A 144179-nucleotide genomic window follows, 5' to 3' on the forward strand; every position below is an offset into this window, starting at 1 on the left:
AAAAGTTGCAAATGCTGGTTTTGTGCTAACTTAACCCGGGCACTGCTCTGAGCAATCTGTGTATGTTACCTGATTTACCTCTATAATGATGGTATTATCAACAATGACACTCCCATTTCACAGTGAAGAGACTGAGACACGACACGATGTTTCCTCTCAAGCCCAATGTCTTAGATCCGGTTCATAGGAGAACTGAGTTCCAGAATGTTCTTAACTACCACTCCAAACATATCACACCAAGGCACATAACACAATTATATGATACAGGTGGGATTTCCTACAGCACCGCAGTGATTTTTGGCCTTTGGAGTGGATGCCTCCAGCTCTACTGGAGTGTTCTCTGCTTTTCTTGTTTACTACTCCCCCAGACCCAGACTCACAGCTGACACTCCATCAGTCGATGAAGAAACCAATCCCACTTTGATAAAAGTGGCCAGGAATTGGGTGGTCCATTTCATTTTTTCATAGTGTCTTTCAACTTCATGAGACTTTCATAGAGTTTTTCTGTGTGCCCACCCTTCCAAATTGAGATAGATGATACCAACCCAGTTCACAAGACAAGCAAAAACTTAAACTGAGAAGATGGTGACAAAAACAGGAAATTATTTCACCCTGGGAGTATTCCAGAAACCAAGTTTGAATAATTGCTTTATGTTCAGTTGGACACAGGTTCACTCCCAGGTTGACTCACATATGTAAACACTCCTGACTACCTTATGACTGCCACACACACACACACACACAAACACAAACACACACCCCTATCTTTCCAAAATGCTAACTATGCAGCATGAATCAGTCACTCTTGACTTCAGAGCACAGAATTCTTCATCGGCAACCTTGACTCCTCTCTTTCTTTCATACTCACATACCATCCAACAGCAAATCCCGCCCACCCCATCTTTTAAATTTGAGACCTACTTTATAGGCCGGCACATGTCAGTTTGGGTAAATGTTCCATGTACACTTGAAAAAGAATATATATTCTGCAGTTATTGGCTGCTTTGCTCTATAAATGTCAATTAGGTCAAATCTGTAAAATAGCATTGGTCAAAATTTTTCTGTCCTTATTATTTTTGTTGGTTTGTTTATTAGTTATTAATAGAAGAATGTTAAAGCCTACCACAGTGATTGTGGATTTCTTTACTTCTCCTTTTAGATATGGTGATTTCTGCTTTATATATATATATATATAGAGAGAGAGAGGCTATATTAACAAGTGTTTGTAGATTTAGAATTAGAATTCTGCTATCTTTCTCACGGGACTGACCATTTTTGTTATAATAAAATATCTTTCTTTATCTATTATATTGCTTCTGACCTTAAAGATTTTCTTAAAATCTATTTTATCTGATATTAGAATAATCATCATCTTTCTTTTGGTTACTATATGCATGCAGTATGTTTTTCCATTCTTTCATTTTCATCCTTTTTGTATACTTATGTTTAAGTTTTGTCTCTTGTAAGCAGAATATAGTTAGGTTTTTGTTTTTCATTTAGCATGACAATCTGTCTTTTAATTGGAGGATTTAGGCCATTTACATTTAATGTGATTACTAATACATTACTAACACAATACCAATATAGCTGTTTTCACTTAGTTCCATTTGTTATGTGTTCCCTTTTCTCTCCTTTGTGACTTTTTAATGAAGTCTTTTCTTTATACCATTATTTTCTCCTCTTTATTAGCTTATTATTTCCATATATTCTCTTTTTAAATTACCTACAGATTACAAGTGTGATCCTTGACTTATTAAAGTCTAATAAAATCAGTGCTTTTACGACTCCCCAGGCAATGCAAGGAACTTAAGACATGTTTGATTCCCTTTTCTTCTTACCTACCTTTTGTGCTATTGCTGCCATAAATTTTAATTCTACATATATTTTAAACCCCACAAAACATTATTATCTTTTAATGCAGTCAGTATTCATTTAAATTTACCAACACATTTCTTCTTATGCTGCTCTTCATTCTTTCCTAAATTTTTATTCTTCCACCTGAGATTATTCTCTTTTTCCTAAAGGACTTTCTTTAGTCTTTCTTTTCTTTTTTTAAAGATTTTATTTTTCCTTTTTCTCCCCAAAGCCCCCAGGTACATAGTTGTGTATTTTTAGTTGTGTGTCCCTCCACTTTTGGCATGTGGGACACTGCCTCAGCATGGCTCGATGAACAGTGCCCTGTCTGCACCCAGGATTTGAACTGGCGAAACCCCGGGCCACCGAAGCAGAGTGTGCAAACCCAACCACTTGGCCACAGGCCCGGCCCCATAGTCTTTCTTTTTGTTAGAGTCTGCTGGTAATGTATTTGCTCAGTTTTTGTTTTTCTGAAAATATATTTATTTCATCTTAAATTTTGATGGATATTTTTCACTAGGTGTAGAATTACAGGTTGGCAGTTATTTTCTTCTAGCTTTTAATTTTTTTTAAAAGGGTTTTATCTTTTGGCTTCCATCAGTTCTGCTGAAAAGTCACCTGCCAGTCTCATTCTTGCTTTCCACAGAAGTGGAGCATTGTGTCTGTTCTAGGATGACTTCTGACCAATTTTGTGGTCTAACTTTTATAGTTGTTCTCAGTCGCTGAGTTGGTCTGCAACTAGCTATTTGGGCATTTTTCCAGAAAGAAGATTATCCCCAGATGATGTTGGAGGTAGCAACTGGAGGCTGAGAGAGTGGAGGACGATCAGAGAGAGAGAGGTTAAGATGGAAGGAGTAGTTTTACTTAAGAGGAGTAGATGCCAGAAGATTAGCAGCAGGCTGGGGTCAAAGGAAAGATATAGGGGACAGAATGATACTTTCTTAAAAATAAGTGGCCCCAGAACCTCAGAGACTGCGATATCCAATATTGCATTTTATATTTCTCTTTACTGTGTCGTACTTCCCTGAAGTAATGGAGATCCAGAGAAGTTAATCAACTTGCCCAATCTCACACAGCTACTACACTTACTGAGATTCTAACCTATGCCAGTAGACTCCAGAGCACGCACTTTCAATAAACTATACTAAAGACCAGACACTTTTAAACTTTTCTGATTATAAACCATAGTAAGAAATACATCGTGAATCTATACATTCATACTCATAATCAAAGCTAACCTTTCGCTAATCAATATTACCTATATTACCCAGAATACATCATGAGATATTCCATTCTATCCTGTTTTATTCTTCCTATTGCATCCCATCCCATCCCATGCCACTCTATATGTTGGATCAACATTAATGGGTTGGTCACTAGTTTCAGATAAGAATCACTGCTAAAGATAATGACTTACTTTAAGGATTAATAAAGTGCATAGCCCTGATCTGCCAGGGAAAGCCCACAAATTGAGAAGGAAGGGCAAAGGAAGACATTATTGTCGTTCGGAGATTTAACAGAGCAGCTCTGGATCACCTACTTCAGGTTCCCGTGAGTAGGCAGCCTCCAGTAGGTACTTGAACTTGGAGCTGGCATTGAGTGAGTGGGGATGTTACGTTGGCTCTTTGGGAGCGCATCTTAGCCCTGTCTATACAGCACAGGGGCAGAGCAGGCACTCGATAAATGTTTGTGCCTGAGTCAAATAAAGGGTCAGAGGGGGCGTCTCAGAGAGTCTTCTCTGCTCTAATATCCTCTATTTAGTCCTTGAATGAAGAAGACTGCAACATTTCCCTCTGGGTCGGAGTTACCAGCAAAAGAATCTCCTAGAACGGTCATTTTTTCCACAGTTGCTATCTTAGGCTGCTGGGGCACTGAGGGATTAAAGAAAAATCACCACCACCCCCCAATCCAGAATTTCCTGTCCTGTCTTGTGGTTGACTTAAAACATTTCAACTCCCGCCTCCCTCTTTCTCACCATCTCTTCTTCATGGTTAAAGACGTTATAAATTTGCAAAGGAAATGATTAAGCAAATCCAGAGATTTTGGCTAGGGAACCTGATTTTTCAAGGCCCTAGTTTTTGAGAACTGAAGAAATCTGTATGATGAAAGGTTTGCACATGAGTTTTTAGCCTTAGTCAGGACTGGTGCATAATTTCCTGTTTTTGTATCCTCGACACTGCTAAGCTACTTGCGAACAACTGGCCGGCAAAGATAGGGAGGGGGTGGGGGCTGCGGGGAGAGGGTTGTGAGCCAAGAGGGGAGGAGAAGGCTGTTCCTTCCTCAGTTCTGGCAGAACTTCTGTGAAAGTGGAAAGATTTTTTTTTATAGGCAATGAAATAAAGACCAGAGGCAGATTCTAAACATTGAAACGGGGAGGTTGAGTGGTAGAGAGGAGAAGCAACAAGTTTGAGCAGGAATTTTAATGGACTGCCAGATACTCGAAGAGCAGTTGAATCTCAAAATGTCCTGATAAGCAGGAACGTTATTAGACACTTATTATGTGCCAGGCACAGTGCTGACTGCTTGGCGCGGAATATATCCTGAGGTAGATTCTACCTAGATGAGGTAGATTCTGCTGCTGTCTCCATTTTATAGACGTGAAAGTGAAGCCTGAAGAAGTTAAGTGACTTGGAATTCCAACCAAGGCCTTTGGCCCCAGAGCCTGTGTTCTTAACCACGACTCGGTTCTGAAGATAAAGAAGGTGACAGGGTTGTCGCTGGGACCATAATATACGTGTTCTTTTATTTAGATCCAGGGTGGGGGATGGGGCCCTAACCAAAGCTGCTCTCTGATTTCTTTTCCTCTCACAGCAGGGCCTCAGATTGTGCTTGGCATTTGCCTCTTTGCTTTTAGTTCCTCTTTCCATGTTTCTCTTCAAACTGCATTTCCCAGGTGCCATTGCCAACTGGCTTCTGGTTGGGTTTACCCAGGGGGAGGTGCTGGTGCTGAGGTATTTGTCCAAGGTCCTTCGTCAGCAGAAAGCCAGCTTCGGGATAGCCCCACTCTGGTCCCAGCTACCCTCAGGCGGCCTCCCACTCCCCCATGGCGCTCCATTTCCCACAGGATTCCGGGTTCCTTGCTCTGAATCTTCCTTTTGTCTGTCTGGCCTCTGTGTCTAATCTCTGGCTTCCTTCCATGCCTGTCTTTTAGCTGTTCCAGCACCTTTAAAACTAGTGCCCATATAATTTCTCTTTTTTGAACTACTTGGCACAAGCGAGGTTTTCCTGACAGGACCCTGAGTGAGACCCAGACGTTTGTGCCTTAGACACAGACCCTGAGAGAAGAACTCAGATGCAAGTAGTTTATTTGGGAAGCGATCCCAGAAAGTATAAGCGAGGCAGAGTGTGTTCATAGGTGTGTTACTACTGTGGGCAACTCGGGTTCAGTCTTGCTGGGGACTGTTGTGGGAAGATTTAGAAGGCACCTCAAAATTCTCCGTCTGAGAGATGGGGAAGCTGAGACATGTATCTGCCATTGTCCATCCCTCAATGGATGAGGGTTGCCCTGGGGGCCATAAAATTTCAGGCATATCCAGAATGCCCTGCACGCAGGCTGAACAAGTCTTCACAGCCTCTGGAGGAAGCCACCAAGAAGAAAAGCAAGTCACGGAGGGATCTTTGAGGTGGGAAGCCACCAGTACTGCAGGTGACCTCAGAGCTAGGCTGAAGAGAAATCAGGCGGGGCATCCACAGTGTCTGCTACCATGGCAACCTGGCTAATTTTATAAGTAGATACAACCAAGGAAACCCAAAGGCAGACCAGCATCGCCTTCCCAGAAATTCTGCTTTACTTTAGAATGGGATGGACACCAGGGAAAATCTTTTCTTTCTTTTTCCTCTCTCGTCCCTCCTTTCTATTTTCTTGGATCAGCCAGCCAGCTACCTGGTTACCAGGGTGGAGAGAGTCTGGGACACAGTTTAAGGGTGTCCCAAAGGTTGGATGGTAGAAGACATATTTCTAGCTTGAGCAGATGTCATCTGCATCCTCATCATGATGCTGACCGAGCACTTACTACTTGCTGGGCACTGTACTTGCAAGCTATAAATGCCTTGTCTCACTTACTCTTCTCAGCAACTCCCTGAGAGAAGTACCATTATTAGTCCCATTCTACAGAGGAACAAATGAAGGCTCTGCGACGTGAAGCAATTTGCTCAAGGTCTCACAGCCTTGGGTCATAGGTATGGCTCATCTGAGTGGATCGTGAAGCCAAATTCCAAATCCACATACATGACACTTGGCAATAAGCATTTAAGCATCTTGTTAAGGACCTAAGCCATGTAACGGTTTTATCTATGTGGATATTTCTTATAGTCTTTAAAGATACTTAAAAGAAAATGATTACACTTCAAAAAAAAAATGTTTCTTTTTGCTTTTTCTCCCCAAATCCCCCCAGTACATAGTTGTATATTTTAGTTGTGGGTCCTTCTAGTTGTGGCATGTGGGATGCCGCCTCAGCGTGGCCTCGTGAGCGGTCCCATGTCCACACCCAGGATCTGAACCAGCGAAACCCTGGGCTGTCGAAGCAGAGCGAGCGAACTTAACCACTCGGCCACGGGGCCGGCCCCTGATTATACTTTTTAACACAGATGGTCCCCCACTTGCGATGGTTTGACTTACAATTTTTTGACTTTATGATTTTGCAAAACTGATACGGATTCAGTAGAAACTGTACTTTGAACTTTGAATTTTGATCTTTCTCCCCGCTGGCGATATATGTCGCTCCCAGCCAGCTATGCGATCACGAAGGGAAACAACCGATACGCTTACGACCATTCTGCACCCAGACAACCATTCTGTTTTTCGCTTCAGTACAGGATTTAATAAATTACATGAGATTTCAACACTTTGTTATAAAATCGGCGTTGTGTTAGATGATTTTGCCCAATGGAGGCTAATGTTGGTGTCCTGAGCACATGGAAGGTAGACTGGCCTAAGCTAGGATGTTCAGCAGCTTAGGTGTATTAAGTGCATTTTTGGCTTATGATATTTTGAACTTACAGCGGGTTTATCAGGATGCAACCCGATCCTAAGTCGAGGAAGATCTGTATCTACTAGATAGCTCAGGTCACTCAATGAATCCAATGAGTTGAATTGAGTTTGTATTAAATCCTACCTGCAATCAAAATACAAATCTGATTATGTCACCCTTCAGCTCACATCTCTTCCATGGCTCCCTATTGCCCTTGGGAAAAGTTTAAACTTCTTACTATGGGCTCCTTACTACATGTCCTTGAAGATCCGCTCTGTGCCTCCTCTCCAGCCTCCACTGTCTTACCTATCTTCCTGCAGCCTCACTCCAGCTACACTGAACTACTTGCCATTCTCTCTGTAGACTCTGGGCTTTTGCATTTCCTGTTCTGCCGGGAGCCCCTTTGGCCAACTCTTATTCATTCTTTGTGAGTTACTCAACTGTCACCTCCTCAAATGGCCGACTTCTGTCCCCTGTAGTCTTGTGGCAGTGCCTTCCTCTGAGTTCCACACACTGCATTTACTTATCTTATCTTATATCATTATTGTCTTTTTGCCTGTCTGTCTCTTCCACAGACACGAAAACACGCCTTTAAGAGCTTGGGTTGGGTTTCAACCTTGGCTCAGACATGTGTTTCATGGGCAAAGTTGCTTCTCCTATCTGAGCCTTAGTTTCCTCATCTGTAAAATGGGCAGTAACCAAGGTGATTCATGTGACACACAATACTCGGCATATAGTAAGGGCCAATATTAGCTCTTATTATCTTTGCATCTTCAGGGCTGGTCTTTTTACAGGTGGTGCTCAGTGAAGTGAATTTTCTCTGCACAGAACTACCTGGAGGGCTCTCTAAAACAGATTACTGGGCCCCACCCCCAGGGTTTTTGATCCAGTGGGACTGGAGTGGGGCTTGAGAATTTGCATTTCTCATTAGTTCTCAGGTGATGCTGATCGTTATGGGACCAACTTTGAGAACCGCTGGGGTAGGCATCTGGGGAGGGTGGATGTCTGGCTAGAGTGATCGAACACTTGGAGCTAAATAAACTCCGACTAGAGCAGAAGGCAACTCACTTGCCGACGGATATGGCCATAGAACCTTTATCTATCCATGTAGCCATTCAGCCCATATTTATTGAGTATCTACTGTGTCCAGGCATAGTGCTCGATACTGATGTCAGAGCGGCGAACGAGACAGACAAGAAGGCCCCTGAGGTTGATGAGCTCACAGTCTAGCGGCCCAGCTTTCCAATTACACAGGTCTCATCAGTCTGAATTGAAGGGGCATGGCTGTTTGGAGAATGGCTAACCTTAAAAATATTAATAATTGCTTTACTGTTTATTGCATCGCTATAATTTCCTTTTCAATATTGATTTCGCCAAAATGATAAGTCAAAACTGCTTATGGTAAACACATAATCCCCTTGTCTGGAACTGCTGCCATCATTTGGCACCCGTCTTAGGATGAAATCAACTCATGGAACATGGCAGAGCAGAGTCCCAGCGGTTCAGAGCCAGGCTGTGACGTAACACCTGTTATATGAAACGATAAATATCCTTATTGTTATTATTATTATTATTAGCCAATTTGAGTAGGAATTTTCCGTTACTTGGTGCTGAAAGTCTGCTGTGATATGATAGCTCTCCTTTGCTAAGTGCTCGTTATACGCCAGCCTCTGCACCAAGAGTTTGGCGTGCTGCATCTCGCTCCATGCTCATGGCAACTCCACGATGTAGGCGCCATTATTATCCCATTGTTTAGGGAGGAACCTGAGAGGTGAAGCCACTTGTCCTCTAGTTGGGTGTGGGGACTTGAGAGGTGAGGCTGCTCCGTGGAGCCTGATGGGCTGGTGAGCTTGACTGAAATGCTTTGCAATGACGCTGACTTAAATGGTTTGCAAGCACACTGTCCTTCCTTAAGCTTGTCCAAGACAGAGCTGATAAGAATGGAAAAACAAACCAACCCACTTTCTCTTTGACTTGGGGGAGGGGAGGCAGGGAACCACAGAAGGCACTTGACGAGCCCAGTTTGGCCCTCTTGTTCTAGTCCTCTTCATTAAACTTGACTGCCTTCTAGAAGTTAATCAACACATTCCTCAGAGCGTCTTTGGCCCAATCTCCTCGTTAGACAGTCAGGGAAAAGGGCCTGGCTAGAGATTGCAGGACCCTAGGTCCTGGAACGCCCCCATGTGGCCGGATTTAAAAGAAAACATCCTCCAGCGAGAGCAAACACGAAAGCGGCGACTGCCAGAAATGCAGCTGGGGGCCATTTTGTCAAGAAGCGCTTCTTTGGGGAAAAAAAAAAAATCCATACAGGTGCCTGCTAGTCCCCTCAGGATAAGATGTAACAAAGGGGGCAATTACGTCCAGTTAGGGGCGTAGAGCTTTAGATTAGATAACGTATTCAGACAGCATTCCATAAACTGTAAAGTGTGATAATGTAAGGCATTATTATTATTATATTTACTTGTGAGAAACTGCATGGGTTGCTAGTCTGCTGTGCAAGTTAAAGGGCCAGGGGATGCAGAGGCTGGATGGGCAGCTTTCTGGGAAAGGGAAACAGAGCCGAAAGGGTTAAACCCCCCAGAAAACCAATTTATGCAAAGGGCTGGATCCTGACGGCATTCAGGCCAGCGCTAAAGATCTGAATTACAAATTTACACCATTTGCTGCTCAGTAAGTAATTTCTTTTCTTCCTAATGGAGCCTGTAATTTCCAGTGGGCCTGTGCCACTTTATTTTCCCTGATAGAGTGAGCGAGAGCTAGACCACAGAGGAGACTGATTCTACTCACCGTGCGAGTTGCCTTTTTAAAAGGCTTAAAAAGGGACCTTGGGAGGATGGTTAAAACCAACCCTTATCATCTGACATTTCTGCAAAGCGCATTTCCTGCGTTTGCAACTTGGGTGAGTTAATCATTGAAATCATTTTCCTTTCCTTCTCTTTCAGGTAGAAAGGCCAGCTGATTTTATTTTTCAAACTGTAAGATCAACACGGGAGTATTTGACATGAGAAATGGCATTTGTCAGGTCCAGTGTGTCGAAATCTGCTCCCTTCCAGGCACTCTGAGAAGGAGCCAGCAGGACACAGATTCTAGTCTCTTAGAATCTAATTTAAATCTGGACTGTTTGCAAACAAACAAGGACAATCCTGTGTGTGTGTGTGTGTGTGTGTGTGTTTAAATGCCTGATAATTTGTTTAGAGAGCAGGGGGTACAACAAAAACACAAGAACTTCTCTTCCTTTCTCTTTTTCTTCCCTTTTTGGCATTTCTTTGGGTATATATCCCCTGCCTCAAGAATGATGAATTCATGAGGGACCTCACAGGCTCCTAAGAACAACTGTGCTTTTGAAGGAATACTTTGATGAATATCAATCAAAAAGTCACTGTCAGCTGGAACTGGAAAGCAGAGGGTTTTTTTTTCCCCCAATGGCGGCCATTTCAGCGCAGTAGCTCAATTCTTGGAAAAGACCACTTCTTCTTGACATTGGAGAAGACATACTTCCCTGTGCACCTAAAAATAAATAAGTAAATGAGTACGTAAATTTTTAAAAAGTCACCTTTGCCCTCCCCCAGGTCTTGATTTCTCTTTCGGTTTCAGGGCGTTTTAATGTTTTCTCTGTGCAAGTTTTGCTGAGTGGCATTTCTGGGCTCCGGATTTTGAGGAACTTCGGTCCCTCTGTGTCCCAGGAGCTTTCTTGAGTTCACTGGAGAGTTTCTGCTTGGTGTTCACACTAGTTTAGCATGAGGCATGGGAATTAGTATTTACTATAGATGCATCAGAAATGAGCTTTCAACTCAAAAAAACCCCCAGAAAACTCAAAAATGTAGTTTTAAAACTTGCTTCTTAGGCTACAATTGGATTCAGAATCCCCGAAAGAACTCATTTTTTGAGTCCGCTCTGGCTTAATTTTTCTTGCCTTTAAAAAAACAAACAAGCAATTTCATTAAAAGATCACTCTCTTTTTTGGCCGGGCAGATGGGAAACCAGTTACAGAAACTGTTGGCATTCTTTGCAGTGAGATTCTCAGCAAAGAACCTCTTTTTAAAAATTTTTCGTTTTTTTCCTGGGGAGGTGGGGGATGGGAGGGCTGCGTCTGAATTAGTGACTCAGTCCCGCCTGGGGGTGTTTCTCATCAGGGCAAAAAGCCCCGAGCCCAGTGAGGTGAAACTTGGAAGTGATACTGTCGCCCTTTCTCAATGGACTAGTGTGGCCTGAGCTCACCAAAGGTCGCACCAGGCAAGCCCCTTGGTGTTTGGAGACAAAGGAAGAACCAGCTGCCTGGTTTCCTCAGTCGTCCCACCTTCTCTGATGGCGTGCGAGGAGGGAAGGTCACCCCCCACCAAGGGCTTCCCCAAAGGGTTTTTTCCTGATCTATGCCAAGTTAAGCATTCGGACATGAAGTGACATGAGGTTGTTCTCAGCTGGGTGAGTCACAGACACTGAGTAATCTCCAGGTTTGGGCAGGAGGTCTGAAGAAGCTGAGCCAGCTGCGAGGAAAAGACCTCCCGTCTTTTTTTGAAACATAGCATTCAGCCAGTCCAAGCTGGGGGCGAGCAAGCCCCAGCGGCAAAGGGCCCCCCAAATCTTCATTTTTAGAGATGCTGGGTTTTTTTCCAAACACATTTTTCAAACACCTTGTTGCCAAAGCCATGGTTTTATTTACCTAAAGTGCAGACGTCAGGAGGGTATATTCAATGTTTATTTCCAATCAGTGTGTGATGGTTTGCATGTGGGATGGATTTGTAGGAGCCAGTGTGTCTGTGTGGCTCTGTGTTAGTTCCATGTATCTTTTGTATGTGTGTGAATATGAATGCGTATATGCATCTATCTATTTCTGGTACGTAACATATAAGTATGAATGTGTCCATGCATTTATCTATTCCTGTATGCAGTGTACATTTCTATGTAGGAATGTGTGTCTATGTGGTATAAATGCATAGTTGAATATACGTGTGTGTATCTGTAGCGGACACTGCTGATGCATTCATGCTCCAGCTGCTGAGGGATCCCACCTTCTCAGCTCAGTGGGAGCAGCTTGCCCGTCCTGCCACCTCCCAGGGTGGCCTACCACTCACCAACAAGGATCCAAAGCCTGGCCCCTTTGCCAGAAGGCAGATCACCTGTGTGGTGCACTTCATGCTCTGGAGTCTCCCAGGGGATCAGGACGAGACTCTAGTCCAGCTGAAACCTATCCTTGCTCAGCTCCTTCCCTGTCCTGTTCTTCTCTTCCTCCCTTTCCCCTGGGAGCCCTCCCTCAGTGCATCACGTGCGTGCATCCAGATCCCTGTCTTGGCTCTGCTCTAGGGAGCCTGGCCTAAGCAGCGCTTCTCTATATGTGCGTGTGTGTATAGGCAAATATACCTGCACACACTTTGCAGGTGTGTGCGCCTAGGAAATCTAGGAGGATCTAGGGGAGAAGAGAAGCTGGAGGAAGAGCAGTGATTTTATACTGTGGGAGATCAAGTCATCTCAGACAGAGTATGAGAGACCTGCTTTAAAAGTTGAAAATTAAAAGATGCTTTAGATGTAAATGTATTTTTTTTTATTAAATCAGAAAAAGAAAGATACAGTATAGATGATATCAGTCAATCATATGCTACTTTGAATTACATTTTAACAGACTCATGGACCTATTTACTTCTCTGTACAAGTATTAAAAAAACTCAGGTATTTGAATAATCTTCTGTAAATTTTTATTAACTGGGGTTACGGGGAGGGTTTTATCAGAGCACATCCTGAGAACATTAGGAAATTACAGACAGACTTGAGATAAGTGTCAGACAGAACAGATGAAGCAAGCCCCTCAGCCATCTGAGAAACATTAATAATGTAAGATTGCAGAGACCAAATCTTTGTTAGGGATACAGGATGCGGGATTAACATGGAGCCCTCGGCGCCCCCTCGTGTTGCAAAGTAAACCTGCAACTTCATTTGTTTCGTTTTGTTTTGTTTTTTGGAAGTTGTAATCCTCACCCTTGTCACTGAGCCTCAGAAAGCAATTGTTTTCCCAAATCATCTCAAGCCCTCTCCAGTCAATCTTTTCCCTCTCATCAGTAACCTTCAAGGACCCTATTTGAAAGACGACTCTTATTCATTCCCTTTCTCATTCCCCACACATTCCATTCCAGGAAATTGGCAAGCTCCCAACACAGAGCCCGTGTTCTCCCGCCTCGAAATGTGAACTTAAACAAACAGATTTTCGTCTCTCCTCTAAAAGCTTAGAGGATGAGCACGTATTTACTACAAAGCTTAATTCCTTCCAACAGGCATTTTTCTTCTGCAACTTACTTGTCACTGCCATTTTTCATAACTTAACCAGAAAGACTTCCTCCGGCTTCTCCCTCCCCTGCTTGACAACTGACTCTTCTGACCTTACTAGTTAACTTGCTAAACCATCTTTACAGCTATTTCCCAGGAAAGACTGGACCAGAGACGTAAATAATACACCTCAATATACAACAGCTCAGGCTTCATTTGTAGGCAGAATTTCATTTGATGGCCATCAGAAGAAAAACTATATACATGGAGTGGGTTTGGGGAGGAGATGGGGTAGGGAGAAGACATCCTGGTGGCAGGAGGACTTGGTGGGAACTGGAGTGATTTGTTTACTTGGATTTGCCAACGGGTCCGATGGCTACGGGGTCTGTCTGCACTTGAGCGTCCAACATCCGCTTTGGTCCCTGGAGAAAAATATAAAGAAATTGCATCCTAATGAAGATCTGTTATAGCAGCAGCAACAACTGCCATTTATTTAGCGCTTACTCTGTGCCAGGTGCTGTGCTGAATAAATAAACCTTATTCGTGGGTGGTGGATAAGAGAATGGTCTCCAATCAGATGCCCGAGTTCAATGCCCAGTTATATTACTTTCCAGCTTTGTGAAATCGTGGACAAATTATTTAACTCTTTATGTTGCAGTTTCTTCATCTTTAAAATTTATCTCAGGGGGATGTTTCAAGATCAAGTGAGTTCACACCTGTAATGCCCTCAGAACAGTGCTGGGGTGTCGAAGGCCTTTCACAATTATAGCTCACTTTAGTGACCCTCTCCAATCACTTTCTAACCACATTGCCCTGTCTAATTTTCTTATAAAACATATCACCATCTGAAATGATCTTATGATCTATGGTACTTGTCTAACCAGAATGCAATTTCTGTGGATTCTCTCCGCTATATCCTTGGTGCCGAACAAGTGCCTGGCACAGAGTAGGTACTCCTTCCTGTGGACTGAACATGGTCGAACAAACCCTGACTCAAGTACTATTATGACTATTGTTATTATTTTTTACTTTTTCTGTCAAGTATAATTTATATACAGTAATATTAACCCTTTTAATGTACGGTTCTATGAGCCACACAAATAGTTATGTAATCACCACTGCAGTCAAGATATTCAACCATCTTGAAAATACTGCTTGTGCCTCTTTGTAGCCAACCCCGTCCCCCACCCCCAGACCCTGGCAACCACTGACTGGCTCTCTATCCCGGGAGTTTGACCTTTTCCAGGACGTCACATCAATGGAACCATAGAGTACCTAGCCTTTGAGTCCGGCTTCTTTTATGTAGCATGATTGGTCTGACATTCATCCATGTGGCTGCATGTGTCAGGGTACGATTATTGGTGGCCCTGTTTTACAGTATAGTATATAGTGTAGGGCAGCACAGTAGAATATAGGATAGTATATATGGTACAGTATACAGAGAGTATAGATGGTTTATATAGTACAGTACAATACTATATATATGGTATAGAGTAGTATAACATATAGTATAGTAAATTATAGATAGTATAGTATGCATAGTGTAGTGCAGTATAAGTATAATATAGAATAGTGTATATTGTATGGTATATATAGTATATATAGAGTGAAGTCTAGTGTAGTAAATATAGCACAGTATATTACAGAATGGCATAATACATACAGCATAGTATATATTACATAGTATATATATTACATTAGTATATATAGCACACATATACAGGGTGTATAGTACAGTAAATATAGTACAGTATATAGAGTACAATAGTATAGTATAGGGTAGGGTAGTATAATATACTATTGAAAAGTATTTATAGTATAGTACATATACGCATGGTGTCGTGTAATATACTGTAGTACAGTGGAGCATACACAGGATAGGATAGGTTAGTATAGTGTACACAGTGTACTCTGGATAGTAAGCAGAGTAGTGTAGTGTAGGATATACATTGTATATAAGGTATATACAGTGTATATACAGCACACATGTAGGGTAATGTACTACTGCATATAGAGCATGGTAGGATATAGGGTAATATAGTATGTAGGATATACTATATAGTGTAGTGTAACGTAGTGTAGTTTATCACTGGAATCAGATTGCTGGGGTCTGAATCCCGGATCTGCCACCTCCTGGCTGTGTGACTTTGGTCAAGGGGCTTAGCCCTCTGCACCTTAATGTTACCATTGGTACAATGGAGATTCACAGGCTGGGTCTGAAGATTAAATGTTAGTATCTGTAAAGTGCTTAGAACAGTATTTGTCACCTACTAAGTGCTAGAAAAGAGTGATTGTTATCATTCTGAGTGGTGGTGGTTGGATTCATTCATTCAGCCAACAACATATATCGAGCACTACTGTATGTAAGTCATTGCAGTAGTCTTTGGGAACACAGCAATGACCAGGACACCATGGCACATTGAAAGCTTGGGCTCAGGAGTCAGCCATACCTGGGGCCGAGGACTGCTCTGTGCCTCTGATCAGCTCCCTGCCCTGTGAGCCTGTCTCATCCCGTGACCTCACCTGGTCCTCACAGCATCCTGTGGAGTTGACCCCACTATCCTCACCCTACAAAGGAGGAGGCCCGGTGACCGCGAGTCACTGACATCAAGTTCTTCACTAGTAGCTGGTGGATCCGAGTTCTGTCTCCGATTCGCCTGAATCCCGAGCTCGTCTCCTAAGCCCTAGGCGATCCCCAATGGCCCCTTTGCACCGCGTTGTAAACACTTGGTGCTGTGATGACACCACAAGCTCCTTAAGGCTGGCAGTGTCTTTCTCATCTCTGCACCTCTACAACGGGGGTAGGGGCTGACCAAAAATCACTCACAAGATGCTTGTTCCTTCCTGACAAATTAAAACGGGCCAGGCGTTGTTCTGACGTCATGTGATCTCATTTCATCTTCCTGCAAACCCTGTCACGTCAGTACTATTAGCCCCATTGACAGGGTACCTGAAACTCAGAAAGGTGACATCCAAGGTCACATAGCCACTCAGTGGTAAAGCCGGGTTCAAATCCAGGAACGAGCTTCTTAGGTTTCTAGGCCTGGACTCGGGCTGGCCCTGGGGAAGTGAGCCTTTCTGAGCCCCCTTCACCCAGGGTGCCTTCGTGCTGTCCGTCCTGGTTTACACAGCCCCTCCCTTGCATTTATCACCTCCGTCAAAGCCGACCCTCCAAGGTCTCATTCCTCTAGGTCCCATGACGGGGGTCCTCGTAGGCTAAGCACATCAAACTTGAGTTGCCAAGCGGCTGCCTTGAGCTGAATTTGGCTTGTAGATGGGCTTTATTTTTTTAATTTATAAATTAAATGCTGACACTTAAAAGTTAGATACTTTCACATAAACATCTGTACTTTTGTTCTTTTCTCTTGAAAAATGGGGAGATCCTGCCATACTGTGTTCATAATTCTGCAAGGCAACAATGGCTGGTGCTGAGTGGGAAAACCTGAGGCTCTGAGGGGTTAAGTGATTAAGCCAAAGTCCCGTAACTAGGAGTGGTAGTTTCCAGACTCTGGAGAAGCTGCCCGACTTCACAGCACAGGCTCTTAGGCACCGCTCTGTTCTCCTTTCACTGTCCTACGTGCTGCCTGGTTGTATCAGGGTTCGCAGCCTCGGTACCACAGACACTTTGGTCTGGATATCTCTTCATTGAAGGGGACCGTCCTGTGCACTATAAAGCATTGAGCAATATCCCTGGTCTCTACCCACAATGTTCCAATAGCACCTACTCCCAGTGGTGACAATCAAAATGGTCTCTGGACATTGCCAATGTCCCCTGCGTACAAAATCACCACTGGATTAGATCCGTCCCATTAGATCCAGGGATTTCATGGGTAAGGAGATATGCAGAGAATACCCCATGGGCCTCTGACAAAAAATCCCAAGAACTACCAAGAAAGAGGGGAACTGGGTGTATAAGCTCAGAACTTTCCAGAACACCACCTTCCCCACGCTATATGCCACTCAGTGCACTGCAACTTGGCAGGTAATGGCTCGACCAGAACTTTGGGCAGAAAAAAATGCACAGTCGCTTTGGAAATGCCTGAGAAAAGTGTGGTTCGAGTTCACACTCCTCACCGAGGAGCTGGAGCTGAGCATGGAGACAACTCCTCCAGCAAAACTACTCAAAATGTGATCAGTCTTTACACACTCTCTTTCTGTGGTCAGTCTCCTTTCTTCATCACCTCTTTACAACTGGAGAAAAGCCTTCACCTGAGGCGCTGGGGAAAGTGGCAGGGGCGGGGCTCTGCATCAGGGCTTCACGTTGCCAAACAGCCTCAAGTCGTGACTTTAACACTATCTCAAATGGAAGTTCTACACTCATACTCAAAGACACGGAGACTGGATAGAAATATGACGACGTTTACCATAAAACATTAACCTCGGGGGCTGAGATTCTGCATTAGGCTCCCCAGAGATGCTGGAAACCAAAATTGGGCCAGGGAACCATCTCACTCACCTACTTCTCTCTCTTAGAGGTCACCAATATCCACAGATATTCACGGACTGGAACAATCATGAATGATCAGCCAGGTGTAGAGCAGTGGGCTTCCCATAACTAGCCCATCTTTACTGCAACACGCAGGGGAGCTCCCGGTCACTGCCCCCCGCTGGTGTCAGCATTCCTTGCTTGCCTTGGCCTCCTGGCTCAACCCACATTCCCATGGGTCCCAGACATGACTCCACTCGTTCTTCCTCCTGGTTTATGCTTGATCGCCTTGCTTATCATGTGAGTAATGACCCTTCAGACTCTCCTTGTTTGCCAGGATTTATAGCATCCCAAATGTAATGAAACATCTACTAGTGTCCTATTTCACTCCATCCATCCATTCATTCAACAAAGACTTATTGGGTGTCTACTATGTTCTAGCCACCATGTTGGCAGGACAGCACGTCTGCCCACGACAGGTATGCTCACGGCCCTCGCACAGCTAACAGTCTAAGGGAGGAGGCAGAGAAGAACCACAGAGCCACAGAGAAAGACTGCAAGAGGTTAATGAATTATTTAATGTTTGGCCTCCACTCACCCCCGCCTGGGCTTCCCTGGAAGGAAGGGGCTAAGTTGTAGTCGCCTCTGTCTATCCAGCCCCCAGGGGCAGGCTTAGAGCAATTTCCCGGGTTGAAACTCTTCCAGGCTCCCTTTGGCCACAGTTGAGCAGCGATGCACCTGTTCCTGCCCGCCCTTCCTCCATCCTTGAATTCTTTCTTCCAGCCAGACTACACTTCAGCTGGGTGCTGTCTCTCCAGCACACCTCTGCACCTGGGGTCCCACTGCCGGGAACCACTCTGCCTGCAGACCTCCACAGGCTGACTCCAGATCCCACATTTCCTCTGACATGCCGTCTCTGACACTCCTCTCAAACCCAAGGCCAGGCCACGTCCTCACTCTCAGGCTCCCTTCACATGCCCCGCTTCTGCCTCCTGGCTCTTCCCACACTCTACACCCGCCCCCATCAAGCCTGCACTTGCCTGTGGGCTCCAGGAGAGAACAGCCTCCGCTCTCTGTGCCCAGCACAACGCCTGGCACACACCAGGTGCTCAACAAATATCTCTTCGACGAATGTCCAGCCAATCGGCGCCCATTGGAGGTGGGAACCACACCCCCGGCCTAAGAGCCCGGAGAGAAGAGGGGCAAATCCACCTACCAGGCCCTTAAAGAAGCCCCCGAGGGACTGCCGCCGCTTCTCAGGTCTCTTTTGGGACTTGTCGCCGTTCTGCAGGTTCCCCTCGCCGGCGGCCGGCTCCACACATGGACCCGGCTCTTTGGCTTCCTGCTTGTTGCTCTTCTGCTTGTTCATTTCGGCGGCCGCCTTCTTGTCCTTGGAGGCGCCTTCTTTGCCCTTCTGGCCTGCTCCTGCCGGTTCCGGCTCTGGTGGCGGGATGGCCTTCTCCGCGGAGTCTGACGTCTACAGCAAGTTCAAACAAAATGCATTTTTAGTGGTTGCAACTCTCAATAGCAAGTGAAAAAATGTTACAGAGTTGTTCAAATGTTGGATGGTGTCTACATTTTCATGAGTCCTGGGTGAAATGAAAAAGAAAGAAAGAAAGAAAGAAAAAAACAGGTGCAAATACTTATTATGGTGTAAGGTTGCAGCAGGGGACATTTATTTATTTATCCAATAATTCGTTAATTAATTTCATGCTTTCCCAGCAAGCATTCTTTCCTCCTTCGTCTGGTACTACAACCTGGGTTTCCCTTGGGGAACCGCCTCTCTCTCGTCTATGTTTTGTGATTTGGGCAAACTAATTCCACCCCTGGACAAGGGCATGTGACTCAGACCTGGCCAATCAGAGCATTGCATGTGATTCAGCTGCTGTGATTGGTTGGAGATGCCCAAACGCAGATAAAAGCTGAGCTAATCTCAGAGCTTTGCAAAAACAACCAAGACAGAATCCAGCTCCTTTTCTGTTGGATTTGAAGATAAAAGCCTGGAGCTTCCAGAGCCATCACCATTTCCAGGAAAAAATCAAATTGAAAAGGAAGGCAACACAGAGGAAAGCAGAGCTGAGAGATGAGGAGAGAGAGGGAGAAAGAGCCCACTTGCTGATGGCATTATGAGTGCCCCTAGATCCAGCTGTTCCTGAAGCTCGTTTGTCCTTATGCAAGCTTTGAGAAGGTTTCTCCCACTTGCAACCACATGTGACTCTTTTCTTGGGGATGCCTATTCTCCATGATTATGTCTATCTTAATTTCTGGTGTGAAACTGTCCTTTCACTTCATAAAATAGTGGCAAAAGAAGATGATTGTTTTATTTTTAATTGTGAACATACATCTTTCATGATAAAATGAAATGTTTGTAATCCTACTTGATTCCTACAATTTGGAAGGATGAAGCTGTAAAATCCAAAATTCCAGAAAATGGTAGGCAAATTACAGATAACAAAAAATCTGTTAGGAAGTTAAAGCTTTTTTTCCCATAATTTACTCAAACTGAAATGCCTATGGGAGGTGGATAGATAAAATAAAATGAAAGAGGCTAGAGCTAAGAATAATCCCAGGGTGACCTTATTTCTCCAGTTGTAAAAGCAACACAGGGCCAAAGAAATATTTCCCTTGTGTAAGAGAAGCACCAGTTCAAGCAATCCTGGCTTTGATGTTGGGGAGACAATTTGGAGTAGGGGGGACTGTGGTGAATTGAATGTCACATCACCTGTCTAAAGGGGCAACAGCTGCTCAGACCCAGTTTCGAGATCCTGTGCAGGATTATAGCCCCAGTGCTGTCGGATCTTTTAGTTTTTTCAATAGAAACTTGAAATTGAATTTTTTAAATGCAAAATATGTCCATTTTTGAATGTCGACTTCAAAAGTTTTAAAGCTCTGTTCACAGCAAACAACTACAACACACGGACCCCTGTGGGTGGTCTTTGACCTACTGAATGTATGTTTACAATCTCTGATTCATAAAGTTATGTGTTGTCCCTGAGCCCAGAAATTCTGTGACTAAGTGGCAGTTTTGATCAAGGAAGCGGCAATCAGAACTGTCATTTTACAGCAGTGGATCAAGCACACCCCTGAGAAATAAGCGAGCAGACGGAGAGGATTCCCCAGGCCGAAGGCCCCCACAAGTTGCAGCCCTCAGAGGGCAGAAGCCCTTGGAGAAAGAAACATCAGCCATCCAGTGCTGTCCTGCAACCGCACGTCCTGAATGTTTCAGATCCCAGCTACCCAAGTTGTAGAAAACGCTAAGCCACAGATATCCAAGAACAGCAGACAGCCCAGAGCAGAAACTTCCCTTAGAATGAGACAGAAACTGCCACCACGATGCTCTTCAGGAAGGCCAGAACCCAGGGACCCGGGTTCCAACACCTCGTTAACTGGTTTCGTTGTGTAGAAGATTTTAAGATGCAGTGAGTGGCGAAGAGCTCAGTGTCTGGAGTCAGAGGAACGTGGTGTGGTTCCAGTTTCATCACATCCTCGTTGTGTGACCGGAATAAATTGTTTGATCTCTCAACTTCGTCTCTGTATGGGAGTAACAAAAAAACCCCACACCTCATGGCGTTTGAGGATTAAATTAGCTCGTAATGGAAAGCCTGTTTGACATGGTGCCTGGCCCATGTGAAATGCCAAATGTCAAGGGACCAATCATCTTGGTTTGTCTGTGACTGAGGGGGTTCCAGGACATGGAACTCAGTTTCCAACCAGGAAAGTCCAGGGCAAACTGGGACAAGTGGTTCATGCTGGCTTAACGTGGCCGGCGCTGAGTCTTTCTGAGAGACTGCGTGGATCTGAGTGCTGGGAACAGACGAGGCACTCAGGAAATTCTTGTTGAATGGAGTCCCCTGTGCCTCTCCAGCCACATCTCCTATGCCTTTCCCTTCTGCTCGTTCTGCTCCAGCCACACGACCTCCTTTCACTCCAGAAACAAGCTTGTTCTCAAAGCAGAGCTTCACATTTGCTGGGACTCTGCTCGGTACGTCTCCAGGGCTTCAAATGACTGCTGCTTCCTTCCTATCAGTCTCAGCTCGGATGGCACCTCCTTGGAGACGCTGTCCCAGGTTGGATGGGCGACAAAGCCTGACCCCTCTCCTGTGGAACACTGCTGCATTTTCTTTATATTTGCGGTCATCTTGGGGATTTCTCTGCTCACTTGAAATGTTCTGTCTGTCTCCTTCTGATGGAAGGGGAGCTCCAAAGAAAAAACTCTTCTCTCTTTCTTCCACTGCTTTATCCTCAGCACCTAGTCTGACACACACTAGGTCTCCATCAAAATGGATTGAGTGAATGACCAGCAACTCACCTTCCAAATGTTTCCAAGATATTTCCCTTGGCAAATCTTTGTGGAGTGGGAATTGGGAGGGACACATAGGCCAATAGGTCTCATTGGACGTTGATCTTTTCAAGAGGGGAGATTTCAGTGGATCATGCTCATTTACCACATGGTTATTCCATCTCCATTAGGCTTCAATTTTCTTTTAAATGTCTTAGAAACTAACTTCTGAAGGCAACAGTTGGCTCGTTCCTTATTTTCAGAGTAAGCTAAGAATCTAAACTTTGCGATGATTGCTTTGTCATTAAACGCAGACAATTCAAAACCTTTCTTGGGGTTTGACTCTGTTTCAAAATTTATAATAAAAATTATTCACAGCTGAATCATCTGAGTGCATCCCTTCCTAGAGGCCAGAGATGCTGGCAGGAAATTGGAGGACAAGATCATGGGAACATCCTATTTGGTTCAGACACTAGAAGCCTAGGCCGGGGGTGGCTTGGACTTTTCCTAGAAACGTCAACTAAGACTTTAATAACTTGGAGAGGGCCAATCTAAAAGGAGCAGAGAACGTCTACTCCCAGCTCCTAGTTTAAACTAAGCATTTGTCATCTCTCAATGAGTACACACCAATCTTCTCAAGTCTGGATCCAAGGCCCTGGAAAATAGAATTCTCAAAACACTCCTACATGACTGTAAATAGAATGAGGCTTCCAGCTCATTCAGATTTTCGCTGACTTCATTTAGATTCTAGAGTCACCAAAATTATTGGCATAATTGTTTCACTGTCAGATTCTAAAACGTACAATCATATTTAAGTTTTTCATGCTGAATAAAGTAAGTTTATTATGTTTCCAAGGTAGTAACCTTTGGGATTTTGGGTCCCAAATTGGTCTAGAATATGGGTTTCAGAGGCAGGCATAGTAGTAAGTTAAAAAAAAAAAAAGAAAAGAAAAGCATTTGAATGCAGTAAAAAGCAATGTATTTCCAGTTGAAATATATAGGATAATCCAATTATTGTGGAAACAGAAATATCATAAATGATTTACAGTCATTGCTGCTGATTTTTGTGCATGTGAGATGAACAGCATTATAGGATAATAATTTCCAATCAGCAGCACAATAGGAGTAGAAAGAGACAATAGCAACAGCTATGGCTTCATTGGTTGAAACCCTAAGCCCCAGTGTGAAAGTCTGTGGGTAAGGAGGTAATTGAGGTTAATTGGGGTCATAAGGATGGGGCCCTGATCCAATAGGATCAGTGTCCTTATGAAGAGACACCAGAGAGCTCGCTTCCTCTCCTCTTTGCCATGTGAGGACACAGCAAAAAGGCAGCCATCTGAAAGCCAGGAAGGGAACCCTCCTCGTCAGGAACCATATCCTGCTGCCATCTCGATCTTGGATTTTCCAGCCTCTATAACAGTGAGAACAAATTTCTGTTGTTTAAGCCAGTTGGTCTGTGATATTTTGTTACGGCAGCTGTGCTAACACAGCAACTAACATTTATTGAGCTCTCTGTACCAAGAGTGTTCTGAGGGCCTTACATGTATTGACTCATCTAAGTATGACAATCCTGTGAGGCAGTGTTTTCCACGTTCCATTACATAGATGAGGAAACTGAGGCACAGAGAGATTGGTATTTTGCCTTTAGTCACACAGCTAAAAAAATGGCTGAGCTAGGATTTGAACCCAGGCATTTTGAGTCTGCAACTCACCCTCTGAACCACATCTCTATATTGCCAAAATTAGTAGAAGAATATTTGATGACATTTTTGTGGAGGTAAACTTTTAGTTAAAAAAGTACATGTTCTAAAATGGGGGACTGAGCATGAGATAATCCCATTGGGAAAAAAAGAAGACATATGGTTATAAAAAAGTGTCACAGCTAGGGGCCGGCCTTGTGGCCGAGTTGTTAAGTTCGTGCACTCTGCTGCAGCGGCCCAGGGTTTTGCTGGTTCAGATCCTGGGCACAGACATGGCACCGCTCATCAGGCTATGCAGAGGCAGCATCCCACATGGCACAACTAGAAGGACCCACAACTAAAAAAAAGAAAAATATATGTATATATACAACTATGTGCTGGGAGGCTTTGGGGAGAAAAAGGAAAAAAAAATAAAATAGAAATCTTAAAAAAAAAATGTCACAGCTATGTTTCTTTAGAATAGAGAAAATAATGGAAATGAACCTTGTGATTCCAGGTCTTTCACTCATCTGTTCAAGAAATAGCTCCTACTATGTGCCAGGCACCATGCAAGGTGATAGAAAATAGAAGAGGCTCCTTCCTTGCTCACAGATGCTCCAGACAGGGGCTGGAAGGAGTAGGGGAGTCAGATAACTAATAGACAAATGGCTTAGTACAATGTGTGGATAAGTGTCGTGAAGAAAAAGGACACGATGCAGAGATGATGGGTGAAATGGAAGATTTCTCTGAGGAGGTGACATTTAGGCCAAGACTTGAAGGACAGGAAGGAATTTTCCATGTGGAGAAGAGGGAAGAGCGTGCGTGAAAGCCTTGCAATAAGAAATAGTAGAGGAATTCTAGCTTGTTCGTGCTTGTATCTGCAGAGCTCAGGATAGTGCCTGGTATACAGTAGGAGCTTAACTTAGAGATGTTAAATGAATTGGCTGTGTTGAGAATTGCATTGGAGATGAGGCTGGAAAGAACTGAGAACATGCCAGCTAACCCACCACCGAACCGAGTTCACCGGTCACTTACTTCGTAGCTGGAGTCTTTCCCATTTACTTCTTCTGAGTGGGTGATCCCTCCATCCCCTTTCACTGACTAAAATAACAAACAGACAATGACCTTTCAGCCACCACGAGCACAACAAAATAGGGAACGCGAGGGAAGTTCTGAAATGGATGACCTTAGTCATTCATTATTGAGATTCGGAGTCAAGACAAATGGACGATCCGCTGGAAACATAATTCTCATGAGATATATGATTTCCATGTGGTCTGTACCCAGAGCCTGATTAAATTCAAAATAACAACAACGACAGAAGTCCTAAACCCTAGGATTATGTAATTCTGAGATTAAATAAATGATGATGAAAATACTCATGTTGGAACCTAGAGGTGGTTGAACATATTGAATAAGTAAACGAAGGGACAAGGAAAGCATTGGGAGCCTTCCGTTGCTAACATTTAGGCGGTGGGTGTTTTGTTGTATTCTTTCTCTTAGTGGAGGGGTGATGGTGAGCATTCCATTTTCCATCCTTTAGCGCCCCCTGTGGCCACTGGCATCAGTGACAAGGCTAGATGGGGTTGAATTCGCAGCTTGGCCCCTTAAACCCATACTCGAAGCTACTGGTTCAAAGTGTGGTCCTGGGATCAGCCGCTTCGGCATCACTGGGGAACTTGTTAGAGAGGTGAATTCTCGAGAGCTACTCCACATCTACTGAATCAGAAACTCAGGGGGTGGGGCCCAGCAATCTGTGTTTTAACAAACCCTCCAAGTGGTTCTGAGGCACACAAGAGTTTGAGCATCACTGCTTTAAGCTAACTGGCCAGAGACAAATGCAGACCAATACCAGGGTCTATAGTTTCAACTGTGCATTAGTAACGCTCTGTGCCTGATGCTTGATAAAATACCTAAGAAATCCCGTAATGAATTTTTCAGTTCTTATTGACAATTTTGACTCAGGTCTAATCCTCAAATCTTTGGTCATTGCTTATCGTCTCCTGTCCCCTGCTATGGAGGAAGGGAGCAGGAAGTGGAGGTCAAGCAATGTGGGGCAAAGAGGAAGACTTCCAATTTGACTGTTACTATCATGGCTGTTCTGTTAGCAGACAGCAAAATCTACAACACCTGCATGAAGAATAGTTAAAATCATTAAAGGCACTCAAATACTTTTTTGACTGATCAATATTATGTGCCTCTGTAATCTGACATATGGTATTCACATTAGCAGAGAGAAAATTACTATTTATGAAGGCTAACTCTTAGTGAATTGGTTACTAAGTGCCAAGCACTGTGCTAAATGAGATAATAACACATTAGTTCATTTATTTATCATATCAGAACCTCAAGATGGAGGAATAATTTTATTTTCCTCATTTTACAGGCAAGAAAATGGAAGGCCAGGGAAACTAGCACGAGTCATGGAACTAGCAGGTTATGGAGCCAGGATTTGACACAAGGTGATGACTCCGTGTTCCGCCTTTCAACCACCTCCCCATGCTGCCCTTAGAAGGTAGGAGTACCATTCAATGAATAAATATTTATTAAGCATCTATATGAAGCTATCAAATTAGGGAAAATGATAAGGACTTGGATAAGATAGAGGTTGATAAATCTCAAAGAGGGCTGTTTGTGGGACATGCCCATCTTCAGGGGTCAACCATGCTCACCTGTAAATATTGCTTGGTGCTGCTCTCTGATTCAGAAGACCCAACTAAGACTGTCAATGATTTAACACAGCATGGGAATTCCTATGTCCTTTCCTACTCCAAAAGCAATGTTTATAGAGCTTGGTCCAAGGGAGAACCTTGATACACACTTCTCGATTGGTTGGGAATGGAAGAAGTCTTCCTTCAGCCTGAACTCCTGGTGTCTGGAAGTGCCATGTATGTTTCTCAGGGATATCATTGTCGTGGGTTTCACCAAGGAGTTCAACCCAAAGACCAATAAAGATCTGTCTGTCCTCTGCATAAACTTTAGATCCATTTAGATGCAAAGTGATTTTTTCTTCCTCTGGGTCTTCTGGATTGTTCTACAAGGGCCAATCTTGCTTGAGAACATTTAGAAAAAGAAATGGACTCTCTTGGTTATTATTTCTTTCCCTACACCCAGCTCTGTCAGCCTCTCCATCTTACCCAAAGCTTTTGCCACTTTGGGATTCATTTGGCCTCCAAAATTCAGGCTGTGTCATAAGAGCCCTTCCTACTCAAACACGTTCTCCAGTGTGCTTTAGAATATCGCATCATATCGTTGGCCTTTGGGGAATGTTAAAAGCAAAACCAAGCAACTAAAGAAACAAAATGGCTTTTTAAGCAAAATGTGCATGGACATTGGGAGTCATGCCGGCCCTTTTGCCCCCTTCGCCCCCTAAGACAGAGACCTTCAACTTCCCTTTAGTCCTTTCCATTTAGTATCCGATGGGCACTCTGCCAATTTAAGGTTCACATTTGCTTTCTTTCTCCTCCCTTTCTTTGCTAGGCCTTGGAGGAGAAGTGGATTACATCAGAAGGCTCTCTTGGCAGCAGTGGATGTCAGTTAGCATCCTGAAAACAGACCCTCAGGCTGTCGGGGAGCTCATTGCAAAGTTCAACCTCTTAAAAAAAAGGAGAAAAACAATCTCAAGCTTTTCTATAATTTTTCCCTGTTGTTCATTTTGAGGCATATACAGCTGTATTTACGCAGAGCTGACTGTATGCTGAGTTTAGATTAAGGGTCTTATTAAGTCCATCTGAAGTCTCTTCAGTAACGCAGTTATTAACATTAATAATTAATGCATTTATTATTAGTAATGCAGTTATTTCCTTCCTTCCTTTTTTCCTTCCTTCCTTTCTCCCTCCCTCCCGCCTTCCTTTGTTTTCTTTCTATCCCTCTTCATTCCTCTTTGCAGAGCCCTCTTTCAGAAAAAAATTAGAATAGTTCACGTTGGGCTTTGCATTCAAAGATCCATAACCACAGCAGCTTATTTTTTCCAGCTGTCAAAAATAGCAGTTACTGTTTAAAGAGGCGAAAATTCTTTCAGAGACTTTTTAATATTTTAAAGAACAATTTGAAGACCATTAAGTCACTTCAGAGATTTCCCAGTGTGATACTGAGCAACTTTCTTCAAGGAGTTTCTTTTTATTCGTGAGAACCAAAGGCGAGGCATCTCAGGGCAGCCAGACTGCAGTGTTGAGACGGGACCTGGTTGTGGCATCCAAGCCTTGCGTATTAATAAAGCCATTTTTTATTTCTTTCATTGTGTCATGCATTCCTATAGCTTGAGACTCTGGAGAACGTTTGAACCATCTCCACTATATATTACTTAGATATTCAAAATTCTAGTGGGAATGTTTGCTGGTCAGTTCACATTTCTTGGAAAGGAATGGAATTGTATTTTGATGATGATCTAATCCAACTGAAGTTGAGATTTAAAAGAATTGGGACGTCATTTTAATTTAGTTAGAGCGTATCAGCAAGGTTGTTGACTACATCAGCCTAATTACAACAAATCCAAAGAACCGGACCTGCTAGAAATTTCCAGGATCAACAAAGGCAATGAGTCCAAGCTTCGTGTTTTACCCGACTTGAAATGGAATTGGACAATTGAGACAAAATTACACAGCTGAGGTAAATCTCATTTTAATGACAAGTGTATTCAGAAAATTTATGCCCAAGTTTTGTGTAAGTCATGTCCTAATTCTCCTCTCTTTTGCTTTGTCGTAACTTCAGGTCAATGTAATTTCAGGTAAGCCCAATGCTTGAAAATGATGCTTCTTGGGGCCAGCCCAGTGGTGGAGCGGTTAAGTTTGTGCGCCCTGCTGCGGCGGCCCAGGGTTTTGCGGTTCGAATCCTGGGCGCGGACATGACACTGCTCATCAAGCTATGCTCAGGCAGCGTCCCACATGCCACAACTAGAAGGACCCAGAACTAAACATACACAACTATGTTCCGGGGGCCTTTGGGGAGAAAAGAGGAAAAATAAAATCTTAAAAAAAAAAGATATTTCTTTACACAGAAAACATTACCAAGAGAATCACAAAATGGGAGCCTGTGGTTGTTCTACCTCCATTTACTCTCAAAGAAAACCAGCTGCCAGAAGCACAGGAAGCAGCAATAACATGGGTACAAGGGGGAGCTTTAGAATAAACAAAAATCTGAATTTGAATTCTGGCTTTGCCATTCACCAGCTCTGTGACCCTGGGCTTAAACGCTCTGAGTCTTCATGCCTCATCTGCTCAGTGGGGCCATAGCAGCGCTCGTTTATGGGGCTTTTATATTAATAAATGAGTTAAGACATACATGGGTTTATTATTATTAGCACAGTGCGGGCCGTACCATTTACACACAATTAATAAATGGTGGTTCTTCTTCTTCTTATTACTACTAATAACTGGGACGAACCAAATGACTACAGATTCCCTTTTAGGGCAGGAAGGCGTGCGAGTCGCTGGTGGAGACAAGAATGGCCCAAACAAATGCTACTTTCAGAAAGCTTTCCTGAAAGAGCAACTCAGTATTTATATTTTAATACTCAGGAAAGAATCTGGGATCAAAAACTCTGGCTGGAAGACTCCTGTTTTTTTTGTTTTGTAATTACCATTACAAACCACCCTCTTTTTTCCCCCCAGATAGTAAATTTCAGCAGGTTCTTTTAGACTTATTAGATTGAATGTAGTCAACAAAAATCTCTGAATTCTTGGCTGTCTCTTTATTTGGGTCTTTAATTTGCCAAATACTAAAGCTCCCAGTATTTCTTATCTAAGACTAGGAACGTTACTCCAACAAAGATTTCTTACAAAACTAACGGTCTAAAGAAAGAGGCGGGAGGAGGATTAAATGAAACAATGTACGTGACAATAGTTTGGAGGAGGAAGGTACTTTTCAAGTACAAGGTGTTATTAATATTGACAGATTATACATTTACACATCTCTATTTCTGTCTACCACATTTGGGGTTTCAGCTGCCTACCTGGTTTGTGGGTACGTGAATCCGGTTCTCTACCCACTCTATAAAAATGTATTAGCACTTCAAATATCCTGTTTCTTGACATACAGTTGAATTAATACATATAAGAATCTTTTTCTATTTAGGGCATGACAGATGTCTTCTCGATCCCTTGCAATTATTTTGAAAATCGGTAGGAGCCCATAGGATTTTTGTGAAGTGGGATAACTACAAGTGTCAAATACAGTGTAAGGACTTGTGTGACTCTGTTTTCTTTTGCCTGAAGAACAATTATTTGAAAAATGATATTCGTTCTATTTTTATTTTTATGAGATATTAATTTCTGGAAAGAAAAAGATCTTTTTAGAAATGAACTGAACAATGCATTTATGTTTTAAAAAAACTCACCCAAGAGCTCCTTTGCCATGGGATAGTGAAATACGTTATCTGAAAGAAATTTAAGGGAAGCAAAGGCTAAAATGCAGAAAATCAATGACCTGATGAATGGCGACACTGATTGCGCAACAAGGGTGATGCATTTGCAATTGAGTTTTCTCCTCTATTTACTCAATTCTTTTAAAAAAACTGTATTTGGCTAACAATACCTAAAATCAGTTTGAAACATTCATTTATTCAGCTCAAAAAATAAAACTCCCATAGTGATGGGCCAGATCTCTAGTTTCAAGCCCTTAGAGCAGTTTGTTTTTTTCCTGTATAAATCCAAAGACTTTAAATCAGTTTGGAAGTCATGAAACGTTACCCAAAAGTGTTTCCTGAAAATAAGCGCTGAAGCTGACTTCCGGGAATCTACGCTATGGGGCTACGAACATGTGCATCCAGGTAGGTGGACAAGGTTATGTAGGTTAGTGAAGCAGCTGAGCTCATGTGTGTAAGACACATGGTGTGTGCTCACTGAATATGAGATAGAGTTAAAAATAAACATCTGTTTTCCCCTTTAGGTTTTATTCTCCATGAGAACAGGGACCATGTCTACTTATGCTCACTGTTGTATTCCTAGGGCCTAGGATCTAGTACTCAAAAATTCTCTGTTGAATAAGTGAATGAATGAAATGCAAAAAGTTGGAAACAAACCAATGTCCATCACTAGAGCAATGGTGAATCAAATTATGATAAACCCAGACAATATGATGCAATGAAGTTACGGTAAAGAACGAAGAGGCTCTCTATCAGGGGTTGCAAACTCAAATACCCACAGGGAAAGGGCCAGGAATATAAATGAGAGGGAGCTGGGCTGGATGTGACAATGGGGAGTGGTGGGGATTGTGGTGAACTGGAAAACCCATGTCTTGTGTATTTGAATTAACGGCAATGGTAATATAATGTTTTAATGAAAGCAAAACAGAATGCAAGACAAGAATAATTAGTTTGGAATTTTAGAGGAAATCCCAACAATCATGGAAACTTTGGAGTGTAAACATTAAAAGGAAGGAATAATGTTCAAGCTCCCAGGCATAGCACTTTTAATGGGCAACAGGAAATAAGAACAATGGACATTATAAGACCTGACACTGTGAACCGACTGAGGATTGCTTGGGTAAAAGGCATCCTCTTCTGCCTCTATCCTTCTCCTATGAAGAATTAATTCCAAAGAACTCCTATGTTTCCAATTTATTCCCCTAACAGTTGAGACTTACCCACTTTGTATTGTTAGAAAATATTCCCGAACATTATCTAATGGCTAGCTCCAGAGGATGGGCTTAAGTAATACAGCACCTCGTGAGAATGTAAGAAGGTGTTTTGAATGGATGTAGTGGTGGTTTAGAGGTCTTTCATGCTGTATTTGGGGTCTCTTGTATTTCCTCTCTTTTAAATGAAGTCTCATTTTGATTATTTGGAAGAGAAAATCATTCTGTTTGCTATCTTTTTGTGTCTCTCAACTCCATCCAGAAACGAGAAAGCTGGATCACCCTCAACGTTATGATGAGTTATTTGGGGATCCTATTTGTAATTTAGACGGGTTGCCAGAAACAGGCCAAATGTTCTTTTCTTTCCTCACATCGTGTAAAAATTGGTTTAAACATCTCAAATCTTGATCCCCATTTTCAGCACCAAATTGCTGAGTAAATGGCCAGGAATACAGATGGGGTTCCAGCCATACGGGCGGTCCACTCTACACTCTAGGCTCACTCTACGCTTCTTACTCCGTGAGAATCCAACAGTAAAAGAAAATGATTCCTGCCGACAATTTCTAACAGGGTCACGTCTAAAATGCCTCGACTCCCCCTGGCGAGGGTGTTGTTTTGTTTCGTGGACTAGAAAGAATTCCTTAACACGTTGAGCCTGTGAAATTAGAGAGTTGCTTTCTCAAAGGATTAAATTCCCAATTACTCCCGAAAATAAAGGCACACGATATTGAAATTCTTGTTTTCCATTAAAAGAGAATTAGACCGGTGACCTTTTACATGGGCTTTTGTTTTTTGTCTTCCAACTGATTTGGGTTTTGTTGCATATTATTGAAATTCCTGCATGTTTAGGTATTTAATGTCCATGACTCTTCACAGACACCAAAAGATGTCTGCTCACATTCTCCCAATCTGTACTAACTAAAAGCATGGCAAATTCACCAGCTAAGTTATACATATTCATTATTAGAAAATTATGTTGTCATTTCCTTATTGGAATTATCTAGAAGTCAGCTCTGTCCACGTTTGTGACACTCACATCTCACCTTCAGGATTTTTCCAACATCAATATACAACTTGACTATTTATTACTTAATCCTTTAAAAAATGGCTTATGTTCTTTATGAAAATATAAAAAATAAATATATTTTCAAAGGAAACTGCATATCATTGCCATAATGAGAAAAGCAGTATCGTTTGCCATAAGCAGAAGGAAAATTTAAAAACAAATAAAATTAAAAGTAAATAATAATATTAACTTCTAGGTAGATACCGTTGTTTGCCAAAACTCAGGACCCAAGGCCAGCTCTTTCTTTGTTAAAAGGGAGTTAGCAGGAGTTAAAGAAGGTTAAGGAATATTAGCAATAAACTGAGACTTTCTCTGTGATTGAATCAGAAGGACGAAAGGGAATTTTCTCAATGCACAATTCATATTCCATGCATATTCCATCTACACCCCTTACAATGATGTCTCATGCCGCCTGTGACATGGGTCCTGTATTCTCAGAAGCTGGCCTGGGAAGGTCAGTTTTCCTGCACTGGAAGCAAGTGGCTTACCATTTGTCTGAGAAATGCCATCAGGGAGGTTCTCGGTGGCTTGTGTTCTTCTCTTTTGAGTTTTGCTTCTGCGGGTTCGGCGGCGGCCTCTCCCTCTTCGCTGAGATCCACTGTTTGTAAGGCTGAACCTACTTCCTCGGCCTTTATCACCTCTACTGGTGATGCACACACCGCCTGGATTATTTTGCCAGGTAATAAGACAGTGAAAAACAAACATTCTCCCCAAACATGTTGTATAAAGCAGGGTCCTGATTGCCCCCTGTCCACAGAGGGGCTACAGCTTTGAATCTATGACCATTTCTACACAGGCACATCTTGAAGAAGTAACACTCATGTCACATAACGCGCTCTCAAACAGCCAATTTCTGAACAACTGCAAATAGACTGACTTGGAAGTGGCAAGATTCCTGCCCCACGAAGATACGAGGCTCAGATCAGAAGTTCATTTTGGGGACTGCCCTTCAGCGCATGCTCAGTACCCCTTCCATGCTGGTAGGCCCACCTCTTTGGTCTGCCATCAAGGAGAATTACACCTGGCCTGTGTAGAAATCAGGAGTAATCATTCCCTTAAGCGTGCAACCTTAGAGACAGTGACTGTGACATCTTCCGTTCCATATCCTAGTCCCCCTGCAACTGTGGAGGAGCTGTCTGCTTTGCAGAAAGGATAGTGCGAAAGCCACCAGATTTAATAGACCCAACGTCCTCGGTAACTCATTTCCCACCCCACCCCAGACCAGTCGTTTGCCATTGTTATTTAACCAAAGTTCAGGCTTTTAGAAGAAAAATGAACCTGGCAAGAAAACTATGGCTAAGTTCCTTACAGCCCCCAGCAAGGTACCTGGTGAGCTCAGTGCCCCTTGAAAGTCTGAGGGGAGAAGAGGCGGCCAGCAACGAGAGGCCGAGGCAGAAGATCTGATTCACCCGCACTCTGATTCCACTTTGTGTTTTAGGTATGCCTCCCTCCATTTGTGCTGTGCCCTAGTCACACTGGGGACAGTTTTTGCATTTGCCTTGGTCCCTGCAACATGACAGAGTTCAGCGGCCTGGAGAGGGTTTATAATTTCCTTTTTCTTTCCTCAGCCAGGAGTTGGCAAACTACACCAAATGCATCCCAGAGCCTGTTTAGCCACGGCCCTTGAGCTAAGGGTGGATTTTACACTTTTAAAGGGCTTGAAAATTTTTTAAAAGATGAGAAATACGCATCAGAGACTGTATGTGGCCACCAAAGTCTAAAATATTTACTCTCTGGCTCTTTAGACAAGTTTGCTGTCCTTTGCCTCAGAAGAAAGGAGTCTGGAGCCAGAAGCATCTCTGCCTCTGTCTTTGCTGGTGCCAGACCCCTAGCTTCCTTGGAACCTTGCTCTTGCTGTAAGGGAGTAGGGGAGGCAAGTTAGTTATTTCCAAAAGCACAAGATGCTGGTGGAGAAACCACTTTCCTTTCCCTTGTACAGAACATACCATTGGCTTGCAAATGACCCAAATGATCTGAATTGAGAAGAAGGCTTCATCTCTGTGTTGTCAGCTGGAGCAGGAAGGTGTCCAGCGACAAATCAGCATTCAGAAACGCCCCAAATTAAGGCAATTAAATCACAGCCGTCTCTCCCCACAGTCTGTTTCTTAAAATATTGACACAACTTCTAGCATTTTCCCTTTGTAAACAAAGATCTAGTTTGGGGAATGACAGACTCAAAAGTTCCCAGGAGGCAAGGCAGGTGACATCAGCATGGACTGACCAGATGTCAGACAAAAAGGAGAGGTGGGGACTATGGTGAGCAAGAGTCAAGTCGCCCCATCTAAAGACACTGAAAGAAGAAAAGCACTGGGCCAGCCAAGCGAAACATGTCTGCTGCTCAGCTGCCGGTCTGTGACCCAGGCCTGTCTTTAGGAAACCAGGCTGAGCCTGGAGCCAATAAGAGACTGAGATTGGCAGGCAAATGTGGACATGGATTTCCATATCTAGCCCTGAGTTAATTCAGTTGCATTTCTGAAAAGTAAGCTTCAGCACCAGAGCCCTGGGGCAAGCTGGAAACGTAGGCCGTCTGACATGGGCATTCTGAGCAGCCCCTAGTGCCAGCCTGCCTGGGTCTAAACCTTGCCCTTCCCCCTTACAGAGCCTCTAACCTGAGGCCGGCACTCAACACTTCTGTGCCTTCCTTTTCTCATTTCTCAATGGGGACAGTATACACGTCAGAAAGCTGTTTTAAGAATTAAATCAGGCAATGTTTGTAAGGTTCTTAGAGCAGTGCCTAACACATCATAAGCATCAATTAATACTAGTGGTTGTTACTTGTCCTATGTTGAGGGCTATTTCCTCCATGGGCATGAATTATCTGGAGTCACTCAGCATGCACATGTCCACTATTTAGAGATGATATCAATAACTCTCTCTTACTATGTCAGACACTGTGCAAAGTGTTTTTAACATATTACCTTAGTAAATAGTTACTGAGTTACTAAAGAGTCGTCAGAGTAGATAACATTATTCCTACTCTACAGATGAAGAATCTGAATGACTGAATGACTTGGCCAAAGCCACAGTACAGGTAAGTAGCCATTTCAATGAAGACGGAGTCATTTACGAGTAACTGAATATCTACTAGTGACTTCACCACTAACAATATGGAACAAGAAGTTTCAAAGCAGGAAGTTCTAGGGTTGATTCAGTGGCTTGCCAATGTTTCTAAGAACCTGGGCTCTTTCTATCCTTTGGCTTTGCCATCCTTGTCATGCTGGATTTTCAGCCTTCTACTTGCTACCTTATGGATATAAAGCAGCTGCCATAGTTCCAGGCATCACATCTTCAACCCAATGTCCTAAAAAGGAAGGAAGGAAGTTCACAGAGAAATATTTTCTCCAAATGAACGTATGTATTTTTCTCCCCTACCTCAGGGTACATTTAATTGTCCCAAAGCAGGCCATATCTGTACCCCTAGACTACTTATTGGTGAAGAAAACGGGATTATTGATTTAGGCTAACCACAACCAAATACTTTGGGGGTGTGGTAGTTGCCAACCTTGCCTAAGATCAAGGGAAGAAGGGTGGAGGAACGGAAAGTGGCCCTTAAGTAGGTGATGAACAGAGTCTGACTCACTGACTCTGGGTTCCAAATTATTCTGTCTTTGAAGCAGCAAATTCTTTTTTTGTGTGCAGGGGCCTGGGGGGAGAATTGCTTGTATAATAAGAGGATCAGAGTGTATGGCAATAACTTGCTAAAGCAACTTTATTTGAGTGCCAGTGGTTTTCTTGCTGGGCCTTTCCGAATGTCAAGAGGTGTCGGCACACAGACCCTAGGCCAGAGCCCATTCTTCAACACACAAGTATTTCAGCGGGCGAAGCAAAAGAAGGGACTTCTAGAGACTCCCATTAGCTTTGAAGTCAGGCCAAGAAGTTGGCTTTCAGCAGCCCAGGAAAATCCACTGACACCCGGTGTGGAAATCTAGCAGCATTTGAGCAAAATAAGGATCTGATTTGCATGTATAGACATAAGAATTGGATTTTTATTTGGATAGTTTTCAGATGTCCTTCCAGGCCAGGGCTTTGGAAAAAGTCGTTCCTTATTTAGAATATGTGACTGCATCTGCACATTTCAATTTTGGATATGATGGGCATAATGAAAGTCAGATTCATGCTATATATATATATATTTTTTTTTAGGAAGATTAGCCCTGAGCTAACATCTGCTGCCAATTCTCCTCTTTTTGCTCAGGAAGACTGGCCCTGAGCTAACATCCGTGCCCATCTTCCTCTACTTTATATGTGGGACGCCTACCACAGCGTGGCTTGCCAAGCGGTGCCATGTCCACACCCGGGATCCAAACCGGTGAACCCAGGGCCACCGAAGCAGAACGTGTGAACTTAACCACTGTGCCACCAGGCCAGGCCCACATGCTATATTACTGAATCAGATCCCCTTGATTTCAGCAGGGGATATTATATGCTGCATGAAGGTGGCTAGCGTGTTTAACACAGATAATGTACAATTCAGTAAAAGGTTTCACATTTTGCCTCCAATATTATACCATATTTACTCTTGAAATTTGGTTTATACAGTTTTTACCAGAGCTGTGAGTTTGGGAAACCGGTTTATAGCAAAATAGATGTCCTCCACTTAAACTTCACCCACGACACAATGCTATCGATATTAAAAAGGTTTTATTTTAGAATCTTTTCTAGATTCTTTCTGCTTTGATTTGTAACATGATTATTTGATGACAAAGACCTTGTAGCGATTTTACGTTTCCACCCAGTAACTGTGCTCCCTCATTCTCTTCACAGTACCCAGTCTGGCTCTAGGGGCACAGTCCTCCCCAACTTTAAGACTAGGTGTTTGCATGAAGCTGGTTGAGCAGGTCTAAGCCAATCAACACGGTTTAGCTCCTTGACCATACGGGTTCAGGGACGGCAGTACCTATTATTTTCCCAATTACTCATGCCACCTTCTCGTAAAAGAATTGTACATCCATGCCCATCACTGTGTGACTTGCTTTTGCAAATGGAGCGTGTGTAGACATGATGTAAGCATGACTGAGTAGAAGCTTTCGGCGTCATTGCGTGGTTTACCCATGGCACTATTTTCTCTCTGCCACTATAACTGCATGTCCCGGTCAAAGGGGCTGCTTCTTCAGTCTGGATTTCAGCAGGAAGAGGCCATGAAGATCACCCACAGCCAGCTTACAAGAGACATGCAGCATGAGTGAGAGAAAAAAAATCTTTGCTGTTGAAAGCCACTGGAATTTGGGGCTTGCTTGTCACTGCCACACAACCTGGTGAAAGCTGACAAATGGGGCATTTGAATGCATTTGAGTCAACGAAGAGGACAAATTCCATGACGTGGAGGGTTGGTCCTGGAGCCACCTCTCCTTTACTCTGGACCAGGTGATGTGGGGTTGAGAAGGTAGCAGGCCAGGAAGGCTGAGCCAAAAAGAGCCCTGACTCGAGAGCTACTTAAAACAAATTCTACCTTCTTGGCAATGAGCACCAATAAATTCCACTCTCTTTTTAATCCAGATTGAGTTGGGTTTTCTTTCACTTGCAACTGAGAGTTTATTTACTAAGAGAGAGAAACAACAGAAGTACCTGTTTTCTCGATCTTATAGGTCATTGGGAAGGAAAGCTTTTTTTCCCATTAGTTAGAACTAATAATTAACTCCATTAACCAATGGTCAAAATATTTTCAGTTTACAACTGAAGGATTCAAGAACTTCTGTATCAAGATAGATAGATGTTATTTCTGATAGGACCAGGAGCTCATTCTGGGAAAGCACCAAATTTCCATGGGCTTCAAAAGCCTTCTTTTTCTTTTCATGAAAACTTTGAGAAATGTTGAAATCCTTCTTTCCTTTGCTTGCATTGGTTGATAGATTGGTTTTAGAAACTTATGGTAGAGACACTCAAAAAACTAAACTCAACCACATTTTAGCCAGAAGTTGCTAAAGGACTCTTGTATTGTGATCAGTCAAACCTAATTTTCCTGTTCTGAAGGTTTAGAATACTATACGTTGTTTTGATTAATGCCATCTGTCTTATTTAGGAGGAGGAAGTTAAACTAATTGTTTTGCATGTGCCTTCACTCCACGTGGGCACTGAGTCAGCTGTGGGATGTGTAATTTCACAAGGAAATATAGTCACTGAGTCCTGGGAGGCACTCACTCTTAACCCTGCAACTCCTATGCACTAACAGTTACTGCAGGGGGTGGCAAACTTTGCCTGCAGAGGGCCCTGTCACAACTACACGTGGCTGCCACTGAAGCAGGAAAGCAGCCATAGAAGATACGTGAAGGAATGAGCATGGCTGTGTTCTAATAAAACTTTATTCATAAACACTGAAATCTGAATTTTGTATAATCTTCACACATCATGAAATATTCTTCTTCTTTCAAGTTTTTTCAATCATTCAAAACTATAAAAACCATTCTTAGCTCCTGGGCCATACAAACACACGTGATGGGCTGGATTTGGCCCGTGGGCCACAGTTTGCTGACCCCTGATTGCTGAGTTCTTCCTACGCTTCAGGAACTGAAGTAGGCACGTTACACGCATTATTCATTTAATTCTCACAAGAATCCCAAGGGGTAGGTATGTTATCATGGCCATTTAAGAGATGAATAAACTAAAGTCCAAGGGGTGGCACACCCTGGGGATGATGGGGCCAAGATCACAACATTTTAGCCTCATTCTCTCCAATTAATAGGCTGTTAAAAGATGAAACATTGAAGCTTAAAAATAGAAATGTTATTTGTAGGGCTAAGCAATTTAAAGGACTTTTTATAATGCTTCTTTATTTTCTTGAGAAAATATTTTGCTTTCTTATGTTTCTCCATCAGCTTTTGTGTTATCTTTTGGCACCAATAATTTAACTTTAGTTCATGTTTAGATTTGTTTTAAATTTCACCTAGAAAATGAAACACTTCCTGTTTGCCTGTTAGAGATCAACTCTGCGTTTTAGTATGCAAGCTGCAAGAGACATGGGTTCCTCAGCTAGGCAACTGTGCATGAACCTCTGAAAAGAAGTTTCTCTTCAAAACACTCGGAACCTCAAAGCCACCTGATGCCCCAGATTTAACCTGCAGCTTTTCAATGTAACGGTCATGGGAAGAAGACGCGTGGAGGTCCTCCTCACAAGTTGCCGAAATAGAGACTTTGACTTTCTAGGAAATAGCCAGTAAATTCATGAGAATTTTCTGGAATTACGAGAGCCCTAAGCTTTGCTGAGCTTCTAAGTCTGGTTCAAAAATGAAAGAGAGAGGAAGAGAGAGGGAGGGAGGTAAAAAAAGACAACAAAAAAGCGGATTTCAGAGATCTTTCTCCCAGCAAGAATTATAACATAGCCATTCCAGTTTTCATTCTACACCACAGACAACATTTCTGGAGCATATTTGGATTTCCAACATCTGTTCAGTTCCAGAAACGAAATAAAAATGAAAACCCAAACTCTATCCATGGCAAACAAACAAGAGACATCTAGAAAGAGCAAACATATTTTGCTTTGGCAAAACGATAATGTGTGTTTTTCTCTCAAGGAACTGTGAACTCACTTATCCCCATTATAAAATTTTCCAAAGACTGCACTTCTTTCAGAGCAGAAAGCTGCTGTTTGGGGTCTGAAATTCATGAGGCCAATCTATTTCACTGGAAGATGTTTTGGGAAGATATGTTCTTGTGGCGTCTCATAAGAGCCATCTCCTTCAGACGTGAATGCACTGTCTCGAAAGTTTTGACCATTGCTCTAGAAGATTAAAGGCCAAAACAACACTGAGGCTCAACCTATCTGTCTCAGGTGTAGACCCACGGAGGTGGCTCTCTGGCCCAAGACCAAGAATCCCGGCATCTATTGCAGCAAGATGTTCTCATGCCTAATGCCACTTCCTGTCCTGGGTACCACCCACAGTTAGTTGAGAATCTGGGTTGCCATGGAGATAAAGGTGAAAGCGCAATCAAAGTAGAATGAAGCAGAGGGTGCAGCATCATTATCCCTTAAGGAAGTGTAAAGATGTTCTTATGTTTGGTAGACTCTTTCAGCCCCTAAATGAGAACAAATTATAAAAATGTAGACTCTGATTTTGCATTTAGTTCTCACTGATTCAATGGGCATTAAAATATTCATCCAAAGTTCCTCCCCAGCAGTCCCTAATCAGGTAAAAGGGCGAAAGAGTCTACAGCAGGTGATAACACTTGGAGCATGCAAGAACACAGGACCACAGAGCTGAAATGCCCCGTGGTCCCACATGCGGAAGTTGAGAATGGAATGATTCTGTCATTTCATGCGTAACTTACATTCTCCTCTGCACCTGTGGGGACTGAATCCTCTTTAACTGACTAAAGGGAAGATAAAAACAAAAGTAAGAGTCAGGATGTTACCCAAAAATGATGGGTTAGTGGAGCTAACAACCCTCTGGTGCAATTCATGGACATCAAATTGCTTATGTATACCTGGTTCCAAGAAGAACTTGAAGGAGGCTTACGCAAATGTAAACAGTGCAGCAAGATAATATAAATTACCTTATGTGTTTTCAAATGTAACAAAGAGAAAATAAACACAGATGCAGTCAGGACGCCAATGGAACGAGGAGAGGGGTTGCTACAGAATATACAACATGAACACATTTGTCTTGACATTTTCTGGTAGCTGATGAAGAGGGAACTATGATCAATCACAAAATACACAGTCACTGTTAGGTAAAAACAAGTAGCTGCTCAGGAAAATTTTGGTAGTAAGTCTGGAGAAATTCATCCCGTGGTCCTTACAGAGCAAGCAGGCACTGTGTAATAAGCAGGTCCTCAGCGTTATCCTGACAGAGCACAGTGTCCAGCATGAGAAGCTGCTTCTTACATGAGCCCTCAGTATGGGCCAATTTCATCGTGCCAAAGTTTAGTTCGGTTAAAACACTTCTATGGAGGGCCAAAGGGCTGGAGTCCAACACATCCAACTTCAGATAGTATTTCTCCTTGCAGTAATTCTGGCATGCACAGTCTTGTCCCAAATAGGGGACCAGTTACTGGATTGTAGCACGGGTCAATGCCACAACCATTATATCAATTTGCCAAGCTCCCCTGTGGAGGTCTTCTTTCCATCTTTCTCGCAGTCTTTATTAAACATTTTTGGGATGGTGGTGATGTTTACAGACCACTTTGAGATTCACTTGCCAGATCTAGACTCTCTTGCCAGAAAAATAAACATGAACAACATATTTTGCAAATGATTTCAGGGTGTTCATAGACCCCTGCATCTCTTCTCTTGGATTCCAGGTTAAGAACTCGTCCCTCTATCTATTTCGTTCCAAGTCTTGCCTTTATTTTTACCTTGAAAACATCCAGTGGGGGGGGGAGGAAGGGAACTGACACTTACAAATACATCTTCTGCACTTGGTGCTTTGTATACATTATCTCAGTTAAAGCAGCCCCAAGTGGTAAGTATGGTGACCTGATTTGCTCAGCCAGAAATGGAGTACACAGAAGGGAAGCCACTTGTTCAAGGTGGTGCTGCTAGAAGGTGGTGGAAATGGTTCTAAGAGCCAAGTTTTCCCCTAACCATGATAACTTCAAGGATCAGAAACACATTTTTTGGTCACTCTGTGAGCTTCTTTCTCCAATACCAGATTAGTTTTCTCTCTGGTTGAGTTCTTCAGCTTGGATCATTTCTGTCTATCTATCTGCTTCTCACACTGAAGCTTATCTGGGAGCAAACATGTCCCTAAAAAGGATTGTGGCTTTTCTGGAAGCTTCAGGAGACTATAGAGCATTTAGAAGGAATTGCAAGTAGTGTAGCTTTCTTGGAATTACACACCTTCCCCCGGAGACCAGTGGATGCTATTTAATATTATGAACAGGTAAAGAATTAAACAATAGTTTCAAAGCCAGACCTCTTCAAACCTGATGCACAAAAGTTTCAGGAGTCAATATACTGTCTACATTAGGCTGAGAAAACCCTCCCGCTATTTAAGAATAGCAGTTTTAATTTTTCAAACCCTCTTTCCTGTCCCAGTTGGTTGTAATGAGATGAGTTTGTCTCTTTGGTTTCCTGTGTCTGGAAAGTTCTCAGCCATTGATTGCTCACTGCTTTCAGGGGAAACTGGGAACTTGACGCAGGTAATGGTGAGGAGCAGAAAGAGCTTCTTCTGGAAACCGATGTTTCCATCATCTTGATTACAGTTTCAGACTTCCAGATCTTTCTGAGGTTTCAACACTTGGCATTACAAATATTGTCTGTTCCAAGAGAAACTGCTATTTCCTATTTTAAAGTTACACTACCCAGGACAAGATTTCTTATTTTGGGAATTCATCCAGTTGAGCATTTCTCAAACTTTAACAATTTGCCTACCATTTTCATGACTCTTGACCTGTCCATGTATCATCTGAATTTACTTGATATTTTTCTTTAAATTGACTTACCATTTTACTTATATATTTTAAAAGAAAAGATCTTATCATTATAATGTGAATGTATTATCAACATCCTTGATGTAAATAGAAGTATGTATTAAAACGACTGCAAGGAATAAAACAAAACCACTCATTAAATTCTAATTATTTTTGTCTTTGTTAAAAAGGGAGATCAGCAAGTGTTAGCACAGTGAGAAATGCCTTTTAATATCAAGAAGAGACTTTCTTCGTAATGTCACCAGAGGAATTGGAGTAGAATGGAAAAGGAGATGACGTCATACTATGTGACCAATTACATTTTTAGGGCTGTGTCCAAAACCATTCAAAATCGTTTTGCACATTTTTGTACATTTGCACACTGGTTTATGGGTGCAGCCCTGATGTCAGCAGTGGCTGAAATATCCTGTTAGTATAAGGACCCCAAACTGGGTAATGAGAGGCCAGGTTCCTGTTTGCCTTTAGTATTTGCCACATGGAAGAGAAAACCTGCTCAGAACCCAGGTCTACAGCATCTTGAACTGGGGAGCCAGGTTCAGATTCACTGTTTTAGCTGTGCAACCTTCGGCAAGTCAATCACACCTCTCTGAGCCTCAGTTCACTTATTCAAATGTTGGCTGTTAGACTATCAATCATAGAGTTGTTTTAAGGAATAAATAAAATAAAGCATGTGAAGGGAAGGTCATGGCTGAAGCAGGCCGAGACTCACCTGTGTCTGGTGGCTGGAGTCAAGCCGCACAGCTCCTCCGGGTACATATATGAAGACCTTCATTTACATAGGAGCTGGAGACACTGGAGGATGTATTTATGGTGGGGAGGAACAACTTGAATCATGTCTATAATTAGGGTTCAGTCGTCTATAGTCTTTTCTAGAAGTCAGGATGTATAGGATGGAGCAGAAATAAAGATTTTGAGAAATGGACACCAGGAAGAGAATTCACCAGTAGAAATAAGGACTCCAGGCGCACCAGCTACCTGCAGGGTCAGGTTCTGGGTGGGAGGCGGGTGGCTGGTAGAGCCTTTCAGCTCAGCTCCCCTTGAGTTGAGTTGTGCACTGGGGAGAACAGGGCCGTGTGGACGCCAAGGATGGGTCTTGTTAAACAGTGTCGCTCTGTGGCCCAAGTAGCTGCAGTGAGATTCTCTTCCCCGGGCTGAGCACAACACAGGAAGAGAGAGCTTTCTCCCCACGGCTTTGCAAGTGGCACACGAACCACGGCAGCCTGGTGAGGACCAACAGCCATGATGGGTCAGGCGAACTGGCATGGATCTTCTTGGCGGCTCTGCTGGCAGTGATGTGGCTGGGGAGCGATCACCCAGTAGGGACACCTGGCAGCCCAGACTGATTCATGATGACCTTTCTTGGATTCCTAGAACTTTTTGGATGGGATGATCAGGGGTGTAGATTTATTTATACCCATCAGTCTATGAGAATTGCTGATATTTATTTTGTATATGTAAATCACTTAGCATAGACACTGAACATAGTGTAACAGTAGCAATTTCTATGAATGCTGGGGAGAACTGGCATAAGCAAGCCTACTCCACTTAAGTCTTTTCTTGCTTTCTTCCATGTTGCTTTTGAAATTTCCTTAAGTCTGCTCAAGCCAGATACATGTTTGCTCCGGAATCCCTGTGCACAGACAGCTTGAACACTGCTCTCAGGTGATATTAGTTCCAGAGTTGGAATGAGGTGGCGGGGGAACGCAGGTCTCAACTAAAATCTTGAGGATCTGCTCCCTATAGCATAGTGGCACACTGACCTTTGTCAAACAAAAATGCTACCTCATACTAACTTCGGCCCACTGGGCCAGTATTTTGAGCTCTTTATTGTTTATATTCTGGACTGCATTAATGAGCTCTCCCAGCTTCTGAACTTGGTAAGTGTGCTTCACAGGTCATTGACCAAGTTACAGATAGAAACTTTGAATAAACAGGGCTGAGGGCAGATTCCAGAGGCCTTCCCAAAGAGGACTTCTGGCATGTGGTTTTGATCCTTTAATAAATATTCTTTGTTGGCTTGCGTCTATCCATCTTGTGATGCATTAGACACAACTCTAAAGAACTGAAAAAAAATGGTAATCCTAACAAAGATAATTATAATGACAGCAACCCACAGTATTGGCCTTTGTGTGAGGCAGTGGGTTAAATGTTTTACTTTGGCATTCCATATTGGTCTTCAAAATGGGAGCACATCTCCCTTAATTTCTAGGCCTCTGCTCCAGAATCTATTAAACTTTGCTGCCACCCCAAAACCATAGCTTCCTTTGAAAAGGTTTGAGGTGTGTCTCTGTTCTCCTCCAGAGCTGACTGATGTGTGACAGCATCCCCAGTGAACCAGTTCTCTGAGCCAAGCCTGCGTCTCACCTTTAATATGTATTTGTACCCAGCATGGTTTCCATGCCCGCTACACAATGACAAATGAAGGCCTTGGGCAGCTTCTCCCTTTTCTCCTGATGTTTTCCCATAGGAGAAAGGCTGTGAGCTGAGGAACCAGCAGTACCAGATTCCAATTCATTATTTTCCACCGTCAACGAGTACGTCATGATGGATAACCTCCGAAGAGCAGGAAAGAGGACTCTTCCACACTGGGACTGTGTTCGAGAAGGGAATTTGAGAGACAAGAAGGAAGAGTGGATGGCGCTGCTGATGGAGTGACTCAGTTCAAAGTGAATGAGAGAGAACGATTTGCAAGTGCAAGCTCGGTTTCTGCAGACCAAAAGGCATTTATTAGGGTCTCAAGCTCTCTAGTCAGAGGAACACAATTAGCTCAGGGGCGAATCAGGAAACACACAGAGCGTGGGATTTTCGTTCGAATCTCAAAACCAGAAACAGTTCCAATCTTCTGCAAAGAACTGGACATCTGGCTATCATCTGGTGAGTCTAAAAATTATCCAGCCTCATTAACAACAACAACAACAAAAATCCAGCTTGAAATCCAAAGAATCCTGTTTGGAGATTAATGTTGCCAAGAATAAGGAACGAAATAGCACATAAACTTATCAGCATCAATGTGAATAACAAGGATGCCTCTCCTTTGAAGAACACAGTCAATTCTTAAAAGAATGCTTCTTTAAAAAACTGTCACATGGTAGCACTTAAGCCAACAGACATTCATCCTGTTCCTAGCAGGTCTTCTGGAAGCATCATTTGATCACATGACAGCTGTTCTGAGTTCATTGATTTCACAGTAGCCCCAAGACCTCTTCTATCAAGTCGAGATATTTCAGTCCATCTTTCTTCAAGTGTTTCCATAATTGTTCAGCCATATGCCAGGCTTCCTTAACCAGGATCCCTGTGGATTCTGGGATCAAATACAGGATTTTGTATTTGAAACAAATAACCCAGACGATTCTTAAGTCCTCTTAGCCTATTTTGACCTACACTGACTGCTCCCTTTTCTAGACTCCCATAGCATCTGTAGCCTGTACTCCTCAGATTAACACTGGGTTCCACACTTCACTGTTTCGGAAGGGGCTATCACTCACTGAAAGCCAGTCCCTTTGCATTCATTTTCTGACTCAGTCCTCCCCATAATCATGAAAGGCAGGCTTCACTGCCTACTTTCAGAGCGGAGGACGGTGAGGCTTGGGGGGTTGAAGTCATCTGCTCAAATCCAAACAGCCAGTAACCGTCAGGGCTGAGACTTGATTCTCTCTCTTTGGCTTCAGAGCTCACATTACTTTTCCACTTCATCATCTGTCTCCCCCAAAGGAAAGCAGGGAAAGAGCTGGTCTGAAGATATTCCAAATGTATCACTTCCTAATTGTGTGCATGCACACATGCAAACACAGGCACGCATGAATGCATTGTGTCTATATCTCATTCCTCCACAGGGATTTCAAGTCTTTCGATGGTAGCAAATGAGTCATATACTTGTTTCATACTTGGAGTGCTGTTGGCACCAGAAACCACACACAGCTATTCAGATCATGACCCTCGACTATTCGGACTTGAAGAAATAATGATAACATTGTTCACTGAGCACTTACTATATCTCAGGCGCTCTCTATGTACAATTATTGGACTCTCATAACAACACTGTGTGATAAACATGGTCCTCATTTTACAGATAAGAAAATAGGGGCTCTGAGTGGTCGAGTAATTTGTCCAAGGTCACACAGCCCAATCTCTCTGATTCTGGCTCTGATGCAAGACTTGCTATATATAAGATTTTTCAAGATCATCTATTCCAAGTTTTTTGTTCAACAGATGAGGAAAAAGAAACCCAAATAGGGTAGGTAACTTTTGTAAAGTCCCGGAGTAAATGGTATTCCAATTAACTCATAACAATAAAGGGCATATTTAGTCCACATAACTCGATTTTAAACACTTTTTGGCAAGTAACATAATTTGAAATTAAGTTCTCAAAGTTTATTTTTGTTTTGTAATAAGAACTATGTCAACAATCAAGATTATAAGTCAAAATAACTTATAATTTTATATCCACAAGTCTGTTAGGGGAAAAATTTGTTTCTGATGTTCATAACTGCAGACTTATAAACTTTGAAATTATTTTCTTTTTAAAGCTTCTCAATTAAAAGAGAAAGAGAACTTGGGGTTAGTTAGTGGAAATAGCATTTTCTAGCATTTCTCTTTGTTTTTCAAAACTTTTATAAGAATGCTTTTACATGCAAAGCTTATTCTAATTTAAAGAAAAGAAAAGAAAGCTCTTCGCTTTGTTTCCCACTAGAACGTAAGTCCCCCGTGAGACTGAAAGCTACAAGGGGACAGCCGGCTGCTCACTGCTTAACACAAAGTATTTAGCACAAAAAGACTCAGCACAAAGAAAGTGATTAAAAATGCTAATAAATGAGTGAATCCTCCCTACTTTACTTCCATAAAGAGCTATTCTTTCTGACTGGGTAAAAGAAGGAAAGACGAGATTTAGAAGTGATTTGGTTTTTAGTTTTTCTTAACTTTATTATTTTTAGAATCTACTAAAGGAATAAAGCCAGACAATGGTGAAAAAACACTGCGATTGAAATAAATGAAATTCTCTCATTAGGGAGATAAATGTCAAGTAGTCCTGCCTTTTATTTTCAATGGGAATAGCTTGACTTTCAGGAGGCACCAACATACCCCTCACAGATCCCAAAGATAAGGAAAGATAAAGTTCTTGATGTTTAGTAGCTTAGAAGTGTCCCCAAACTGGACGGTACAGAAAGATAAAGGAGGGGACATGGTTAGTGCGTCAACCCTCCTGTGTGTGCAGGAAATAATGACATAGGTGACAGCGACCATTCATTGATCGCTTTCGTGCCAGGCGAGGTGTTCGGGTTTTACCAGCATTATTTCGATGAATCCTCACTTCATTGCCATGACATAGGTACTCTTGTTATTTGCATTTTACAAATCAGGTAACTGAGGCTCATGGAGGTAGAATGGGGCTCAAAGTCAGATCTGTCTGAGGCCAAACGTCTGACCCTTACAGAAGTGTTCCTCAAACTACAGGCAATGGCCGACCTTCTACGTGGGTTCTGCCACATCATGTGCTCCATCTGTGGCAGCCGTGGAAGTGTGCCGCTCAGATTCCCTGCAAGAAGAACAGCCTCCGACTGTCACGCCTTCAGCATCCACTACAGTGTTAATGCTGAGGCTGTGCTCTCCCCAGCTGCTCCCAGGCAATGACTGAGCACAGCAGGGTGTTGGGCCATTCCTGCCCAACCAGGACTCCCTGAACGGGCCATCTCTGCTCTGGGATTCCTCACTGGCTCAGCACCACCCTCCACCTGAGGCTCTTCTGACCGGCTCCTCCTTCCTTCCCTCTCTCCCATCACAAGTGTCAGACGCTCACTGTGGTCTGCAGGCTCTCTCTACCTTCTCCTGCCCCCTCCCCTTTGTCCTTCACAGTCATTTCTCTCCAATAAATCCCTTACACATCAATTCTATCTTGGTGTCTGCTTCTTGAAGGACCTAGATTTACCTTTATTTACTTAATATTTATGTAACCCTTTTCTTTAATTGGATTACTTTTTAAACTAAATACATATAGTCTCACCTTGAGCAAAATATATGTTAAATTGAGCCTAATGGGCTAGTTCTATCTTCCTAATACACTGTAAATTTATATATATATGTGTATATATATATGATTATTTATATAAAAATGTTTGACTATGGGTCACTTAACTCATCCCTCTTGCCACCAGTATACACATGCAACCCACCTGAAACCTGTTCCCCACATTACATTGCTGATAAAAGATTTTAAAAAATGAGCAATTGATGGCTAGTGAGGAAAGAGGATTAGAACAGAATGCCAAATGACATCATCCAAAGTTTTCATCATGTATTGAAGTTTGTGTTCCGGGCAGAACCTAGAAAGAAGATTTCTGTACAACAAGAAACAGAGAGGAAAGAGTTTCAGAAATCCAGCTGGACTCTAGACAAGACAATAAAACTAACACCACAGTGGCGTCTGTATTTATCACCTGCTTACTTTGTGTGCCAAGTGGCACGGATGTTTGGATGAAGTTACTAAATTAGATTTTTCCAGCTCTGTGAATTCACCCCACCCCCTCACCCCTGACTTCTTGCTCATCTTTTGGCCACATTTAAAACAGGCAAGAGTTCTGAACATGTGTGGCAGCTGGGGTCTGCTCAGCAATGATGATCAAGGGATAGCTCTCAGAATTACTCAGCCTCACCCACTCCATTTTCTTGCACGGCACCTTAAGTCTAGAAGGGAAAAAAATCAGACAGTGGTTTGAATTTTCCTATCACAGAGCACAGTGTGTGCCTGCCTGGTGGTACACTGATGGGCACTTTGGTTTTCCAAAAGCAGAGTCAGACCTAATGGCTCATAAGGACTGATTATATCTGGCTGGGGAAAGAGAGATAGAGAGCCCAGCGATGGTCCACCTCGCCAGGGTGAGAGCGCTCAGAGGAAAGTAGGAGGAAGCCAGAGTAATAAACCATTTTAGAAAGAAAATGAAATCATGAAATACCACAACCCTCTGTCACGAACAGGAGTAATTCCAAGAATGAAAAATTCTACTTGTTCATTTCCTTTTCTTTCCCACAAAACACATGTTTATAACATGACAGGCATTTCATTCTTCCCAGGAGGAAATTAGAAGTCTTCAACTCCATCGCTATTCGCGTCACTTTGGAGAAGGAAAAGAAACTCTGTACATTGTCAAGCACGTCGATTAGCCTGATAGAAATAATTCCTCAAGTCGTCCTAGCCCCAAGCACTCTTCAGATCTTGAAAAGAAGACTTACCTTTTTCCAAAACAGTTTGCCCAGAGGCAGAGAGGTGGGTCCCCCCTTTTCCTTGGCACCTTCCTTTGCCGTTTCAGTGGATGTAGAATTCTTGGCTGCCCCTTGGGTCTCCTGGGGTGCAAAGTTGGCTTTGTCTGACTTGAGGTCGGCTGCACTGGTGGGTGACTTTTCAGCACCCTATTGAGTTAAAAAAATTCAAAATGAACTCAAGATTTCAAAAGACAAAGATCCAATTTTTATAAACATAGGCTGGGGTCATGTATGTTAATTTTCTTCATAATTTTCTGTAGTTTTCCAATATTCTATGTGAGTGTGAATTTGTGTTAAAATTTTGGAAAAAGTCAAGGGATTTTCCTTTTGGAAAAAATATATATAGAAACCATTATTTATCATGTTCATGTAAGTAACTCATTAGGAGTCAAGGTGATTGTAAGAGGCGCTTTGCTGTTAGAATGTTAGTTCTTATCGAGGCCATTGGTCTTCAGCTGGTTTTGACCGTCTTCCCATCGGTAAAAACATTTTGAACATGCACCTCCAATACATGCATATCTGTATATATTAGAAACATGTATTAAGTTACTAATCCAGATTAGAAATTAAAATAACAATACTTTAAAATAGAAGTTCTGAAATTTTCCTCCCACACCCCACTTTGGAGATGACTGATCTAGGCTATAAAGTGTGTGTAAGGCAGCTAGACTGGAATTCAGTGAAAGGGTCTTGAGTTGGAAGAGCACCCACAAACCCCGTTTTTTCCCTTTTAGATGTAGCCTTTACATCTAAATTAGATGTAATTGAATAGATCGTAATTGACGTAAAACTTCAAATGTTATTCATCTGGTCTCTATTCTCTCTCTCTCTTTCCCTCCTTGTCTCTCTCTCCTCCCTCCCCCTTCTCCCTCTCGCTTTCACTCTCTCTTCTTCTCCCCTCCCTTTCCCTCTTCCCACCTTCTCTCTCTCTCCCCACTCTGACCGGCCATGCTGAGGTCCAATTCCAGGACTTCCTCAGTTACTAGGCCGTTACTTCCTGCGTTCTGCCACCTCCTGAGTCATGGGATAAAGGTGAGTTAGGAGAATTATAGTCTCAGTTTCTCTCGACACAAGTGAATATTACATTAAAAATTTTAACACCAGGTTCAGCTGACCTAACCTAGTCTTCTTAAGCATCTTCGTTTTATGACTTTCACACCAGGGACTTGTGACACAAATCCTTTAAATTCTAAGGATGTCAGATTTTTGACTACATTTTCTGACTAAAAGGAAAAAACTCTGGCAGTAAAAATGGGGTGCGGGAAAACTCAGGATGTTTGATAGTATTTTTGATGTTGGAAGGAGGCTTAGAGACCATCTAGTCTCTAAGAATTTTAGAGATGGGGAATACACGAATTTTCAAAGATGGGGAAACTGAGGCTGGTGATCTGCCCAATATGAAATGAGGGGCATAACCTGGCTTCAGAGCGGGCCTCCTGGCTGCTGCCTTGTGCTCTTTGCCCGCAGCACGTTGCCTCTCCAATGGGCATTTGCAAATAGCATGAATTTTACTCTGATGCAAGACACAAGATCTTCTGTGCGGACTTTTCTGATACTAAGAGGGAGTCACTTATTGAGTAGATTCTAAGTTTGAATCAGGAGATTAAGGACCAAAGTATACACATTACTTTTGTGATAGTTGATCCTGAAATAACCCCAGTTCCATTTAAAAGCATACAAAACTGCAACATGCCAGGATTTTTAAAAAACTCTGCTTTTATAGACTGCGAAATCAAAATGGCCGAACTTATAATGTTCTGTATTTACGCATGTCCGAACGGTCTTAGGCACCTGGTGCTGTTTTAGCTCTAAATGGTAAATAAATTAAAGAGGACTAATTAAAGGGGAAGTGCCTTCTGTCAAGTGGCTTGTCTTTCTTTTTCAGAAAATATGAGAAAGTATTATTTACTCACAAAAAAGGCATTGAGTGCCTTCTATGAGCTGTGGTGAGTACTAAGTGCTGGGGTTGCACGTCCTCATGGAGAGAAAGATGCTAAACAAATAATTCCACAAAAAATGCAAAATTCCAACTGTGATAAGTGCTATGGGGTGGCAGGGGTGGCGGTAGGATTTGGTGCTTTAAAAAAAAAAAGCTAAAGCTAAACCAGAGAATTAGATGCAGTCACGACAACCAGGGAGGCTTTACTGAGACAGGGATGACTGTGACTGGAAATTAACTAGAGAAGGGAGGAAGAGTGTTTCACCCACAGGGAACAGCATGCTCTGAGAGCCCTTGACAAGCATTTGAAGAGTGGGATGGAAGCAGAAAGAGCAAGGAGTGGCCAAGCCTGGTCACCTCCCAACATCACCTTGCCCTTCTGCTTGCCTGGGAGAATCATCATTTGCTCAGGGGTCCATTTTGGACCAAGAACCTGGGGGATTGGGGCTGATCTCATTTGCATTTCTAAGAAGGGGTTGGTTTAACGCAGTTATCTGTCCTGCTAAGGCCACAACAGTAGATGCTCCATTGCTTAATGAGCCCTCGCTGTTTTGATTTAAAATCTGTTGCTTGGCTTTTTACACTCTAGATGCTGCAGTTTCTGTCTGGCTCACGGCTGCCCCTTCATATGTGCTCAGCCGGCTCAGCCACAGCCACATGGAGGTTACAAAAAAAAGGGCCCCAGGTTCTGGAGTTCTAGAATTTCTCTGGGACAGGTCCAGTTTACTTAATCATCGTGCTTGGCTGGTTTTACTACTTTGTTTTGTCCCCTCAGTCTCCTCTCTCTCGGACCACAGTCACCTCTTGAAGACACAGTGTCCAACTTTTCACTTTGATTTAATAATAAAGATAAAAGGTACCAGCGCCAGGCACTGTTCTAAACAATTGAACCTTCTAACAACAGTCCTATGAGGAAGGAACTAATTCTATGTCCGCTTTACAGTTAGGGAAATTTTGGTCCCGGGTGATTAAAAAACTTCCCAACCATCACACTAAACAAGGGGACAAAGTTGACATCAAAATTCAGGGAGTCTGACACCTAAACCCAAACTCTTCCCAGCTGCTCTATACCACATTGCCTCCAATGAACCAAGGTCTCCCCACTCCCTGTGCTATTCTACATATCAAGGGATGGAACCGTCCACACCACACATTCTCAACAAGGGCAATATGTCTCCAAGATGGGGGGAGTTGGAGGTGATTGCCCTTGTTCTTAGCGGGGTGTTATGAAAAAAAATTAGACATTATCATCATCTATGGCCCTCCAAAGGGCCACGGTACATAAACAGTTAGACAGTATATCTGTCGTATTAAAACGTCATGAGGGGAAGGGCAATTAGGGAGAAAATATCTAAAAAAGCTTCATGGTGGGGAGGTGATAATGAGAAAAAGGTTGAGAAACACATCTACACTCATCAGTTTCATTGGGAAATGGACAATTCTCTTCTCTTTGCACTGGGAAAACATCCAGAGACCCTTGAAAAGCATTATAAGGGCATAACTCTCTATTACATGTATAGTAATATAATATAACTCTAATATAGTTGCCTAATTGTTTGTCAACTATGCCTCTCCCTGGCCAGACTCTGAGCAATTTGAGGGTAAGAGCTAGATGTCTTGGTCATCATTACAGCCCTAGCTCCCATCAGGCCCAGTATCTGGTACAAAATAGGCATTAAATAAATAACTAACTAATTGTATGAAAGGGACCAGAGAGAGACAGAGACCTACACAGGATCCTGCCGTGTCATGTTTCCATCCCCCCACCCCCTCCTTACCAGTCCACAGAGCCACAGACCACCATTAATCTGCTCTCCCTGCCCACCCATCTCCTCACTTGGCAAAGTGCCCCAAATGGTGTTCTTCCAGCATCAACTGAATTAACACTCTTGTCTGTCTTACAGAGGAGACCACAAAAATTCTATCGGTGTTTTTTGGAGTCAATCTAATGGATAGGGTTGTCATATTTAGCAAATAACAATGAGAATACAGGATGCCCTGTTATATTTGAATTTCAGGTCAATAAAGAATAATTTTTTACCCTAAGTAGGTCCCAAAGATTGCCTGGGACATACTTATATTTATACTAAAAATTATTTGCTGTTTATCTGAAATTTGAATTTAACTAGGTGCCTGTATTTTATCTGGCCACCCTACCTATGAAATTCTAATGTATTAGATCTGGAAACGGCATACCAAGTGACTTTCCTTACCGTCTTCCACAGTAAGTTTTCATCTCGTTTTCACAGTTGGGTGTGGGAGGGTGATGTGTTAGTAAGACGTAAACGTGACACCGAGAACCAAAAAACAATGAATATGCGGCAGAGCTTGTGAATCAGACAAGCCGGCTGCTAATATATTAGCTGCCTTACAGAGAGGGTAGGCAGTGGGAACATCTGAGTGGGGAGAGGAGCATTTCTGGGCATGGCGAAAGCATTCTAAAACAATGCCTTATCTTGTGTACGTGTTGTCATGTCCAGTGTTTGAAGGATGTATGAAAAAGTTTGATGCTCAGGCATCGCGCGTAATTAAGCCAAGAAAACAAGGTTCAAATTCAGCAAAGGAAAGTCGACATCCTTATTATTTATAACAATACATTTGTGTCATCTATTAATTCCCGGCTTCTCTACTTTTTTAAACCAAGAAAATTCTTTTTATAGGAAGGAAAATTGAGATATAGAGAAATGAACCTAGGGGTTAACCAGAAATGGTAGCCAATGTATTTTCTTTAGAGCAAAACTAGAAGATGCTGTTTTATCCTTGAATTTGCTTGAATTTCTTCTTTTCTGCCGTAGGTTATATGAAATCAAGGAGGATGAGTACCACACCTCCTATATTCCTGCAACAACGTTCATTGATCCAATCTGGCTGGTCAGTGTTAATGGCCCTATTCTCCTATCTTTTTGGACAACAGAAAAATCAAATGAGGAATAGAAAGAAATTGTCCTAGCAGTGGAGGTAAGCGCCAGAGAGATCTGCCAAAATGCTGTGTAAATGAGAATTAAGAACGTTTGTGAATTGTCCACTTACTTTATTTTTGTATAAAAAATAGACTGAATGTAACTCAAGGCAAAACTCTCAAGTTCTGTGTCTGCACTACAGAATCCCAGAAAGGGCGCTTCCTCTCCATCGTCCCACTATTTCCAGAAAGCTATTCTACCCCAAGATGCAACTCAGTGGCAGGATATAAGGCCAATGATTTGGGGAAGCCTTAGGAATATTGACCTTGGGTGCTCTACTTGTGCAGGGGAGGAGATTCTGGAGACATCAAACTTTGCAGTGCATGAAATGCATGTCGTAACGAAATGCAGATCTGGGGGTGGGGAATACACTTCTTAAACTTTCAAGGCCCCCTTGCCACAGCCGGTCCATTTAGGAGTTCCCCTAGATTCCTTTTCACGAGATCTCTGACATCTTTGGCTGTCAGTTAGAAATTGTCTCCTACATACAGTAGTACCACTTCTTAACTTCCCCTCCCCCATTGCAAATCCAGCACTCTGACCCCTTCTCTCTTTACCGAACAAAATGAGCCTGTATGGAAATTGAAGGGTGGCTTCATAACATAGTTTGCTTATGCGAATATAGATCCGGCCATGAGAACTTTCTTTGGAGCTTTTATTTGCATGCACAATCCTGGGACTATAACATCCAGCTGGGGAAGTTTTTTAATAAGTTCATTCAACTTAGTGGAGAATGGTTGATATTTTAAACAAATTTCCAAGCATGCTGGCCCAATTCAGAGATCCTTTTAATTGATGGTTTCAGACCAACAGTGGCGTTTTTTTACACGTTGGAAGAGTGAAATCGCCAAAACTGACTTCTGTGTTGCCCTCACTGTCCCCATGGAGACAGAACTTGATCTGCCTTCATTCATTGTGTGGTTCTGCCTGGGCTTTTATTTGGGTTCAGTACAAGTTTAGTTAACGGTGGGGATGGATGGAATAGACCGCAGAAGATAAAACTGTTATTTTGAGGTTAGAAAAGTATTTCCCAAAATATAGAAAGCATACCATTGGTGGCAGCAGAGGTAATTTTAGGTGGTACAGAGATAGGATATTAAATGACATTGAAGAGAGAAAGTGCTTTTCCTTTTTCAATTCTCATTTAATCTTTCTAAGAACATTCAGGGGAAAATCTCAGTCTGGTGCTGGTACGTCTGTAACATTTCTCTACTGCCGGCTAATTGCCTCTTAATAAAGCTAGAAAGGGCAGTAGATTCAGGGCTTAACAAAAATGAGGTTGCTAGAATAGAATACCTTTTTTTAGCAGCCGTACTAATGGTTACCTTCCTCTTATGAAAAATTCTTCTGGTTTTCCATGTATGATGTAATTATAAAGTTTCTTTTAAAGATATCTTTAAATAGGAAATGAGTCAATTTCAATATAAAAATATCAAGTAAATTATCATATATCTGACAAAAATGATGAAGGTTGGTATGCATACGTCTGACATTTGGGAAACACTGGATTAGAAGAAGAATTTCAGAACCCTGGTCCACACCAGGAACAAACTAGTCTGAGACGTTTATAACTACGGAGACTTTTTAAAAAAATCACTGGAATTTGATTTACGTAATCTTTAATTCCAATTTAATGATCCCAACCACCCAAGATTCTGTCTTTACCCAAGTGGAGCGTGCTGGATATGGAATGGCACGTGAACCACGTGGTGAAGACCAGGGTTCTTTTTTTCCCTTCTCGTTTAACAAGATACAGACCTTATGCCTAAAGAATTTTCTAAAGGCGAGGCCCAGCCTGGGGCTATGCAGGTGCTTTTTCTTGCTGCCTTTGGCCTGGGTCTCAGATGTCTTCTGCCCAGCTTGTCCATCACAGACACTTTCTGTTTTGGATGCCTTTCGGGCAACAGCAGTCACAGCTTAAAACTTTGTTTTTAAACAAAATCCATTTTTTTCTGTTGTTTTTAGGTGCATTAAAACATTTTGACAATTAACTGCTGGTATATCACCTCCATCCCCCAACCAAAAGACATCATATGAATGTTTATCTTTTTTAAACTTTCAAAGATGATTGGCTAAAGAGCAGATTCACACTTCGTTTCAGGTACACATTGATTTTCAACAGGACGACCTATTTAAACGACCCAGATTAACATAACTCCATTTGCTAAGGCAAAGACAGGACATTTAAAACTCTATCTATATGGTATAAAATATCCAGATAAAATTTTTTTTTTTTTGGTGAGGAAGATTAGCCTTGAGCTAACATCTGCACCATGCTTCCTCTACTTTGTATATGGGACACCGCCACAGCATGGCCTGATGAGAAGTGTGCAGGTCTGTGCCTGGTATTCGAACCTGCAAACCGCAGGCTGCCGAAATGGAGTGGGCAAACTTAACCACTGCACCACTGAGCCAGGCCCCAGATGAAAAGTTTTAAAAATTAAAAAGATATAATACCATCCCTACTTGCTAGTTTTAAATATCTAAATGCTATTGTCACATGGGAAAGAAAAAAATACCTAAAGACAAACGATTTATTTTTGGATCCTGGAGTCAAGGCAAATACTGCTGCTGAGTGGCTTTCAATCTCAAACTGATCTCCTTTTATTCAGTATTAGAAACTCTGGGGAAGCAGCATCACCCACAAAAATTTCAGCTGACTTCTAGATGGGCAGATCTCCCAGGCAAAAGAACTTTCTAGTATGAGTCAGTCCACTGAGCCAAACTGGGGGAGATTGGAACTGAAATAGCCCGGCTACAACCATTCAGAATTGTTGACTCAAGTTATAAATGGCGGGTGATTTCGTGTGGGGCGTGTAGCGTGCTAAAAATCGCCCAGAGCCAAATGGGAAGATAGACAAATCGTGTAGACATTTCAAAAGAGTGAATCCAAGAACTTCAGTCGAAAGGGTGTCAAAAAGGCAAGCTGTCAGAACCAGGTTTGTAGGAAGAGGTCCATTTGCGGGTGTCATGGACAACCTACATTCACAAAACCCTCCTTGGAGAGCCGGCTCCGCTAGCAGTGACCCCACAGCTCCAAGGGCAAGGCGATGAGATTTTATCAGCCGGCATTATCGGTTGGGACATCATTCTGAGTGGGTGAAGAGTCCTGGCACATGAGCAGCTGAAGAGAGTGAGTGCCTCAGGTCACCTGGGAAGCCACACGACATATCCACACATCCCACCGTTTATACCCTTTTGTGCTGACTGCGTGATTTCAAACAATGCCAGACACAGAACCCAAAGAGAAACATTTGGACACAACCATTCATTGAGCTTGACCCTAGCTGTCTTGTAGCAAATGAATAATTTTATAGGAAAACACATGCAGATGCCTCAGATATATATTTTTTTCAACGGAAGAAGAAAATTCTAGAGGAACCAATCAATACAATACATATGTAATCATGGTGTTCAGTCTGCCTTGAGGTGATTATGAAAATCAGGATCACCTACATTTGAGTAGAGCTCCATGCTCCAGGCATTGTCACACCTTCATTCAACCCTGGGGTTGATGAGACGGAATTGGTATTGTCCCAGTTTTACAGATGTGAAGATCTGGGTTAGACAGGGGAGGATCACACAGCTACCAAGTAGCGAAACTGGAGCTCAAACACAGGCCTTCTGAGACAAATTCTAGGATCCTTTGCACAGCTTCGCCCCCTCAAATATGGGTAGCAGATGTCTCAGGCTGGCCAAGCTATTTATTTGGTCCCAGTGTCTTTTCAAAGCACTTTCAGTTATTACAAGAAGGACACAAGACACTTATCTGTCACCAAGTTAAACTTCCCTCACGATTCCTGTGAAATGTAAACCATATGTTCCACTAGGGAGAATCGGTTCAGTTGAGCATAAAGGAAAAGCATCTCTAGAAAGCAGCCGTTCCATACAACATTTATTTTGAGGGGAATTGGCTGAATTTCTAGGATGACTGGAAAAATTCAAGCTCTCACTCCTCGACACGTTCCTTCATTTGGCAAATGTCCACTGGGGACTATTTCATGTCACCAAACAATTGCCTTTGCAGTGGAGATTTATTTTTTTCAAATTACGTGAAAAACAAAGAACACATTTTCTAAAAACCAAAAACATAGCAGCTAAGTTCTACTTCAAATTGAGTCTCACCTCTTCCTCCTTTCCAACGGCTAATTTTTACTTTATTCCCTGGGTCTCTCTACACACAACTAAAAGGACTAAGATGACATATAATTATTAGTATTCTGTTCTTATTCTATATAAGAAATTGGTTATTGCAACATTATTTAGCCAGAATTGGCATATACTTCAAGCTCCCCACAAAAATTTTCACTGAAATACCATTAACGTAAATGAAACATTTAAAGACAATATAACAGCACTATTAAATTGCTAAATATGTATATTTGTGTATATTTATAAACACACACACACACAAAATTTAAGTGACAAAGAAGCAGATACGAGTCCAAATCCAGTTCTATACACAAACTCAAACGTAAAAACACTTCAAACTACCTACCGTGTCTTCCAGATCCTTCTTTGTTTCAGCTTTGTTAGGGGAAACCTAAAAAGTTTGAGAAAATGAAATGTTAAAACTCAGCTCTTTAGGATGATTTTATTTGCTAGATACATAGTTCTTTAGGGTGGTCCAGTTCACTATACAGGTAAAGAATGTCATGGGAAGTCCTTTTAGTACAATAGAAACCTACAGACTTCTGGGTAATACCTCAGTATACAAAAGTTAACAAAATTAATATTTTATAATGAAATGCATCAGATCTAATACATTCACCAAGAGTTTGACCACATTCAGAATTATCCCCTGGAAGGCCACAGACTTTCCATCAGTTCTGCCACCAACCCAAGCAAATGCACACGCTTTGGTGTTTGTGGCTCATTCTATTGACGCTTTTGGTTTTACCTTTGGAAGTTAGTCTTGGCCTTTGGAAATAGCCCAGACACACTTGGAGCAGACTGTTTCATTAAGCATCCATCCACTCAGCCCTCACTGAGTGTCCGGCGTGTGCCGGGCCGTGGGCTCTGCCCTCAGGAGTCAGAGATGAGCAAGCAATTCCAGACACGGGTCCCTGCCCCCATCCAAATAAAGTGGTAGATTTAGATGCAACGAGATAGAAAGTGATGTCTACAGTTTTATTTGCTGTTTGAGTGACAACACTGCTTTGATAGGTCAACAGCTTGAGGAGGTATTTTCCAATTATTTTTATGATCCATCACCATGCGATTGCAATCGAGTTCCATTACAACAGCTCGTGACACAGCTTGGGCACCTAGTGTCCACATCAGGGTTCCCAAATCTGCAGCTCCCTCATTGAAAGCCTGGTGTAACACAATTTCTGACAGAACACATCTTGGCCCTGTTCTCCAGTCTTCCAGCCACATCATGATGACACCCCATTCAGTACAATAACGTTCACAAATGCATTATTCTTAGAACTAACAAGACTTTCGAGCAATAGAACTGAGGGAAAAAAGGAAAGAAACTACTTACCAGCGTTTTAAAGAAGCTCATGATGGAAGGGTTATTCTCTGTTATATCTGTTGTCTGCGGGTCCTCCTTTGCAATCTCCAGTTCTTGTGGGTCCCCCAGGACAGAGCAATTCACAGCTGTGCTTTCCTGTCCTTCTCCCTTGCCGTCAACTACGTCCTAGGAGCAAAACAGAGTTTTCACAGTGGCAACTCGTTGGATGTGGACTCTCCAAGTAAGATTTTGGCTTCGCACCCCTCTCTCCCTTACCCCCTAATTCCAGCCATACTTTTTCTGCCCACGGGTGTGTAGAACAATCAGGAGCTTATGAGAGTCACTCTCCCTTCCCCTCCCCCCATCTCTAACACATTCAGCATTTGCAGTTAGCTGGAGAGACATTGTTTGGAGCCAGAGGGTAACAAACACAGCAGTGCATGTTGCGTTCCAAACAAAAACCCTTTTCTCCCAATTCTGCAAAGAGGTTGTGGGTGATGCCAATATTTTCTGTCTTTGTGGTCTCTTAGTCTAATGATTTGTACATGATCCCCAGAGATGTATGTATTAGATTTCTCACAATCTCCACAATGGTGAATCATCTCAACTAAAATAATGTACTTATATTTAAAAATAATAATTCCATTGTCAGGATCCAGGAGCTTATTGGTACAGAAAACGTGATGTAAGGACTTGTTTTCTCCTCTAACTCACAGGAGGGTAGGGTGCATTCTGAACCTGTCCTCCTCTCTCCTTCTCCACTCCCATGACCCTGAGCTAAGCCATGGTCATCTCTCTACCTTCCTGACTGCAATGGCCCCCTGCCCTGTCTGCTGGGGCTCTTGGCCCCTTCAATCCATTATTAATCAGCAGACCCCATCCTCCTACTCCGTACCACCTTCCTATGGCTTCCTATGGCTCTTCGAATGATGTCCAAACTCTGATACAGGGTCTCCAATGTCTTACATGGCCTGGCCCATGTCTACATTTCCAACCTCTGTGAGGCACTCTCTCCTTCGCTCCATTCTCTCTGGCCACCTTTCTTTGAGTTTCTCAAACATACCACAAGCTATTTCCAACCTCAAGGCTTTCTGTCTGGAACATTTTTCTCCTCTGTCTTCCTGTGGGTAACTTCTATTCATCCTTCAAGTCTTAAGAGTCATCTCTCCTCCCCTCATTATCATCTCTATCATTGTACTTGGCCCTTTTTCATCTCAGCTATTCCAACATTCTTTTTTTTTACTTGTTCAATATCTGCTCCCTTCCTCATACCCCCGCTAAACCGTAAGCGTGACAAAGACAAGGATTCCATCTACCTTGCTCACTGCTGTTTCTCTAATATCTAGAACAAGGAGGCTCACAGCAGGCATTCAAAAAATATGTATCATTTGATTCTCAATAGATGAATGGATGTAAATAAATTTTATATAAATGGGATGGCGCTATCTGCATCAACTCACTTTTTTCACAGAACGAAATAGTATAGACACCTTTCCATTGCAATACAGCTAGATCTGCATCATTCTTTATGTCTCATGGTAATCCATTGTCAGTTGTAACATTAGTTATTGTCTAATATCCTTACTGATGGGCATTTATGGTGTTCGTGATTTTACATCTAGCATGTTACAAGCAGTATCAAAATGGACATCCCACACTTATATTTTTAATCAAGCACATGTATCTATATTTCCTTTGGGTAAATTCTCAGAAGTGAAATTTTTGGGTCAAGAAGTATGCAAATTTTATAACTTTATAAATATTCCTGCAAAAAAAATGGGAGATTTCACTAAGAAGGTCCTCTAGGTGTGTCTTTGGATCTGAAAAGCTGCTTGATTCATTGGGAGAGGTGGCAGGTGAGACAGAAAACACATCCAGAGCAGCAGTTCAGTACACGGGGCCGTGGATTTACGGCGGGGAGCTTGATCTGGAGGCGGGTAGAGAGAGGGAGAGCTGCCTCACCGACTCTCACCTCCTGCTCCGAGCATCATCTTCCCTCTTCACTGACTCAGCCACTCCTATGTAGTCCTTTTGTTCATCCCAGAGCCTTGGGGTTCTGCCTTCTCCAAATCATCTCCCACCCCTTTACTTAGAGGGGAAGAGAGAGAAACCTTTCTGTTTCCTCGTAGGCAGGTCTAACAAGTAGATTTGTGAGCAACATTTGTTGAATGCATGAGTGAATAACGAGTAAGGTCTTTTCCTGCACATTTGTGTACACTATGTCCTCTCCTTGGCTTCTGTCTTCTCTCTTCAGAAGCCAGGTCACTTCAAACCCATCCATTCTCAGGCCTGGGCTTGAGTCTACATTCTCCCACTGAAGTCTTTCTGGGTCATGCCACCCGTGGGAACCCATTCCCTTGGCTGAGTTTCTACACCACTGTTCCCTGCGCTCACTCGGCACTGAGGTTGCCCAAGGAGACCAGCGTAAAGCCGAAGCCCAGGCAGGAAGAGTCTGTGTTAAAAATGGAGCTTTTGTGGAACGGCTAGAAAAATACATAAGCACATTTTGGTGAATATTTTAAAAGGTAGTAATCACACCCGTATTCCACAGGAGTTTCATTCAGCCCCGGGACTCATTGTAAACGGAGAGGTGCTTCTTGTGAAATGCTCATAAAGAGCTGGAACTTCATAAAACTCAAAGCAGATAAAAGTCGTGGCCTTAACAGGCTTGTTGGGTTTCCTAGTTAATTCCAGGCAAAAAGTGTTTTGCTTTGGAAGAGATGCCCTTTTAAAAAGTGGGTTCTAATACGAATCATAATTCTAATGTGAGTTGAACTGCTGATAATTCCAAGGTATAATTCGGATCTAGATTGTTAAGCTGACTGACAAGAAGGATAGTTGGAAATTCTGTTTATAGCAGTTGAGTGCTGGCATACCTACAGGTGAGGGGATTTTATTTTTTATTTTAGGTGGTACACACACATATGAGGTTACCCTTTTAATGTGCATTAGAAAAATATTTCTAGCATCAAACCCTTGGCACCATGGATATTTTTGCTTAGGTGAAGCTGTGTAAAAATAAAATTTCAAATAAAAATAATTGAATAGGTGTTTTGAAGATGAGCCATTACGAAAGTGGGACAAGATGTAAATCTAACTGAGAAATGCCCCACTCGGCCTGATTAAGGTGTTGCCTAGGAAAAAGTTATTTATTTCCTCATCTTCCTTCAATAATGATGTGGGGGAATTCTGACCATGCACTGACTGTGCAGAGGCCACACAGCGTCAGCATGGGCTCTGGAGCCAGCCGGCCCCGACTCCGCTGCCCGCTCCACCGTTCCTACTAGTGCAACCCTAGGCATGTTCCCTACCATCTGTGCCTCAGTTTGCTCATTTGTAAAAGGAGGATAACAAATGGTACCTGCCTCTCAGAGGTTTTGGGGGAGTAAATGGGACCATCCATATAAAGAATTTAGAACAACGTATACATCAAGTAGTGAGCATTCGATAAATGTTAGCTGTTATTATTATTTAAAACACTGTGCACTATGTTGAGCCCTGTGAGATTTACCAAGATGAATCCAGACATGTTCCTCTTCTAGGCGCTTACAGCCTCGTGCTGAATGAAGGCTGGTAGAGAGAGACAAGAACTCTGATAAAAAGATAAGTGCCTTCCACCAGCCCACTGACTCTCAGCTGGGCTGCATATTAGAATCACTTGGGCCGTTCTTAAACCAATGCCCGTGCCCAGACCCCACCCAGAGGAGAGCGACATCATGTGGATGCCACGACAGAAAAAATACGGATAGTCAAGACAGGACAGTAGCGCCGGGAAGGGAAATAGACTGAAGCTCTTTTTCCTCACTCCCTGCTCCCTCAGCTCACACACCTGAGGGGAGAAGTAAAAGAACAAATTCTACTCCTTCTAGAACCCAAGTGCCTCAGGCCATGGGTCACGTCAGAGCTTGGTTCCAGAAGCAATTGGGATGAATGTTAAAACAAATACAAGATTGAAGTTTTCAGATTGGATGGAGACGGACTTTTGAACCATTGCAAGGTTTGGGATCTGCTTACCACACCACGAGGGATTAGGAAAGAAGCTATTTATCAAAGGTCTGCCAGGCGCCTCGTGCTGATCTAGGCACGAGGAAAAAAGCGGTGAATGAGACAGACACAGCCCATGTCCTAAGACAGCTGAAATTCTAGCAGAGTGGAAGAACAAAACCCCTCCAAAATACAGATAAACCGAAAAATGTAACATATGACTCAGGCAGTGAAGACTGCAACGGGGAAAATGAAGATGAAGGCTGGAGGGCGACCAGGGCGCTGCTACTTTAGACAGAGGGCAAAGTCCTCTAAGAACTTGTGTCGCGGTGGGTGAGGACCCCTGGTCTCTCAGGCTGGGTCAGCTGTTCTGAGCCACTCCGGTCTCACAGCCCATGGCCTCCCAGTGCTCAGCACAGTGAATAGAAAGGTTGACATCTAGGTCACCTCGTGCTCCCAGACTGGGTGCTTCCTAAGGGGAGCAAGAGGCCATGATGCTTCTCTGTGACCCCAGGTTTAAACACACAGGGAATGTTTACTGAACGTCCTGGAAACGAAATGGAATACAGTGACGTCAACTGAAGAGGAGATGAAGGGGGAGACTATAAGGTGGTCCCATGGGTCTAGATTGCCGTCAGGGTAAACCTGCGAAGACAGACATCCTCTGAGCAAGGGAGAGAACTAGTTGTACTACCTCACCCAGGATAAAGAACTCTGACTGGAGGAAACACCAGCGACGGAGCTCCAGGAATAGAGGAGTGCTCCAGTGTTCTCCTACGCCCTGTGGCATCTTCTCCAGCCATCGGAAGATGCCATCCTCTGCTTCCCTGATTTCCTGGGGGCAGCACTGTCTCAAGACTTGTATGGCAGCCAAGGGATGACCAGACCTGCTGGCTCGGTGCATGGAGGTGACTGTTTGCCTCAAATCTGTTTGTTCAAATTGAAATTCTCAGCCTGAACTGGAGTCCTTTTCTTGAAATATTTTTTTTCTTCTTAGACTGCCTTTAAAAAAGAACATAAGACTTCCTTTTCCAGGAAGATAGAGAATGTGTACTTTTCCTTATCCTCCCACTAAGCATGATGGAAAATACCTGACATTATATAGAAAACAAGCACGAAGGGACACTGAGAGGTGGAGAGGAGAAAGCAGACCAGTGAGGGGCCTGAGGAACATCCCGGTGGTGAATTCCCTGGGTTTTCTTTCTGCCTCATCTATCCTAGAGTTGATGTTGAAGAAGCCGGCAACCTAGAAACACCAATGAGCACTGATGAAAACAAATCCTCTGAAAAAGCCTGCTCTCTCTAACCAAAGGGCCAGGAAGGGTGCAGGCAAGCAAGACAGAAAACTTTTAGACAAAAACATCTCTTCACCAGCCCAACACCACAGAAATGCAAGTCAAAATCACAATGAGATATCACCTCATACCTGTTGGAATGGCTATTATCAAAAAGACAAGAGATAACAAGTGCTGGTAAGGACGTGGAGAGAAGGGAACTGTTGTGCACTGTTGGTGGGAATGTAAATTGATACAGCCATTATGGAAAACAGTATGGAGGCTCCTTAAAAAATTAAACATAGAACTACCATATGATGCAGCAATCCTACTCCTAGGTATATATCCAAAGGCAATGAAATAAAGATTTCAAAGAGGTATCTGTCCTCCACGTTCATTGCAGCATTATTCACAATAGCCAAGATATGGAAACAACCTAAGTGTGTATCTACAGGTGAATGGGTAAAGAAGATGTGATATTTATCTATATCTTTATCTGTACATAGGTATATAATGAAATATTATTCAGTCATGAGAGACAAGGTAATTTTGCCATTTGTGGCAACATGGATGGACCTTGAGAGCATTATGCTAAGTGAACTAAGTCAGACAGAGAAAGACAAATTCTGTACAATATCGCTTATATACGGAATTTTTAAAAGCTGAACTCACAGAAATAGAGAGTAGAAAAGTGGTTGCTAGAGGCTGAGGGGTAGGGGAAATGAGGAGATGTTGGTCAAAGAGTACAGACTTTCAGTTAGTAGATGAATAAATTCTGGGGATCTAATGCACAGCATGGTGACTGTAGTTAACAATACTGTATTGTATATTTGCAAGTTTCTATGAGAGTATATCTTAAATGTTCTACCACAAAAAAGAAATGATAATTATATGAGACAATGGAGGTGTTAACTAACCCTAATGTGGTAATCATTTCACAATATATACATGTACCAAATTATCACATTGTACACCTTAAACTTACACAATGTTATATGCCAATTATATCTCAATCAAGCTGGAAAAAAATACAATACCATTTATAATTGTACAAAAAATGAAATACAAAACATGTACACCACTTATATGCTGAAAACTATACAATGCTGATGAAAGGAATTCAAGAAGGTATAAATAAATGGAGAGACATACAATGTTCATGGATTGGAAGACTCAACATAACAAAGATGTCAATCCTCCCCAAGATGATATACAGATTCAATGCAGCTCCTATCAAAATTCCAGCAAGATGTTTTGTAGAGATAGACAAGATTATTCTAAAATTTATATGGAAAAGCAAAGGAATTAGAGTATCTAAAACAATTTTGAAAAGGATGACTAAAGCAGAAGGAATCAGTCTACCAGATTTCAAGCCTGTTATATAGCTATAGTCAGCAAGGCTATGTGGTATTGGTGGAGGCATTCACATAGGTGAATGGAACAGAATAGAGACCCCAGAAAGAGACCCACACAAATATGCCAACTGACTTTTGACAAAGATGCAAAAGCAATTCACTGGAGGAAAGAAGATCTTTTCAACAAGTGGTGCTGGAACAATTTGACATCCGTGGGAGAAAAGAAAAAGAACCTCAACGAAAATTTTATACCTTATCCAAAAATTAACTCAAAATAGATCAAGGACTTAAATTCAAAATATAAAATATAAGACTTTTAGCAAAAAATAAGAGAAAATTTCTGGGATCTATAGCTAAGAATTCTTAGACTTGATATCAAAAGCACAGTCCATAAAAGGAAAAAAATGATAAATTGGTCTTCACCCAAATTGAAAGTTTGTGCTTTGTGAAAGATGTGTTAAAAAGATGAAAAACAATCTGGAAAGTGGGAGAAAGTATTTGCAAACCACTTATCTGAGAAAAGACTAGTATCTCAAAGCTCAACAGTAAAAAACATCAAACAATCCAATTAGAGAATGGGCAAAAGACACAAGGAGACTTTTCACTGAAGAGAATACATAGATGGCAAATAAACATGTGAACGATACTCAATTTCATTAGCCATTAGAGAAATGCAAATTAAAACCTCAATATCACCAAACACCTGTCAGAATGGCTAACGCAAAAAATAGTGATAATTTCAACTGCTGACAAGGATGCAGAGAAATAGGTCACTCAGGTATTGCCGTGGGAATGTAAAATGGTGCAGCCACCCTGGAAAAATTTAGCAGTTTCTTAAAGAGCTAAATATACAACTTCAGCACAACCCAGCCATTCATTCCTGCACTTTTTTCCCAGAAAAAGGAAGACATATTCACACTATACATTAATGTTTACAGAAATTTTATTTGTAATAGCCAAAAACTGCAAACAAGCAAATGTTTTTCAATGGATGAATTGTTAAACAAAAGGCGATACATCCTTAGCATGGAATACCACTCAGCAATAAAAAAGGAAGGAAAGGAATGACATCTATAAAGGAATGATAAGGCCAATGAGCCAGTAAGTCTCCAGAGGATTATCCTGAAGGAAAAAAGCTTATGCCAAAAGGGTACATAATGTACGACTCTATTTATATAACATTCTTGAAATGCCCTAACTCTAGAAATGGAGAACAGAGGAGTGGTTGTCAAAAGTTAAAAAAGGGGTAGAGGTGGGAGGGAAGTGCCTGTGCCTTTAAAAGGGCAACATGAGGGTCCCTGTCGTGATAGAAATTTTCTCTGTTGGATTGTATCAATGTCAATATTCTGGTTGTGATATTGTACTACAGTCTTGCAAGACGTTACCATTAGGGGACACTGGATAAAGGGATTTCTTTGTATAATTTCTTACAACTGCATGTGAATCTATAATAATTTCAAAATTAAAAAGTAAAAAAAGCATCATAGGGTAATATTGGAAGAGTAAGAATGAAGAACTATTAAAAAGTTTAACAATTCTGGAATAGGTAAGTAAAGCAGCATGTGGCATTAACATGTGAAATTTACCTATGACCATATGATGGAATACTTTGCAGCCATGAATTCTTTGAGGAATGTGTAATAGAAGGAAAAATGTCCATTATAATAATAAAAATGACCAACCTTTGTGTGCCAGGCCCAATACTAGTTATAAAGATCTCATTTAATTCTTATAATGATCCCATGAAGTATGTACTATCTGTAATTGCTTTTTTACTGATGAATAAACTGATGGATGAAAATAATAAATAACTTGCCTATTGTCACTGAGTGGAGCTGGGATTTGACCCCAGGCTCAAATGATTTCAGAGGCAAAAAGCTTTTAAGCACCACACTGCGTTGCCTCAATCATCTCTCTTCCTTTAGGTATTTCAAACATCATCTTCCCACCAAGAATTTTTCTATTTTAGTTTTCCTCGTCTCTATTCCTCTGCCCGGCTATATTTTTTTCTTTTTTTCATTTTTATCACCATTCACATACAACACATTTTTCCCCAAAGACATATGGGGATTTAGTGCACGATAATGATGACACCTCAAATCTATCAAAGAAGAAGGACTTTTTAATAAAATAAAAGATGTAGGGAAAACAGGGCGGCCATCTAAAAAAAGAAATTAACTTGGTGCCATAACTCAACCCTTTACCAGGAAAAAAATCCAAATGGATGAAAACGCTAGAAGAAAACGTGGAAAAGTCTTTTAAAATTTTGGATTGAGAAGGCTTTTGTAACTTTGACTCAAAATCCAGAATTCATGAAGGACCTGAAAGAAAGTCAGTCTTTCAAGTAAAAAATCCAAACGTTTGAAAGCATTCAGTGGGGAAGCTGGCGTGAGGAGCAGGCACCTGACACATTGCTGACTGGAGCGTAAATGAATTCCGTCCTGATGGGGAGCTGAAATTTTGGCATTATCTACCAAAATTTTTTAAAAAGAACATATTCTTTCACCCAGCAATTCCATTTCTAAGAGTTGATGCTAGACCTCAATTCACACATGTGTGAAATAACAAATCCACGAAGTTATTCATTGTCGTGAGATAATAGCAAATGTTTGGAAACCAGCCAAATGTCCTTAATAGGGTCCTGGTTAAATACACCATGGTCCATCCATCCAAGGGAAAATGATGCAAGTGTTTCAAATGAGGAAGCTGTACACATATAGAAAGTAGTGTTAACTGAAAAACAGCACGAAATAGAACAGAATGTATACTACCTTTGGGTGAAAAAGAAGGAATAAGAATTTATGCTTGTATTTGCTTGTGTATGTTCAAAGAAAACCTAGAAGGACACATTTCAAAATACAAACACTAATTATCCATTGGACGTGGCATTGGTAGACTAGCATACCATTTTATAATTTCTTTTTTTGAGCCATATGCATGTATTATCTGTTAAAAATTAAAATTAAAGAAAAATGTGGGTGAATAATTTCAAATTTTAAAAAACACCTGGAGGGCCAGACTAAGCCCAGTTTGGAAGATGATCCAGCCCAAGGCCACCAGTTTGAGGCCTATGCCTTAAATATTGGGTTATTTGTAGGCTCTTTGTCTTTAACTATAAATATATCTTTGCTATTCTCAGCAGGCCTCCAGATCATTCTCAGCAAACAGCAATTTTAGGCAGAAGCACAAATGTTCTCCAGGAAATATCTGGAAACTTCTTTTAAGCAAACAGGTGTTCATGGTATCAGCTTGTTTTTCGTCTGTGCAGAAGCCTCTATTTTTTCCCTTTCTGTTGGCTTCAAAGGGCAAACAGACAGGAACGCTAGTTAAGTGATCACAATTTGTCATGTTGAAAAATAATGCCGCCTCATCATAATTTGATTGTCTCTAACAAAACCCATATGGAACTTCTGGCACCGCCCTTCAACTGTCAATAGTCAACTGGATTTCAGCCTCCTTTAGGCAAGGTCTTCATTGTCAAGGTGAAAATATAATTTAGGGCAGAATGATCAAGGCTAAAGAAGTCTCCTGTGGAACAATTTGTGAAGAATGTTTAGCTCATCTAGATTTCCCCACTGACAGTGCTGGTTTCATTTTGAATCTTTGTACCAAGAGCCAGTGCGTAACGTACAGTTTAACACAGGAAAATTTGTCTGAAAACCGTTGAACGGTCCAGAAACCCATTACTCCACTCCTTTCCATCTGTTAGAAATTTGAGCCACGTGCTGCCAGGGATAAAAGGAAGAGCTGCTTCCTCTCCCCCTGGATGGCCCAACAGCACGAAGGGCATCATGTGCTTGGCAACAATGGTCTCCAGACCATCCATTAGTCTTCCCTTTTCTTCCTCTGAGAGCACCATCACCTGCACAGAGCCATTGTCAGATTTAGGAAGAAAAATGGGATTTGGATAATTCTTGAAGATAGAATTTATCTTCCAATTTGCCCAGAAGGGAAAGAAAATTAATAAACGAGCAGAAAGGATCTCCAAACCAAAGCCTACTAAAACTGTTTTGCGGGACTTTAGAATTTCCTAAACAGATTGGGATTTTTTTCTTTCTACTTTGTTTCACCACAGAGCTCAGAGCCACCTAATGAGGATGTATCCCTGTAGCCAATTTGTATTTTTATTTTTCCTACTCTTCCTGCCCAGTTTACATCAACTGATAAAAACGCATTCTCATCTTTTAACCCTAGGGTGAAAACAGGGAATGAGCACAAACAGCACAACATAAGAATCTTATGCCTATTACGAAAGGGCTTCAAAAACTGCCCATCCACCACCAAATTTCCCTTTCCGATCTCCTTCTGGAGATTACTACACACTGGCTATAAGCGTACTTTAAAAGACAGTGTTGTTTCTGAACAAGATGTTGCCACGCTAGCTCTGGATCGCATGGTTGGGGAATTGTTGTAAATGAGAAATCAGCTCCTGTTGAAGCCGTTACCAGCAGCCGGTTGCAATTTCTCCTACAACTCAGGGGGCCTCGAGTCTCATAGCGCAGTCTAGTGGAGGCAGCAGGAAACTACCTAGATTGTAGTATTTTCTTTCTTTTACTTAGCTAGGCATTTGCTATACTTGCTCCTTTTATAAAAAAAAGAGAAAATATAGATGAGCAAAGAGTAAAATTATAAAATGCGCCCATTATCTCATTACCGAAAGAAACTACTACTAACAATTTGCAATTTTTCATTCCATACCCCTCTTTGGGTGAAAGAATGAATATGTGTGGACAGGCAGCCAGACATCATTTTTACCCAAAAGGGATCATTCTGTATATACTATTCTGAAACCTACTCTTCTGAATTAACATTATATTCTCACTGTCTTCACATGTCGATAATTCCGTTTCGATGTCATCCTGGTCTATAATGTCCAGCATAAGGGTATACCATAATCACTATAAGAGCCCTCCAATTGGATCTTTCACATCTTCCCAACTTTTCTCTCATAGACAATGCCGGAGTTTTTTTTTAAAAAAGCTTTGTGGATAAAATTTTGCTCATTTTCTTAATAAATTCCTAGATGTCGAATTACTCATTCAAAAAGCATGAGCGTTTTAAGACTTTAAGATTATGTACCGCCAAAGTACCATGGTCGAAACAAGCTTCCTAGCAATCCAGGAGTTGATAGAGAAATTATCAGACTTCAGAGGCCAATAAAATAACATAAAAATATTGAAACATGAAATCTAGATTTCCATTGTCTTTTGGCATGTTTTCTAAGAGGGGAATTTATTGCATGACACAGGTCTAAAAAAGCTCCACTTACCTATTTTCCTCCTCTTTTTGAAAGAAGAGAGGCAATATTGTTCATTTTAGTGGCTTATACCAACTGAATCGAGCTAAGCTGGACCAGTTATCCAGTATGATGCTCTTTATTATAAATCATTAGATCGCCACCTGTTTTAATACTCTGTGGACATAACCTCAGAATATTAAAAGCTCGTGTCATATCTTGGCAGCAGAAGTCTAAGAGAGTACCTTTACAGGGTAGGGCCTCATTAATCCACAGTATTGACTAAGGCAGAGAGGTTATATTTACAAGACTAAATAAACCAGTTGCTCATGGCAGTCATAGGGGGAGGGCGGAGAGAAATCTATCAAAGAAAGCAATTCACACTTGCTTTCTATAAATAAGGATTTTCCATTTTGTCTCTGAGCAACTCCTCCACTTGAGGGGTAAGGGAATTTGTCAACTTAAATTCCAATGGCAAGTGAAATGTGGATAGAGAATTAAGCAATAAAATGTTCTTTTCTCGCTTCTTTTTTTTGGCAGCAGTCATTTCTTTGGGGATATTCCTAAGGACACATGAGTTGGCATACTTTTAAATAAAGTCCACTATGTACGATATAAAATGGAAAAATACACTCACTGTGGGCAAAGAGTGGGTAGGGAGCAATTCCTAGGCCACATCGGGCAAAGGATTTGTGGATGATTCTTCTGTTCCATGATTAGTTCCAACATGTACAGTCTCCAGACTGAGGATGGCATTTCACATTTATTAGAGTAAAAATATCCAACATTAAAAAAAAAAAACTACTTTGGGGGCCAGCATGGTGATGTAATGGTTACGTTCACGCACTCTACTTCAGCCGCCGGGGGTTCACTGGTTTGGATCCCAGGCACGGACATACACACTGCACATCAAGCCATGCTGTGGTGGCATCCCATATACCAAACAGAGGAAGATTGGCACAGATGTTAGCTCAGGGCCAATCTTCCTCAGCAAAAAAAAAAAAAAAACAACACTACTTCAAAATACAAAAGCTAACAACTCATAGCCTAGACCATGTTTGTCAAATGCTTAACAAACACTTCCCAACAGTGAGAAAACTCTTTTGAATACTGCCAAAATTAGGCTGCAGACTTTCTAAGAATGGTTTGGCCTTGTGCAGAAAAAGAAAAAAACAGAACAGTCGCATCATTTTTCCTGAATTTTTAGACTAGGCCAAATTCCTTCCTGACCCTACCCCCTACCCAATTCTAATCATCAGCCTCCTCTCCACACTACTTTCTATCTCGAAACTGTTTCATTTGTAGTCCTTTTTAGACACTGGAACTGTTTGTTTGTTTATTTTCTTGTTTATTGTTGGTCTCTCCACTAGAATGAGAGCTGCCACGAGGGACATCATTCCATCCACCCTGAAATCATTCCTGGCACAAAGAATGCACTCGGATGTTTGTTGAATGAATAAATGAAAGTATTCATGCCTCCTATTCATTGCTCAACACCTGCCAACAAATTGACTGTCAGGCTGGATTTACAGTTTATTAAGCAGATGGTCACCTAAGTAGCTACAAATTGTCATAAGTGCTATAAAGGATGTACAGCATCCTTTCCATCATTTTGTGATGGAAACATTTTCATTTCCTCTCAACTCTAGCACAAGTAAATAACCATGCACATGTTGTAATGAAGGACGACTGACATGTTGCACTGCTTGGAACAATAGGGAGGAGTGGGGACTTGGGTGAACTGAAGAGAGCATGCCCGTGCGAGGGGCAGCAACAAATCACATCCCACCTGGGAATATAGTGCAAAACTTCCCATTTTTCAGAAATGTCTGAAATATGGAATTGTATGGAAATCTCATAATTTTAAAATATCGTCAACTTTATCAGTTTAGAAATATTGTCAATGAAAATCTTATTTAAAACCCTGCATATGTCAAAGAAAACCTCTCTGTGGGTTGCTGTTTCCTACAAGAGGCTATTTTTCAACCTTGGTCACCATGCCTGGCCCAGCGTTTGCTAAGAGAACCACTGGAGGATGTGCCCACTGCTTAGACAGCCTGGAGCTACGTGGGTAGCTCAATGTGAGAAACCCCCAGTTAAATGAAGAGCAGTGAGTGTGTTTGCTGCAGGATTTCTAGAAGCTTCGGTAGGCTGACGTTCACCGTGAATCTTCAGGAGAGGGTATAAAGCAAGGAGCATTTTCTAAAACTATATGATGGTGGAGCCCTATTTCTACGCCAATCTCCGTGGACTGATGTCCCACAGAATGCCAGTTCGGGAAGTACCAGCTTCAGACGTTTTTAAAAGATACAAGATATTTCAAAAGGTTCAAAGTGCTCCCTCTTTTTGAGCTTATAGGCACGGTGACTCAGCGTGTGGACACTGGTGACAAACTCCAGCTCTGCCACTGTCCAGCCCTGTGATGTTATGCAAGTTCTCCACCTCGCTGGGAGTTAGTCAACGCTCCATAAATGAGGGCCGTAACTATAACCTCAGAAGGAGTGAATCAGACTGGAGAATGCCGAGGGGAAAGTTAACTCAAACGGATTTTGCAAATTCATTGCAAAACACAATTCGCTTGATATGTCAACCATGATTAACAGCATAACACGTGAAAGACTGAGTTACAAATACCAAGTAAATGGTACAGATATAGGAGTCTACATAGTTCATCTAAAGGAAAGCATCTATACTGGACTCATATTCTGAAATCATTTTCTATTTAAAGTAGTGTTGGGGGGGTTGATAATGAGATTGCGATAATATATTCTAACATTCTTTGAAAAGTCGTAACACGATGTTTACCATCTTTCTCCTTGTCAGGTTCCTCCAACACACATTACTGCATGTCACCATGTGCCAGGCATTGGGAATACCCCCTTGCATAAGAAACAGTCGCATCCCTCAAGATCATTGTTTCCAGATATGAAAAGGGTGATTATATAGAACAGAGCTATTCAGACTTCAGTGTTACTGGATTGGAAAAGAATTTAGTGGGTCAAAATCGGCATTAAAAAACTTCAAACAAAATAGAATAGAAAATAGCAGCAGGTGTTCCATGCAGTAAGAATAGTGTTATTTTGTGAATTCTATGTTTCACGTATATGCATGTATATCAGGTCAAGATGTACAATCTATTTCTTACTTTCCGTCTTAGTCAAGTTAGAAAGCTAGTGCAACGAGTACATTCAACTAAGTTACCGTAGGGGGATACGGTAGCTCCGTTCACTTAATGAGATCCTGATATAAAGTTGGATAGAAAAAATGTACAGTCTGGCACTGCATAATGATGTTTCAACCAATGACACACCGCATATACGACGGAGGTCCCAGAGATCAGTACCGTGTAGCCTAGGTGTGTAGTAGGCTATACCGCCTAAGCTTGTGTAAGTTTACTCGATGTTCGCACAACAACGAAATTGCTTAAGGGCGCATTTCTCAGAGCACATCCCCGCCATTAAGCAACACACGACTGTATCTGGTTTCTATTTGTGGCATATCATCCTTGCTGGCAGAGACTGCTTTCTACTGAAGAAACTTTCCAAGGTGCCCTTGTACCTCCACACAGATATGTGACTCAATTTTGCCTGTGGGTAAATCTTAGGAAACTCCTCTTTCGTTCAGTAGGACATTATGACTACATACAATACTGGGAAGCTTGACAGTTATCTGAAAACCACAAAAGCCCAGGGGCTAGCCCAATGGCATAGTGGTGAAGTTCACCCACTCCACTTCAGCAGCCGGGGGTTCTCAGGTTCGGATCCCGGGCACGGACCCAGCACTGCTCGTCAAGCCATGCTGTGGTGGTGTTCCACATAAATTAGAGGAAGATTGGCACAGATGTCAGCTCAGGGACAATCTTCCTCACAAAAAAAAAAACCCAAAAACAAAAACAAAAACCACAAAAGGCCAAGCCTGTGAACCAAACCAATACATGGAGGATGCTGGAGAAGAAAGACTGAGGCATCCTGGGGCTGTGAAAATGCTGAACCAAACCACACCTCCCGCCCTCTAGAATCCTTGTTATGTACAAGAAATAGTATCTTTCTCCTCATTAACTAAACTTCTTTTTTTACTTGCAACCAAAGGCACCTTAGGTGATATATCACTCAAACTCCATTATGCTGGAGGACCGTCTGATCTATTTCATAATTCTCTATTTCTAAGTTTCTGACAATTTAGGAAATATACTGTTTTATGACTACTACTGACTGCCTATAACATCTTCCGTCCTTACCCTTGCCCCTCGGGCAGGCAGCATCTCCCTTTCGTGGATAAAAACACAAGGTTTTGAAATGCCTGAGAGTAACAGGCTTTGGTGACTGCCAGACCTTGATTCTGGTTCTGCCACTAATTTAGCTGTGTGGCCTTGGGCAAGTAACTTAACTTCTCTGGGCCCCAGTTTCCTCATCTGTTAAATGGCAATAAAAATATCTAGCTCGTGTTGTTGTAAGAGTCAAAGCAGACAAGGCATGCAAAATGCTTACTACACAGCCTAGGAATAATGAGTTATTAAAAAGCGAGGCAATTATTATTATTTGACTCTATCACATATCTAGTAAGTGGTAGAATCTGAACTCATACCCATGTTGCTCAGGCTCCTGACTCCTCACAGCCCCTCTGCTGCTGTAAACATTTCCTACAAATGTTTCTTTGTGCGAAATGCACACAATTCATAAATATTACAGTGTTATAGCTGAAAATCTTGCTTACTCCAAAACTTGCATAATTTAAGACGGATTTCCCCTTTATACTGACAGGCTTTCTGGCAGATAAGTTCTCTTCATCAGTTGAAATGACATGGCCTTGTGGCCATAAAGTAAACAAAACAAAGTAAAAAACACACTTCGTCATTCACTTGGCCTTCTAAGGTTGGAATTAGGTGATTTTTATAGTGTTTAATTTGAGATCAACTTGGTATTTCCAACTTTGTACTCTTATTAACATTTTTAAATAGCACTTCCTCAAATTAATATTCAATTTCAGATAGTTGCAACATCATTGCACATCTTTCAAATAATTGGTAAAAGCATAACGTTGAGCATAAACTGTACGGGCTTTTGTGATGGGAAATTCTTCTTTATCCGTGTAACTTGGAGTAAGTGGCTTGGTTTCTCCAAAGCTTTGAATTTTTCATCGGTAAATGGTATAGATATGGGAATTCTCTTGTAAGTTTCGATGTTTCAATGAGATTCCTTCGAAGTGATTTTATCACAGAATTTGACTTCACATACAGCGTACAAAGAAGAAATACTAGAGCAATTCATGTCGTCAGAACCCCTCAGGAGCGGGGACATCTGCTCAGCTTCGTGGAGAACTCAGCACTTAGAGGTGAAGTAAATTTTTGATAAACAGAGAGAAAAAGAGATAGAGGCGGAGAAAACACTGGGAAGCAGATGGCGTCTGCACAGGTCACCTGTCGACCATCTTAACTGGAGAAACTTAGGGGAATGGCAGAAAATGCAGTTGGAAAAAAGGCAGAGGAAAAGTGGTAGAGACCCTGAGCGTCAGACTGAGAAACTGGGGCTTGCAGGCATGGGCATTTAAATGCCATTGTTTCTAAAATAATTTTACAACTCCTCCACCTTTTTTTTTTTTTTTTTTTACCACAAATTAGGACTTAGGCCTTTTGTTATGCAGCTTTCAAATTAGATTCTATTGTGCTGTCTCTGCAAGTTTGGGTTGAGGACTACAGACGAGAAGAGTACAAAGACTAAAATGTGGAGTAATACACAGGGAGAAAACCCATGAGACTCATAATAGCTAAATTTTCTTTTTCTCAAAATGCAATATCCCCATGCAAAATATTTACATGGATTATCTCATTTAATTTTCACAAGTATGAATAATGTGAAAATGTGCTCAATACTATTAGTCTCCCCATTTTACAGATGAAGAAACAGAGGTTCAGAGAGATTAAGTGACTTGTCCAAGGTCACACAGCCAGTAGGTGACAGAGGCAGAGTTGAAACTTACGCTATTTGACTGCAATGCTTATGCTTTAATTCTCTACTTTATAACATGTAGAAAAGGATTCTGGAGGTCTCGGTTCTTTAATATCAGTTCTACCATTAAATGGCAGTGGTAGGATGCAGTTGCCATTAAGTGAGTTGGGCAAGCCTGTGGATTTAACATTAGGCATTCTGTTGTTGTTATTGTTGTTAGGTGTGAATAAAGAGTTCCGTTTTGGACATCTTGAGGCTGAGATGCTCAGTGAACACTCCAATAGAGATGTCGAACATCAAGTAGACACGTAGAAGAGGCAGCTGGATATTTAAAAGTCTGGACTTCAGGGGTAGATCTAGGCTAGAGATACAAATTTGGGACTTGTCAGCAGATAGCTACATTTAAACCCTTGAGACTGGGGGAGATTTCCAAGAAAGTAAGTGCAGTTAGAAAAGATGTCTACAAACTGAACTCTGGGGAACTCCAGCGTTTAAAGGGTAAGCTCCAACAGAGGAGATTAAGGAACAGTGGCCAGGATGGTGGGTTGACCTAGAAACCCAGTGGGGATGATGTGTCAAGACGGAAGGGGCGGCCGGCTGTGTCAGATGTGCCTGGCGAGTCCCGCAGGATGAGGACTGAGATGTATGCGATTTGGCAGCTGCAGTGAGGGGTGGGGGAGGCGCGACATCATGGCAACTTTGACAGGAACAGCTTTTGTGGAGGACAAAAGCCTGAATGGAGTGTGTTCAAGAGAGAAAAGCCGGGGAAGAAGCAAAAACACCGAGTATTTTTCTTCACATCTGTAGCCTGAACGAATTTGAGGATCAATGCATTTATCACAACCTCCCTTAAAAGAATTATGGCTCTTATAGATCGCGTGATCTGTGAAGAATTAGGTCCATGATACAGCTTTTAAATGCCTTGCACAAGGTTGGTGTTTAAATAACAATTGCAGAATTTAATGAAACTTATTTTTTTTTTTTAAGACTGGCACCTGAGCTAACAACTGTTGCCAATCTTTTTTTTTTCCTGCTTTATCTCCCCAAACCCCCCCGTACATAGTTGTGTATCTTAGTTGTGGGTCCTCCTAGTTGTGCGATGTGGGACGCTGCCTCAACGTGACCTGATGAGCAGTGCCATGTCCGCGCCCAGGATCCGAACCCTGGGCCGCCGCAGCGGAGCGCACGAACTTAACCACTTGGCCACGGGGCCGGCCCCTAATTAAACTTTTAAAAGATAAGGAATATTCCTGTTTAAATCTTATGAATCTGCTTGGCAACACTTTAAGCACTTCCCTGTACAACGACACTTCTGGAAGTACTGGTTGACAACAGAAATTGTGTTTTTTAAAACCAAAAAAGGTCAAATTTTCATTATATGACTTTTTTGGCAATGACTCTCTTAAATGCGTATGTTATAGCTCTGATTCAGTTGTTGGGGGAGAGAAAAATTTTCTAAAAATCTCCTCCCCGCCAGCACGTTGGTTTGTGTGAATCACGGCTCAGTGAGACCTTTCAGGCATCTAATTTCTCTTTTCTTTGGCCTGTGTAGTAAATGCTTCATTTGTTCATGAATTCTGGCCTTGTTTTAATTATGCTATGCTCTGAATGTAGTTTTATAAGGCACAAAAATAAGATTGTCGTTCTGAAAACACAGAAGATTTGTGTGTTTTCCCCAGAATGAAATGGTGGCATCTTTCTCCCAATTCACAGCTCTGTGGGTTTGTGGTTGGAATTCCAATCCAGTAAGAAGCATGAAATGAAACTGGGGGGAAAGGTTTGTGTGGGTGGGAGGGGAGGGCCAGCTGAGACGGCTGAGCTTGAGGCATAATTTACCCTAAGAATTCTGAATCAATACATTGACAGCCATTTATGCATGATGTGGTACTCCAACCGAGAAAGCCATTGATCAAGAAGTTTTATTCGTGTTACTTTCTGAGCACTGAATTCTCTCCTTGCACTTAAAGAACAATTGATTTTACCCCCAATTACAGACTGTGAAGTCAGGGATCAGATGAGAAACCTTAACAATCAGAAGGCTGTTTTTTCTTAAAAATCTTTGCAGATATATGTATTTGAATATCCACAAGTTCACAGACTGACGGAGAAACGAATGGCTATTTCATAATTTCCCATGTTTTAGATGCATATAGCGCAGAATGGGCAGTCAACATTTTAAATTCCAATGATAAAAGTAAAGACGGAAATTTGTAGTCTAACTAAAGGAGATGCAAATTTCATTGGTGAATCTCAGGGAGCTAACTTACTTATTCTGAAAGGAAGATAAGTCACAATTTTGGGGTCTTCTTAGAGGTTACTATAACTTCAAAATATTCCCCATGGGCTTGACTATGTTAGACACCTGCCCTGGTGCCAACAGGAGTCCCCAACTTCTGAATCAAATCTCATTTTGGAACACATTCCACTCCCATCGAGGTGCTGTCCCTAGAGTCTTCAATAAAGGCTAAGTGGACCAAGCACAGCTCTAAAGCTTTCCTGCACTTTCCTTAGACTAGGAATGGATTGACTGCCTGGGGGGTTTATGGTTAAATATGTTCAAGGGTCGGTTATCAGAAGCTGAACTGGTTTCCTTAATTAAGATGCAGGTTTGGATGAGTCAGGGGACACCTGTCCAAAGACGGGTAAGCGCAGTCCACCGTTCTCTTCCCACAAATGACTCAGTCTTTTTCTAACTCAGGCAGTGGTCTGGCTTTGGAAGGCCATGTAAACAAAACATGTGACTATGCAAAAAAATCACCACCTCAGAATAGCCTTAGGAGACCATGACCAATAAGGAGAACTCAACAAGGGTTTCCTTACTCAGAGTCAAGTAGTAAATAGTTTCTCAAATATTCATGAATATTGATGACCAGTTTATAGCCCCAAGACAAGTAACTTTCCGGCTCCAGATTTACATATCTGATGGAATGTTCCCTGGGCCAGCTAAGCCAATTCTCCTTCTGTCTGGACATCCTCTCCAACACTCGGCCTCCCGCAGCAGAGCACTTGGCACCTTGCATAATAACTGTGGGGTTTTTGTACCTCTTCTCTCCCTGGACCACAGGGACTCGGTCCCGTCCACCACCGTGGCCTTGCCTCGAGTGTGCCTGGCAGTGTCACACTCAGTAAAGATTTGGTGCCTGGATGCATGTGACGACGTCCTGTGAATTCTACAGAAAACTATTTCGTTGGCTCCTGAACTGGTGCACTGAGAGAAGTGGGCATTTGAAGGGCAATTTTTTAAACTTTTGAAAGAAAATTTGAAAATCAGTTCTTGGAGTGAAAATTTACATAAACAGCAAGAATGCTGATAGTAAGAGCCTAAACACATGAACCTTATTATCTTCTCCCAATTTTAACTGTCAAGAATTTTCAGCTGGTGTGTAATATTTACAACATAATTCTTGACATGACCCTGGATGCATTAAAGCCAGATTACTGTGATACTCATTTTCCTTAAGGAAAATAATATATGTACAGTGCTTAGCACAGAGCCTGGCATATCATAAGTGCTCAATAAATAACAGGAAGGGTTATTATAGCAACTTGGCAGTGCAGTTAGTTGTTATTAAGACAAATATATTGACAGCCACGATATACAACCATGTAATAAAAAACTGGGCCTACCTAATTTTTTCCTGGTTCTAACTTCAACAAGAGACGCTTTATTCCCAACTTTTGAAAAACACTGTTATTTAAAACCCCACTAACTAAGGCACAAGTGCTTCAAAATACAATGTATCAACTTTTATTTCCTTCCTCATTCAAAAAGTGCTTTTCTTGCTTCAAATATAAACAGACTCTCTCGAGGTTAAAAGCAAAATGTTCTTTTTAAGACCAAAAAGCATTGCCTTTCTTTGCTCAGGACAGAAAGTAACTGATTCGGGATACGTCCTTAAAAAAAAATCTAGGGGGCCCGCCCCGTGGCTGAGGGCTTAAGGGGTTAAGTTCGTGAGCTCCCCTTCAGGGGCCCAGGGTTTGCTGGTTTGGATCCTGGGCATGGACCTAGCACCGCTCATCTAGCCATGCTGAGGCGGCCTCCCACATAGAAGAACCAGAATGACTTGCAACTAGAATACACATGTGCTGGGGATTTGGGGAGGAAAAAAAAACGAGGAAGATTGGCGACAGATGTTAGCTCAGGTCCAATCTTCCTCACCAAAACAATTTTTAAAAAAAATCTGGTTTTTACAAAGTTATTACTCCAGCTTGTTGGCAAATAATTAGTACATAAAAGAGTCTGTCCAAAGCTGTAAAAGCTCTTTATTTAAACCCACACTTTAGTGCAAAAGATAATTAAAGATCAAACCAGACTGTTAAAAGTAAGAAATGAAATGCATTCCAACAAAAGCCTATAAACGTACTGTGTGTGAAACAAGCTACCGAGATCAGGCAGGGTATGAAGTCTTTTAGGAACCATTTTTATTCTGTGAATTCCTTTCCCTCCAGACTCCACTGATCATAAATGCAACCTGTCTGCCTCCGCCTTTGATAAATGGAAGGACGAATTCATCTGTATGTAACTCCCCTCCTCTTTTCTTTTACATAAAACAGATGCCACAGTGTTATTGTTCTTCAAACAGATGTTTCTGCCCACAGACATACATGGGGAGGCACTACGCTACAATGTGCTATTTGTTCTAGAGGGGTCAGTGGCTTGATACCTTGTCAGGGCCCCTCGGAGACTGTCGAGAACACATGTGCAATCACTTTACCCCCCACCAGTGCCCCCCTGAGCTTGCATTAAGAACAAAATGCATTGTCCTTTTGGGGACTTACGCTCTCAGCAGGGACATCATTGGACTGCCTCGATAATCCAGGAATTCCGTCCTCCTGGTCCTGGTGGTCTGCACTCTTGGTTTCCTGTTGGCTGTCAACTGGTGCCTTTTCCCGTCCCTTGTCCAGTTTGAAGAGCTTGTCAAAAAAGCTGGCGTCCTTGGGCTTGGAGGGGGCTGGTCCCCCTGCCTCAGGTGGGAGAGGCGCTGGTCCCCAGGCAGCAGAGAAGCCTTGGTCTGCGGCAGGGGTCTGCCCTGGGGCTTTATCTGGGATGTGCCCCGTTGCAGCTGCTCCCGGAAGCGCAGTGCTCTCACTCAGTCCTTTGTTCCCTAGGGCTTTATTGGAGCTGACATCGAGCGCCACTGATGCATTGGATGAATCCGTGGCTTGGTCTCCGGTACGTCCTGGTACAGGCCGAGAGAGTGTCAAGAAAAAACGAGATTTAGCAGCTGGGGCCTCGGGTCTGGCCTCTTTCCCAAGATTCTTTCCATTAGCATCCGCAACAGTGCTTATCTCCATTGTCTCATGGGAAGAAGCGGCCACATTATCCTCCTCGACACTTATTCCCAAATCGACTGTAAACACAAACATAAACAGCAGTTATTCAACCCGGCGAGGAAATTCGAGGATTGATAATGGACTCTGAACGTTTTATACACAAAGGCCATAAGGCCAACTGGGGCTCCATTGTTCTGCGGCCACTCCGCAAAGCGGAGGTTAGTTATCCAGATGTCTCCTGACTCCGCTCGTCTTGGGAGAGAGGAGCAGAAGGTGAGTGAGGAGGAAAGCCAGTGAGTGGAAAGCGCACACAGGCGCTGTACGAGCCATACACACGTTGATTATCTTCTTTCATCTTCACAGGACTCCTCTGAGCAGCAAATTGTCGTGATTTCACCTGGAAGGCAGTAGTGTGTTTAGGACCTTGGGGTCTGGCGCTAGAACAAAGGTTCTCAACCTGGGTTCTATTGATGTCCGGGGCCAGACCAGTCTTTGTTATGGAGGTCCATCTTGTGCATTGTAAGGTGTTTAGCAGCATCCCTGACCTCTTCCCACTAGATGCCAGTCGTATCCCCAAGTTGTGATAACCAAAAATGTCACCGGACATTGCCACATGTCCTCTGGGGGCAAAAATCACTCACGTTTGAGAACCACTGAGCTAGATTGTCTATTTGAATCTGAGTTACTTCATTTTCTGTTCCTCAATTTTACGGTCAAATGAGGCAAATGGTAGAACCTACCTCTTAATTTTGTTACGAAGATGACATAAGTTAATGTTCTTAAAGCACACAGATAGTGCTGGTATACAGTAAGCGCTCAATAAATGTCATGAATGTCAGCTATTATCACCATTCATAACTGAGAAAACTTGACAGCCAGAGAGGCTGATCCATCTTCCCATGGCTGCCCAGGAAGCTGGTAAGTTGCAGAGTCTGGTTATGGCAGAACTCTGACCCCTAAGTTTGTGTTCTGTCAATCTCATCATAAGACCTATATGAGCACAGGCTGTTGGGAATGCTGGGAGATTTTAAAGTGTAATACTCAGAGACTTTCCATATTGAAGGCCAGAAAAGCAGACGTCCACCCAAGAAGGCAAATTAGACCTCAGGCCTGCATGGAGTCAGTGTGGGGTCGGCTGACCAGGGCTGTGCGTGGGGATGCAGGCTCTGCGTCCTCCAGGGAGGGCACTGTTTCCAGCATCCACCTGTTTCTGTTTTGACCTCTGTGTTGACCTGTTGAGCCGCCTTGTTTTCTAGGTCCCTGTGATAAAGCTGTGCCATGTGCACGGGAAAAGATATACTACACATTTTGGAATCACAGTTAAAGATCGAGATTCTCTGCTAACAAGCTATGTGACCTTGGGCAAGTCACTAAAAATCTTTGAATTCCTCATACATAAAATGGGAATAATAGTGGCTCCCTTGCAGGGATCTTGTGATGTTTCAAGGAGAAAACTCATGCCAAGGAGCTGGCATGCTGCCTTTTCCAGATACTGTGATTATTGTTAAGGTTTCTCCCATGCTTTTGCCAACACTGCATTTTGCTTTACACATTTGAAGTCAGCCACTTCTTAATATCTGTTTGCAGGAAGATAAAGAGAAAGGAGAGAAGCGAGGTTTCTTTTGGTCTGATCATATTGCTTGTATAGTGACAAATACACACACACACACACACACACACATATATCCATTAGCCATCATTTTTGCCAAACCCTAGTATCTCCCAGTGTCTAGGGTCAGGAATAAACAAAAAGGAGAGCGAGTGATCTGGATTCCTGCGCAGAATGGTGGTCTCCTCATTAAGCATTGAGGAGCAGAGTAAGAGAGAGTACAGAGGGCCAGTGACAAGCAGTAGGGGCTCCTCATAAACTTGGACTCAAGAAAATCACCCTATATGAACATTGGCTATATCTTCTAGATCTTCTTAACCCTTTTTCTGTGGTCCAGGAATTCATAATTCTGGTAAATATTATACTTAGGGAGGAAAGTGGGTGGGAGAGAGTGGGAAGAAGAAAGTGCTACATGGATGTGTCAGGGCGCCAAGTCAGCAAGTAAGGCACTTGAAGCATCAGAGTGAATATAAATGAATCGTGGGGATGGTCCATGCCAGGAGAAGAGGAAACAGTTGACAAAAAGGGAGAGACTAAGATTCAAAACAAGGAAGGGCTTTTCAAAATGCCAAGAGCGTCAACTGATCTCTTTCAGTCTTTTTCCTCTCTTCCTTACTCTCTGGCTGGGAACCAATGGAGCTAGTGGTGAGTAAGAATGTTATAGCCAGAGAAAAAGTCTCTGAAAAACATCTTCCCATGGACAGACTTTTTAAAAAGTGCCAATATATTGCTTTGATAAAGGATAAATTCCTTATACCCAGGTATCTAGACTAGACTTCAATGCTTTTACAGATTACAGCAGATGCAAACCACAGCTCTTGATATCAGAGAATGGCTCAAGTGTTTTTGATAACTTGTAAGAACTAGGAACTTTGAGTGGGACATTCCATGAACGTGAAGCTCTGTTCCTCAAACTTGGGTGAGTGCGTACCCAAATCCATCACCTGGGGCTTGCATTTCCCTTGCTAAAATACTCATCTCCTAAGTTGGCACATGACCTAAGCTAGGCTAATAAAAATAAATCCTGTGACTTTTGCTGAACTTATTAGAACAGAGTTGTACACTTTGTGCTGGTGGGGGGCGGCAAAACATTAAGGCCTATATCTGAAGCTGGTGGCCTTGTCCATCATATGCAGAGTTGCTTGCTTGAGAACCAACAAGATGAAAGCAGAGCCAAGAGATCCAGGGAGCAGATGCCCAATGATGGCATTTGGACAACTGGATCCAGCTGGGCCTGAACTGGACTTTACCATTAAATGGCCAACAATTTTTTTCACTTACACTAGTTTAAATTAAGTGCATGCTCAGTGACTTGAAGAGAATTTCAGAGGATTGGACAGCAACTATTTCACTTGTCAATTAGTAGCAATCAATCCTCTCCTTGGGAAATTGTCTTCAGACTCTTCAAATCTGTCTAGGAGGCATTGAGTATCGCAGGAAGGAGGGTAAAGAGAATGAAATGAGAGGAAGTGAATTCTAAGGAGCCGGCTAGAAATAAAAAACATTCACCAACATTTTGTCTTCTCAGTAAAAGTGAAGGAAAAAAAATCCAGTCGGGGAAAAACATTATAGTCATTTGAGGCCATAGATAAACATTAAAAACAAAATATATTCTAAAACATTAAACACACAGAAATCGAATCCCTCTGAGTGAACAGGAAGAAAACCCTTTGGAGTTATAGGTTTTATATTCTCGCAAAGATGGGGATTGCTTCTGTGCCTTTCCCACATTATTATGGAAAGAATGAAAAGTTCCTTCTACATGACCGGAACTAAGCTTTCAGTTCCTGTGAAAAATCTTAGGAGCCCATCCTGAACCTGGTTCCAATAAAGTCTTCTCATAAAGCAGACAAACAGATGACATACCAAAGAGATTTTACTTTCTGTGAAAAAAAAACGTGCAAGAGTTTAAGGAAGATCAAAAGAAATCAAGTAAGAAGGCAAGTGGCAGCTCCCAAATATTTAGAAGAGTTGAAAATTTTGATCTCTTTAGTGCAGAAAAGACATTTTGTATTGTGTGTGTGGTTTTTTTTAAGAAAGTCCTTTTATCTAGACATGTGATTGAGAACTTATTTCCAGTGGTATCTTAGTGCAACTGTTAAGAGCTTAGGTTGTGAATCCGAGGGATCTGGGTTTAACGCGAAAATATTAAATATGTGAACTGAGCAAGTTACTTTATATCTCTATGCCTCAATTTTCATCTAAAATGGGCAAGAAAATAACAAGCCTTCTTCAAACAGTGATTGTGAGGATTAAACGAAATACTTCCTGTAGGGTGCTTAACATAGGCTGGTGTGTGGTGGATATTCAATAAAGGCTAGTTGTTTTTGTTATATTTATATATTATTAACACAGTTACTATTTTATATTCCTAAATATAAGTCATAAGGAAAGGAATTATTCCAATGGTTTAACCTACAAACTTGAGTCCTCTGGAAAGACTTTTAAAAATTGTAATGATATGAATCAATTTATCTTCAGAAACCTACAAATTTGGGCCAGAGAAGTTTCAGGAATGCTTTTCATTTTCCAAGCACCAAATATTCTTCATCAAAACAAGCTGCTTCGTCAGAGTTCTATTATGTATTTAAAAAACATATGCACACACACATAAAGTTTGTATTACAATATTCAGAACTTCTGAGGAAGGATTATCTTTTGCTTTTTTTTCAAGTGTCAGAGCTAAAATTTTCACTTGGTGTAGCCATAAACACAACAGATCACATTCATTGAATGTTTCCCGCGTGCCGGGCATTACGATAAATGCTGTAGGTAACAAGAAGCATTTTATTTATATATTCCAAATCTGCAAGTCAGGTACTATCATCACTATTTCTCCATTTTACAGCTGGGGAAACTGAGGCTCTGAGAAGGAAGGTCACTTTTGTAACGCCATCCTGCTCGTAAGTGGTGGAGTCAGGATTTGAACCCACGTTTGCCAGATTCCAAAGCTCAAACTCTTGACAACATGTTGTAGAAGAAGCCAGAATAGAAAAGAGGGTGGGAGGGAAGATGAAAGAATCAGACAAAGTTTAGTTGATAGAATTAGTGGATTTTCAAGAAAAAACTATGCACAAGAGAAAAATCCTGTGTTTTCTCACATTTGGGAAACATCGGTATGCGATTTAAAAAAAAATAAATAAAAATTAGGTCATGTCATTCATCTGCCTAAAACTGTCCAAAGAGGGCCTCACCACAATGCAAATCAAGTCCAAGCTCTACCCCGGGCCACACCCACTAGAACCTCTGCTCCTACCGTGTTCTTCCTCTCACCACACCAGCCTGTTCCCACCTGAAGCCCTTGGCGCCAGGTTTTCTTTCCACCTGGGAATGCTTCCAGTAAGCCCTCCCATGGCTACCTCGTTATCATTCAGGCCTCAGGTCCGGCCATCCTGGACCACTCTCTCTGAAGTAACTCCTCCCACTCGCCCCATTCACTCTTTGGGTTGTGCACAACCTTCCTTGTCTATGACACGATCTCATTCATTCATCATTTACTTGTTTCTTCCTTGCTAGAATGGAAACCCCAAGCGGACAGAGACTCGGTCGTTTTGATTACAGCTGCATGCCCAGGGCCTCTAGCAGTACTGGGCATGTAAAAGGATGAAGTCAGGGTGACTCAGTGAGCACCGAGCCAGGAGCAGAGCAAGCACTCAGCGAACAGGATGGCAACAGCAGCAAGAGTAGCTGCCCTTGTGATAACGGTGGTGGCGGAGACAGAGTTCTTTTCTTCTAAGAATTCATCATCCAGATCCTCCTAGTTCTTCAGGTTAGAGAGGGAAGCAGAAACTGTCATCATAATTTTATTCACAACGAAGTATCCACATATGAAAGTTATTCCCCACTCAAACATCCCTTCCTATGCAACACTGTCGTGTGTGTCAAGATCCTGAGCAGTCAGGATAAGGGATAAATCAGGAAATATAATGCACACTTACTGCGAAGGGAAATTGCAAATTATGCAAAAGATGCAGGCGTTTGCTGAGTCATGCAAAGGAACTGCTCCATCACACAGCTGTTGTTGGATGAGGATCGAGCAGAGTTAAAACAATTCACCAAAGAAGAAGATAAAATAGAAGAGAAAGTGGATGACGACAAACTAAGTTCTTCAAAAGAGAATTATATTTGAATATCAAAGGATTACGATGGGCCCTTGGGAAAACTGATGAAGACCTCAAAAACATGCAAAAATGACCCTTTTGTGGTCATGCTGCAGGAGTCAAATGACACTTCAAACAGCTGTGGCTGTCTGTGTTGTGCAAATGCATTTGTTGTTTTAAAGGTCTTGAAATAAGGATTCATGTGGCAGATACTTAGGGCTTGCAGGAAGATGTTAGACTTGAAAATTTCATGGAGTGATCAGATTTCATGCTTTCCATCTCAATAGTAAAAAGTCAGGATGTCTCTGCCAAGAAACTAGCATAAATAAAAGAAAGGAATGGGTTTGGGGGCATGAGGGAAGAATTCTCGACCATCAGCTTGATACAGTGTGTCTGAACACTTAGTGATGGAAATGCTGGGTTTGAATATTATGTTCCAATGTAGGCAAAAGGTGACTGCTCACCCCACGCTCTCGAGAAAGCATCCTGTGACGTCAACAGTGATTGCCAGTCACTGGGGGCAAGACTGTGCTGGTGATATTCATGATTTCCACTCTCCTCTTTACTCACGCTCTCCCTACCATTCATATGCCTACAAAAGTCTGGAACATACAAAGATAATTCAAATGCAAAACCAGTCTTTGCTCCAACACGAACAAATATTGTCACTCAAAGCACATTAGATGTTTGATTTTGCGGTTTTTTTCCCTCAATTTGATAATAATACACATTTAACACGTTTACTACCCAAAACAATTAAGCTCTAAACCCTTTTCTTCCCCTGTCTCCATTATCGCCCCTCAATGCAATATGACTAATATGTGCAACCCAGCATGGCTTTTTAGACTGGGTCCACGTTCATACCTATACAGACAAGCATTCCAGATGCGTGTACAGAGGTTGTATTCGTCCTTGTTGGTTTTTATAAAAATTGGACCATATTAGATATAGTTTTTGATTGATTTTATATATCACTGTTATGGATTGAATGTTTGTGTCCCCCTAAATTCATCCGTTGAAATCCTAACCCCCAGTGTAATGGTGTTAGGAGGTGGGGCCTTTGGCAGGTGATTAGGTCGTGAGGGCGGAGCCCCCGTGAATGGGATTAGTGCCCTCATAAAAGGTACCCAGAGAGCTCTCTTCCCCCTTCTACCACATGAGGACACAGTGAAAAGCTGGCCATCTATGAACCAGGACGAGGGACCTTATCAGACAACGAATCTGCCCGCACCTTGATCTTGGACGTCTCAGTCTCCAGAACTGTAAGAAGCAAATGGTTGTTGTTTAAGCCCCCAGTCTATGGTATTTTCGCTAGAGCAGCCTGAATGGACTCAAGCAACCACAGTTACCCCTCCCGGTCAATATATCCAAATCTCTTATCTTTCTTAATAGCTGCCTAGTATTCCTCAGTGTGGCTATACCAAGAGATGTTTAAGCTATCGCCTGATCAGTGAACATTCTGAGAGTTTCCAAATTGTCTTTTTCCATCTGCACTATAAACAATGCTAAATCCTAAACGAGGGCTTTATTTCTGTAGATTACAGGCACAGGTGTAGAACTGTTGCACCCAAATCAATGTGCATTTAATTTTGAAAAACAGACACTGCCAGATTACTTTCCCAAAAAAGGCTCTAGAAATTCACATCTCCCGCAGCGATGTGATAGTCTCTCTCCCACCCCCAAGGGTGCAGGGACGGGAAGCAGCAGGAGCATTGATCAGATATGCAATGTTAAGCACCTGTTAAATGGGAAGAAAACTTACCAGGGAAGGTCATATGTCATTCTACTAGGGCCCTCAGCTGTTAGGGCAGCAAGAGTAAGTTTTGGAGAGGGTGGGTGGGGGTGGGTCGAATTCATGCCACATAAAATTGCTAAAGAGTGACAATTATTAGCTTGGGACTCTGGTGCACTCATAGTAGTTAGTCAGAAAGCAGTATGAGACAGGGGCTCAGGGGACAGTTCACACTTTAAAAGGGTGAATTTTATGGTACATGAATTATATCTCAATTGTGAAAACAGAGACATTCTATTAAAAAACAAAACATCAACACAGTGAGAGGTCGGGTGGGGAGAACGAACACCAAACATCTGCAAACGGTTCACAGAAAGAAGTACAGTGGTCCCCCCTTATCTGTGGGGGTACGGTCCAAGACTCCCAGGGGATGCCTTGAACTGTGGACAGTGCCAAACCCGATATATGCTGGTTTTTTTCCTATATATACCTATGATAAGTTTAATTTATAAATTAGGCACAGTAAGAGATTAACGACAATAACTAATAATAAAATAGAACAATTATAACAATACACTGTAGTAAATGTTACCTTAGATCTTAGCAACCTCAGCATATGATTATTTTCTTTCCTTACCAAGTAAAGAACTTTCACCTCTTCACTTAAAGGAAGCACTTTACAGTTTCTTTTTGGCATATCCAAATTGCCAGCATCACTACTCTTGTGTTTTAAGGCCATTACGAAGTACAATAAGGGTGACTTGAACACAAGCACTCGATCCCACAACAGCCCATCTGATGACCCAGATGGCTACTAAGTGACTAATGGGCGGGTAATGTATACAGTGTGGGTGCACTGGACAAATGGATGATTCACGGCCCAGGAGCGACTGAGCGGGACAGCTCGAGATTTCATCACACTACTCAGAGTGGTGGGCAATTTAAAACTTGTGAGGGGCCGGCCGGTGGCCAAGTGGTTAAGTTTGCACGTTTTGCTTCCACGGCCTGGGGTTCACAGGTTTGGATCCTGGGTGCGGACCTAGCACCGCTCATCAGGCCAAGCTAAGGCGGCATCCCACATAGAAGAACTAGAATGACCTAAAACTAGGATATACAACTATGTGCTGGGCTTTGGGGAGAAAAAAAAAGGGGAAGATTGGCAACAGATGTTGGCTCAGGGCCGATCTTCCTCACCAAAAAAAAAAAAAAAAAAAGCATAAAATGGTTAAAAGGGTAGATTAAAAAAAACGAACTTGTGAATTGTTTATTTCTGGAATTTTTCATTTAATATTTTCAGACCTCAGCTGACTGGTAACTGAAACCACCAATAAGGGGTGACTACTGTACAGCAGGCTTTTAAGCATATGAAAGGATGTTCAACATTGTGAGTGGTAAAACGCAAGCAAAATAAAATTACAATGAGACAGCTTTCCACCTATCAAACTGGCAAAAGGGTCGACATTCAATAACCTGCTGGGGGGCAAGAGGATGAAACAGAAGAGCCACATATGTTGCTGGTGAGTGCAATTTGGCAGTTTCTTTGGAGGATAATTCAGTAATATATGTCAAAATTTAAAAATTCGCAAACTCTGTAAGCTCTAAATTCTACTTCCAGAATGTTACCCTATGAATTTAATTATACGGAGGCAAAAAGATACGCGTAACAGATACACCCTGTTTGCTGGACTACTGTTATAAAACTAGAAACAGCCTAACCACTTACCCACAGGGGCCTGGTAAAGAAATTACCACACGTCCATACAATGGAATACTCCCCAGGCATGCACATTCCCCAAGACTCGTAGTAAGTGAGAAAAAGCCCAGTCCAACTGTATGTACAGCATGTTCCCGTTTGTTTTTAAAAAATGGTGTTGAGAGGCTGAGCAGAGGACTTAGCTGTTTACCTCGTGGGATACCTCTGGCCGCAAGAAGGTGTAGCGTTCTTGCCTCTAAGGAAGGAAATTTGGGGAAGGAGGCGAGAAGCAGTGAGAGTCAGGGAGGGACACTGTCCCCGCCCGACCTCACCATGTATACCATAGTGAGTGTTTAGTATGGATATGTACTAAGCCCCGCCCCAACCCATATCACCTAAAAATGCACAAATAATGAAAAAAAAATAAAGGGAAAGAAGGAGTCTAGAAATGAGAGGTGGAACATGAGGCTACTGAAGGAGCATTTGACCCATTTCCCGTGTTGCCTGGGGCTGGCCCAGCTGCGGTGGCAGGCTGTGTAACTAATGAGCTCGAAGCTCTGACTGGAGGGGTTTGTCATGCAGAGTGCGTCCTGCATCCTGCGGTGAGTGGCATGACCTTGGGAGTATCCGCATATTCCAAAGTCTGACCTCCTGCTCAGCAAACTCAGAAACTCCAACTTTTTAGGTCACCTGGAGTCGACGCACTGCTCACAGGTCATTTAAAAAAGTACTCATCAATTGACCACACAGGCAGCCTATTGGTTTAAGATGAGGCAATAGGGCTTCAAAGGGGACTAGCCACTGGCAGCCTCCCACCCACGAGGTCCCTGCCTGTGGGAAACATACATGGGGGCACATTATCAAGGGCAGGATGCCTGCTGAGCCCAGAAGCCAAGAAACACACTTAAGAGTTGCCTCTAGGATTTAAATGTTTCATTGTTTCAAGCTGTGATAACCTGATGGCAATGATGACGATTAAAAAAAGCTATCTTTGTTGAGGGATGTGAAGTAGGGAGCAAAATTTACAATATCAGAGGTTGGCAACTATGAGATCTGCTGATGCGGCCAGCAAGGCGTGTGGCCAGCAAGGTGTTTGGATGTTTTCGAATTGGGAAATTTCGTTTGAAAGTCCTAACATTGGGCTTTCACTGAAATGTCTTATGATTGGCTGAGCGATTCCCACAGGGCAGCCACACCTGGAGCTGAGCCGAGCCTTCCGGACGGGAGCGTTTCCAGTTCTCTGCTTCCTCTCTGTCCACCAGAGCCTCCTGCCAGTTCCGCAGTGGTCCTCATGCCTGAGGGAGTGTCAGAGTCTCCTGGAGGGCTTGTGAGAACAGGGGCTTGTGAGAACAGACGGCAGGGCCCCTCGGCCAGCGTTTCTGATTCTGGCCCAAGCTGGGGCCCCAGAATCTGCATGTCTATCCAGTTCCCGTGATGGGATGCGGAGGGTCTGGGGACCACTCTGAGAATCACTGTCCACAGCTTTTGTACCTACAAATGGAGCCAGACTGTGCTTATATTTTCCAGCGCTCATTCCCAGAAATATTTGGCCTCCGAGGTATGCTTTGCGCATATCAGATCTCACCCACCAATATGCTGCTTTCATTATTAAACTTCCAGAAATTTGGTGGCACCTCACCATTTCGTGGGTCTCACTGATTTATTATTTTTATTTTTGTGAAATGAAAGGTGTTGGCAAATTCTTCCTGGTTTGGTAAAAGGATGTGAAAAGTAGGCGTTAAAATACTGTCGACTCTAGGACAAGAACTGTGGGGGTCAGCGTTTACTCCATTTCAAGATCTGGTTAAAATACCCCCTGCTGGGGCCGGCCCTGTGGCCCAGTGGTTAAGTTCGAGCGCTCTGCTTCTGGCCGAGGGTTTCGCCAGTTCGGGTCCTGGGCGCAGACATGGCACCGCTCATCAAGCCATGTTGAGGCAGCGTCCCACATGCCACAACTAGAAGGACCCACAACTAAAAATATACAACTGTGTACTGGGGGGATTTGGGGAGAAAAAGCAAAAAAAAAAAAAAATGCCCCCTGGGGAACAGAAACAAGACAACATGCAGTTGTCACCGGTCAATACTGTTTCTCTTTTCACTGTTTTTTACGTTTTCTCTTGATCTCTCCCTGGCTCTCTTGGTCTACCCTTCGAGAGAGGGACAGCTAATATCGCTCGTGCTCCTGAAACCAGGTCGCTGTTCCTATCTTTAGACTGCCTTCTTAGTCCAGAGAGGCAAAGGGCAGTTCGTGTGTTACTCAGCAGCAGCTGCGTGGAAGTGAAGGAAACGAGCCTGCAGGAACCCTGGAACAAAATGTCGTGCCCGGAGCATCAGCCGCAGTAGGGACAAAAAAGGCCTCAAAGAGTTTAAAACAGAAATGCCGATGTTTTACTTTTGAAAAATGTAAATAAGGAATTTCCTATTTGAGTGTATTCCAAATGGGTTTCAACCTTGGCTGAAGGTATATACACATTAGGTGCTATAAAAATACTTATGCCCCGGGAAACTTGAAAATGACTTACACCCCGGGACCCTGCCCTCCCGAGCTTCTGATTTCACTATTTCTGGGGGTGGGGGGGGGGTGGTATCCAGATTTTAAAAATTCCCCAGGTGATTCTAATGTGCGTTCAAATTGGGAACCACTATCTTGAGGAGTCGACATAATTATAAAGGCCATCATTTATTGTTTCAGGCACCAAGCAAAGGGATTTGCAAGCATTATCTTAGTTTCTCTTCATAACACCACAAGGTCAAGAAATCAAGTCCAGGCAGCTGCTAAGAGGTGGAGCGAAGCCTCAAACTCAGTTTGTCCAAGGCTCTTGCTCTAGCCACTGCCTTATATACTTTCCTCCTCAAGGAAGGATCTAAACTGCAAAGCATAAAAAATACCTATAAGAATGTTTATTGGGGTGGGCCCGGTGGTGCAGCGGTTAAGTGTGCACATTCCGCTTTGGTGGCCTGGGGTTCGCCGTTTGGGATCCCGGGTATGGACATGGCACCGCTTGGAAGCCATGCTGTGGCAGGCGTCCCACATAGAAAGTAGAGGAAGATGGGCACGGATGTTAGCTCAGGGCCAGTCTTTCTCAGCAAACAGAGGAGGATTGGTGGCAGATGTTAGCTCAGGGCTAATCTTCCTCAAAAAAAAAAAAATGTTTATTGCAACATTGTTTAGATTGGAGAAAAACAGAGGAAAAAAAAAGAGAGTGCAGACATCAGGGTAGTGGCTGAATGAGTTATAGTACATCCACACCTTAAAATATTTTGTAGTTGTCACAAAACAATAAATTAAAGTTGTGCCAGGCGACCTGCAGGGATCTGTCTGTGTTACTACGGCTCAGGGATTTGTCCTCAGCTGGGCTGGCTGGAACATCTGGGGACTAGCCGGCCATTTCTCTCTTGCCACGTGGCTTCTTCATATGACCAGCTTGGGCTCCCTCCCAGCATGGCAGTCCCAGAGTGGCTGGATTCTGACATGGCGGCTAGCTTCCCCCAGAGCTGGTGCTGCCAGAGGCCAAGGCAGAGGCTGCAGGGCTTAAGGCTTAGCCTTGGAACGTATGTGTCATTCTTTCCCCTGCGTGTTATTGGTTATACAGGGCCAGCCCGGAATCCAAGGAGTGGACTCCGAGGCGGTGCGAGTGAATACCGGGACGCATGGATTATTGGGGTGGGGGCGGGGTGCGTGTCTGGAGACTGTCTACCGAACAGGGTAGCAGAGAAGATAACTGTATCCGACAGAAATTCTCCACTAGATTTTTGGTGAGAAAAAGCACCAAGAGGTGGCGAAGGATTAGATTGCCCAGGAACTCTTGCATATTTCCAAGGAGGGCAGAGGAACAAGGCGCTGTGGGGCCCTCCCGGAGAGCCGGTTTTCAGAATTCTCTGAAACTCCTTTACTTAGAGAGGCGTGCCGCGCAATGCAATGTGGGGGGGGGGGGGGGGGGAGCGCCTGCGTGGATAGCGAGTCTCGCAGCATTTCAGGACGGAGAGTTGAGAATAAGGAGCTTATTGAGTGAGATATGTACAGTAAGATGATGAAAGGAGAGAGAAGAGTGTTTAGGAAATGAGCTGGATCCCGTTAACGTCTTTTGAAAGGTCTGAGTAAAGACATTGCTACTGTTGGTTTCTCAGTCATAATTCTTTGAAATCAACTCTGGCAGGCATGGCTGATTGCCTGTTCAACAGCCAATCCACTCCTACCCCATTTTCTTTGCTTGCTGCCCAGAGAGATGCTTGACTTCCTGTCATCCCAGGCAGCTAGTGGTGGCTGTGCGACTGAGTTCTGGCCAATGACATGTAAGAGGATCCCTACTTGGGGGCAGGGGCTTCTGGGAAGGATCTTCCTTTCTTTCCCAATAAAAGGAGAAAAAATGGTGGCAAATCTTGGCCTTTCCCTTCCTGCTTTTGGATCCCACCACTTGAGGATGTGATGTTTGGGTCTGTGGCAGCCATTTTGTGAGCAGTGGTAACATCACTGGCACAGTTATTTGGTGTCTTGATGATGCTCTTGAGCTGCTGCTCCAAACTTGGAACGGCCACCCCCAGATGTCTTGTTATACAGTCATGTGTTGCTTAACGACGGGGACACATTCTGAGAAATGCGTTGTTAGGCAATTTCGTTGTTATGGGAACATCACAGAGTGCATGTACACAAACCTAGATAGCCTACTACACACCTAGGCTAGATGGTATTAATCTTATAGGAGCACTGTCATATGTGCTGTCTGTTGTTGACCTAAACGTCGTTATGCCATGCATGACTATAATTAAAAGTGATATTTACTTAGGGTTGTATTACTTTCAGCTGACACATCAGGATCTAGAACTTGCTCTTAAGCCTCATTTTCTTGCTCCTCTGCTGCCCCTGGTCCGATGTGCCACCACATTGATTCATCAACCATTTCCAAGCCCTTCTTGTATCTCAGAGCCTGTGCTAAACTCTGGCATTATTGCAACAACAAAGGAAGGCAAATGCTCTATTCTCAGGGTCTTGGAGCAGGGGAAACAGATCAAAAAAGCAGGCCAACTGGGGGGAAAGAATGGATGCTGTAAGGACACGTATATTTGCTCCCTTCCCGACCAGTGATGTTGGCCCCGCATTTTCAGCATGTCAGGTAGCTGTGATCTTTGGCGCTGGTTCTCCCGTTACGCTTTGCCCAAGCATCACTACTGGCAAATGCTTCTATTCATTGTGTTATAGCATCAGCAGGAGCACTTTGCTCAAGTTAAGAATTTTCAATCCAATAAAAGGATTCCACTTATTTCTTTTTTAAAAAAGCAAATTTAGGCAATTCTTCTTTTTTAGGAACAATTGACTAGGAACAAAAAGAGAAGATATTAATTCCTTAGAAAATTCTTATCCAGGTGAAACAGAGACAGTCTTCTGTTCCTGAAAAACGATGTGTTCTGGCAGATAAATCATGCCTTGGTCTCTGCCATCCATTAGCAGCGAGGACTGAACAATCTTTTTTAAAGAGGGAACTAATGTGATAAATTTGATAGGAATCAAAGAAGGAGAAAAGTGAGGCATTTTTATTTCCCCAAAGATCTGTGAGGTTTTGGGCATAAATACACAGGGGGGACAATCTGATCAGGTGATAAGACAGGGAAAGCCAGTGGTAAGTGACACACAGGCCAGTAGTCTCTGCTTGTGGTTTCCCCATCTCCTGCATTTTGTCACACTCAGCCTGTGCCAGCCACTGTTCTTAGAGCTCCTCTACAGAGTGGACATTATTATTGCTCCCGCTTTACAGATGAGTCTCCGAGAGTGTAAATTCCTCGCCAAGGTTACACAGCTAGTGAGGGGCGGAGCTGGGACCTCGCCCAGGTCCGTCAGCCTCTGGATCCTGAGTGTGCTCCTGTGAGTTTCCTACTGCTGCTGTGCCAAATCGCCACAATTTTTGTGCCTTAAAACAACACAAATATATTATCTTACAGTTTCAAAAGTCAGAAGCCAAAATTGGTCAACTCCTGGAAGCTCTAGGCGAGAATCTGCCTCCTTGCTTTCTACAGCTTCTGGAGGCCACTGCATTCCTTGGCCCCTTCCTCCATCTTCAAGGCCAGCAGGGTGGCAGGTTTCAGTCCCTCGGTGACCTCTGCTCCCATTGTCACAGCTCCTTCTCTGCCTCGGACCCTCCTGCCTCCCTCTTATAAGGATCCTCTGATTACATTGGCTTGCCTGGATAATCCCGGATAATCTCCCATGTCAAGGTCCCTAATTTGATCACATCTACAAAGCTGGCTTTTGCCATGTAAGGGACATATTCACAGGTTCTGGAGAGTAGGGTGTGGACATCTGCGATGGGGCATTATTCTGTGTCCCGCAGCCTCTTGGATATTCTACTCTGCAGCCTAACTAATAAGTAAACGACATTTCTTCGGGCATGCATTCTCAACAGGGGCAATACTGCACCCCAGGGGCGAAAGTTGGTTCTGGGAAGAGGATGAAAAAAAAACATTCTTTTTATGTATAGAGCACAGATAAACATATAGCACATAAAAAGATATTCAGCATATCTGTGACATTACAATTTCATAGGGAGTGATTAGAAAAATTGTGGCTCTTGCAGGGAGCAAGGATTTAAAAAATAGGTTGAGAAACACTGTTCTAGGGCATTTGAAAGCTTTTTCAGAAATTTCCTTTCCAGAATCTGTAGAGTCAACTTTTACCCTCGCTTCGAACTTTTGGTTAAAATGGGGAGGAGAGCGCTCTCATGGCTCCACACACAGACGGGAAAGCAGAGGTTTGGAGAACATTGAGAACACGCAGAGGGAAAGCGACTGTCGCCCATTTCTACTGCAGAGAGAAAACCACAGGGGCCGGGGAAGGGAACCGTGTTGGCTTCCCAGCTCCCTGAGATACATTCTCTGAATGAGGGCATCAGGGCTCCTCTGGGTCCGCACCTCCTCCTCCTTTTTAAAGAGACTTCTACACCACCTCCATGCCGAGCAGGAAGCAGCCGCTCGTGAAATAGATTTCCCGTCTAGAAACACAGCAGACACAGCTCCCGAGCACGTCCTGTACCTGGCACTGGGCTTAGCTCTGAATCTTAGCCTTTCCTTTTGGAAGCCACCTGGGAGGTGAGCCATCAACCCCACAGCTCACCTCCCTTTCTTTGCTCCAGGAGTCCTCATCTGCACCCACGCCCCCCACCCCCCACCCGGCCCCCTCATCTTAGCTCCTAGTGAGAAAGCAGCTCAGGGTCTCCCTCAAGAACAAATGAAACTTTTTAACTGTGTTTTTGTTGTCAAAGAAGAAAATGTTAATTAAATCATTGCAGCCTTATCTACGTTCTCACAGAGCTTGGTTATATGCTAATACTTGCCACATATCTCCTCAGGGCTCTTTTGTAAAAAAATAAACTAGAAAACAATCCTCTTCCCAGGTGGTTAAACGCCTCTTCAGGTATTTCCTTCCCAGAATCTCCAGGCTTAGCTCTGACCTTCTCCTTTACTTTTGGGTAAAAAAGGTGAGCAGCGGCCATCATAATCCTATCTTACACGTTGGAACAGTGAAGGTTGAATATTAATAGGGGTGTGACATCTCCTCTGCTAACATCCTACTAAATGGAAGAGCGCGGTCTCTTTCTAGGATGCTGGAGGTGGGCGTGTGGCACGAAATGTTCTGTGCCTTGTAACTGCCCGGTCTCTGAGCCGCTGGGGATTTAGTTTCTCCTTCACAGTTCGCCAGTCTGTGTGTGAGCAAAATGCATAGGAGATCCCGGCATTCACCAGGATGTGCTAAGCCGTCAAGATGTGGTTCACCTCAAAAATTGTCTGATTGAAGGAGAGGCAAGAAATTCACACATCCTGTGTATGGGTGGGATGTCGAGGTGTCAGGTGACTATCTCCTGAGGTCTCCCGCTCCTGGGCTGTGTACAGTATGACAACGAGCTAAGAGATGCCATCTCTTCACAAAATACCTTCCCATCGCCTCACTTTCCTGCCCTCTCCAGTTCAGACGAAAGACTGGAATTGGGTGAGCAAAGCACATCCTTCTAAAATACAAGTGATCTCTTTTTTTTTAATACAAAAGATCCTTTATTGAGTTTTATTGTTTTTTGTCTTCAGTTGATGTGAGTTGCTTTCACACTGCTGATTTTTTAAAGACTTCATTGCCCCTTGATAGTGTTTTAAAATCAGATTTATCTGATTGAGGTATGGTTTACGTACAATAAAATGCACCAACTACTATAGCACAATTTGATGGGTTTTGACAAATGTATACAGTCATGCAACCACATTCTGGAGTCAAGATATAAAGCCTCTCCGTCATCCCTCAAAATTCTCTTGTGTCCCTTTTCGTGTCCCTGTCCACCAACCCCCAGCCCTGACAACCACTGATCTGCTTTCTGTCACTATATTTTTGCCTTTTCTAGAATTTCATATAAATAGAATCATACAGTCTGTTGAATTTTGTGTCTGGCTTCCTTTTCTTAGCCTAGTCGTTCTGAGATCCCTCCACGGCACTGCATTTGACAGTAGTCCATTCCTCCTTCTTGTGGAGGAGCGCCCATCGTGGGGGTATGCCCCAGCTGGGTTACTATTCTACTGATGGACGTTTTGCTTTATTAAGGATATTTCCCCAGCTATTTCGGAATTCAAATCAAACATCTATTGGAACAAGAAAGGGAGGAATTGAAGATATTAATGTAAACAATTTTGTTTTGGCAGAGCAAACACATGAGCTTCTAACCCAAAGTTGCAAGAAAATGTGTTGCCCTCGGTGGCATTCGGGGTAAATCACGTTGCATGTGGCTTCAACATCATTAGCGGCTGACTCCAAAATAAGACTTTCAACGGCATCTGAGATGGGGAAATTAATCTAGAAATATAATATGGTAATAAAAATGAGATATTTTGATTTTCTAAGATATTGGTTTTGTTTTGTTTTGTTTTGTTTTTTCTCCTCCCCAAAGCCCCCGGTACATAGTTGAATATTCTAGTTGTGCCTCTGGTTGTGCTGTGTGGGACACCGCCTCAGCATGACCTGATGAGCGGTGCCATGTCTTCACCCAGGATCCGAACCAGTGAAACCCTGGGCCGCCAAAGCAGAGAGCGCACGCAAACTTAACCACTTGGCCACGGGGCCAAACCCAAAGATATTGTTATTTAAGAAGAATTATAATGCCAAGCTTCTGAGAGAAGTCCGTGAGCCAAAATCCCCTTGTCTCTTGTTCTTACTAAGAAAAAACACTGTATGAGATATATCTTTTTCTGCTTTATTTCCCCAAAATCCCCCCTGATCCATAGTTGTACATCTTAGTTGCAAGTCCTTCTAGCTGTGGCATGTGGGACACTGCCTCAACATGGCCTGACGATCGGTGCCAAGTCTGTGCCCAGGATCCGAACCAGCGAAACCGTGGGCCGCTGCAGCAGAGCGCGAGAACTTAACCAGCCGGCCACGGGGCCCGCCCCGAGATACATTTGTTTCTGAGATGAAACAGAATGTAATTTCATGGATCAGCTTAAAAGAAGTGTTTTGCCTGATCGATATCTCCCACATTGTGTCTGGAAGACTCATAAATCAAAGATTCAAAAAGTATAAGGGATGTAGAAAAGAAAAGTTTTAACAGCTGATTTTAAATTTGCAGAAGTTATGCTAGGCCGAGATAATACAGCCAACTTCAAACTGCAATGACAGCCTTTATGACAGTCCACATTAAACCCGACACAGAAAAAGGAACTTTCCTCATGTGTTCGCCACATGCCAGGCACTACTGTGTTTTAGGTGTATCAGTTCATCTAAGCTTCACAATGATCTTAGAAGCTTGTTAAACTCAATAATTATTATTATTCCCGTCTTACAGATGAACAGGCTCACAAACTTGCCCAAGCTCGCACAGCAGAGCCACGATGCACGTTTAGCCTCCCAGCTTCCCAGGCTGTGCGTGCAGCCTCTGGGCTGTCACTGCTTCTCAATGAGCCTTTATAGGAAACGTTCTCGAACGGCAACAAACCCCTTTAACTTTAATGGGGAAAAAAAGGGGGAGGAAGCAGACAAAAAGAAGGAAAACAGTCACCCAGAATCCCATTTATCTCTTTTTCCGGTGACTTTTCTCTGTGCTCATGCATGTATGCATACACCAACAGAGACGGAGACAGAAGTGTAGCAAAAGACACGGTCAGAAAATTCTGTCCAAAGGACAAAGAAAAAAAGTCACCCAGAATCCCACTTTTATACCCCCTTAAAACTGCATTGAAAATTATAACTTAGTGAACAAGCTGGGGAAAACAGCATGAGGATGGCAATAAGCTGCCTTCTGCATTAAATGGGATAATCACTCTGAAGTGAGTTGCATGGGGCTAAAGTCGTCAGTGAACGATAGGCAGGATTCTGACCTCAGAGGATTAACTTAACCTCTACAGATTCTCCAGTGGGCACGGAGTAAGTCGAAAGTAAGGCTGCAGGGTAGGAGAGCTCAGTGCAACCAACCCAGGACTCTGCAAAATGCCATTCTCTTTGCCCTTGTCACACGGAGGCACTATTCCAGATTGTCGTCATGTAGTTCTGTGACCTGTTTTCCTCCTTCCAGGAAGACTGTGTATATATATATAAAAATGTTAGAGGCAGGGGGAAAGGAAGGAGGGAAAGAGGGCTGGTGGGGGGGAGGGAGGGAGGCTCTCTCAGTTCCCAGTGCTTTGTTCCTATGTAATTCTTCCATATAAAAATATGGGGATAATAATAATAAGAATAATAACAATAAAATCATGATAAAGAAAACTATTTCTGTAGAACATATTATATTCTCAGTGCCTCACAATTTTTTGAGAACAAACGTCTACAGTTTGCAAATTATAAAAACGGTATGATTCTCATTTGAAAGCCTGTGTATCTCGATGGGCAGCTTTCACCCTGTTCCGATCGAAGGGCTGCTGCTGTGAACACGGCCCACTTTGTGTACATCATAGTGGAAGTTTGACTCACAGGGTTTAAGGCAGCAAGAGACTTGTGACAGGGTCTCGTCCTGTGGCTGCCAATCCTGGCCGTGCAGCAGAATCGTCAAGAAAGCGTCTCACACTTCAGATGCCAGGCCCCCACCTTCAGGGATTCTGGATAGCAGCTGTGGGATGGGACCTGGGCATCTAAGTTTTTAATAAGCAACCTAGGTATGATATTGTGATTTATAAGAAATATATATTTGGTTTTCATTGCTGTTCCTGCAAAGAGTTCCGAAAACTTTTAAATGATAAGAGCCATGAAGATGTCTTCTGTTATTCTCAACAAGCCCCTTTGAACCACATCTGAATTTATGTTAATCAGGTGACTTTTGGAAAGCCTCTAAGGATGGGGGCCGGTTGTCAGGGGAACCAGCCTTGTGATTAGACGGTTGGACCTGTCAGCCCTAGTCCCCGACCTCTGGGGAGATGAGAGGGCTGGAGATTGAGTTCAATCACCAATGGCCAATAATTTAATCAATTACGTGTAATGAAGCCTCCATAAAAATCCTTAACGTGTAGGCTCAGATTTATTCTGGGTTGGTGAACACATGGAGGTGCTGGGAGGGTGGCCCCAGAAAGCCACAGAAGCTCTACCATTCCCAGGTCCCCACTCCGTCCCACACCTTGCCCTGTGCATCTCTTCCGTCGGCTGTTGCTGAGTTGTATGCTTTTATAATAAACCAGTAATCTAGTAAGTAGATTGTTTTCCTGAGTTCTGTGAGCCATACTAGCAAATGATTGAACCTGACTGGGGGGTTATGGGAACCTCTGATTTGCAGCCAACTAGGACAGATGTCATGGGTAACCTGGGACCCACCACTTGCAAGTGGCATCTGAAGTTGGGGGCAGTCTTGTGGGCTTGAGCGCTGAAACTGCGGGATCTGATGTTAACTCAAGGAAGACAGTGTCAGAGTGGAATCGAATTGTAGGACACCCCCCTAGTATTGCAGAAGTGCTTAGTATGGCGAAAAAACCACATATCTGGTGTCAGAAGTGGTGTGAGTAGTAGAGTGTCGAGAGGGAAAACAGAGCTTTTTCCTTACACTAGGAAATTCTAAAACCTCTGTGTTCAAGACATGAAACCGAGGTCCAGAAACTTACATGAAAATGACAGCAACCATAACCATAATGCAATAACGATAGCTAACACTTCCTATGTGCCAGGTACTAAAATATGATTTATTATAGCAGATACCTATGTTGTAAGTACCATTATTATCCCACTTTACAGACAAGGAGGCCAAGATTCAGAGAGATTAAGTAACTTGCTCAAGGTCACACAGCTGGTAGGTGGCAAAGCCAGCAGTCTGATTCCACAGGGCTTACCCGCAACCACTGGGCTAGACTGCCTCTTCCTGTATAATTTATATGTATTCTTCACATAGTAGAAGCTGGCCACTTTTGATACATTGAATTTACTGTTTTGTATTCTGGGATAAATCAAATAGATAAGTATATTGTTCTGTTTTAAAACTGCCCTCACTTAGGGAAAATTCTGTTGTTTTGTATACTTTACCGGTTTCTGAAGAATTCCTAAGTGTTGAGTAACATGTAAAAAGCTTCATGAAGGATCCTTGAATCCTCTCAGCGATTCTATGAGGTAGGTATTTTTATACCCACTTTAGAGATGAGAAACCTGAGGCTTAGAAAGTCAAATGACTTGCCCCACGTCACACAGCCACTACCCTGCAGAGTTTGTGACCCAGTTTGTGACACTGTGTTTCGGTGGCCCCAGGAAACTAATACAAGTGTTTTCCAAGTGAGCCCGTGGCTTCAACCCTTCCTTTGGTTTTCCCATCAACAGGATGGCAGTCCCTTCCTGACCCCGAGAGGAGCAGCCTGCCTGCCCGTGTGGCACTGACCTTCGTCGTAGAGTTGAACTGTGTGGGTTGACAGCATCACTGGCATCCCGTTTTGACCACACTCACTCCCAGAAGCCACCTGGAACAGAACATGTGGCATTAGGAGTCAAGTCTTTCGGGAAAAGCAGAAGACCTCGAGGCCACAAGGGTGCCTCACAAAGTTAAACTTAAAGGCTGCACTTCTAGAAACTACCCTGCTTCCGATCCTGCCTGAGAGAAGCTAAACCACCCACTCCGAGGACTGGATCTGTGCTTTGTCTCAATGAGCCCCATATGCACAGTCAGTCTGGACCCCGTCGCACAGACAGGACGCATGGCCTGATCTGGGGCGCTCGTGTAACAATGGGGAACAAGAATTTAACACACTGATTCCGAAACCCGTGAGGTTAACCTCGCTCCACTGTCCTGCGCACGCGAGCACAGTCCTCAGCCAGACCTTGTCAGCAGACCCTCACATACAGGAAGAGCGTGGTTGCTTTTGTTCTGCTCCACACCCACGCCCTCCACCTTCACTGTTGCAACCTCTTTCCAATTTTAGGCCACTGCTCTGATTTTTTTCCCTTTTCTAGTATTTATTACAGATATTAAAACAGATTATGTAGGTGTATACACGTACACATATATACACGTGGAAATATGCACACACACTCACATGGAAAGAAAAAAGTTGCAAAAGAGAATGTATGTTATATTATCATTTTAGTAATGAAATAATCTAAATTATACCACTAATAGTTGACACTGATCAGATATTGATCTTATGCTCAGTACGTTGCATGTCGTCTCACTCTGCTAATACGGTTAGCAGTACAATATATGTTAATAAGTGCCAAGAGAAAAACACTAAAAGACTAAATAGCAACCTCTTAAAGATGGGATCCTCCCACGGGATATGGAAGACTTGTCCTGTATAGTTTTGTTTAAAAGAAGCCTGTCTTCCTGAATTTATCATTAACCCTACTGAGAAATCACAAATCTAAACATCAAACCCATATGAGTGTTTGGCCCTGAGGTCACAGCTGGCAACACTCGGCCAACACTTGGTGTGCAAATTTGATTTATTTGGCTCACAGAGTTTAAGTATTTTAGAATCAGTTGGCAATATTTAAAAATCAGGAGATTTCATTAACACCGTTTTCCAACTTCTGGTAAAAAATAAGACTCTGGGAACATCTCGATGGTGTGCCTCTGGATGGGTCCACCCTCCTGCTTCGCTCATTTTTGTGACTGCCCGGCCCCTGGAGGCCAGAGGCTCCCAGACTTGGAATCACTTGGGAGCTTGAGCAACTAGTGACACCTGGGCCTATACCTAGACATTGCATTTTAGTTGGTCTCAGGTGGGGCTAGGACTCAGGGGTTTTAAAAGCTTCCCAGGTAGTTCTCATATAGGATCAGGTTTGACACCCCCTATGTTTTCAGCCCTTTTCTTCAAACCCAGCCTTCTTTTCTGGGCAGGAAGTCCCTCTATGATATGATCAATGTTAGTTCATAGGTATCATCTTCCTGCCACAGGGATTTCATGTTTAACTGAGCTCCAAGTCTTAAACTGAAGTGATTTCAGAAGCACGGATGGCAGATATGAGGCTTTCTGCTACCTGGTCCTAGAAGATCCGAGGAGAAGCATCTGGGCGTCCCTGGCCCGGCCTTCCAGCGCTGTCCTCTAACAGAGGGATTCCTGAACTAGGAGTCCTCCACCTTGGCTGCACGAGCTACAGCTGAGGAGCTTTGAAAATGCAGACGCCCGCCCTCACTCCCACACACGATTCTGATTTAATTGGTCCAGGGCGCAACTCCGGCATCACAATTTTCTAAAGTTTCCCAGATGATTCTAATGTGCAGCGAAGGCTCTGAGCTACTGATCTAAACCTGGATTTCTCATCCTTGGCACCATCGCCATTTTGGGCCAGATCATTCTTTATTGTGGGGGCTGTTCTGTGCACAGTAGCATGTTTAGCAGCATCCCTGGGCCTACCCGTTAGACCAGTAGCCCTACCTGAGTTATGACAACCAAAAATATCTCCAGACATCACCAAGTGTCCCCTGGAGGAGGTGGGCAAAATCACCCACAGTTGAGAACCACCAGTCCAAACCCCCCTAGGAGCAGTGACCAAACTGGCCCATAGGAATGGATCCTCTTGGAGGTCCTTAAAGACAGAGCGTCCATAGGCTCCCAGCCCTGCAATTTCTGATTCTGGAAGTCTTAGGTGGGGCCTCAGAGCTGCATTTTTAACAATCTCCTTGATGGATCCTGGAGGTTTGAACACAACTGAACAACCCATGGGAACAGCAGCGCATCGTCAGTCAGGTCTCCGCGGTGAGCACGGGGCAGGCTGTTTATTCTGCTCTTCCTGCTAGTAGCTAATGGCCCAGTGACCACCACTACACTACCTTGTAAGCGTCTGTTTCCAATTCGTTCTCTTGGTCTTCGGTTCTCTGTGGAACACTCATTTGGTTACCCATTGTCACTGCAATACAGAAAAAAAGAGAGAGAAAAATTAAAACCCCAATTAACAAAAGTCTTCCTCTTGCCTATGAAGCTCAGGTGCGGAGATCTGACAAGCCACTATGGGTGTCACAAGGCCAAGTTAGACCAACTGCTTATATTTAATTTGGAGAATGAGAGGAGATTTTGGACTCATATATTCAACTGAATTAGTCAATGCAGCCCCAATTTGCAATTGCATTTCATTGCTGAGGGAATATTTGCCATCGTGAAAAGTGTATTCAGTGTAGATAACATTTTCTTCCCCCTTAGCCGGTCACAGCTGTTAGATCAAGAAGATTCTAGGATGAGGATAATTAAAACAATACTTATAATTTTTAGTATTCTCTGATCTTTAAATTAAATTAGGTCGCCTGTTAAAGCCTCTCATTGCACTGGCATTTTTTTTCATAGCACTTAGCACTATTTGTAATTATATATTTACTTGGCTATATTTTCATTCATTCATTGATTCAAAAATATATATTGAGCACCAACTCTGTGCCTTACACTGTGCCAAGCACTAGGGTTACAACTGTGAATTAAACAGAGGAGGGCCCCTGACGTCATGGAGCTGAAATGTCGGGGGGTGGGGGGGGACAGATAGTAAATGAATAGATAATAGATCCAGAAACCAGGCCATTTCTGATAGTTCCAGGCAGCATGGTATAGTGGTTATCTGCACAGAGCCTGGAGCAAGACAACCTGGGCTGGAACCCTCTACCCCTCCTTACTGTGTGTTCTTGGATGAGTTAATTAGCCTCTCTGTGCCTCACAGGACTGCTACAAGGACTCAATGAGTTAATGCTTGTAAAGTGGTTAGAACAATGTCTGGCTCATAATAAGCAATATGTAAGTGTTTGTTAAGCAAAACACATAGCGTTCAATGCTAAGAATAAAAGTAGTTTGGTAACATAGCAAGAGGAGGTCGTGGAAGAGGGCAGGAGGTGGCAGGGCTAGGTAGGATGGTTCTGGAATGAAGGAACATTGACCCAGATTTAGAGGGCAAAACAGAATATTTAACTTCTGTCTCCCTTCCCCAATAAATTGTAAGCATCCGAGGGCAGGATTTGTCAGTTTTCACCCACCGTGGTGTCTCCTGTTCTCAGCACTGCATTTGCACGTACCAGGTGCGAAACGATTACTTGCTGCTTGAATGGAGGGAAGGATCATGAACAACGACCCCCCACCTGGCAGGCACTGAGCTAGGCACATGCTACATGGTCACTAAACCTCTCAAGAGCCTTGTGCTAATCGTTCTGACAACGGCTAATAATGATTTCACGTGCGCTCAGTCCGGAGCACTGTTTTCCAAGTGCGTTTCCTGTATGGTCTCGTTTAGCCCGACAGCTCCCTTATGAAATGGGTGCTGTCATCATCTCCTTCTAGATATGAGGAAGCTGAGTCACGACGAGGTTAACTTACTTTCCAATGGGCGCTCAGTTAATGAGAGCAGAGGCAAGAGTCAAACACAGGCTGCCTGTGCTCCTAGCCACTGGAATGTTCCACACTTTGTTCCCTCCCCTTGGAAAGGAGGGCACTGAGTCTCCCAAACTCACCCAGGACACACATCCATAAAATGGCCAAATGAGGATCTGACCCCGAGTACAACTGGTTCCAGAAACGGCGCTCTTTCTGCCACAACTAAGACCTACTGCCTCGCTACCTACAAATTTCCTTTTCCACACAGACGATTCCAGTTTAGCCCGTCTCCACAGACCTGGCTGCTGGCAGCTTTCGGAATAAAAGCCAGGACTTTTGATTTCTGGCCAAAAGCAGCCACCACGTCGCCAAGATTCCCTGGGGCCTCTGACCCACGGTCTGAGTTTCGATGCCCTGGTAATAGACTCGATGAGTAAATTACGGAGGCCCAAAAAGGGTCACAGATCTCACCACCTGCTCTCTTGGGGGAATTTGGTAGATAATAAAATCTGGGGACTTTACATGTTTTCTAATCAAGCCGTGTAATAAAGCTGAGCAGTGCTAAAACATACAGGACACTTGTTATTTTGCAACCTTTTCTTTTTATGAAATGCATACTTACAATGGACCATCACTTCCATCTATAAATGGGACGTTACAAATATAATGTTGAATCCCCAAGACCAGTATCTGCAAACAGCTGTGGGCCAAATCCAGCTTGGGGCCTGTTTTAACAAAGCCAGGGAGCTAAGAATGGGCTTTATGTTTATAAGTGGTTGGGAAAAAATCAGAAGAATCATAAATTGTGACACACGAAAATGACATGAAATTCAAATTTTGGTGTCCATAAATAAAATTTTATTTTATTGGAAGACAGCCACACCCATTCATTTGTGTATTTTCTTCGTATGGCTGCTTTCATGCTACAAAGGCAGTGTTGAATAACTGCCGCAGAGGCTGTATGGCCCACAGAGCCTCAGATATATACTTTGTGGCTCTTTCGAGAAAGTTCACCAACCCTGTCCAAGATGACTGTAGGTAATTTTTACCTATTTTGCAAATAAGGAGATTGAGGCAGCTGAGAGATTAAGTGTGGCCAGTAATAAGACTGACCAGGATTTGACCCCACTGTGTATAAAAACAACAACTCTAACAACCATAGTAACGATAAAATAGTAACAATAATAACAAATTTGGTGAGTGCTTACCATATGCTGAGACTCTGTTCTAAGAGCTTGCAGTGAACTAATTTACTGCTTGCAGCTAAGCACCAAGACGGCAGGATCATCGTGCCAATTTTACAGATGGGAAAACAGGTTCATAGGTGAAATGCCTTGACCAAGGTCACAGGCAAGAATATACACACACTGGACAATGTCTCCATCTAAATCCAGCTTTTTACAAAATTAAAAATGATTTACCAACGGTTTACAAATGGAAAGCTCCTCTTATGCAATTTAAATTCAGTCCAATTCGGGGGCTTCTTTCAATAAAAATGTTTGAGGTTATGGAAACTTTTTCTGATCGTTGCACATTATAAGGAGCCTTTTGGCAAATTCAGGGCCAGGTGGACTGAAAGAAGGAGATTCCACTCGTGCTCTTTTGGAGCGATGACCTGGATTCAGATCGCATTGCTTTCCACCAGCAGTTATAACTTGCGTGTCGTGAAATTGCTCCTGCCCTTCCTTCCAGTTTTGCGAAGAGCAGGATTTACATGGGACAAAAACAGAAGGTGACTGCCACCTATTGGCCAACATGAGTAGCAGCAGCAATGACTATATTCAGCCTGCGGAGCGACGTCAAAATGTCTGGGGAGGTCAAAGGCAACGCTTTTATGTTTAACAATGAAACCTTCTGTTAAAAGTTGGCAACAGAAGGGCAAGTCTTTTAGTGCCCAAAAGATAGTCCAACTAAGAAAACAATCATGCTAATCACGTCTGTCGCGTACGGAGCGCTCGCCACGTGCCAGCCCAGGGTGAGCATCCAGGTTGAGAGCGGTGCAGAACACTGCACAAGAGCGTGAGCTCGCAAGATACACGCCGGGTTTGCTCCCTGCTGGGCCACATACAGAATGAGTGACCCTGAGCCTCGGGCCTCAGTTTCCTCTTCTGGAAAATGGGAATGATAACAGCACCCACCTTAAGAGAGTGTTGTGAGCATTGGACAAATTAATATATGCAAGCTGCCCTGCAGAGTGCCTGGCACACGATGAGTACGTGCGAGTGTCAGCCATGATTAGGATCATCATCATTACCATTGTTGATATTTTCATTCCGTTTCCGCCAAAGTTGCCTGATAGTGAGAATCAACTGAGGAAACTGGCAGTACTTCCGATTCCCACGATCCTGTCAATCAAAAGTCCGGGCTGTGGCCCTGGATCTATATTTTTAGCAAATGCACAGGTGATTCTCCTCATCAGGCACATGTGGAAAATACCATGATGGTGACCATCTGTCCAGGCTGTCCCTGGAGTGAGGGGGTTCTGGAAGGAAGACTTTTATGTTAAAACCAGGAAAGTCCTGGGCAAACAAGGATGCGCTGATCACCCTATAAGCTGACTCAAGGACTCTGCGAGGCAAGGACTCTTTATCCCCATTTAACAGATGGCAAAACTGAGGCGCAAGGAGGTTCAGACGATAATTCTGTGGGTGATGTTTTCTCCAGTCTCTGACAAATGAGAGAAACAAATCAGATAAGGAATTTTTCATCCAGAAAAACACCTATTTGAGAGAGCTAGCTTTTATTTTGAGAAAACAAAATTTGAAGGTGATGTCAAAATGCCCTTTCTTTCACGAACTGATGGTGTTAGCTGTTCTGTTTTTATGCCCTTATCTGACATTAAACACAAGGTGCCAGATGGCAGGGGTTTTGTTTTCGAAATTGGACTCATGTATGAGGTCCTAGCATTTTGAGAAGGTGGGATAAGTCTTTTCCTGGGGGTTGTTCAGACAAGACAGTCCCTTTGCTTCTCCACTTGCCAGATGTGTCCTGGAAACCAGTTCTCAAACTAGACTGCACGTGAGAATCATCTGTGGAGACTTAAATCCCTAAGCCCAGGCCCCAGCCTGACCGATTCCATCAGACTGTCGGGTATATTTTCAAATCTCTAGGTGATTTCCATGACAGCGAGGCTGAGAGCTGCTGTTTGCGATATTTCGGGGTTAGTAAGCATCCCCAGGGCCAGGGATCTTTCTGAGATGGTGCCTCCCCTGACTCAGAGACCCGGGTTCAGAATTCTCAGATGGAGGAAGGGCCTTGGCCTTCAGGGCCCACAAATCGAGCTCAGCCGGGCATCTGAAAACGTTCACAACCGTTCAGGGCCCTCCTTTGTGCGCCCTCTGTTTTGTCAGCCTGCAAATCAAGAGAAACCTCCTGGGTGTCCAGCTTTCCTTCCCCGAGAATGGGTGCACAGGGCGTGCTTGCTCCTGGACACCTCGCCTTCCACTGGGCCGTCTGGCAGTCAGCAGGAATGCCCCATGCGAGGGGGGTGAAGGGCTGTTGGAGTGGGGAGCAATCACGCTCTCCTCCTTGTCTGGGTGCCCCTACTTTCCCCACAAGCAAAGGAGCTCTGGAGGGAACCAGGCCCCCACCAATTGCATGACTGTGAGGCCCTGGGCCCTCTGAACGCATTTTTCCTGTGGAAAATGACAGTATGCATGATGACGACAGTAATAACGTGTTTGGAGTGTTTTCTGTGTGCTGTGTGCTTCTGATTTGTGCATATTGACTTTGCTTGGTCCTTGAAACAACCCTTTGGGTTAGACACCATTATTTTCTCAATTTACTGATGAGAAACTGAGGCACAGAGAGGTTGTGGCACTTACCCAAGAGTCTTCATCCATCACGGTATTGTGGGGAAGGAAGTGGGGGAGGCACATGCCTGGTATGGAGTGAGCACCCACGAGTGGTAGTGAGAAATATGGGTACATGTATATAATGTCTGAGGCTTGGTCCCAATTATTCAGGACTATAAATTTATATTTCATATTTTAGATCCTGTCATATTCCTTGATGAATCACATTATTGTGTTGAAAATTTCTCTTTAGAAATATGTTCCTATTTCTGACTCATAATAACTTGAGAGCAGTGTTTCTCAAACTGGGGGCGATTTTGCCCCCCAAGGGACATTTGGAAATGTCTGGAGACATTTTTGATGTTCATGACTCAGGGTCGGGGGATGCTACTGGCATCCAGTGGGTGGAGGCCAGAGATGCTGCTAAACATCCTGCAGTGCACAGGGCGGCCCCACAACAGAGAACGATCTGGCCCCAATGTCACTAGTGTGGAGGTTGAGGGCCCCTGCTCTAGGGGCTGGACTTCATGGTTTTCTCCTCACGCTTACAGCCCAGTAACCCCTAGGGACCTACGTTTCTGAAGAGCTAGTTGGAGGATGAGTCCATGGGGGTGAAACAGCAAGCCCTCCCGCCTGGGTTCCTGTCCTGGCTCAGCACAGCTGTGTGCATAAGCCTCAGCTCCTGGTCTGCAGAGGTGAGGGACGCAGGAAGGACCATCGCAGATCCAGCCTCATCAGTGAGGATGGAAAGGGTGTGGTCCATGCCGTGTTTAGCCCAGTGGTGGAGGAAAGATCATTGCAGATCCATCCTCGTCAGTGAGGATGGAAAGGGTGTGGTCCATGCCGTGTTTAGCCCAGCGGTGGAGGAAAGATCATTGCAGATCCATCCTCGTCAGTGAAGATGGAAAGGGTGCGGTCCATGCCACGTTTAGCCCAGTGGCTGGTGTGCAGCAGCTGAGGAATAAAGATTAGCTCTTGCTGTGAGTGGTGAATAAAACGTGCTATGCTTTTGTAATAATTATACCTCGTATTTCTACAGAGCCTGCTCTGTGCCAGGCATTGCTCTAACTGCTTTCCTCTGTTAACTCATCGCATCCTCATAAGAACCTCCTGAGGAAGGTACTTTTACTGTACCCATTTTACAGATACGGAAACAGAGCCCAGGGAGCTTCAGATGGTGCTACGGACGGAAGTGGTTCCCCTCCGAATTCACATATTGAAGCCCTCCCCCAGGTGGGACTGTATTTGGGGATACGGCCTCGAAGGAAGTAACTAAAGTTAGAGGAGGCTGTAAGGGTGGGGCCCTGATCCGATAGGATTAGTGCCCTTATAAGAGGAGACACCGAGAGCTCTCTCTTTCTCTCTCTACCATGTGGGGACAGGGTGAGAGGGCAGCGACTGTGAGTCAGCGAGAGAGCTCTCCCCGGAAACACAATTGGCCAGGACCTAGATCTGGAACCTCCCGGCCTCCAGAATCCTGAGGAAATAAAGAGCTGTTGTTGAAGGCACCCAGTCTATGGTCTTTTTGTTATGGCAGCTCGAGCTGATTAATACACATCCTCTGCTAGTGAGTGGGAGGACTCAACCCTTGGTGGCCTGCTGCCATACTTCAACTCTTAACTGTCTCCTTTCTCACCTTCTACTGTCTCCTTGGCCATAGAAGTTATGCTATATTTTACTAAATTGTTATATGTCACGTAATACAACATAGAATAGAAAATATTTATTGTATATCTGCTTTTGCAGTAAGAAATTAAAATCATAACTAGTCAAGGAACGTGGTCTGATCTAGGGTGAGGAATGCAAATTGAAGAGTCATTGCTAATCTTTGTAGGGATTTAGCACAAGAGCTTGCAGCAGTCAAATGAGAAAATGCTAGTTCTTACTAAACTATTTATTTCTCTTATTAATGTTCTGACCCCGTCAGCTCCGGGTTCCCGTGCCGGAGTGAATCGCCCACCTCTGGAAGTTCCCATCGAACCCTTCCTCTTTCATTCCAATCACTGGTGTTCCCGTCGCCTCATTTTAGTTACAGGTTAACAGTAAGCCCTCCGCCTGGGAACAGATCGGCAGCAAACACAGTTCAAGCTGTCCTGGAGAAAGAGCTTTTCTGCGGCTACCTGGCCAGCCGGCAGCTCAACGACTGTCAAATGGAAGGGGAAGGTCCTCGAAGGGTGGAATGGTGACAGAATTAGTCACTGAGTAAACAGAAACACCTTTGATCAATGCAATGGAATGTAGGCAAACTTCGGGCCCTGCTCGCCACCCAGTTGAGGGCAATGCCAACATGGCCAGGCTGGCACACCCAGCAGAACCAGCCAGCTGCCTCCCCAGCTGTGAAGGCAAGGTCAATAGGGATAAAGAGAACAGACCTGTTCTGCCAGGTCCTGCAGTCCTGCGTCTCCCGGAGTTCCCCAGCCCAGGGCTAGGAATACGGCAGATACCACAAGGGCTGCCCTGTGCAGTGGTGCAGGCTGCCTCCCGCACAAGGGGGCACATGAGGACCGAAAGCCAGCCTTCGCTGTGCTCTCCAAGCCCTGCACCCTGTGTGGACTGTGTGGGTCCAGGGAAAGCGGCACCTTCATCAAAATTGTGCTGGGTGTTATAAGAACGCTTGGTAATTGATACCTTGCTGTTGGAACACTCAGCTATGTTTGTATAAATGGTTGATGTTCCTAGAAGGCTGAGAGCTCGCTGTCTTCTTCTTAGTGTTGCACTGAACATCCTTAAGCTAATAATGATAGCAGGTAACATAACTCAAGACTTACTGTGAGCCAGGTAGGGCCAGGATGAGGGTAAGGCAAGAGAAGCGCCCAGATGCCACATGCAAGGAGGCATCCCTCTCAGGGTTGGGCAGGGGCAGACTAGGCCCCTGTGAGGGAGCGACTCCCTGCATTTTGCCCCCAGGCGCCTCGCTTGCTCCTCCCCGGTCCTGGCCCTGGGGCAGGCGCTTGACTTCCATTGCTTCCGTCTTTTTCCTTACAGCAGCCCATTACACAGATAAAGAAACTGCAGCTTGGTGATGCAATCCCCACCCCCAGAATGTAACTCCCCGAGGGCAGGGGCCTTCTGTCCTGCTTGCACACAGTGAATTCTCAATTCACAGCTGCTCATTAAACGGATAAAAAAGAGTGACCGGCCCCAGGTCAGCAGGCTGAGAAGAGGCGGAGCTGGGTTTGAACCAGGTCCAGTGACATGGGTCCTCAAGTCCTTCCCGGCTTCCCGGCCCAGCTCTGGGCAGCAGGAGAAGCTGCCGACACTGAGACAATCAACAAACGTTTAACACTGAGCCTGCGTGGAGTCGGGTGGTCGACCTTCCCTAGTTCTTTTCCGTCCCTTTCCCTGTGCACTTCTTGTCACGGAAACCAGCTGGGATCTGCTCTTACGGACCCCTCGCTCTCCTGAAGCACACGCCCTTTTCCTAAAAAGACAGCACTTCCCGAGTTCAGAACTCTTCAGAAAAAGAATCCTCTGTGATTTTGAACGTTGGCTTGTTCCCCTGCTCTCCCTTAAACTGAAAACTGCTTTGGGTGCCCTCCCTCTGGGCTTTTGTTTGGGGAGAAAGCACAATATATACACCCCAGGACTCGAACACGCAATCACAGCAGAGCCCGGCCCAGACGCCCAGACAAGGGTGCCGTGACTCCCGCGGGGCACAATTCAGGGAGGCGCCAGAAAACAGCCAGCAAGATGAATAATATATTTTAACACATTTTAAAAAACCAGAATTAATGCTGTTACTAATCCTATCTTTGCTTAACTTGTTATTTTGTTCATCATGGATGTATTGGCATTGCCTTTAAAATTTTTAAATATTGCCTCAAAATATAATCTATCTTGATGACTGAGCTTTTGATGTCTCTTAAATTCTGTGCCCAAGTTGCATACCTCATTCCTGTCATTCAAGTCCCGGCCTGGATTGAATCCAGGACCACAACTTCCTACCTCCGCCCCTAGCCTCATCCTTCTGCTTGTAAAACGGCATTGATGACAAGGACAAAAATAACAGCTATTTATTAAGCGCACAGGTGTTCACACACGTTAGTCCTCTCAGGCCTCACGGACATCACTTTGGTCTCGGTGCTATTATGATGCCCATTTTACAGATGAGGAACCTGAAGCCCAGAGGGGTAAAGTCACCTGCCCTCGGGCACCCAGCCTGCCCCTGGTGGGGCTGAGACTGGCTCCAGGGCACCCACCGTCTAATCATTGTGACAATTCAAGGCAGGAACTGGAGTTTCAGAGGGCAATGCAAATTTCTGCAGCCAGGATTTGAATCCAGTACCCATCTCGAAGGATCGTTTTGAATGTTAAATAAGACAATAAAGAGCCAGATTCTCAAAGGCACTTGAGGCGTCCTTCTCCCTGTCTCCTCCCCTTCCTCAGACCGTGCTCCCAGGTGCAGACGCAAAATCGGCTTTCCTGTGGGGCATTCTTGTCCTGACAGTGGTCCCCAAATCGCAGAGCATACTCCTCCATCCGCTACCTTTTCCCCAAGTTTTACACTTGAAACGACCCCTCAACGGATCGACGCAAATAGGAGCTGTTTCTGTTGCTTTGTCCCTGACACTGCACACACTGTCATTAATCCTTGTACGGCCCTTTTAAATAAGGCTAGCTCTGGGTCCACTTCACAGATGGTGGAACTGAGGCTCACACATGCCTGGGCCATGCAGTGAATCCTAGCAGAGCTGGAGTCAGACTCAACCCTCTCTGACCCCTACTTGCTATATTTCACTGCCTGCCACAAACAGCAAACCCTCACACCGTGCCTTAAGGATCGGGAAGCAGTTACCTGTTGAGCCCCTGGTGGGAGTGTCTTCAGTCCCCTGGTGTCACCTGCGGCTGCTCCTGCTGGAAGTGCCGTGTCTCCAGCTGTGCTGCCAGTCCCAGGCTGTCCACTGAGCTCAGCTCCCTGCCCTTTGCTTCCTCGTCTGGGGCCTGCTGACTGAATACACAGAGCAGGGCAAACAGAGCGTGGGTGGGGCCCTCCTCTCGGCAGAAGCAGGTTCTCTTCCTGGATTCAGGGGCTGTCCTCACCTCTCCAAGAAAAGCCCAGCACCCGATTCCTCTCGCGCTATCGCCTCCCTGGCACTCCAAACATCCCGCCGAGTGCCCCGCGCACCCACCGCGGCCGCCCCGGTGGACCTGGGCGCATAATTCCCTTCCCCAGTAACCATGGGTGACGGTCAGAGCAGGGAAAACACGTTCTGTAGGATTCTGCAGCTCTGTCTGCCTTTCACCTTCATTCCTTCCAGAACACCAGCTCCACCGCCATCTAACCACCTATTTGGAAAGGAATAGCATCTCACCCACTGCACGACCCCCAGTCACATAAACATCACTCCCAAGGGGCTCTGGCCACGGGATAGCAGGCAATCCAAGGGCGGCTTATTGCACTGGAGACTGAACATGACATTGGAAAGGGCATTCTTCTTCTCTCCAGACTAGAAATTTGAGACAGGCGGCTTAGTTTATTTAATTTCAGCAAGGATATTTATTAAAGTGTCTCACAAGGACATATAAGAGCACGAATCAAAAATAGCAAAGGAAGATAGAAAAACAAGAGTGGGTACATCAATGGGACCAGGATCATCAATAAATGTGAATGTTGATCTACAGACTTGCTACGAAGGCTTCACACATGTGGCTTTGAGCTTCCTAATAGCCAATGCAAAAAGGGAAGCATGCTAAGTTATAGTAGTCAGTGTTCTTGAGAAAACATTCAGGGAAATGCAAAGTCGTAATTATTGTGGCTTTATTCATAAATATGTTTATCCAAGTTCCCATCATGACTACTTGTTGAGACCAGGCTATATACAGGCCTGAGTTTAGTGAGGTGAGGAAAAGAGACTCTGTCCCCACCCTCCCTGGGGCTCATTGTAATTGAACACGGAGTCCCACAAATAAACACAGCATCGCAGAGTGTGAGCCTCATTATGAAAGAACAGCCAAGGCAGCTAAGAGAGAGAAACAGCAAGAGCCAGAGAAGGCCCCTTTCAGGAAGCAACATTTAAGGGACAAAAATACTATTTAAATAAATACTGAATTCACAATCAGACGCATCATAATTAGGGCTGTAAACTCAGTTCCTGCTTAGTGCTGTACGTTTAAATCAGAAATGTAATAAAACCCAGTTATTAAGCAGCTGTCATGCACGCACACCATGCCAACACAAGCTTAGAGGCAGCCTGGCCTGTAGGTTCAGGAGCTTGGGCCCTGGCCCTGGGTTCAGATTTCCACGCTTACAGACCAGCTGCGTGACTGGGAGCCGGCCGCTCTGCCTCCCCAAGTCTCTGCTCCCTCCCTGGCTCTGAGCACCCTTGTGTTTATTTCATGCCAACTTTTGTCTCCCTGACTCCCAGCACCCTGCAGTATGAGATGGCCATGTCCCTGCCACAGAGGAGGTTGACAAGCACTTTCTGTTTGGCCTGGCTCCCTCTTAATTATTTGTGACAATAACTGCCATGTGGATGGCATTTAACTCTTTGCAAAGCATTTTGCATCCGTCCTTCCCAGTTACGGCCACACCGCAATTAGGATTTTTGCACGCATTTTACAGAGGCAGAATAGGAGGTTTAGGGAGAAGAGCGACTTGGGCCATCAAGGAGCATCATTCAGGGAAGGCATTTAGCTGCTATTCAGGCATATTGTAGCCTGCCATCCAGTGTTAACTGAGTCAGCAGCATCCGTGGAGGCAGGGCCGGCTACGTGATTGGCAGGACCCAGTGCAAAGGGAAAATGCGAAGCCCTGGTTCTAAAAGCAGGGACAGGTACTGGGAAAGACACTACAACATAAAGCTTTGTCTTTCTTCCATGGTCTCTCTCTCTCTACTTGCCATGTATTTTATTTGCTATTCAAAGACATTCTAAGTAAGTAAAATTAAAATTTTAAATTATTAGCATCAATTTTACCATTTATCCTCGTATTGTGCAACACCAGTTTTCAATGCGATGGACTCGTGCAGAAGCGCCCCTCGCACAACTCTGTGTATTTCCTTCTTACTAAAATACAGTAAACGCTGTGCAAAATGAACACCGGTTTTTATTTCCCTTCTAGATACTTGCACGTCTACCAGCACTCTCTACCTTCAGTTTATTGATGTATCAGGAGCGGGTGGAAGGGAAAGAACCATGGCTGCCCCAGGTTTCCCTTTCTCTGGCATCACTGTCAGCACATTGGCTATCCCAAGGAGGCAACAGGAGTGAGAGAGAACGTGATGAGCTTTTTGTATTGTTCATGTTTCTAGGATGCGTTGCCTTCTTTCTGCACTTGAGGCGATTGCCCATTTGAAGGGACAGCGTGGCCTCCCAGGGCCATCAGGGCCCCTACAAACTCAGTTGTAGGTGGAACACATTACCTTGTACTCACTTTGTACTCACGTGAACATCCACCCATCGTGGGTCCCCTGGAAGTCTCTGCCCGTGGGGCGTCATGAATGCTATCTGTGAACGGGGCAGCGACGAGCAGTGGACACGTGTATTGCACGTGTCTCCTCTGCTCATGCACGTGCCTCATTGTCCCATCAGATTTTTCTTTAAAGATTTCTTTTTTAGAGCAGTCTTAAGTTCACAGCAAAACTGAGAAGAAGGCGTGGAAATTCTCCAAATACTGCTCCCACACACGCACGGCCTCCCCCACTGTCATCATCCCCCACCAGATGGTACCCTTCTTACATCAATGGACCTAGTGGTCACATCACAATCCTTCAACGTCCCTAGTTGACATTAGGGCTCACTCTTGGGGTCATCCATTCTATGGGTTTGGACTTCTGTGCACTGACTTACATCTGCCATTAGAGGATCACACAGAATAGTTTCACTGCCCTAAAGATCCTCTGTTCTCTGCCTGTTCGTCCCTCCCTCCCCCTAACCGCTAGCAATCACTGATCTTGCGACCGTCCCCACAGCTTAGCCTTTCGAAGGATGTCATAGAGTTGAGATCTTACAGCATGTAGGCTTTTCAGATTGGCTTCTTTCACTTAGCAATATGCATTTAAGTTTTCTCCAGGTCTTTTCATGGCTTGATAGCTCATTTCTTTTTAGCACTGAATAATATTCCATTGTCTGGATGTACCAGTTTATTTATCCATTCATCTACTGGAGGATATCTCGGATGCTTCCAAGTTTCGGCAATTATGAATACAGCTGCTATAAACATCCATTGTAGGTGTTTGTGGGATAAAAGTTTCAACTCCTTTGGGTAAATACCAAGAAGCGTGAACGCTGCATTGTATGGTAAGAGTATGTTTAGTTTTGTAAGAAGCTGCCAAACTGCCTTCCAAAGCAGCTGGACCCTTTTGCATCCCCGCCAGCACTGAACGAGAGCTGCTGTTGCTCCCACATCCTCGCCAGCATTTGGTGCTGTCAGTGTTCTGGATTTGGCTCTTCTAACAGGTTGTCCCAGCAGATTGTACTTTCACAACACGAGTTCAAAGGTCAAATTATTACAGATTTCAAGATGGTGAACAGAGAGCATGAAACGAAGCTCAGGGCCCGGGGTGGAGGCAGCACTGAGTTCTCCGGAGTGCGAACTTCTTGGTGGAAGGACTTACTTCCCAGCGTCCACACGGCAGGCGCTCACTAAGAGGAGAGTTTCTCTCGGCCGTACATGTTTTGGGTGGTGTTCATCGTCACATCTCCTGACTTGGTTCACCGCTTACTCTCTCTTCACGATCTCCACCCCTCTTCAAATATTGACGAACTCACCAAGTTGTCAGCTCCTGTTATCAGACTGCTTCCCTGGAACCTGAACTGGAGCTGGTCGCTGTGCCAAAAAGAATCATTGGAAATAGGAAATCTGAAATCTCTCTAGCAGCCTTTTCCAGGCCTCCCCCAGCCACCCTGCATGCCCTTCTTCTACCTCCATGCAGGTGACTCACTTGGAGCCAATGTCAGCTGTGTTTTGGATCACTGAGCCCAGGGTGGGGCAGGACCCAGACATTAGAGTGTGGTCATGCACACCCACCTTGCTTTGGCTGAGACAGTAAATCTAATGTGCACCTTTGTCTTTTTGTGCCCATCCATCGCTTGGCGTCTTTCAGATCTCTTTCTTGTACACCCTCCGATGTACTCCTTATGACAATCCCATACACAAGAAGCGTCTGTTTGGGTTGGGAGGAAACAGAGGCTCAGAGAAGACAAATGTCCTGCCCCAAATCAAACCATCAGCTGATGCTGGAGTCAGTCTCTCCAAGCTAAACCCAGGGCCCAGCCTTGGGTAGGAACCCAGGCTCTGGAATCAAGCAATCTCAAAAAGATTCCTGGCTTCAGCAGCTGATTAGCTGTGTGACCTTGGGTTAAGTGTCTTGCCCTTTCTGTACTTTAGTTGTATCATCTGTAAAATGGGGATATCGGCAGCACCCAAGTCATAGAGTTGCTGTGGGAATTAAATGAGATAATTCACAGAAAATACTTAGCACAGTGCCTGGCACATAGTATGCTTAGTAAAATGTCACAGCCACTAAGTGGTTGGGTTGGGGTTTACACCCACAAGATCTGACTTCAGGACCTGTACTCTCAACAGCTGAGTTTTCAGCATGCATACGTAAAAAGATGATATGTGCGTACAAGCACGAATAAACAAAAACCCAAATACATACAATTAAAGGGAAAGAAAGCACAGTAACAAACCCACGTGTGATCTAGAAACCACACGCAGACTATGCTGTGTTGACCACTTGACTGAGCTTATCTGTTTGACATCTCTGCCTCTTTGAGTCACATGTGTAACTCAAGCAATATTTTAGGAACTACACTGAGGCCTTTTCCTGCCCCAGGGAGACAGTCTAACCCTCTGACTCTCACTGGAATGTGAGAACACCTTGCAAGGAGCAGGCCGGGGAGGCCCGGCCTCAGTTCGGAGCATGGTTCTTATCCGCTTCAGGCCCTGCCCCGGAGCTGGAATGGGGTTTACACTGCCGTCACCTGCGGAGGCCACGTCTGCCATTTCCCCCTGATCCAGAGCCGTGCTGTCTATCATTTAATGCTGTTTGTTGACCTCTAGGAGGGGCTGACGATTAGCAGAGTGGTTCAGAGCAGGGCCTAGCATCAGACCCTAGTAAGGATTCTGGCTCATTCTTCTAGGCTGTGCGAAATCAGCCATACTGCGTGTCCTCACTTAAAATAGAGCAGTAATGTCTACTCGGAGGATTGTCTTGAGGATCCAGTGAGGTGAAGAAAGAAACTAGGCCCAGTTGCCGGCCCCTGGCAAGGGTTCACTCAGAGCTGCCTGCCGTTACTGTCTACCACTGAGCCCAGGGGGATGAGTAAGACCTTGACACAGCCGCATATTCAGAGAGTAATCTTATCTCCCCTGCTTTCATGCATCTTCTTTTATTACAAAAACAGTACCTTATTTACATTTGTAACCTAGGTGCTCAGCTGAATGCCAGCCGGAAGCTGGTGCTCGCCCCCTTGTTAAATGGCTCGTGGAGTGCTGAATACACAGAGTACAGGATCTGCTTGGGCTGGATCCCGGTTTGGCCTCAGACTTGCTATGTGAATGTCAGCAGGTTCCTTAGACCCCCCGGGACTAAGTTTCCTCACTGTCAAATGGGGGTGGAATGCCTACTGTATATAAAATATTCACCCACTGCCTGGTACACGCGGGGGATGCGTCCCAGCAGGCGGCAGCTCCTGTTTATTATTATTATCAATATCAGTGAGGAACGAAGCACGTAACACGGAAAGAGAGAAGCCACCTGTGTTGGTTGAGGGAGAGCAGGGTTTCTCCACCTTTGCACTACTGACATTTGGGACTGGATCATTCTTCGTTGTGGAGCATCCTGTGCATGGTAGAATGTTTAGCAGCACCTCTGGCCTCCACTCACTAGATGCCAGTAGCACATCCCCAGTTATGACAACCCAGAATGTCCCTGGACCTTGCCAAATGACCCCTAGGGGCTAAAATCATCCCAGATGAGAACTCCTGGGGTAGAAACATGGGTGAGAGTCTGGTGACAGCTTTGTAGGGCATGCACTGCCTCTTCAAACCTGAAAATTGAGAAGGACCGGAGGCTGGGAGGCTGGAGGATGGAAATTCCAGAGGATCAAGAGGCAGGGAAGAACACAGAGGGCTCTGAGATTTTCAGGTCGCCCAGTGGCTGCACCTTAGAACATTATGACCATAGTGATTATTATCGCTATTTGCACCAGAGAATAAGGCTATGAATGTGGCCAGGACCAGATTGTGACCTTGCTTGTCACATTAGCAGCCTGTAATTTATCCTGAAGGGCCACCAAAGGTGTTTACACTGGGGGGATTTGGGGTTGTGGTGCCAGATACAACAATGAAATTCTGACATGTGCTACAACACAGATGAACCCCAAAGACATTATGTTAAGTGAAATAAATCAGGCACAAGGACACATATTCGACCATTCCCCTTATCCCCAGGGTAGTCAAATCCATAGAGACAGAGAGTGGAATGGCGGTTACCAGGGGCTGGGGGCGAGGGCGGGGCAGAGGGAATGTGGAGTTATTGTTCAATGGGGACAGAGTTAAGTTTGGAAAGATGGAGAAGTTCTGGAGATGATGGTGGTGATGTCTGCACAGCAACATTAAGGTACTTGATATCATTGAACTGTGCACTTGAAAATGTAAAGTTTATGTTCTGCATATTTTATCACAATAAGAAAATACAGGATGCTTGTTAAATATGAATTTCAATTAAAATAATGAACTTTTTTTAGTGTAAGTATATTCCAAATATTGCGTAGGCGTAGCAAAAGTATATCCTGTGCACTATTTCAGACACTTATACTAAAGCATTATTTGTTGTTTATCTGAAGTTCAAATTTAACTGAGTGTCCTGACTTTTATTTGCTGAATCTGGCAACTGTAATTTGGGGTCATTCCTGGGGATGGACTGGAGGGGAAGGGAATAGTGACAGGCAAACCAGTGAGGACACATGTAGGTGCAAGGAGCAGGAAATCTGACTGAGAGTGGCTTCGATGTACGGAGGTTTCTTGTTTAATTAGCAGGCAATCCACAAGAAGGTGCTTACTTCACTGGCACAGCTGCCCAACAACGTCTTTAAGAGAGACTCTTCAGACTCTTAGAAGAGAACTTTGATAAATGTTATTTTTGTTAGGTGTGGCTCACTCCTATGTGATCCGACACTCTTGGGAGATAGAATTCCTGCCACTTTTGGTTCTGGGTTTGGAAAGAGAGGGACGGCATTAGCTCCCAGATGACAGCGCTGATGGTAAAGGAGACCTCGGCCTCATAGAGCTGTGCCTAGACTTCGGGACACAGCAAATTCTCAGCGAGTGGACAGGGTAAGGGAGCTCCCCGAATCTAACCCATCTGATTTTGCAAGACCAGCCTCCAGCACCAGCTACAGGCTGGGCTCCTCACCTCCATGCTTACTTGGAAGCTACAAGGAGATGAAAGCCATAAGAGTGACAGCACAGCCAGGGGGAGGCATCGAGAAAGTGGACAAATCTACATGGACCAGCGCGAAAATCAAACACCAGGTTAGACCTCCACAATTTTAGTCAGCTTCCCTACAAAACTCTGTTCTTGGGGGTGACGAAAGGAGAGGAATCTATTTTCTGCCACTTTTCTAGCTTATCCCAGACTTCATTATGGTGAACATAGGGTAAAATGAAACCATAAATATTGCAATGTTGTCAATGGACTCCGCCACAGGGAGACTTCAGTCAGAAAGCTGTTTTAAATTAGAAGCCTCTGTAGATACTTCTGCAAGCAGAGTTGGAAATATGGTATTATGAGGTGCTAATAATTTTCCCTCATCATGTGAATTCTCACGGGGTTTTCCTTCTCACAGTGAATGAAATAAGAGGCAGAAAATACAGACTCGAGCAGGCAAGGGTTTGTTTTGTTTTCTTTTTCTGCTTTCAGGAAGGCGGATGGGGTTTCCTGGGCAGCGGTGTCAGAAGACAGCTCCAGTCCTGCTCTGTATTTGAGCAAATGTGAGCTACAAGACAGAAGGCAACTAGGGAATCCTTAATGTGGGAGCTTCCAGAAGAGAGAAAAGGTTACTCAGAGAGACACAGGCAGTCGCTGTGTTCACTGTGGCTCTGGGGATGTAAGAGGCATTTGGAGCCCCCGTAGCCGGGTACCCTCCCATCTCCAGTCTTATATACTGGGTGTGGATATTTCTATGTCAAATATTTCACTCTGTTGATATTAGACTTCAGATTCAAGGTGGCTTTTTCAAGGCATAGTGTCTGCAGTTTCCTTTCTCCTTCCTGGTCAATTAGCTTATTACCATTCCAATGAGGAAGGTGTGTGAATCTTCAAGAAAAGTCCTCCAATTTCCCAGAATACATCCAATCAGAGCCCAGAGTGAATTGCACATGAGGTTGATCATCATATTGGCAGATGACATGGGGATATGATTCTCAGAGCAAGAGGGGCAGACAGCAGAGTGCCAGCTGTCTGCCTGCAGGACTCCGTGGTGTACAGACTTCATCCTTTCTTCCTGTTGCCATTAATTTAGGATTGACCGGTGTGATTGTCATCTGCAATGTGTGGATGAACAGAGCCTGCATCACATGAAGGAAGGGTTCAGAGGGTTCCCTTACAGAGTCTCCAGAATCAAACAGAGGGACAGGGTTTCTATTCCCAGCTCTGGCATTGACTAGCCACGTGGCTGCAGTGGATGCTCGGTGCCCGGCCGAGACCCCCCTCCAGGACTGACTCATTTCCCAGCTTCTGGAAGGGTTGACTGTGGATGGCTTTCTCTCTGCAACTTGCCCTTTCCTCAGATCATGCTCCTCCCCTTGGCAGTCAGCATCCAACGACTTGTTGATATAGAGATGCAAGGACCTGGTCACCTTGCTTCAGTGGGGACAGCTCTGACGGGTGGACTCAGCTCCAGAGCTCCCAGTCAGATTGAGGTCCTGGTGGGACTATACCGCAGCTCCCACCTACTCCTTCCACCCCATCCTGCTTCCTTCCCACCCTTACAGGGGCCCTTTACAAGATCACACTCCAAAAACTTGCCACAGGCAAATCTCCATCTGGAGGCTGCTTCCCATGGACCCAATCTATGACAATGGAAAGTCCATCTTTTAAATTGAAACACACATGGGAAAAAGTGAAATCAACAATTTGAAAGATGATCCAAAGAAATGCAGACAAACAATGTGGGGCTATCATTCCAGCTGTCCTAGGTCACTGCCCCAGAGCTACGCATTTTCTTGTGTGTAGTTTAAGATAGTGATTCTCAAAGTGTGGCCCAGGAATCCAGGGATGTCCCTGACCCTTTCAGGGAGTCCATGAGGTCATACGGTCTTCATAGGAATATTAAGATGCTTTTTGTTTTTTTCTCTCTCATCCTCTCACGGGTATAGAGAGAGGAAAAAGTTCACTATGTGGTTTCAGAATTCATACTACAACTAACTTTAAGAAACTATCACGTGTCAAGCTTGGGTGTAGGGTCACAGCACACTACCACAGTTGTTTGAAAAGGCTGGTAACATACTTCTTCTTTTTTCAATTACATAGCTGTGTAGGGCTGGGCCTTCCCCATCCACTTGAACCAAAACAACGTATGGAAACATCGAATGCTGAAGCGGATAGGAGAATCCAGCTGTCTTCCATTAATGGCAGAAATTAAAGAGATTTGCAAAAGTTTAAAATCATACCATATTTTTGTCTTTTTTTCTATTTTGGAACAAACCAAATAGTTCTGTTGGAAATTATTGGAAAAGCAATTTTTCATAAAAACGTTATTTTTGTTAACATGGAACTGGTTTATTATTATTTTTTAAAAATAAATTTATAAATAAATATTTTAAAAATAAATAAGAGCATTTTGGAGTCCTCAATAATTTTTAACGATGTAAAGGGTTCTGGAGAACAAAATTTGAAAAGTACTCCTTTATTTTTATATTACAGAAGGAATAGATGCATTATAAAACATTCAGAAAGCAAACATATAAAAGGAATAATAAGCTATAATCCTATTTCTGAGAAATACTCTCAGTATTTCTCTCATTCCGTGTCAATATCACACATATATTACTGATCCTGAAATACTGTTTTGAAGCCAAGACGTCTTTTTTTTTTTTTTTTTTTTTACCATTTTATACAATGCCAAATATTTCATTTAAAATAGGACTGGGAGTTCCTTTGAATGGTTGTGCCCCCAGATGAATCAACAACCTGGCCATTTGTACATTTAAGTGTTTGATATATTCTGTTATTATGAACACCACAGACATGAACATCCTTGCTGCAATATTATTGCAATCATTTCCTAGATTTTTCTTTCAGAAACATTTCCCAGATGTTAAAGTGTTGGATCAAAGGGTAGGGTAATCACGTTTTAAAGGCATTTGATACATATGGCTAAATTCCTCTCAACTCAATCGCCTTCCATGAGGCCGGGGGCTGGGTGTCCATCACTCAAGATTATCTTCTGTATTTCCACAGATGGATGCACTGATGAATGAATGAATCAAGTGTGAGAGGGACAGTTTCTTTGTACTCAGCTTAAAATTTGAGCATTAGCAGTTATAAAATTATTTTGTATTTGCTTAGTAAAAAAAGATGATCGCTCATCAGTGTTTCATCTTGTAATTTTTTTCCCTTGGTGACATGAAGTTGAAACGTTGTCACATGTTTATTGGAGATTTGTCTTTATTCTTTGTCAACTGCCAAAACAATTGACGCGTCACAGCCGGTCCTTTTCGTCTTGCAGCTTGCGGGCTCCTTACTGATCAGTCCTCATGACTCAACCAAGGCACAGGTCACGATAAGCGGAGTGAGGGGCAACATTGCAGTGATTAATCTGCCAGGATGTGGTCAGATGAACAGGATTTCTTAAAAGCAGGAGTTAATTGCCAACATTGAATAATGAGGGAACCTCATATAAAAATTCACAGTTCTAACTTCTCATTAAAAAACAAAAGGGTCTGGAAGCTGCCTGGTGCTGTAGCAGTTCACACGCTCTGTCTGCTTCAGCTGGGGTTCGCTGGTTCAGATCCTGGACCTACAGCCGGCCTGTCAAGCCATGCTGTGGCAGGCATCCCACATATAAAATAGAGGAAGATGGGCACGGATGTGAGCTCCGGGCCAGTCTTCCTCAGCAAAAAGAGGAGGATTGGCAGCAGATGTTTGCTCAGGGCTAATCTTCCTCAAAATAAATAAATAAATAAATAAATAAATAAATAAATAAATGAAAGAGCTTGGCAGTATTCTCTCATGACGGCTGACTGGGCCTGGATAGTGGTGAGCCTTTTAAAGGGATGTGTTTCTCATTCATGTTCCAGTTCACCTTGGTCCCCAGCACCCCCTCCCCCTCCGGCCCTGACTCCCAGCATCATTTGCCATTCATCCTCACCCTTCTGCTGCCATTTTTCTTAGGGTAAACTTCAAAGAACCATAAACTGTTTCTTATACCCAAGTTTCTATCACAAGTACGAAAAAGAAGACTAGGAGACCCCATGTCCCCATGAAAATGTGACAGCATCTTTGTGAAGGTGAAATTACATATATTTCACGTGACATATTTAATATAATTTAATGTGCTGCATATTTAATACAATGTGTTTAATGTAATATATCATGTATTATATATCATATGTATATAAATATTGTTGGATATACTTCGTGTGCAAAAGTGTGTTTGTGTTTAAAACAGCAAGTATGATTTTTTCATCCAATATAAAACTACTATTTAAAAAAACAAACCCAACATTTGTCGTTTCCTGTCTTGTTGATTACAGCCATTCTGACCAGAGTGAGGCGATACCTCATTGTAGTTTTGATTTGCACTTCCCTGATAGCTAATGATGTTGAGCATCTTTTCATCTGCCTGTTGGCCATTCGTATATCTTCTTTGGAGAAATCTCTGTTCAGATCTTTTGCCCATTTTCTAATTGGATTGTTGGTTTTTTTGTTGTTGAGCTGTATGAGTTCTTTGTATATTTTGGATATTAACCCCTTATCTGATGTATGGTTTGCAAATATCTTCTCCCAATTGTTAGGTTGTCTTTTCGTTTTGTTGATGGTTTCCTTTGCTGTGCAGAAGCTTTTCAGTTTGATGTAGTCCCATTTGTTCATTTTTTCTTTTGTTTCCCTTGCCCGGTCAGACATGGGACTTGAAAATATGCTGCTCAGACCAATGTCATAAAGCGTACTGCCTATGTTTTCTTCCAGGAAACAACAAATGTTGGAGAGGGTGTGGAGAGAAGGGAACCCTTGTTCACTGCTGGTGGCAGTGCAAACTGGTGCAGCCACTATGGAAAGCAGTATGGAGATTCCTCAGAAAATTAAGGATAGATCTACCATATGATCCAGCTATCCCACTGCTGGGTATTCATCCAAAGAACTTGAAAACACAAAGGCATAAAGATACTTGCACCCCTATGTTCATTGCGGCATTATGCACAATAGCCAAGACTTGGAAGCAACCTAGGTGCCCATCAAGGGAGGAATGGATAAAGAAGCTGTGATATTTATACACCATGGACTACTACTCAGCCATAAGAAATGACGAAATCCGGCCATTTGTGACAACATGGATGGACCTTGAGGGTATTATGCTGAGTGAAATAAGTCAGAGGGAGAAAGTCAAATACCATATGATCTCACTCATAAGCAGAAGATAAAAACGACAAAAAAAAAACAACATAGCATGGAGATTGGACTGGTGGTTACCATTGGGGAAGGGGGAGGGGGGGAGCAAAAGGGGTGATTAGGCTCACACGTGAGGGTGAACATGATGTAATGTATACAGAATTTGAAATATGATATAAAAAATAAAAATTAAAAAAAATAAAAAAAATAAAAAAACAGACCCATAAACTCTGAAAAAATGCTTAGGTATCAAGCTCTTTTAGGATGGAGAGTTTACCCCAATGTGTGAATGGTGTGTTCTGGGTCTTTCTGACCTCTGTAGACACAGGAGTTTGTGAGTCTTGACAAGGCTGCCAAGTGGTGTCCGTCCATCTTCCTGGTGCACTGGGGTAGAAGTCTTAAGCTGGGCTCTGTAAGTATGGTTCCCCCCCTCGGGAGAAGGAGATTTCCCACTCAGCCCACGTAGTCTTCAGACGTCTGGGTTATCTCAGCCTCTCTAGGGACTGGAGCTGAGAAAATGAGAAGCCATCCGTGAAGAACAAAACGGTGCGCTGCTCTGCTGGGTTAAAACAGAAACTTGGGAAACAGGGTGGCAAGTTTTTCATAGGTGGATTTAAGCATTATCTGTATGGCCATATTTATATTTTCTCTCTCCCAGTGCAGGATTTTCCCAACTTTAGTTATGGGTTTTGCCCTTCCTCCCACTCCTATGCCACCTAAACTATTACAGATTTTCTTTAAATTGGCTCAAATTTTATTTAATGTATTTAAAAAGGAAATTGGATATGACTACGGTTAAAGGAGAACCAGTATTATTCTCACCATTAAAAAGTAACATTAAAAGATAAACCTGTAACAAACGTCAAGAGAGGTCTTACAGCCTAGCTAGATTCTGTTGCCACGACTAAGTCCTGTTCACTCTGCTAAAAGATGTTAAAGAAATTCTGGCATCAAACTCAGCCTTTCTCCTCGACACAGTTAGAAGCGTTAACTCATAATTGAAAGAAAGTTGCACACGGAAGAAGATTTTCACTTGCTCAGTTGGTGATTTAATGTTATTTAAAGCTGACTTTATTTATAATGTAAAATTTTCTTCTCTATCACCACTGGTAAGTATTCTGTAATTTGTGAGTGTACTATTACTCATTTATTAATGGAACTGAAAATATTTGGATTACGACTGGGGTCACTCCACCTACCAGCCACTATGCCAACCTGCTACTGATTGAACAATTCCTACGCTGTGCTATTTTTTTAATCCTGACACAGCTCTTTGAACTAGTCTTTCACACTATTTTACATAATCATTCCTATTTCCCATTTTACAGATGAAGAAAGCAAGGCTTAGAGAAGTTAAGAAATTTAGCCAAGTTCTTACAACTAGAAGTGATGAAGGTGGAAGTTTAAACCGAGACCTGACATTACGTGTAAAGGCTTGAGATCATTTACCCTTCAGACCAACCACCGACTTCGCTACAGTTTTGCTCTGTCAGTCTCCAATCTCCCACAACTTGAGAAACAAATGATGTTCCAGTAGCTTTCCAAGCCAGACAGCTAGGATGGAAAGCACCCTAGAAGGGTTCTTTTTCCTTAGAAACAAGGGCAGGTGTGGTTTCAGACTTAGGATCAATCACGAATGCGATCCATACGGAATTATATTTTTATCCAGGTGACATCTGGTTGAAATTAGCAACTAGACCATCTCGAAGGAAAACAAGAGTCCCAAAATAAGACAACTTACATCCTGAGAAAGAGGAAGTGTGGCTTGGGCCTTCTCCAGGAATGGATTTATAGAATATTATGGACCAATTAGAGTTGGAGAAGACCTGATTCTTTGAGTTCCAGAAGATGGAAGCTCCTGTCACTCCTTCACCAGGTGCTTCCTAGAGGCATCTATCCATCCTTCCATTCATCCATCTATTCAAACAACCATCCATTCACCCATCTACCCATCCATCCATCCATCCAAATATCCAACCACCATTCACTCAACCATCCACCCATCTAGCCAGTCATCACCCATCCCCCAACCCTTCTTTCCTTCCAACATTTAGTAACACTTATGATGTGCCAGGCCCTGTACTAGGTGCTAAGATTGCAAAAAGATACAGAGCTAAAAAGGCTGTAATTCTTGTCTGGGCCACAGACTAACAGAGAGGAGGACGTGTGTATAAACTGAAAAACGGCATCCAAATAGCAGTGAGCAAAGGGGATACGAGGCTGAGGAGGAGATGCCCTGTGGGGTGGGGGGAAAGCCTTCCTGAAGGAAGCATCTTATAGTCGAGATTTGAATGAAAGAATGGCATTGGTTAGGTAAAGCCAAGGTCTGGCAGGGTGGAGAAAGTTGTTTCTAGCAAAGAGAGCCGCATGTGCAAAGGCCCAGCACACACAATACTTGTAGCATATGTGCTGGCATGTGAGGCCCCAAATTTTAGGTGCTGAAGACAGTGCCTCACTCTCAGTTGAGCTTCCTGGATATTCGGATTCTTGCTTGGACTCTCTGCCTGAGGACATGGATTTCCATTGGTGTTTGCATTCTGATGTTGGCCGAATCTCGGTCAATATTGTCTCAGTTCCTTTGGCACCAGGATTAAATGCCACAGTATTACTCAGAGCAATTAACCTTTAGTGTGCAGCCCAGGATGTCCACCATCTCCCTGTGGAGCAGGAGACTGGGTTTTTCTCCAGCTCATTTCTCCGGGCCCAGGGCTGCCTTTTGGTAGACATTTAATGTAGAGACAGATGGTGTGGAGGTTCTCTTGGGTGTTTGAGGTTAAACCAGCACACAGCTTGCTTTTTGCATCTTCTCAGCATCCCCACTGAGGCCATGATCCACCCCCAGCTGTTTTATGGTGAGGCTGAGGGTTGCAAACCACTATCTGTTTCCTTCATCTTTCTGCAAAGGATACAACTTTATAGCATGGCAGTGTGCATCAATAAGTCTGTGGGCAACTCAAACCTGTCACACCCCAAATACTATAGTGCCTGACACTAGTTTCACCTGTAAAATTAAGAAAAGTTGAGTTTCAAATTGAAAGGCTGTGTGATCTTGGGCAAGTTACCTAACTTCTCTGGGCTTCTGTTTTCTCCACCTGTAAAACTGAGATGATAATAATACCTACCTCATGAAGTTTTTATGAGGATTAAACAAGTTAATATTTGAAGTGTTCAGAACAGTCTCTGGCATAAAGTAAGCATAGAAATGTTTGTTAAATACAATAAAAAAATAGGTACACAGTATAGGGTAGTGGTTAAGAACAAAGGTGCAGGAGCCAGGCAGATTTGCATTCTGATGTGAGCTCTGCCACCTCCTAGCTGAGTAGCCTTGGGCAAATTACTTACCCTCTCTGGTACTCAGTTTATTCACTGATAAAATGGGGGTAATAATAGTTCCTACCTTTTAGGATTGTGTGTGGTTGAAATGAGATGGTGTGTGCAGTGTTCTTGGCGTAGTGCTGGCACAAGGTAAAGGGCGGTTATTTGTTCAGTGTTACTATTATTCATCATCTTAAGCCCTGAGTTGGCCAAAATAAAGAATTACAAAGTCAGATGTGCAAAAGCAAAGTGAACTCTGTGCCCTTGCGAGTCCAATCTCTTGCCCTTCTCCGGCATGTCTTCCGGGCTCCGCTATGTGACAGAGATCTCTTCAGGGGCCAGAGGAGACGCTGATTAATCTTGACAACAGTCCTGGGACACAAACAATATTAGCCTTCTTTTCTTTTCTTCTTCTTCTTCTCCCGAAAGCCCCCTGGTACGCAGCTGTAGATTCTAGTTGCGAGTGCCTCTGGTCATGCTTTTTTTTTTAAGCCTTCTTTTATAAATGTGGATTCTGAGTCTCAGTGACCTGCCCAAGGGGACATAAGCCCTAGGTGGCAAAGACAGCATTTGAGCCCATGTCTGCGCCCTGCCCTACCTTGGCATGCCCCCAGCAGCCCTGGAATCAGAGAGACGCGGGTTGGAATCCTGTCGTTGCCCTTTACTGGCTGTGTGATTGAGTGCAAGTCATTTCACTCCCTGTGGCTCACATTCCTCGTCTAAAACACCAGGAACACAGGATCTAACCCTGGGGCTCCGGGGAAGATCCAGCGGGAGGGGGAGGAAGCGTGCAGCAGCCTGCCTGGCGCACAGTGAGCGCCTAGTGGATGTTTGCAATGATGCATTTACTATATTTTTCACTACTTTTACGATTCAGCACAGTCTCAACATTGCTCTAAGTTCCCAAAAGGGAAGAGATAAGAGGACCTTTGAAAACCAGGGCCTACAGCTCCCTCGCCCTATCATGCCATCCGTGATGACACACTCACTGCTGCCAATTTCCTGGGAATCGTATATTTTCTCATCTGGGTTATGGGATGTAAACGTTCGTAAAAGGACCCTGCCTTGTTTGAAAGCCCAGAACAGCTGTTCAGAGAGCGTGTGCTCTAAGGAGCTTCTCAAACAAGCCCACACCCTTGCCACCAAGTTTGTTTTCTGAAGAGCAGCTTGGGATTCTTGGCAATGTCTACTACTAAAAGGAAAGCATGTCAGTAACTGGCTCTTCCCCCATCGGGTTGCTCCTCCTGTGACTGTGGAATCAGAAGCTGGTGGCTAGAATCCAAGAGAACCATCCACTGGCGTATCAAGAAGAAACAGATGGCACACTCCAATGAGGACAACTCAAAGACGGTTTGCCTCTTCGTTACCAACTCATGGGCAGGGCTTAGCGGAAGGACAAGGACAGCATGGAAACCCAAGGAGTGGCAGCAACGCACCCAGAAAGGAAGAGAGCGGGATAAAGTTGGCTGCTTTAGTGACCTTCTGTTGAAGGACACAGCCAGCCTGAGGTCACCTAACCCCCATCCTTTCCTCTAATTTCCTGCCTGGTATCCCCATTGGACAAACCCAACCGGAAGCCCAAGAAACCAGCACTACATCAATGGCGTGTTGATACAGATTCAGGCTGGCCTTGGGAGGCAGAGCTCAGGTGGAGAGTGATGGAAAGTGGACCAGAGGGGCAACAGAAGAAATGCCCCAGGAGAGGCAAGGCTAACGAACTGCCTGGATTGGAAGGCATTGGAAAAGCTGGTCCTATGAGACCAATTTCATTACTGATTGACTGTTGAGCTAGCAACTCAAAGTTCCAATTATCATGGGGCAAATCTTCTAAAACAACAGGAGTATCATGCTGCATTCCAATCCAAGAACTAGCATGTCTTTCTCGGGGAAGCATGTTGCCAAGCTCAGATAAGAGAATGATCGCAGTAAAACAAACCTTATTATTCACCTCTGGATTAACTTTTACTCCAAACCCTCTGTAAACATATGATTCTTTTATTTGTGCACACGCAGCATGCAAAACACCCTAAGGATGCGCCCAGCAGATGACAGTGTGTGGGAGTTGGTTATTCTGTGGTCTGGGCACCCTTTGTTCCCACTGTTGAATTTTCTCCTTCCCAGGACTCAGTTGTGTTTGTTCTCATACCCACTTGCGCCTGTTAGTGATAACTGAAATAAATAATGAATAACCCAGTAAACTATAAGGATCAAAATAGACTTGTCCCTCTGGTGAAAATTCAGTTAAATTCCTCAGGGGGCAAATACTCAGCACAGGCCAACTTTTAAAAAACACTTGCTGTCAAATTAGTTGTGAACAAGCTAACAGCGAATGAAATGATAGGGGGAAAACATGAGAATCTAGAAGGATCTATTTATAATCTATGGCTGTTAGTCCCGTACTTTCCCCTTGTCCCCAGTTCAAGCTAGCAGGCAGGCTTTCAATGTTCTTGCCTTGGGGGATTTTTCAAGAAGGGCAGAAGCTTCTGCTCTGAGGTCACTTGCTAAAGTCTCAGTGATCTCATGGAATCTCCCATACCCCTTTCCTTTCATCCAAAGTCTTTCCTCATTCCCCTTTCCCTCTTGTGCCTCAGGGACACCTGGAAAAATGTTTCATTGGTCTTTTAACATTATCAAGGATGGGACATGCCTTTTACTTCTGACCACTTCTACTTTTTTAAAAATTATTTTTAATTTTTATTTATTTATTTTTTTGTGGGTGGAAGAAGATTAGCCCTGAGCTAACATCTGCCACCAACCTCCTCTTTTTGCTGAGGAAGACTGGCCCTGAGCTAACATCCATGCCCATCTTCCTCTACTTTATATGTGGGACGCCCGCCACAGCATGGCTTGACAAGTGGTGCGTAGGTCTGCACCTGGGATCCGAACTGGCAAACCCCAGGCCGCTGAAGCAGAACCTGTGAACTTAACTGCTATGCCACCCGGCCAGGCCCTGACCATTTCTGCTTTATACCAAAATTCCCTGAGGGGAATGAGAACATTTTGAGTAAGAGCACCTCTCCTGCTCACTTGGAATCTTCTTCACTTGCCGTGTTGTATTTGAGACTTTTTCTTTCCGTGCCTATCTCCCCGCTAGACAGTGAGCCCCATGAAGATTGGGAATATGTCTCAGGCATCTTGGTCCCTGTATGGCCCAGCATCTTCTGGAACACTCTAATTGGTCAATAAATACCTGCGAAATTATCTAAAAAGTCTTTGAAGAGTATCGTTAGAGACACAGAGGGACCCAAGACTTCACATTTATAAGTAATATCATATTACCCAAACTCTTTAAACTTGAAGGAGCATTGGGGGCTGAGCTCGTTGAAGATCAGGTCTGAATAACTAAATAAGCAAAGACAGAAGAGATGGAGACACTGTTAGGTGAGGGAAGTTGATACCCTAAAGTTTGTCCAGAGTTTTCTTTCTAATGCCTTATTTCCCATCTTTGAAATATTTATGTATCAGAAGGGAATATTCTTGGCCACAAGAGCAGATGCCCAAGAAATGGTGGTTTAAACCATAAATACACATTTATTACTTAAGAAGTCCACAGATTTGCAGCCCCAGGGACGACAGCATGCCTTAATAATGTCATCAAGGAAGGTATGACTTTCCATCTTTCCACTGAACTACCCTCGGAACACTGGCTTTAGTCCTTGGGATTATGATCTGGTGGTTGAACTGATCTAAGTATCACCTCCTGGCATGGCAACATCTGAAGCAGGAAGGGACATCTTCTTGGTGTGGCTCTCTCTGATGGAGGACAGAAAATATTTCCAAGAATCCCTAACAGAGTGTCCCTTTCCTTATTGGTCGGAACTGAGCCAACTGGGTTAATTACTCACCTGCAGACAAATCACTGGCAAACTGTAATGGGTTGCCACACACTGCACTTGGCTTGAAGCTAGCGTGGCGCACCCCCTGGGGCTGGACGCAGGACTGTCTGGAAAAACAAACTGGATTCCGTTTGCAAAGAAGTGGGGGAACCGACGGGGTCTCCTGCTTCTGCAAGTTATTTGTTATCATAACGTGTCTCAAACATTGAGATATTTACTTTTAATTTAGGAGTTTTAAAATCATGAGAGGTCCCTCAATAAATTAGCCACACTATATGAGTTCAGTGTTTGCGCTTCCCAGAGATGACGCTTTGGTGTCTCGAGATCAAAGAGAGGGGTTTCTAAACATTCAAAGGACAACACTTAGGTTTTTCTTGGGAGATGGAGGTGCCTGGAGGCTCAGAGGAGGGAAGCTGGGGCTGGTGGTTGAGAAAAGGGAAGTGATTCTACCCTGGTGGACAGAGGGCGAGGCCCAATACTGAGAAAGGGACAACCCTTCTTTTGGCGGGTACCAGAGACCAGCACCACCCTCGCTCTCATGTTCCAGTTGCAGGGCAGCTGTGGGTACCAGTGGAATCCCGCTTCTGACAGCAGAGGTTCTAAGAGTAGCAATGAGGTTCTAGACCCTGAGCCTGTGGTCAGGGGAGAGATCTGCCAGGAGGAGCATCTCTGAGCCCACTTGAAGCATCTGGGTTCTGCAGACGGAAGCAGAGCTGGACAGGAACAGAGGTAGGAGGCGGAAACAACAATGTAGCCTTAAGGTGAATCCTTAGGGATGCTGAAGGCCCAGCTTCCCATCTGGAAAATAGGGATTATAATAGTATCTACCTCACAAATAGGATTAAGCAGTGTAATATGTTCAAGTGCTTAACACCATGCCTGGCACATAGTAAGTTCATAAACAATAGTTATTGTAATATTATTTTCTAATGTTGTACGATTATAATAAGAGCAGAGTCCCCATAACCAGGACTGAGATGGAATTTCTCAGCAATCAAGTAGGTGAAGGTTTGCAGCTGGTCATTTAATAAAGAAGAAAAGAAGAGCGGTGACATTTCTTGAACCTGAATGTGGTGGAGCAAATTCCCATTCACTACCTTAGAGAGTCAATCGAGGGTTCAAGTCCCCTTGGAAACCACACTCTCTCAGAAGCTCAGACCTTCCAATTCTGCCGCTAACGGCAGCCCAGCTGATGTGGTCACACTTCCATCCGGCTGTTTCTGCCGTCTGTGCACTGAGTGAGACATACTGTGCTTCAGACTGCCTGTCTCTATCAGTTTATCAATCTGTCGATCTACCTAACCCATTTAGTACTTCACACGCGCCACAGCGTTCTCTCATTTGACCCTCACAAAAACCCTGTAGGCGAGAACCGAGGCTTTCACACTTTTCTGATGGTCGCTTACAATTAAGACATTCAGTTTTCATCAGCACCCTGTTCACAGAAATGTGTGCGTGCACACACGCGGATATACACACATCTGAAAAAAATGCCTATACTTACTCTTTGTGATACGTTCTATTGCAATTATATCCTACTATACTCTATCCTGGTCCGTTTAAAAAATATTTCTTCTGAGCTACAATATTGATTTTGTGAATCGTTAATAGATCAAGTTCTTATCCTCAGTTCACAGAATAGAAGTTCAGAGATGTTTAGGTGGGTTACAGAAGATGCCTGAAGAAACCCAGCCAATCAGAGTCAGATTGGAACTGGACCACTCCTCTGATGCCTGAGCATTCACCACGATGCCCTGCTGCCTCCCACAGTGCATCTCCTTGAGGACAGCAAGAGCCCAGCTTGCTTCGTGATGGAGAGCTGTCAGTCCCGCCCACCGGTCTCTTAGCTCAGTGGTTCTCAGCCCTGGCTGCACACTGGAGTCACCCGAGCTGCCCTCCCCAGGATTAAATTTCCTAGCTCCCAGCTGGGCTTGGGCAGAGGTCCTTTTTATTATTTTAAGGCTACTTAGGTAATTTCAGTTGCATCCAGAGTGAGAGTCCTTGCAGAGGGGAGCTGTGTCAGGCTCCCACTTCTTCCTATTTCCGTGGGGGCTGAGAATGCAGCTTTGCTAATTTGCTGGGGGCATTCACAACCAGCGAAGATCAAATAGTATGTACAGGCAGAAACACAAAGCATATTATTAAAGCAGGCATGTGTGCAAAACACAGTGTTCTTTCAATTGCAGTATTGTTTCCCTCCTCCCCCCACTGGCTTGCAAGTGTGTGATTCCTCTGCATAACTGGCTGTGGGGAGAAAGAAATGCAGTGTGCTCCCCTGATTTTGTCTGGAACCATCCACTTTCACTCAACCTTCCCTCGAGGAAAGAGGAACAATACCCTCATTGAATGGGCTTTGTAGCTCGAATCTGAATCTGCTTTAATAATTCCGGCTTTTCTGTTTGTGTATAATTATTTAAACGCCCTGGGTCATGAGGTCCTCCTCTAAATTGGAAGCCTGCCTTACTTTTATATCTCTGGCATAAAAAGCCTAAAGAATACAGTCAAATTGAATTTCCTTCTCCTGAATAGATTGAAGAATTTATGAATTCTAAGTGCTTTCTCCATATGAACAATTTATTCTTGGAGCGAAAGAACAGTCCTTCGTGAATCACGGAGGGGAGCATCCTCCTCTAGGCAGAGCCCATTTCCTTCTTAGGAAGCAGCATTAAGAATTCATAGTTTGTTGTTTCCTGATATGGAAAAAGTAGGCACCTTTGTAACAGCATAAACTCCCAACCCACATATCTAGAAAATAAATAAGAATGAAAACCTCTTACTGATTTCAAGACTTGAAGATGCCCATATTCCTCTTGAATTGTGCAAAGACTTTAGGGAATTCATTAAAACGACTTTTTCATAAGCCTCTGTGTGTCCAGCTGTTAAGTGGGTAACATAGTCACTTCTTCCAAAGAAAAGTCTACAACCTCGAAGAAAATGATGAAGTGTCAAATTCATGACTTGAGATTCAGTGAGGTTAATAACCTGCCCCACATCACACAGATATCATTGCCAAGAGAGGAATGCAGGTCTCAGGGCTCCTGAGGACTCAGTCACCTCTCCCCAAAACATGGTGGGATGTCTCTGGTGGAGAGCAAGAGGCTTTTAGGCATTACACACACTGATTCTGTCTGTTTTTATTATTTATTTATTTGCAGGAAAAGATTCACCTTGAGCTATCATCTTTTGCCAATCTCCCTCTTTTTTCTTTTGCTTTTTCCTCCCCGAAGCCCCAGTACATGGCTGTACGTCCTAGTCGTAAGTTCTTCTATGTGAGCCGCTGCCACGCATGGCAACTGACAGTGGGCGGTGTGGTTCCAAGACAGGAAGCAAACCTGGCCCACTGAAGAAGCGAGCACAGACCTTTAACCACTAGGCCATCAGGGCTGGCTCGAATTCAGTGTATTTTGCATGAATAAATCAAACAATAAACTTATCCCGTGATTTGACAGATATTGCTACTTAGGACAAGGACAAATAAACACAAAATGAATGGATTATAGGAAATGTATTGAGTAAATAATAATCCAGGTAGCGCATGTCAGAAATTTTAATAGTTTACTTGAATGACTAGAAAATAATTTTTTAAGTGGTGGAATAAAAAATGTGATAGGCCCTTGATTACATATGTTTTTCCTTTTTTTTAAGATTGGCACCTGAGTTAACATCGGTTGCCAATCTTCTTTTTTTTCTTCTTCTTCTCCCCAGTACATAGTTGTAGATTCTAGTTGTGGGTCACTCTGGTTGTGCTATGTGGGACACTGCCTCAGCGTGGCCTGATGAGCAGTGCCATGTCTGCCCCTAGGAGCTGAACTGGCAAAACCCTGGCTGCCTAAGCAGAGTGTGCAAACTTAACCACTCAGCCACGGGGCCAGCCCCTGATTACATATTTTTTAATGAGTTAAGTCATTATTTCTAGAATCATAGTCCCCAAATATAATCAGAGCCCCTAATGGTCCAGGAGTGGGGGCATATTCCAATTCTGCTTTTCCCATGGGGCACAACTCAGTGCTGGAGATCTGGCAATTCACCTTCAGTAAATGCTGCCGAAAGTGTGATGTGGCCGAAGGAGCCCAAGAGACCTTGGTGATCTGTCACCAAGTTGCTGTGTGACCTTATGCAAGTCACTTCACTTCTCTGTGCTCCAGGTTGTTTTCTTTTTTATAAAACAAAGGGGATGGAAAAGTTTGGATCTAAAGCATATGCTAATGCTAAATTTCTGAGAGGGGTGAGTTAATTTATCCAAAGTGTACTTCCTGGGCACTTCTTCCAGCTATTTTGTGTGTAGCATGGGGATTTAGAGCAGGGAGCTCTGGAGGCAGATTACCTGATTTGAATTCTGTCTCCACCACTTTTTGCTGTGTGACTTTAAGCAGGTTCCTTAAATTCCCTGCACCTCAGTTTCCCATAGGAAGCATGGGAGCAGAACAGTCCACATGCATAAATTGCCCAAGTGCAGATGCCCAGCACATGGCAAATATCGGCTTTCACTTTTATTTCTATGTGCCAGGCGCCGTTGAGGTGACAATCAGCGGACTGATTTCTTAACGACACAAATCTGGTCTATTCCCTACAGAAATAGAGGTGTGGAGAATGGTGGTTAGCGTCTAGTGTCACATTGTGTTTGCCAAGATTAATTCGCAGCCAGCCATTTGCAAACAGGACAGTCGGACAGCCCCTGCAGTTCCTGAGATGACCAGCAGGTGGTGAGGTTGGATTATATTTTAGATGGTCCAGGCTTGGCGCTCCTTCAGCCGGGGGTTTTGTGAAACAATAAATAGTTGTCTTTTTTTTTCCCCCTTATCAACACTTGGAATCGTTAGCATCTGGAACAAATAAAGGCTATCTTTGTTATTTAATGCTATGAAATATCAAAGAAAACGTTCTGCTCGTTAGCGCACCAGTTCTCAAAATGTCAGCATCTTTTGCGCCCTCTGGGGCACTCGTGGGAAATGCAAGTTCGCCAGCCCCACCTCCCAGGGCTGATGGAGGAACTCCGATTCTGCGGGGTGGGCCCAGCGGTCTGTGTTTTCATAAGCCCTCCGAGTGAGTCTGATGCTCTGGGGTTGGAGAATCACACGGCTGGAGCAGTGCCTCGCAGCAGCCAGGCTCAGTTTCACTCCAAATGTGAGCAGGGAAAGAGGGGCGCTCGCTGAATCCAAGGACCGGCAGTTTCGACAGCAAAGTGGGGGTTGCTAAAAACGCAGCCTCAGAATTACCGAGACACGCTGGACCGGAATTTGCATTTTCACCAGATCCCGGAGAGTCTGCACAATCTCTTCCTCTTTCTTTCTCCTCTCTTTCCCCTTCTCTTCCCTTGGCCATTCCCACTTCTTTTTCAGCAACAATTCTGACCCTGAACCCCAGCAGGGCTGGCTGCTAAGGAGAAAAAGGACCAAAGAATGGAGGAAAAAGATCTTTCTATTTCCTGCCCTGAAAGAACTTGTTGAGAACAATGTTTCTCACCTGAGACTTAAACACTGATTCTGCTAGCAAGGAGGGTGGGCACTGATGGCTTGAGCAGGCTACGAACAATTTCTGCCACCATCTAACGCTGTGGTTCCCTAGCTGTAACGCGCATCAGAATCTTCTGGGGGCCTTGTTAAAACAGTTTATGATTCAGTAGATTTGGAGCAAATCAGAATTTATATTTCTGAGAAGGTTCCAGATGCTGGAGGCTGCTGGTCCAGGGACTACACTTTGAGAACCACTGATGCAGACTTTAGATTCTAAATCATCCTGGTGACACTGATTTGTGAGAATAAATGGTCCATAGGTGAAAACTGCTGACATGGAAAAAGAGCAGCAGGTCTATGTAGGATGTTGAAGAGCAGAATGTAGATCTGGGGGCAAATAGAAGACTTCCAGCTCACTGGTCTGGGGGTGGGCACGTGACCCAGTCTGGCCTGTATGATATATGAGAAAGTCCGTTGGGTGCTTCTGGGAAAGATTTTCTTTCCTGACTATTATAGGAAGAAGGCTCTTCTCCTTCATTCCTTCCTGCTTGGGATGCTGTTGAGAGGATGCACTTCTTGGACTTCTGCAGCCACCTTGTGACCAAGAGGGGAATGCAAAGAGAACTACAAAGAATGCAACAGATGAGGTCAGCAAGGTGGAGAAGGGTGGGGTAGATGAGGTGGGGTCTTGCTTGACTGTCTTCTGTTTTCATCCACATGGGATTAATCTCTCTATCCTCGCTGTTCCACATTGTAGCATTTATGAGGCTGAATCAAATTTTACAACTGTCTTCCCCCTGGACTGTGAATTCCCTCATTGTTGTGGAGAAATCTATGTAAAACATCTTGAGTTATAATGAAATTATGTTTTGACGGCAGATTCTGTTTCTTGTACTGTGACTCCTTTCTGGAATTGAACCACATGGGTCATGATTTGCTAGGGTCACATCATACTGTTTCAATCATCATCATCATCATCGATCGTAAGAATCCAGTCCACATTGACTCCCTGTGATACTGACTGTGCCGGCTGGTGAAACAGCTTGGGCTTCATGTTATATGGACCTCGGGCCAAATCTCTGGAACCTTGCTTACTAGCTGTGCTCTTAGGTACCTTAATTGACTTCTCTGAGCAAAATCAGGATAATAATACCTACCCCAAGAATAAATGTGAGGATTAACTGCTTGGAATACATCCTAGCACAAAGACCCATTGGTGCCCCTCGATAAATATTCCTCT

At 43.5% G+C, this 144179-nt stretch overlaps 1 protein-coding gene and 1 long non-coding RNA gene across 8 annotated transcripts; one reads left to right on the top strand and one right to left on the bottom strand.

The window, feature by feature from the left end:
* Positions 1 to 9558: 9558 nt before the first annotated feature.
* LOC124249156 (uncharacterized) lies at positions 9559 to 28000 on the top strand. Its single transcript, XR_006891283.1, has 3 exons — positions 9559 to 9723; positions 25850 to 25978; positions 26944 to 28000. It is a non-coding gene; the product is annotated as an uncharacterized LOC124249156 (long non-coding RNA).
* On the bottom strand, positions 12396 to 117874 carry BCAS1 (brain enriched myelin associated protein 1). Of its 7 annotated transcripts, none has more exons than XM_046680022.1 (13): positions 117818 to 117874; positions 117573 to 117725; positions 107468 to 107544; positions 105080 to 105158; positions 82651 to 83222; positions 60108 to 60263; positions 59118 to 59162; positions 49691 to 49867; positions 40364 to 40405; positions 32590 to 32763; positions 24499 to 24564; positions 18722 to 18982; positions 12396 to 13501 (listed from the first exon to the last, which is right to left on the bottom strand). In XM_046680022.1, exons 3-13 carry the CDS (start codon positions 107537 to 107539, stop codon positions 13427 to 13429), a joined length of 1719 nt encoding a protein of 572 aa, XP_046535978.1. In that variant the 5' UTR covers positions 107540 to 107544; positions 117573 to 117725; positions 117818 to 117874; the 3' UTR covers positions 12396 to 13426. The 7 variants fall into 7 exon arrangements, with proteins under 7 accessions (XP_046535978.1, XP_046535979.1, XP_046535977.1 ...); XM_046680023.1 differs by lacking the exon at positions 117818 to 117874 and adding an exon at positions 113352 to 113731 and having other exon boundaries at positions 117573 to 117768; XM_046680021.1 differs by lacking the exon at positions 117818 to 117874 and having other exon boundaries at positions 117573 to 117768.
* Positions 117875 to 144179: the final 26305 nt, after the last annotated feature.

Source organism: Equus quagga, chromosome 12, assembly GCF_021613505.1.
Source record: "Equus quagga isolate Etosha38 chromosome 12, UCLA_HA_Equagga_1.0, whole genome shotgun sequence".
In the NCBI taxonomy this organism is placed as follows: domain Eukaryota; kingdom Metazoa; phylum Chordata; class Mammalia; order Perissodactyla; family Equidae; genus Equus; species Equus quagga.

Bases quoted from the DNA above. Each gene is read 5' to 3' on its own strand.
- BCAS1 (XM_046680022.1), bottom strand. From the start codon at position 107,539: ATGGGTAACCAAATGAGTGTTCCACAGAGAACCGAAGACCAAGAGAAC. The intron at 32,764-40,363 runs GTAAGTTACGCA...AAAATAATCCAG, and splicing joins CCACAGGTGCAGAGGAGAAT to GCGGTGTGTGCATCACCAGT. The intron at 13,502-18,721 runs GTAGGTGGATTT...ATTTTTCTCCAG, and splicing joins GGGGCTTCTTTAAGGGCCTG to GGACCAAAGCGGATGTTGGA.